This window comes from Styela clava, chromosome 3 (assembly GCF_964204865.1).
Source record: "Styela clava chromosome 3, kaStyClav1.hap1.2, whole genome shotgun sequence".
In the NCBI taxonomy this organism is placed as follows: domain Eukaryota; kingdom Metazoa; phylum Chordata; class Ascidiacea; order Stolidobranchia; family Styelidae; genus Styela; species Styela clava.
Window position 1 is genome coordinate 24982292 of NC_135252.1, and position 144179 is coordinate 25126470.

General features: G+C 37.9%; 7 protein-coding genes across 15 annotated transcripts in view; 3 read left to right on the forward strand and 4 right to left on the reverse strand.

Annotated features, from left to right (window-relative positions):
- Positions 1–2478: 2478 nt before the first annotated feature.
- On the reverse strand, positions 2479–15281 carry LOC120342382 (uncharacterized). The gene is made up of 12 exons (XM_039411190.2): positions 15191–15281; positions 13901–13989; positions 10745–10898; positions 9681–9760; positions 8813–9061; positions 8252–8357; positions 7206–7469; positions 6227–6412; positions 5483–5681; positions 4908–5016; positions 4391–4573; positions 2479–3925 (listed from the first exon to the last, which is right to left on the reverse strand). The coding sequence occupies exons 1-12, from the start codon at positions 15234–15236 to the stop codon at positions 3752–3754; spliced, it is 1839 nt and encodes a 612-aa protein (XP_039267124.2). The 5' UTR covers positions 15237–15281; the 3' UTR covers positions 2479–3751.
- A 5509-nt stretch (positions 15282–20790) lies between these two features.
- On the reverse strand, positions 20791–39306 carry LOC120342575 (kelch-like protein 26). 3 transcript variants are annotated; one of them, XM_078110831.1, is made up of 12 exons: positions 39125–39305; positions 38244–38470; positions 37075–37189; positions 35575–36355; positions 34683–35148; positions 33990–34202; positions 32928–33159; positions 32168–32394; positions 31177–31331; positions 30624–30796; positions 28975–29149; positions 20791–21634 (listed from the first exon to the last, which is right to left on the reverse strand). In XM_078110831.1, the coding sequence occupies exons 1-12, from the start codon at positions 39249–39251 to the stop codon at positions 21514–21516; spliced, it is 3012 nt and encodes a 1003-aa protein (XP_077966957.1). In that variant the 5' UTR covers positions 39252–39305; the 3' UTR covers positions 20791–21513. The 3 variants fall into 3 exon arrangements, with proteins under 3 accessions (XP_077966957.1, XP_039267392.2, XP_039267393.2); XM_039411458.2 differs by lacking the exon at positions 20791–21634 and adding an exon at positions 27709–28625; XM_039411459.2 differs by lacking the exons at positions 20791–21634; positions 28975–29149; positions 30624–30796; positions 31177–31331 and adding an exon at positions 31338–31435 and having other exon boundaries at positions 39125–39306.
- Positions 21984–25131, reverse strand: LOC144420787 (kelch-like protein 36). Its single transcript, XM_078110435.1, has 5 exons — positions 24909–25131; positions 24086–24133; positions 23775–23929; positions 23238–23410; positions 21984–22162 (listed from the first exon to the last, which is right to left on the reverse strand). The coding sequence occupies exons 1-5, from the start codon at positions 25098–25100 to the stop codon at positions 21984–21986; spliced, it is 747 nt and encodes a 248-aa protein (XP_077966561.1). The 5' UTR covers positions 25101–25131.
- Positions 39307–54200: 14894 nt separating the features above from the next.
- LOC120342655 (angiotensin-converting enzyme-like) lies at positions 54201–88434 on the forward strand. Of its 2 annotated transcripts, XM_078110913.1 has the most exons (29): positions 54201–54297; positions 55548–55698; positions 60958–61051; positions 61163–61236; positions 61821–61908; positions 67627–67770; positions 68128–68148; positions 69591–69673; positions 70137–70245; positions 70914–71011; positions 71255–71427; positions 72052–72190; positions 72594–72823; positions 73435–73536; positions 74467–74589; positions 74989–75170; positions 75970–76106; positions 78178–78339; positions 78629–78722; positions 79159–79305; positions 80259–80382; positions 80971–81136; positions 82885–83057; positions 83535–83673; positions 84207–84395; positions 84849–84988; positions 85606–85728; positions 86713–86900; positions 87389–88434. In XM_078110913.1, the coding sequence occupies exons 1-29, from the start codon at positions 54251–54253 to the stop codon at positions 87517–87519; spliced, it is 3771 nt and encodes a 1256-aa protein (XP_077967039.1). In that variant the 5' UTR covers positions 54201–54250; the 3' UTR covers positions 87520–88434. The 2 variants fall into 2 exon arrangements, with proteins under 2 accessions (XP_077967039.1, XP_077967040.1); XM_078110914.1 differs by lacking the exon at positions 68128–68148.
- Positions 88435–93645: 5211 nt separating this feature from the next.
- On the forward strand, positions 93646–95941 carry LOC120330329 (uncharacterized). 3 transcript variants are annotated; one of them, XM_078111319.1, is made up of 7 exons: positions 93646–94368; positions 94450–94646; positions 94745–94795; positions 95102–95131; positions 95162–95227; positions 95372–95539; positions 95804–95941. In XM_078111319.1, exons 1-7 carry the CDS (start codon positions 94097–94099, stop codon positions 95815–95817), a joined length of 798 nt encoding a protein of 265 aa, XP_077967445.1. In that variant the 5' UTR covers positions 93646–94096; the 3' UTR covers positions 95818–95941. The 3 variants fall into 3 exon arrangements, with proteins under 3 accessions (XP_077967445.1, XP_039253160.1, XP_039253161.1); XM_039397226.2 differs by having other exon boundaries at positions 93660–94368; positions 95102–95227; XM_039397227.2 differs by having other exon boundaries at positions 93664–94269; positions 95102–95227.
- A 530-nt stretch (positions 95942–96471) lies between these two features.
- LOC120330328 (uncharacterized) lies at positions 96472–98196 on the reverse strand. Of its 4 annotated transcripts, XR_013474956.1 has the most exons (5): positions 98088–98196; positions 97592–97846; positions 96957–97465; positions 96667–96769; positions 96502–96603 (listed from the first exon to the last, which is right to left on the reverse strand). XR_013474956.1 is itself a non-coding variant. In XM_078111320.1 (3 exons), the coding sequence occupies exons 1-3, from the start codon at positions 98100–98102 to the stop codon at positions 97253–97255; spliced, it is 483 nt and encodes a 160-aa protein (XP_077967446.1). In that variant the 5' UTR covers positions 98103–98196; the 3' UTR covers positions 96472–97252. The 4 variants fall into 4 exon arrangements, 1 of the variants encoding a protein (XP_077967446.1); XR_013474955.1 differs by having other exon boundaries at positions 96472–96769; XR_013474954.1 differs by having other exon boundaries at positions 96667–97465.
- Positions 98197–133576: 35380 nt separating this feature from the next.
- The window catches only part of LOC120342246 (potassium voltage-gated channel subfamily A member 1-like), an 11083-nt gene continuing 480 nt past the window's right edge, over positions 133577–144179 (forward strand). The window contains exons 1-11 of the mRNA XM_039410999.2: positions 133577–133781; positions 134920–135001; positions 135397–135501; positions 136292–136456; positions 137706–137773; positions 138203–138355; positions 140396–140522; positions 141264–141844; positions 142806–142950; positions 143183–143380; positions 143710–144179. The exon at positions 143710–144179 is cut by the window's right edge and continues 480 nt beyond it. Coding sequence (XP_039266933.2) covers positions 133713–133781; positions 134920–135001; positions 135397–135501; positions 136292–136456; positions 137706–137773; positions 138203–138355; positions 140396–140522; positions 141264–141844; positions 142806–142950; positions 143183–143380; positions 143710–143972 — 1956 coding nt within the window. The 5' untranslated portion in view covers positions 133577–133712 and the 3' untranslated portion in view covers positions 143973–144179. The remainder of the gene's footprint in view (positions 133782–134919; positions 135002–135396; positions 135502–136291; positions 136457–137705; positions 137774–138202; positions 138356–140395; positions 140523–141263; positions 141845–142805; positions 142951–143182; positions 143381–143709) is intronic.

A 144179-nucleotide genomic window follows, 5' to 3' on the forward strand; every position in this document is an offset into this window, starting at 1 on the left:
ATAGAAAAATAGAAATATCTTTTTGAGCTACCAATAATGGTGGTCAATATAAAACTTTGGAGAGCTGCGGAGACGAGCCTATTTCTAACGCTTATTACGATGCGCCACACCGCCGATCCTGATAAGGAAATTTATTGTATTGGTCGCTATAATCGTATTAGGCCTTACATCATTCATGATTTATTAGGTTTATTTTGTTCTATTTATTAATTACCAATCTTACTACAATCAAACACTCCAAAGAAACGGAAAGCATACAATAAAAATAACAAATACCAGACAGTATAATGTAAGAAAACAATATACAAAATAAAAACACTAAAAATTAAAGACGGTCCCTGAAACCAAAGACAACCCTCAACAGAAGCCCAATGACCCCCAAAACAGGCCGAAAACAACTCACGACAGGCATTCCAGAAGACCACAAACAATTCCACTTGCGCACAACACATGAACAACACCGATGACAGCCAACTCCACGACAAAACCAAAAACACAACACCAAAAATCCAACCAAACACAACCACAACTGCACCGCGGCAAACCACAGCACAGGTCAACAAGACACCCAAAGGGACAGATCGACAGTGTCACAGCGCCCTCAGTGTCTTCAATGTCATAAAAAGAAGATATAGCAATATCACATGACATTATTTAAAATATAAAACAAGGGTCGTTACAATATCTTTCATTTTTTATAACTTTGGTGTCTTATTGGTATATAGTTTTAAATATAAAAGCTTTACAAATTTCCTCCACATCGGCATATCCTGGTAATGGTATGCCCAAACCCGGCTGATTCTGAAACAGCTACCCTAGCTCAAGTACGATTGTAATACCATAAATAAAAATTTATGATTGAAGCAATGCTAAAAAGCTACTGATACGATAATAGCGACCAATATAATGACTTTCCTCAACAAATGATACCACTATAGGAGCTTTAAGCATATCATACCAGTGCCAAGACTCAAAAATATTGGCCGAATGACATGGCCACGTCATGGTAGCCAACGATAAAAATCGATGAATGGTCTGATAAATTGCGTTTTTTGTCCACTTCCGTTTCACCGAGAGAAGCTTGGACATGCCTATTAGCTACGTGCAAGATCCACGGAGATGTTGTGGTCGCTCCGTGTTTTGTTTTTCTATTTTAAACGTTGACTTCATAAACTAATAAACTGAAAACAGTAATAAGAAGTTGAAACCCGTTATTAGAAAACCGGGTATGAGATCGACATGTGGGATTATTTCTGTACGACACTGGAAGACGATGGCACGTTCTACATCGTGTACTCTGATTGCAAGGAGAAAATTAGGTACTCCCAAAGTATGTGAACCAAGATGGCGGACACCGGAACGTGATATGTGTACAATATTAGGGTTGGGTCATAATTTTATTCCGATTTGGGGTGGTTCGCGTTATCGTTGGTAAGTTATGGCTTCCTCCACCATCAAGTCCATGCACCTGTAAACAAATAACTGACTATTCTCAAACCCGAGATCTGGTAACCGGGCGAGAGGTTGTGGTTTGTCAAATGATTGAGCCGTCTTATTATTTTCCTCTCCTCGGAATGAATAGGTAAATACTATTCTATCATAATCACCACGATATTTTTAGAACGGGTTCCCATAAACCAGTGGTTCCCAAACAAACCACAAGCAAGGAACTCCAAGTCTTTTATTATACAATAAACGAAAATCTTGCACTTGGGTCTTGTCCGAAATAGTTGCTTATATTAGGCACTGTCTTTGATACAGCAAGACAATTGTAGCTGTCGCCATCAAGACGGTTTTTAGATTTCGTTTTGATGATAACAAGATCAGGAAAGCCAGATTCGAACAGATAGGTTGTGGCAAATTGAACTAGCAGTGAAGAAGTTTTTTTGCTAAGTAGTAGGTGGGAATCCGATGCCACTTCCTAGCGGGTTTTTCTCCGACAGAAATCCGAACTTGGCCAATGTCTTTTTTTGTCAAATCTAACTCGCTCGGCAGCCGAGAAACCGATCAACGTCTTCCACCTGGCGATAATTTTTGTCATTATGGTTTTGGAGTTTAGATGGACGTAATGATTCATTTCTCATTACCAGAGAGCAATGCAGGCATTGAGCCCATTCTCTGCCATCTCGATTTACTTTGGTAAAGACAAACTCAACTGTCGTTCTTTCGTATTTCGGGCATTATAAATTTGCAATTAGGTTTTTGCATCTAATATACGATGGCGAAGTTTATCTTGCAGTCTAGTGAAATTGCTTAATAACTTATATATTCAAACACAGTTGCTTTATGATAAATTATTAGCCTTGTGTCGGGCCCCCCATGAACTGCTTCATGGCCGCCTTGAGGGGCCCCGGTTGAGAACTACTGCCCTAAACTGTGGTAACTCCCTGAATCCCACCGCTGGTCTAACCACTTCATTGGGTACCGGTACCAATAAATTTCTTAGCTGGCAAACCAGATAATAATCAAGACGAAAAATTCATCTAACGCTTTTATTTACTATAAGGCAAAAAGTTTATACATTCACTCACATTTACTATAATAATGAATAGCCAAACAGCAAGAAATTAGTTAAAATACTGCGAAACATGCTCAACTGGGAAAACGATTTGAGTTTAATTATATAGATTCTGAAGTTCAATTCCAGGGGCTTAGTAATAGTTTAAACGCTTTCCATATCATCGTGGGTAGAGTACGGACATCGAAATTAGCTATAAAATTTATTAAAATATACTCTATTTGTCTTTGCTTCAAATAATGAAAATCTTTCAACTAATTAGAAAACATTTTGTTTCCGGCATTTTGATGACCACGACAGTACAGTTGGTTGGTAAATTAACGCATGGTTCATACTTCATATCATAACTATGTCATAACAATTTTTCTCTCTATCTGAACTAGTGAAATGAGTTGCCAATCAGTTGCCTCGGATAAAAAAAGAATTCGTAATGCTATTAAATAGAAAAATTATTCATGACTCGCATATTGCAAAACCGCGACATTTGAGTATATCTCCGGGACGGCGGATAAACTTGCTAAAACCGAGACTGTCCCGGCTAAACCGAGACGTATGGTAGGCCTAAAAATTGCCCATATGGAAATTTGAAAGATTTACATCAACCATGAAATACAGAAATTTGGATAATCCTTTTTGTTTGTTCAGTTCTTTAAGGTGTGACAATTATTTCTTTTGTCTCCGTGATATTCAGTCACGAAAATTGTAATACACTCAAGCAGGACACTGCATTCCTATATTTAAATGGTGCGAAAAATTGGCAAATTAAACAATAAATATAAGACTTTACAATCAATCATATAATGCTCAGTAATCCAACATCAGAAAAGCACAAAAAAATTTGTACATTGACGACATTTTGATGACGTCACCAAACTAACGTCACAAATATTTAGTGACACTTGATAAAACGATAACTAATATACAACCTCTATAACATTTTTGGCAAAATTAGTTTTGTGACAGCAAGTAGCTGTGGAAATGACGTCATCGTGAGATTGAAACTTAGTTTTGCGACGTCATACTAACTTTGGAAATGACATCACTTGTTCCGTGACGTCATCATTTCCGTGACGTCATTCAGTGAACTGTTAAATGACAACACTTCTCACATGACATCAGCATACATTATACAAAAATTATAATTTTAAACAGCTTAAGTCTTCAGGCACTTTTCTTATATCGTAGTCAACATTCGTGTGAGATGACGTCATCAATTGTTGACGTCATACATATTTAGTAATCGTATTCATCTTCCTCTTCCTGTGCCTCATCTTCATCTGATCCGGAACACATTCTCATCTTACAGAAGAAAGGTAGAGCGAGAAGACATAAAGCCCAGAATGCGACACCGATGTAGAACAAGATCTCCACAGCAAGCATAGCTGCATCGTCGTTGGGTGAAACGCCCTGGAAAAGTAAGATTTTTGTTTATATGCTATGTTTCACGTATATCTTATACGTTTGAACTGCAATAGAAGACTTGATTCGGCAATGATACGCAAAAAGCTATCATTCAAACAAAAAAACGAAATTTTTCTGTTTGACATTATTTACACAATTTATTCCACTCGGACAAGTTTCTTTTGAATTTTTTTCTTTCTGTTTGTTTATGTTTTATTTGTTTATACGTAAAATGATCATTTGCGCCAGCAAAACTATCTTTACTGCTCAAATGGCTTGACTTATTCCACCTATGTTTATTTGTAAGAGTGCTCTCTCTAGCTGTGTCCACATATATCGCTTCATGACGTCATGTATTGTGTATTACGTCATTTTCCCTCAATATCTTTCAGATGCTTCTCTCAAAGACACATAATATATCATGACGTCATGACGACAATTATTTTTTTTCCAAACAAGAACACTACTTACTGGTAAAGCGAGATAGCGAGTGACTCCGAGCATCGGGGTGAAAATAAGCAGAGGGAACATGATCAACCAACCGAATAATTTCAAGCACGTGATCCACCAGAGGTCGTTGGCAAGGTCAAGGATGAATTTCAAGGTCACGATACCGATTGCGTAACAATCGATCAGTTTAAAAATGAAACTTATCTAAAAATAGAAGAATGGTTGATGTAACTATGACGTCAGTAAATGCGTCATATCATAGGAAATAACGTCAATTGATGGCGGCAGTAAAGCCATTGTCCATAGATTTATTCAAATTTCTAAACCTATCAGATAAACCACTGGTTTTTATTTATATGGTCTAGGTCAAATTTTTCCTAAATGCAAGTGTAAAGTATCACTTCATCAGTGACGTAATAATATTTTTTTATGTTGTGTGACATTTTAAGTTAAAACATGTAGCTGTTACATGTTGACTGTAAAAACAATGCTATTAAACAAGGCCTCAATACCTCCTTGGCTATGAAAAAAAACTCACCAGCGCCACCATAGACCACTGTATTGTGTCTGGCTCAGCGGGCCAATGGGTGTGGTAATTCCAGGGGTCGATATCCGAACAGTAAGTGGTGAAACGGCATGTTGCACACCTGAATCAAAAGTTTAGATATTCGTTATTCTTATTTATGATGAAAAAAGTATTTGTCCCATGGGAGTTTTCAGTAGTTGTTTGCCCCCGGATATAGTTCTAAATTATTTTCTGCAGGTAAAAATGAGAAATCTTGTATTACGTGATTGATGATGCATGATGCAACTTTTTTAGTTCTGCAGACCGGATAAATACTGGATATAGTTTTACAAAACACAAATATTCGGCAGTGAAACACCTTTACAACTAATAGTTATTTGGCTACTAAAACCTTATTTGGATGAACGCTTCCACTCTGCATTTAATCATGACATAAGGATTAAAATCAGCCGGTCAAGGATATTCCTCGTATAACGCCTGGAAAATTTTATCCTATCGTTACGAAAAAAGTTCAAAAATATATACTGCCAGGCACGAAATCCTCGCGGATCGGGGCTGGGTGGTTGTAGAGCTAGAAATGCACTCACCTCAAACCACCTTCTGATGACTCTTGCGCAAAAACAGCGACTGTGACCGCCATTGAAATGGAGTACAGGAACAAGTTCACTAAAATGAATGAACTCCATTCTTCAGTCAGAAAAACGTCACAACGGAGTCCTAAACCAATCAGAAGCGAGATGAAACCGATGATTGTAAACATAAAGAAGAGTGTCTGCTCTTTTTGATCTGAAAAAAAAAATAGATTATTCTATAAAGAATATTGTCGTGAGTTTTTGTTTTTGCTACTGCACACCGAACAAAACTGACGCCTGGTCTGATACTATTTTTGGATGAACCAGAAATAGAATTTTCCCATAACAAAAACTCTCTGTTTTCCCAGGTTTCATGACCTGATAAGATTATTCCATACAGTGTTTTCACTTCCTTGTGCATGAATTGTTTGATTACAATGGCATTTGAATGTATCAATGAACCCTAGTGGGTTGACAGGCTTTTTGACCTGTTAAACTTAGTTTACAGTTACACAGAACTGTGAAGGAGCTGTCGTAAATACATTGTAGACGCAGAAAAATATATTCAAATTTCTAATATTTTCATGAAATGTGACGACTTCACTTTGCTTCGATTTCACCAAAGTAAATAGAGATGGCTTGGAATGTGTGCAATGCGTACATCGCCACGAGTGCCAAAATCCTTCGGAATAAGCCACGAGCCAACAAAAAGTCACTAGTTTAGGAACTTCTACACCAAGCTGCTTTCTAAACACTTACATGCGGAGTAAGACTCATCTTCAAACCAGTCCGACCCATATTCATGCGCATACGACATGTGCAGATCATAGAAATAGTAAAGTCCTTTGCAGAATTCGCCATCTTGTCTCTTCCAAATATCTGGGTCGATTGGTGTTGCGTTGGCTTTCTCGGTTGTTGTTGTTTTCAAAGTAGTGAAACGGAAGCCTGGTGAAATAAAACGATGGTTTATTGAATTGAAGGTCGGTTTCCTAAACTGTTGTTGTTTGGCGCGTGCAAGAATTTTTGGATCATTTGTACCAATCTCACGCCACTAACGCAAAAATGGGAGAGTTAGGAAAAACACTCCGCCAAGTTTTTAAATAAACAAATTAGTAATTATTCATTTAGGGCTAGAGTTTTAGTTAAAAAGTCGAATTCCTATAAACCATTTCATATATTTACAGTCTTAGAACTATTGAAATATGTGTAGCTCTGCTAAAGCTCAACGAGATGTTTTAAACGCTATCAAGTACACAGACACAGCGCTAGCAGTTTAAACTTGATGTGAAATTAAATTAGTATTTTATTTTTGTCCTCGCAGAAGGGTTTATTGCGAATTTCACCAGTTTGTTTTAATCTGTATTCTTGAGCTTTTCTTACTCTTGCAGACATAATCATGTATACAAATACAAAGTAAAATGATTAAACTTAAAGCGGAATAGAAAATTAGCATTTTTGCTCGTGACGGAAAAGTTACTTTGCGAATTTTCACCGGTCTATTTGGCGCTCCAGAAGTGTGTTTACCAATATGGAGGCAACTAATTTTGTTTGCCTACTTTATATCAAGTTGTGTAAAGAGACTGAAACCCATGGACAGGAGTATATTCACTTGGCTAACACAGGCAATACCCGAACTCTTAATAGTACTAAAATATAGAAAATTGAAATATAATTATGACCAGACCCTAACCTGGTACACATACTACGGAAATACCGTCTATTTTAATTTAATCTGTACCTGGACGGGGAATAAACTTTGCTGGTTTCCTCCGAATCGTTGTGTTCTGGGGCTCCTGTGTAGCAAGAATCGTATCGTTGGTTGAAAGAATCGTTGAATTAGCAACCAGTACTGGCTTCAACGTTGTTGTAGTGGTAGATTTTGCGGTCGTAGTTGTTGTGGATGACGTCATTGATGACGTAACATCTAGAGGAGTCTTTTCTGATGTAGTTGAAGGTGGTGCAACAACTTTTTTGGTTGTTGTTGTGGTTGATTCCGTGCTCACTTAAAATAGATATTAGTTACAATTCGAAATGTTACGCTTCGGCAAATACAGATTAAGAAATAGTATTACGTCGCTGTTGACGTCACACTTTACACTTGTATTTAGGAAAAACGTTATTCTACGGCGAGACTTTAATTTTGTACAATATTGTAATAAGTGCAATAGATATAGTACTTTGCGTAGAATTAGCGAGCCCTTCGTATCCCCTGAAAATCGTTGCGCAGCTCCCTATGGGGTGGCAACCCCCACTTTGGGAAGTTCTGATCTATAGATTGCACTGTAATACCAAGTGTTTTATGAAGAAAAACCATCAAATGTTTGCAAATGAATGCAAACTAATTTCAAATCGAGCGAATCTTTATTACTGAACAGTACAAGATTAGCAAAGCTTATCGGGCTATTATCTTAAATCAACACTTCGATTATTGAAATACGGATAATTATGGCAAAGATCTTTTCCGTATGTGTGCAAGAAAATTCAACGAACTGTCTGGGTGAGGAATTCTATGTTTTCAATAATTTATTTGTCTGAATGACCCATTACAATTAAAAAGTCACATACAATTATATATCTTCCAAGTATTCGAGATTCGATTCGAAAAAAATATTCGATTCGATTCTGGGTGCAAAAACAGTGGGAAAACATTGCAAAAGCGTGCAAAAAGAGTGAAAACCGTGAAAAACTCTAAAAACCTACAATAGCGCAAAAAACTGTGAAAACCCGTGAAAAACTTGAAAATGCGTATCTGACTCGTGTATTGTGATGCAACAAATATCTTACCAGATGTGGCTGGAGTCACTGAAGGATCTACCGCGGCATCAACAATGTTTGGTTCGTCTCCGACTGCCCTGGTATATCTGGTTTTCGGCTTTGAATTGATTTGTATCTGTGAAGGATTATAACAAAATGAGATGCCATGTTTGTTTCTCTATTATTCAGTGCTAATTATTTAATATAAGTACGATATAGAATAGATAAATTAAAGTGTGGGTAATAGGTATACAGACATTTTGAACATTTCTATTTCGGACTTGAATTGATTGGTATATGCAAAGGCATTACCTTGAGTTTCTATATTTGTCTATGAACTCGAGTTCTATAGTTTGTTCAACTTTTCAATTTCGTGACTAGTAGAAATCATTGAAGCGTGATTGGACAGAATAATTTCATCCCAACAAATATATGTCAATGCTGTCAATTATTTTTTGCATCGTTAATTCTTTCACTGGTAAAAATCATTGGAGCGTGGCTGGACAGAATAATCTTATCCCATCGGGTATATGTCAGTCCTGTAATTTATCGCTTCGTTGGTTAGATTAGATTAATTTTAATTCGACTTACCGACATAAATATTGTCCGCTGAATATGATACTTCTGGCCGACAAGGAGTTCAGGCATCGGTAGCTGAGACATATTGTTTATAGGAGAGATGATCGCGCCTTTATAGCTTTCTCTATCTATGACGTTCACGCTGAGTATGACATCACAAGCGTAAATGCTGAAAGGCAGTATGACGCAAACAAGAATACCAAAAGCGAATCGCAGAGGGGCGTCCATCAAATCGCTGAACTGTGATTTCAGCTTTTGTTTCTAAAAAGGAAAATTGTGAAAATGAGTTTTCATATTTATTATGGCTAAGGAAAGCTGATGAAATGTACTAATCACATGACAAAACAAACTAATCACCCAGAAAATCGTATATAAATTTGCATATCCAATATAAAAATCAGCAAGATTTGCGATGGGAAACTTGGCCTCATATGCCTGGTTGGAAAAATAAAGAAATGGTGAGCATTACTAAGCAATGTGTAATACAATAGAGCGATGCTCAAATATATGGACACGTAGACTAAAACGAACGGGTATACAATCTTTCATAGTAGACTACAGGTACCGCAGTCTTCACAACTTCCGCTGGCCAACAGATAGAGAGCGCGTGACCGACACAAAGAACGCAATTTTCAATTTTGACGAGGGTATCGTACACAAAAATAAATTTCATAGAACCCACAGAAATTATTGAATTTAATAAAAGTAATAGCCTTTAGCGAAAAATGAAATCGAATCTTCCAACAACAAGAAGAAAAATACCATAACAACGATGAAATCATTAGGTTGGACATTTGGTTGCGAAGAAAAGCTATTTTTTGCGACAATAAGTTGTCTTAGGTTGACTTAGTCGCAAATGATGGTTTTTTATGATACTGACCTTCCCTTGTTTGGGTTTCTTTGCCGCCTCTTTGTCGTCGTCAAGTGGCGGAGAATACGGTGGTGGATCAACGTCTTCAACTAAATAAAATAAATAATATTAAATAATTTAAAAATGATGGACAATTTTGATTAGTTCCAAAATAGGTTACAGCAGGTTTTTTTAACTGGGGCACATTTACCCCAATCGACTTTTCAAGACGTACAATTGGATATACGAACTTTCGGTACTCCTGAAGTATGCGCACCAATATGTCGCATAACCTGAACCTTAACCTGGTACACAAGCGGAGTTCAGCTTGTCTTGGTGCGCATACTTCAGGAGGTCTGAATATTCTTCCTATAATTTCCAATCTGTCGTGAAATATTTAGTCACAAGAAATAATTGAGTCATAACTAATAGTTATATTTCAGCTTCCAATTCAAATGCATATTTCCCTACTCTTTGCTGTAATAGACTGGGGTCAAGAAGCCCCTATCTTATTACCCCCACTCCTCTCCCATAGCTACTTGGAAAATTGACCATCGAAAATAGGATATATATCTGGCATATGTCGGCACCCGTGCGCTGAAATATAATCATAGAGAACTAAGTAGTTTGATGCATTTCCTGCCCACCAGAATGTTCGGTCATCATCCGGCTCATTGGTATTAAGTGGACCCGTGGATCGTTTTGTTATGTTTCTTCTTCTTGTTGTGAAAAAATCGCTTTTCTCTTCAACTACTGGGCCAATTGCTTTGAAATTTAAGTGGTTGAAGATTGTATTTTTTGCTATAAGGCTATTACTTTTATTTATTTCAAACATTTTTGTGAATTCTATGGGATTCAATTTTTGTGTGCGATGACGCCATCAAATTTCAGAATCGCGCTCCTTGTGGCGTTTTTTTTTCGCTGCCGGCACTAGCTTGGTTCGAATAAATATCTGTAGCCGCTTGCATAGAGCTTCGTTTGGAGCATAATATAAATAATATAAAAAATGTCGGGCCGACCTCAATACCCCACACCAAAAAGAAAAAAAATTTACTCCCACTCCCCTTAATATATTTCATGCTGGCTCAACTTACCTTCTTTCTTTTTTGCTTCTCTCGCCAATTTTCTCTCTTTTTTTCGCTTCTTGCGTTCCTCCCTTTCTTCAGGTGTTTCCTGTTTTTCTTTCTTTCCTTCTTTATTATTTTCATCTGATTTCTTCTTCTTTTTACGAGGCTTTTTCTCGGAATTCTGAATAAGATAAATACATATGATATTATTTTACAATTTAAACTCGGCGAAAAAACTGGGATTTAATTTTATTCATCACATTTATTATCTTCAATGGCAAAGCCAGCGATTTCTACTTCTTCCTCCCCTCAAAAATTTCAAACACCCCCTTCCTAATTTTGAAGTGTGACACCGCAGTTTAATTCCTAACTTAAAAATAATGGTATTTGAATATCCAAAAAGTGCCGAATATACCATTGCAGATGGTCAGTCAAATATACGTAATACGTTTTTATAAGTTACGAATATTTTTATCGCTAATGGATAAATACCTACCACCCCCTAGATTTGGAAACACCCTCTTACTATAAAATAAAATTCTTGAGAGCATACTGGTGATGACACAACCGACTGATGTTAACGTAAACCACCAGTCCAGCAATCTTCTCGCGCATAATTATTTCATTGAGGAAGCATTCGATGTAATCAGAATTGCGATTGCAAACGTGTTTGCGTGTGTAATGCGTTAAAGATTGGAGTTGTTTATTTATCTCGTGGGAAGGGAATCCGTCGAGTTGAATCACGGTGTGAAGCCATTCTACGAATATCTGAATTCTATTAGCAGCTCAAGAATACGATGCCAGATTGTAGTTTGATTATGTCTGTATTCTATCAACTAGACAGAAAAAGGAACTAGAAGCAGTTCATGTCAATTAGATAAGAAAAGCAGCTATGAGGTAGAGAATTCTGTATAACTTGGAAATAACGTTTGGCATGACATGAATTGTACTGTTTCACAGGTTACCAAACCAAATATGGTCTGAATTGGTATATGTACAATAACTTATGCGACTTAGAAGTTTGAAAAGTGCAAAATTTATCCCGGTAGAGAAAGCCGATAAGCTTAATTCAAGGCTGATTATTAACTCATATGGTTAACTGTCGGTTGCCGGTCTAAATCAGGTGGAAGAAAGATTTTATTTATTAATCAAACCGAAAAGCAATAAAAATACAAATTATTCACGACAGTCAAAAAAGTATAGCTTCAAAAACCGTTTCGTCTTGAAGCCTCGCTGTGCGCCTATGTACGGCAAAACCCCGATCAAAGCAATTTATTATGTGTCTTATATCCAGAGTCGCCCCAGCACTGCCTCTCAATTTGGTATTTGCAGTTGTATTACTAAAATTCTATAGTTTTTTATTACTATAGTTGCTGAAGCCATTATTTATACGCATATACTAAACTACTTGAACTAACCAAAAGTGGGAGTGCTACTTGCGTAACACTACATTAGCATCCAGTTAAGATTGAATAAATAAAGTAGTTTTTATGCATAGTGGTAGCGGAATGGAAAATTCCAACATAGGCGACGGTAGAGATATAATTAAACTAACGAAAACGACTGAGAACCACTGTCCCAGAGATTCAAACTTGCACCACGGTGCTGAGGGAAGTGTATTCTCAACGCTTACCACGATTTGTTTAATTGTGATGCGATGTTTCATTCAACACATCTGGTATAATATCACGCTGTTGCGATATGCTAAGTGCCGTGGAGCAAAAAGATTGAGGTCCGCTGCTTTAGAACATACTAAACCTGTACTAGAGTGCTAAGACGAGTGTATTCTTGACGCTTAGCTTACTGCGAGGCGTTTACCGTCGAGCCACTGAGAACATTTTGATGTATTATTCAATTAGGTACATATTGTATGCTGTTGAGGTCTGCGGGTGATTCTGAAGCAAAAAAGATTGGGAACCACTGCTTTACCACATACTTATATCACAGAATTTGAACCTGCGCCAAGGTGCTAAAGCAAGTGTATTCTCAACGCTTAGATTACCACGTTTACCATCAAGTCTTAAAAAATATTTTGATGTCTAGTTTAATCAAGTACATCTGGTGTAATATTACTTTGTTGAGGACTGTACAGAAGACGAATCGCCCGAAGCTATACAACATTCGTCTTGTAATTCGATAGAGTTAGTTAATTATCTTTACCGATAAGAATCTGATGAACCGGTTGTAACAGAATTTCGGAGAGAATTCTCGGAGAATTACTTGCGTGTTGTGATACATCATAGCAGTACGCAACAATGATATTTGAGAACGTTGATATTATTGCCCGTTCGTTGGTGGTTTTTGATTAGAAAATATATTTTTGGATTGTTTCGTTCTGAGACGTTTTTTTGTAAGACACTTTACCTTCGTCTCACTCCAAAGAAAGATCTGCACAAAAATTCATTTTGAATCACTCAAGACTACCCAAATCATTACACCCTGTGTGAGGTAGTGGGGATGTGATTTGAACCAGAGAATATTACCCTATAATCTCAACAGTTAATTCCAGCGCTTAACCCATCAGCCCATCGCGACTACTAAGCTAGTTGTTATCTCCACAATGATCGAGTTGTTCATAGATAAATAGATAGATAGTTTATTTTGAAAACTCCACAATATGACAATACAAACAAATAAAAAATGGAGGATTCTGGAGAGCGAGCAAAACCTTATTCTGGAGAGCGAGCAAAACTTTCATTTCAAATATGCTAGTTTTCTCACGTTAATAACAATACTAATAACAAATGGTTTAAATGAAATTGTTTCATCATAGTTTGGTTGAAATTGCAGACGAAATGGCCCGATTCGTGATTTTTGGCGATGCTGAAAAAGTGCCAGAATTTTGCGTATTATCATGTCGTAACAGCTTTTTCTACCATTCAACGACTTTATTTGATCAAAATTACTGCGCATAAGCCAAGCTGTGGAGTTTGACACGTTTTGCTCTTAGTCAGAGCGGGATTCGTATTTTCAATTTTCTAAGTTGGGGTTTTACAACCCGGAGTAGGAGAAAAAAATTTTTTTTAGCCTGGAGTCGTCGCAAAAATGAATTGTAAATTTCTCCAACTCCGCATCCCTGACAGATAGAGGGAAAACTTTTTCCAAGGATGAGTACAAGCAAACTTTTATCAACTCAGACAATCGATTTCAAGCCAAAACAAAATCGTAAACTTAAACACTCACCTCTTCCGGTGTGACTTCAATTTCCGTATCTACGTCATCGTCGCTGAAGCCGCTTGCTCCATTCTCGGTTGGGGCAGGTTTCTCTGCTTCTGTAAGTAATGTATATGAGTTATCTTGAGAGATTGATGATGGGATGGTTTTTGTATAGCAGTAATAAACAGTGTTGCGAGAGCATGAGCCATTTAAATGAAATGACTCGAACTTTTTACCAGCTAGTCGCCAGCGAGACCCCGTCAATGACTTAACTAGAGTCTTGAATGTCTCTTCACCAATTTCAATTTTTTCGCAGTGGTTTTTAGGCCCCCGGGGCTCATATAAAAACCCACGACCCAGACAACCCTAACCCCCCCCCCCTCGAAAAATTTTGGTTACACCCCTGTGTCCCTTCTCCTTCTGAATACAAGACTTTATATGATTGATTATTTTTCATGGGAGAATCTTTTGGCAACCTTCATTTAGCCCCGTTTTATCAGATCACTTGGCTTTGGTTTATAAATGTTAAGTTAAAGTCTAGTTAAATGGCTTGTTAAAGGCCTTATAAGTAAGTCAATGAGAGAGGGAGAGAAAGAGATTTAATTTCAGAAAGTTCATTTTTACGATTAACTCATTTACATAGTCCCAGTCTAACAATTTTCTGAAAGGTTATATATATATCTAATCGCGAAGAATTCGACTGAGTCTATTCAACTCTGAGCACCATGCTTTAACAAAGTTTGTTCCCCAAATCAAAACTCGCGTATACAAAATGGGCAAGTATATAATTTTAGAAACTATCGAATTGCGAGTAAATAAGGATTCAATGGTGGGAAAATTTCAGACGTCCTCGAACCGATGATATGGCAAAACTTCATAAATATACAATTTCGATAGGCATATCGTTTCGTTAAACGCAAGCGCGAGTATGGAAAATTTCAGACGTAGTCGAACCGTTCATTAATTTAAAAATCACAAATTCACGAAATTCAGACGTACTCGAAACACCTTCCTAATTGGTGGACCAGACATATCGTTTCGTTGACCGTAAGCGCTGTTATGAAAAATTTCAGACGTAGACGAAAATATGTTAATGCAAAAAACAAACTATTTTCAAGGTTTCAATTTTGAATTCTGAGAAATCCCATTTCCACACTCAACAAGCCAAGGCGAAACGTGAGACTAATGAAATTATGTCGATATACCCATGTTCAATTTCAAATGTCGTAGAAACAAAACGCTCAACGATTATATTGAAGCTATTTTTATTCAATAATTGAGATCATATTCATCAGTAATAATAAATCTTGCATTCACCTCCGCTAACCTCCGATGTCTTAATCTCCAATGGATTTGGCGCCATCTTGCGTATTGGTTGTCTTGGCCTATTTACTTAGGCTAGCTGAGAAATATATATTACGAATACACTATAAATGCAATTCTTGTCGCATACTAATACAAATACATTTTTGTAGTTCACATCTGGGCAGAGTTAAACTTCTTCAATAACTAGTGAACCGCTACAACGATTTGGAATAGTCACGTTCCCTTTTTTTTACAGCATCTTTGCTTTTTGTTCAGCAGCCCAAATGCATATAAGAAGGATGAGGAGTTAATACCACCCTTGTAGCATTCTGTTGTCAAAATCAGTGATTCCCAACTCATGGGACGCGACCCAAAACTGGGTTGCCAGAAAATTATCACCTAAAATACGTCGTGTATGTTAGATGAAATTCTGAACTGAAATTTACTTTGGTGGAGCCGAGATTAGAAACCATTGAATGTAAACTAGCATCATCTACGACGTTAGGAATGCTTGATTCAGGAACGTACCCTTTTTGAAATGTAAAGCAAAGCATTTTTCTGTATCATATATAGCAATTTTTTGTTGCTCAAAAGGTTTTTTAGACTCTGAAGAACTTTGAAAGCCCACGTTTTCCGGCGGTCTAACTTGGCTATTAGAAATTTCAGAACCCCCTCCTCCACCTTAAAAGTCTTGGCTAAGTAACTCCAGAGTCTAGACATATATCATAGTCATACTATAATCATACTCTGATCAAAACTTATCACCAATGAAACTTGGCTCGATGATTGACTCGACTCAATGATCCGTGGCTTGATTAGACTCGTAAGTCAAGGTTTAGGAAATCCTCATCTTTGACCAATGTTATAATCGACCACTAAAAGACCAGTAGCTCCTTACTTAAACTAGTTATAAAAATGGAGGTGCTGAATGCGTTAGTAGGTAGAGATTGATGATATACCTGATTGATGTTTAAATTTTGAAATATTACCGGATTAAGTATTCTGACTTTAATCTTTTGATTTATATTCTGTTTGACTTTTTTTCTATCCAACCTCTATCAAAGTAAGAATTTTATCACATATGTCGCTGCTCGATAACTAAAATTGGTTTTTCCGCGTCACCATTCACCTTGAAATGCCATTTTCATTTTATTATTCCTAGATTTCGTTCGCCTCAAAAGTATTTTCAGTTTGGTGAAAAATAAACTACTGACTGACTGTATTCCAAGTATTCGAGTTTTTGTAAATTGATATTTTTTAAATTAAATTTTGGGCGCGACATACGTAGAATATGTGGAATACCACATCTTATATGCCTTTGTTCTGGCTGGTGAATACGTATGCGTATAATGCAAAGATGCTGTAACAAGGAATAAAGTTACCATTCTACGTGATTCAAGAGTCCTGCTGCACACTAACACAAATGTATTTACGCAGTACTGACTACTTAACCTTCTAAGGTTTTACACAGCTTAAAATAACTATTTTATGCGGTTCAAGATTTTAAAATCACGTTTTAGAATTCACCGCAAAAACGTCAGATTTTACATAACAAACTGTGATTTCGAAATCTTTTACTTGGGCTTACGCAAAACTAAATATAGCCTACTCAAGTCAAGCAAGTTCATTTATTTTTTCATCCGGTAATGGAGAAGAGGAACTGAGGGGAACCAAAGTGGTTATCGAACAGCCACATACAAGGTTATTTTAATATCTTATTAAAATGATATGGAATTTTAGTTACGAAATTTCTAATATTTTCGTTCTGTAAAATTTTGCTCACTTATCTTTTTATATGCGTTTGCACTGTACTACGTTATCCCAAGAATTCTGCTGTAAACAAACGCAAATTTATTTCCATATCCGGCCTGTAAGTAACACGCATAAGTAATTCGATGATACTGTTTCCAAAGTGACTATTCTATGTAATTCAAGAAAATACACCTTCCTCAAATACCATTAATTTCAAATGTGTTCAAACTAGAGTTTCTATATTTTAACTATTTCGTATAAAACTATGACAAGACTATCATGCACAAGCTGTCTGTATATTAGAACTGAAAAACAATCAAAACTGCAAACATATTGTGACAAAATAGGCGTATCTCTCACTAAAGCATTAGAACTATTATGAGGCAATAACTAGTTTTTACTTTCGCGTTACAAAGGAAACAACTTAATAAGAACAGGTATATACGTGTGCAATTAACACTTTGACCGCATCCGGCGAATTAATTACTATATTCGGTATTGCTTCCATATAACGGGTTAATCTAACACGAGACGACAAAACTATCCAGTTTAGCGCCCCAGGCGCTTCATCAAAGTCACTTGAGCGTGACATTAACTCTTGTTACACAATAATATGCGGATTTTACGACTCGGATATTGTTATATTATACTTTATAATCAAAAGCAGATCCACGTCCAGGGATGCATATAGAACATCAAATCGAGTGCAATTTGAATATACGTCATAATAAACAATGCGACGTCATAATATCATTTAAATGGACCATATTACCCAGCCGTAATGTCTTATTAACACAGATAGTAGTAATATATCTTTTAAGTTTATACATATTTACCATGTTGACTTGAAACTCCACAAAGTCTCACATTCATCGGTATTTGCTTATGCGTTCTATACAGTGGTGGGATCCGAATTTTTTGTCAGCCCGTTCCTTCACAAAAGTCATATTTTTAGCCGATTCTGTTACAAACAGAACATTGACAGTAACCAATAATGCTAACCGGTTCGCTAATCTGATAAAATTCCGTGAGACGTTTCTATAGAACTGGTGCGAACCGGCTGAATCCCACTACTGGTTCTATAGCATTTCAGTAACTTTTTGCATTTTAGTAGTTATCATAAATATTTTTTTTTTTTTGGATTCCTAGTAAGCGGCCTTTTCAACCTCACAGATTTAGACCCCAATACAAAAATAGAATTCATTCATTTTTGCAATCTATTCAGAGGGATACATCTATTATCGGTTCAGAAATATGGCGAATCTCCCTATCACACAAGACGCTGTAAATCCATAACAAAATTTGGTGCTCCAGAAGTATGCGCACCAAGATGTCGCACAACCTGAATCCTAATCCTACACACATACTATGTACAGGCTGTGCGACATCTTGGTGCGCATACTTATGGAGGTCCCAAAATTTTGTGCTATCCTGTTACCTCGCGATTAATTTCTGGTCTGTTTTTATCTTAGTTAAGAATAAGTTAATGAACCAGAGAAAGGAAATAACCTAGTTTAATGAAGATAAAAACGATAAAAAAAGATAAAAAATAAAAACTGGCCATGGGACAACATCAGGTATTCCACCCAAAATTTTAGTGCATGGGCCGATGAATATATTCGGAACAAATACATCATCAATAATATTAGGTTTTTTTACATGCACAAAATTCTTAAAAAACTTTACTAAATTTTTAAAATTGTGTCTTTAATCAAAAACCTGAAGACCCTCTTACGTGTTGTGTGTGTTTTCAAGCGGATAATAAAAAATCGCAAATGACTTTTGAGAGTAATTCAATGAATAAATCAAATATTCTAAAGTTTACAGCGACTCTAATAACTCTCGAATTTCAATTTAATTCAACAATATTTTTAAACGCTAATCCTGTTCTGACACATGAGCGATACACCCTCTGGCGCGTGCTCGCATGACGTGATTAATTATGAGTTGAGAAACCGGTCTTGCCGTTCAAGTGCTTCTTCGTGCGAGTGTTTTTGTTTGGCGGTAAATTGCTTACCGTTTCAAGAAAGTGTACAGAGTCGGTTTAAAGATCTATCCGAATCCGGTTTTGAGTTTAAAAACCGGTATTGTCGTGTTCGTTCAAGTGCTTCCTTCGTGCGAGTATTGTGGTTTAACGGTACATTTCTTACTGTTTCAAGGAAGTGTACAGAGTCAGTTTTAGGGTATATCCGGATCCGGTTACGAATTGATATACCGGTATTGCCGTGTTCGTTCAAGCTTTCTTCGTGCGGTGTTCTTGTTTGACAGTAAATGGATTACCGTTTTGAGTAAGTGTACAGAGTCGGTTTGAGCTCTATCCGAATCCGGTTCCTAGTTGGGAAACCGGTATAGCCGCGTCCGTTGAAATGCTTCTTCTTGCGCGGCGAGTGTTGTTGTTTGGCGGTGAATTTCTCACCGTTTCAGTAAGTGTACAGAGTCGGATTTAGGCTCTATTCGAACCCGGTTCCGAGTTGAGAAACCGGTGTTGTTTGTCCGTTCAAGTGCTTCTCCTTGCGCTGTGAGTGTTGTATGGCGGCAAATAGTTTTAAAGTTTTTAGTAAGTGCACAGAGTCGGTTCAAAAAATTATCCGAATCCGGTTCCGAGTTGAGGTACCGGTATTGCTGTGTTCGTTAAAGTGCTTCTTCGTGCGCTGTGAATGTTGTATGACGGCAAATACTCTAAGTAAGTGGACAGAGTCGGTTTCGAGAGGTATCCGAATCCGGTTCCGAGTTGAGATACCGGTATTGCTGCTCTCTGTTCGATTAATCTTCTCCGTGCGCTGCGAGTATTGTTGTTTGGCGATAAATCGCTTACCGTTTCAAGTAAGTGTACGGAGTTCGTTTTAAGGCCTATCCGAATCCGGTTCCTAGTTGAGAATACGGTTTCGCCGTGTCCGTTCAACTGCTCCTTCGCGCACTGCGAGTATTGTTGTTTGGTGGCAAACTGCTTAACGTTTCCTGTAAATGTACAGAGTCGGTTTTAAAGTCTATCCGAATCCGGCTTTGAGTTAAGAAACCGGTATTTTCGTGTTTGTTCAAATGCTTTTTTGTGCGAGTGTTTCTGTTTGACGGTAAATTGGCTTACCGTTTCAAGTAAGTGTACAGAAAAAATGTTGGTTACAAGATCTTAGCCATTAGCGAGATACCAACAACCAATCCCGACACTTAATCCCATATTTGACCTCAAATCCCGTGTACATTCAAACTCCAACCCTTACCATATTCAAAATTAATCCGTTGTAAATGGGCTATCGCTGAGTTGACTCAAATGCTTTGTGCATTACATTTTTTTTTGTCTGCCATAGTGGTCGGCAAAATGTAGGCGCAGCCCAATCGTGGTGAGCCGAGAATTAAATAATTAGCCTCCAATAAATTCCATTATGGCGGTGATACACAAAAAATTGTACTCCTGAAGTATGCGCACCAAGGTGTCGCATAATCTGAACCCTAACCTGGTACACAACCCGAGTTCAGGTTGTGCTTCATCTTGGTGCGCATACTTCAGGAGGTCCCAAAAAAGTTCTATAAATTACGTATAAATTTTTGCCAAATGGTTTTTGTTCATATATCGAACGATCATACATTGCGTTCATTTCAACTTAACAAATTAAATGTCCCTTAACAAGTTCATCACGTGGTTAAATTTAAAATTACTAGGCCTTGAAGCCTTTTCCATTTTACCACTGACCCGCTAATAGTTTATCGTTTTGAGTAAGTTTGAAGAGTCAGTTTCAAGGTCTATCCGAATTCAACTCCGAACAAAATAATTTGATTCCAACCACAAAGTATCTTTACGAAGCCCATAAATAGGAAATATCCTGATTGCGAAATACAACTATTCTTTCCTCAAATAAAACAAATTACATTTTAGACATTTTATTAGTTAAGAAAAATTCAATTTACAGCAAAAAAAGATAAATTGTTAATGAATTCCATAACGTTCATGATGGTAAATCAAAAATAGCAAAAACCAAATATAACTATACAGAGAGATTGAAAAACACAATGCGGGCGCTACCCGAAAATACTTTTTTGACATAAATTAATATGTTAAATTCACAATTATTTATTCACAAAAAATCTGGACTTTTCGTCGTCGCAAGGTGGTTTGCGTAACTTTTTACCCTTCGTTTAGGCTTTTTCCACTTTTAAAGTTCATGAGTGTGTTGAAACAAAACCGAAGAAAAGCGTGGTTCTCCATATGATTCAGCCGTTTTATCGACGAATCCCCCTTTTAAAATGTGAATAAAAGCATTTTTTCTGCAATATACATAGCAATATTTCGTAGCTCTAAACGCTCTTGTCACGACGTAACTCGGCAATTGGAAATTTCAGAAATTTGAAACGACCCTCTCTTTGAAAATTCACGGGTACGCCTCTTGTGTAATTAATTGATTAGGGATATTGCTAAACTGGTAATATTTGGTTCATTTCAAAACAAAAAGTATTAGTTCAGTATATATTAGTGATGGCTTATACAAAGCCTCACTTTTTGTGAAACATCGACGTATAAAAAGAGATAAAGAGCGCAGATAGATTCTATTTAAATTCTAAAATAATCACAATCTTCTGAGGTTGTGCTTTTAATAAAATTTCCCGACATAACTTCGCGGCAATTGCACGACCGTTGCTGATAATGATCCTCGCGGAAACGGTAAAAACATCATCATAGGAGTCCAAGTTTCTGTTGCAGGGTCGAAGCATCTGAAAAATGTTTTAATATATGTTATGTCATTGATCACATCCTTTGTCATGTCCCCGATATTGTGACTTACAATTGTAACACAAGGGCGTGGTCAGCCTAAGACAGGGGGGGGGGGGGGGCAATGTATAATTGCTTCGGGCACACATATATAGTTGGGACCTTGTTCTGAGGAAACGCGTATGGAACATATTTTTGAAATGTGACGTAAGTTTTTGTGTGACATATTAAATACGTCACACTGTTGTGCAAGTTCCACGTCATTGTGATTAGTTAATTTAAGTGCTCTGATTAGAAACAAAAGATGTGTTTCGTTTTTGCAATTTTCCATAACCATATTACTGCATCAACTTACTTTACGTCATCATGTCCGTCATCATCTCCTCTCCATCCACCAATCAAATATATTTTATCGTTTAGTACTGTGACCCCAGGCAGATATACAGGCTCGGAATACATGAAAGGTAGGAGCTGCCAGCATTCCGAAGATGAATTGTATTCTTCTACTGATAAGACTTTGATGTCTCCACCTGAGAATATTTGTTGGCAAGAATAAATTGAAAGCAAACAAACAAATTAAAAAAGTATTTGGTCCTGGGTATTGTAAACGTCTCCTTGCTTGGTCGGGTACGGGCAGAAAGAGCGTATCCAGGGAGGTGCGGGTCGGAATTGGGTTAAAATGTGAAAAAAAAATTCTGTAGCATACGTGGCAATTTTTCGGTGCTCCCGAAATATGCGAACCAAGATGGCTGACACCGGAGTGTAGAATGTTTACCAGGTTGGACCATACCAATATTCCAATTTTCGGTGCTCCCGAAGTATGCGAACCAAGATGGCGGACATCGGAACGTAACATGGGAACAGGTTAGGGGTAGGCGATAATTTTTTTCCAATTTTGCCTATTTTAGTCTTATTATCAGTTCGAAGACTAGCCAAGAGCCTCCCGTAGTATTTATACTTAAAATTATGGCCTAACCCTAACCTAGTACACATATTACATTCCGGTGTCCGCCATCTTGGTTCGCATACTTCGGGAGCCCCATTTTTCGTAGCTTGAAACGCTTTTCAGACTCTTGAAAGCTCTAGCTCCGTTAGCTGATACTGTCTAACTTGACAATTAGAAATTTCTTTTTTATTTTATCTAGTCACGGTATATCTTTTCTTATGAATGTGTTTGTCTAGATGTTTACTGATATTGTGACATCTATATTTGTTATTGCGCCCTAATGATATTGCAAGAGCATTGCTCGCGTCAAGAACGCAGTGGACCTATGGATTGTTCTGTTATTATGTTGTTGATGATCATCATGTTCTTAGTACTTCTCTTATTTTCTTCTTCCTGTTGTGAAAAATCGCCTTTTTCATCAACTACTGAACCAATTGCATATACCTATTACTTATATTTATTTCAGAAATTTCTGTGAGCATTGTGGAAGTCGTTTTGGTGTGCGAATACGTCACAACTAACGTCACCATTATTCAGAAATTGCGCACCTTGTGGCACTTACGTTTGCGTTAGTCGTGAAGTTTACAGTAGCCTACGTTTTGGACTTTGTGCCCATATATTTAAGCATCGCTCTCTTCTTCGGAGGTGGCATTACTCACCTAAAACATAAACTTTGTCCAACGCTGTAGCCATAGCATGGGAGTCTCTTCCCTGGTTCATCGGCTTCATAGGACGCCAACTGTCGCTAGATGGCGTATACTTCAAAGTGTCGGTCGATTTATCGTTCCCTCCAGTAATGATGATTTCACCATGGTAAACGCACCCGCCGTGTCTGTTTGCAAAAGTAAAAATAAACATTTCAGCAAAATTTGAAGGGTCTCTTGCAGAATAAAATAGGACTAAAGCGTGACGTAAACGTTTACGTGTGACGTAAATCCAGCAGACATTTTACATAAAAATTATGTGAGATTTTATTTGTAATTTTCCAATTTCCCCGGAAATTAAAGATTCTTAACAATTAGTGTCAACAGACAGCAGTCTAAAGCTTTCTTGTAGCAGTATAACACCAAATGTATAAATATAAATATTACGCCTGTACTACATTGTATTAAATTTAACCATGACGTCGTTGTCAAATAAATGTATAAAACTATGGCGTCAGTTGTGACGTCATGAAAGTAATGTCGCCATCAAACCTGTAATAAGTCCTTGGTAGTTGAGCTACGTATTCCCACTTCATTTTGGATCTGTTGTATCTTTCGACTTTGTTGGAGTAGCCAGTAGGAGTCAGACCACCAACGGCATATATGTATCCATCGAGATATTGAAGGGTGAAGCAACCTCGTTTGACCTGGTAGGAATTTTAAGGAAGTAGATAGTTAAAGGTTCCGGGTTCAAATAGCGTATTTACATGTATCCATCGAGATATTGAAGGGTAAAGCAACCTCGTGTGACCTGGTATGAATTACAAGGAAGTAGATAGTCAAAGGTTCCCGGTTCAAATAGCGTATATGTATTTGTCGAGGTATTGAAGGGTGAAGCAACCTCGTTTGACCTGGGTTGAATATTAAGGAAGTATGAGGTTAAAGGTTCCGGGTTCAAATAGCGCATTTACATGTATCCATCGAGATATTGAAGGGTGAAGCAACTGCGTTTGACCTGGATTGAAATGAGTTTAGTATGAAGAGATGACCCAGTGATTATACGTTAGATCTAATAATAAGGAAATAGAATGTTATAGATTCCGGGTTCAAACATGGCGTTCGCTTTTACCCTATATTGCAATAAATAAGTGATCGTGGGGCTAGTTTGAAAATAAAGTACTCCGAAATAAATAAAATGGCTCCGAATGACCACATTTTTGGCACAATAACGCACTGATTTGAAAACCAATTTGCAACAATTCAGTGTCAAAATTCAGTTATCTGATATATTTACCAGTTTCATATATACAGAATAAAAGGGAAGGTAACGGAGTTCTTATTTCTTAGTGTATGAAGTGTTTTTAACAAAATTCCGAATGTGTTTTACAGCGTAAATGTAAATCATATATGTCAAAGAACATATAGTGTGTTTATAAACAACTTTGAAAATTGTTAAAGGGAATTTATCGATACTATATATTGTTTTAGGCTTCACAGATGTATTAAATGAAATAAAAATACTTACTGAACAATTACTGAATAGAAAACAACAAACAAATATATATAGAACCGACTTCATAACAAAATTAAAATTGTAACAGGACTTTATGGACACCATGTACTTTTTGTAGAGATGGACAGATTTACAAATAAACGGAATTAATTTCGAATATCATACAAACAAACCTTCATATTGGGTAGCTTATTCCAAATCATAGTTGCCAGATCCAGAGCATAAACTTCATTTGTGATGCAAGAATATTTATCAAATCCTCCAGCGATTATAACGTAATGGTCTGCCATGAGGGCACAATGAAGAGATCTTGTTTCTGGTAAATACGTCAGTTCGTTCATTTGTCCATTTTTGACGTCACACATTGTGACGTAATCGCTAAATGCGACTGCTGTATATCCTGTATTTAAAATAAATAATATTGTGTTGTGCTTCACTTTTATTGCCTTTCGAGAAGAGAAGAAAGCCGATTATATGGTGAAGACACTTTTGCCAGTAATGAACAGAATAACCAACCCAAAATTTTGTGCTATCCTGTTACCTCGCGATTAATTTCTGGTCTGTTTTTATCTTAGTTAAGAATAAGTTAATGAACCAGAGAAAGGAAATAACCTAGTTTAATGAAGATAAAAACGATAAAAAAAGATAAAAAATAAAAACTGGCCATTGGACAACATCAGGTATTCCACCCAAAATTTTAGTGCATGGGCCGATGAATATATTCGGAACAAGTACATCATCAATAATAATAGGTTTTTTTACATGCACAAAATTCTTAAAAAACTTTACTAAATTTTTAAAATTGTGTCTTTAATCAAAAACCTGAAGACCTCTTACGTGTTGTGTGTGTTTTCAAGCGGATAATAAAAAATCGCAAATGACTTTTGAGAGTAATTCAATGAATAAATCAAATATTCTAAAGTTTACAGCGACTCTAATAACTCTCGAATTTCAATTTAATTCAACAATATTTTTAAACGCTAATCCTGTTCTAACACATGAGCGATACACCCTCTGGCGCGTGCTCGCATGACGTGATTAATTATGAGTTGAGAAACCGGTCTTGCCGTTCAAGTGCTTCTTCGTGCGAGTGTTTTTGTTTGGCGGTAAATTGCTTACCGTTTCAAGAAAGTGTACAGAGTCGGTTTAAAGATCTATCCGAATCCGGTTTTGAGTTAAAAAACCGGTATTGTCGTGTTCGTTCAAGTGCTTCCTTCGTGCGAGTATTGTTGTTTAACGGTACATTTCTTACTGTTTCAAAGAAGTGTACAGAGTCAGTTTTAGGGTATATCCGAATCCGGTTACGAGTTGATATACCGGTATTGCCGTGTTCGTTCAAGCTTTCTTCGTGCGGTGTTGTTGTTTGACGGTAAATGGCTTACCGTTTTGAGTAAGTGTACAGAGTCGGTTTGAGCTCTATCCGAATCCGGTTCTTAGTTGAGAAACCGGTATAGCCGCCTCCGTTGAAATGCTTCTTCTTGCGCGGCGAGTGTTGTTGTTTGGCGGTGAATTTCTCACCGTTTTAGTAAGTGTACAGAGTCGGATTTAGGCTCTATTCGAATCCGGCTCCAATTTGAGAAACCGGTATTGCCGTGATCATTAAAGTGCTTCTTCCTGAGCTGCGAGTTTGGTATAACGGAAAATAGTTTTAAAGCTTTGAGTAAGTGCACAGAGTCGGTTTAACGGTATATTCGAACACGGTTCCGAGTTGAGAAACCGGTGTTGTCTGTCCGTTCAAGTGCTTCTCCGTGCGCTGTGAGTGTTGTATGGCGGCAAATAGTTTTAAAGTTTTTAGTAAGTGCACAGAGTCGGTTCAAAAGTTTATTCAAATCCGGTTCCGAGTTGAGATACCGGTATTGCTGCTCTCTGTTCGATTAATCTTCTCCGTGCGCTGCGAGTATTGTTGTTTGGCGATAAATCGCTTTTCGTTTCAAGTAAGTGTACAGAGTCCGTTTAAAGGCCTATCCGAATCCGGTTCCTAGTTGAGAATACGGTTTCGCCGTGTCCGTTCAACTGCTCCTTCGCGCACTGCGAGTATTGTTGTTTGGTGGCAAACTGCTTAACGTTTCCTGTAAATGTACAGAGTCGGTTTTAAAGTCTATCCGAATCCGGCTTTGAGTTAAGAAACCGGTATTTTCGTGTTGGTTCAAATGCTTTTTTGTGCGAGTGTTTCTGTTTGACGGTAAATTGGCTTACCGTTTCAAGTAAGTGTACAGAAAAAATGTTGGTTACAAGATTTTAGCCATTAGCGAGATACCAACAACCAATCCCGACTCTTAATCCCATATTTGACCTCAAATCCCGTGTACATCCAAACTTCAACCCTTACCATATTGAAAATGAATCCGTTGTAAATGCGCTATCACTGAGATGATTGAAATGCTTCGTGCATTACAATTTTGTTTGTCTGCCACAATGGTCGTTAAAATGTAGGCCGCAGCCTAATCGTGGCCAGCCGAGCATTCGATAATGGGCCTTCAATAAATTTCCATCCTGGCGGTGATACACAAAAATGGGTACTCCTGAAGTATGCGCACCAAGATGTCGCATAACCTGAACCCTAACCTGGTACACAACCCGAGTTCAGGTTGTGCTTCATCTTGGTGCGCATACTTCAGGAGGTCCCAAAAAAGTTCTATAAATTACGTATAAATTTTTGCCAAATGGTTTTTGTTCATATATCGAACGATCATACATTGCGTTCATTTCAACTTAACAAATTAAATGTCCCTTAACAAGTTCATCACGTGGTTAAATTTAAAATTACTAGGCCTTGAAGCATTTTCCATTTTACCACTGACCCGCTAATAGTTTATCGTTTTGAATAAGTTTAAAGAGTCAGTTTCAAGGTCTATCCGAATTCAACTCCGAACAAAATAATTTGACTCCAACCACAAAGTATCTTTACGAAGCCCATAAATAAGAAATATCCTGATTGCAAAATACAACTATTCTTTCCTCAAATAAAACAAATTACATTTTAGACATTTTATTAATTAAGAAAAATTCAATTTACAGCAAAAAAAGATAAATTGTTAATGCATTCCATAACGTTCATGATGGTAAATCAAAAATAGCAAAAACCAAATATAACTATACAGAGAGATTGAAAAACACAATGCGGGCGCTACCCGAAAATACTTTTTTGACATAAATTAATATGTTAAATTCACAATTAATTATTCACAAAAAATCTGGACTTTTCGTCGTCGCAAGGTCGTTTGCGTAACTGATTACCCCTCGATTAGGCTTCTTCCACTTTTAAAGTTCATGAGTATGTTGAAACAAAATGGTTAACAATTCCAAACAAAAATTGAACTGGTAACCTAAGAAAAGCCGTAGTTTTCTATATGATTCAGCCGTTTTATCGACGAATCCCCTTTTCGAAATGTAAATAAAAGCATTTTTCTGCAATATACATAGCAATATTTCGTAGTTTAAACGCTCTTGAAACCCTCAAAACTCCTAAAAACTCAAACCCGCTTGCAGTCATGGCGTAACTCGGCAATTGGAAATTTCAGAAATTTGAAACGACCCTCTCTTTGAAAATTCATGGGTACGCCTCTTGTGTAATTAATTGATTAGAGATTATGCTAAACTGGTAAGATTTGGATCATTTCAAAACAATAAGTATTAGTTCAGTATATATTAGTGATGGCTTATACAAAGCCTCACTTTTTGTGAAACATCGACGTATAAAAAGAGATAAATAGCGCAGATAGATTCTATTTAAATTCTAAAATAGTCACAATCTTCTGAGGTTGTGCTTTTAATAAAATTTCCCGACATAACTTCGCGGCAATTGCACGACCGTTGCTGATAATGATCCTCGCGGAAACGGTAAAAACATCATCATGGGAGTCCAAGTTTCTGTTGCAGGGTCGAAGCATCTGAAAAATGTTTTAATATATGTTATGTCATTGATTACATCCTTTGTCATGTCCCCGATATTGTGACTTACAATTGTAACACAAGGGCGTGGTCAGCCTAAGACAGGGGGAGGGGACAATGTATAATTGCTTCGAGCACACATATATAGTTGGGACCTTGTTCTGAGGAAACGCGTATGGAACATATTTTTGAAATGTGACGTAAGTTTTTGTGTGACATATTAAATACGTCACACTGTTGTGCAAGTTCCACGTCATTGTGATTGGTCAATTTATGTGCTCTGATTAGAAACAAAAGATGTGTTTCGTTTTCGCAATTTTCCATAATCATATTACGGCATCAACTTACTTGACGTCATCATGTCCGTCATCATCTCCTCTCCATCCACCAATCAAATATATTTTATCGTTTAGTACTGTGACCCCAGGCAGATATACAGGTTCAGAATACATGAAAGGTAGGAGCTGCCAGCATTCCGAAGATGAATTGTATTCTTCTACTGATAAGATTTTGATGTCTCCACCTAAGAATATTTGTTGGCAAGAATAAATTGAAAGCAAACAAACAAATTAAAAAAGTATTTGGTACTGGGTATTGTAAACGTCTCCTTGCTTGGTCGGGTACGGGCAGAAAGAGCGTATCCAGGGAGGTGCGGGTCGGAATTGGGTTAAAATGTGAAAAAAAATTCTGTAGCATACGTGGAAACTTTTCGGTGCTCCCGAAATATGCGAACCAAGATGGCTGACACCGGAGTGTAGTATGTTTACCAGGTTGGACCATACCAATATTCCAATTTTCGGAGCTCCCGAAGTATGCGAACCAAGATGGCGGATATCGGAACGTAAAATGGGAACAGGTTAGGGTTAGGTGATAATTTTTTTCCAATTTTCCTTATTTTAGTCCTATTATCAGTTCGAAGACTAGCCAAGAGCCTCCCGTAGTATATAAACCTAAAATTATGGCCTAACCCTAACCTAGTACACATATTACATTTCGATGTCCGCCATCTTGGTTCGCATACTTCGGGAGCCCCGTTTTTCGTAGCTTGAAACGCTTTTCAGACCCTCAGTACTCTTGAAAACTCTAGCTCCGTTAGCTGATACTGTCTAACTTGGCAATTAGAAATTTCATTACTTATCGATTTTAATAGGTATTTGTCTGTCGATGTCTATACCTATCGATAGGTATTTGTCTGTCTGTATGTCTGTTTGTCTGTTAGATGCACGCGATATCTCACGAAAGCGAGATTGAATCTGCTCCAGATTTTGCATGTGCATTCATCTTATCTCGGACCAGAAGCCCATTGATTTTGGGCGAATTATGTCGTATAATTAGCGAGTTATCAATCAATTATTGATATAGTGATCTAGATTTTTGTAAAGCGAGAGAATTTTGAGACCCGCCGAGTGTGTGTGTGCGATGCGCAGTGCGCAAGTTACAAGAGCGGATGAATCGAAACTGCAGTTTCTGTTTTGGGGGATCCCCTAACTATCGATCGATAAGTCTTCAGTTTCCAACCTATTTTCTCGTTTTTATTTAACTAGTCACGGTATCTCTTTTCTTATGAATGTGTTTGGCTAGATTTTTACTGTGACATCTATATTTGTTATTGCGCCCTAATATTATCGCAAGAGCATTGCTCGCGTCAAGAACGCAGTGGACCCATGGATTGATCTGTTATTATGTTGTTGATGATCATCATGTTCTTAGTACTTGTCTTATTTTCTTCTTCTTGTTGTGAAAAATCGCCTTTTTCATCAACTACTGAACCAATTGCATATACCTATTTCTTAGTTTATTTCAGAAATTTCTGTGAGCATTGTGGAAGTCGTTTTGGTGTGCGAATACGTCACAACTAACGTCACCATTATTCAGAAATTGCGCAACTTGTGGCACTTACGTTTGCATTAGTCGTGAAGTTTACAGTAGCCTACGTTTTGGACTTTGTGCCCATATATTTAAGCATCGCTCTCTTTTTCGGGGGTGGAATTACTCACCTAAAACATAAACTTTGTCCAACGCTGTAGCCATAGCATGGGAGTCTCTTCCCTGGTTCATCGGCTTCATAGGACGCCAACTGTCGCTAGATGGCGTATACTTCAAAGTGTCGGTCGATTTATCGTTCCCTCCAGTAATGATGATTTCACCGTGGTAGACGCACCCGCCGTGTCTGTTTGCAAAAGTAAAAATAAACCTTTCAGCAAAATTTGAAGGGTCTCTTGCAGAATAAAATAGGACTAAGAATAGAAGCGTGACGTAAACGTTTACGTGTGACGTAAATTAACGTAATCCAGCAGACATTTTACATAAAAATTATGTGAGATTTTATTTGTAATTTTCCAATTTCCCCGGAAATTATCGATTCCTAATAATTAGTGTCAACAGACAGCAGTCTAAAGCTTTATTATAGCAGTATAACACCAAATGTATAAATATAAATATTACGCCTGTACTACATTGTATTAAATTTAAGCATGACGTCGTTGTCAAATAAATGTATAAAACTATGGCGTCAGTTGTGACGTCATGAAAGTAATGTCGCCATCAAACCTGTAATAAGTCCTTGGTAGTTGAGCTACGTATTCCCACTTCATTTTGGATCTGTTGTATCTTTCGACTTTGTTGGAGTAGCCAGTAGGAGTCAGACCACCAACGGCATATATGTATCCATCGAGATATTGAAGGGTGAAGCAACCTCGTTTGACCTGGTAGGAATTTTAAGGAAGTAGATAGTTAAAGGTTCCGGGTTCAAATAGCGTATTTACATGTATCCATCGAGATATTGAAGGGTAAAGCAACCTCGTTTGACCTGGTATGAATTACAAGGAAGTAGATAGTTAAAGGTTCCCGGTTCAAATAGCGTATATGTATTTGTCGAGGTATTGAAGGGTGAAGCAACTGCGTTTGGCCTGGATTGAAATGAGTTTATTATGAGGTTGACCCAGTGATTTACGTTAGATCTAATAATAAGGAAATAGAATGTTATAGATTCCGGGTTCAAACATGGCGTTCGCTTTTACCCTATATTGCAATAAACAAGTGATCGTGGGGCTAGTTTGAAAATAAAGTACTCCGAAGTAAATAAAGTGGCTCCGAATGACCACATTTTTGGCACAATAACGCACTGATTTGAAAACCAATTTGCAACAATTCAGTGTCAAAATTCCGTTATCTGGTCTATTTACCAGTTTGATATATACAGAATAAAAGAGAAGGTAACGGAGTTCTTATTTCTTAGTGTATGAAGTGTTTTTAACAAAATTCCGAATGTGTTTTACAGCGTAAATAATATATGTCAAAGAACATATAGGGTGTTTATAAACAACTTTAAAAATTGTTAAAGAGAATTTATCGATACTATATATTGTTTTAGCCTTCACAGATGTATTAAATGAAATAAAAATACTTACTGAACAATTACTGAATAGAAAACAACAAACAGATATATTGAGAACCGACTCTATGGACACCCTGTACTTTTTGTAGAGATGGACAGATTTACAAATAAACGGAAGTAATTTCGAATATCATACAAACAAACCTTCATATTGGGTAGCTTATTCCAAATCATAGTTGCCAGATCCAGAGCATAAACTTCATTTGTGATGCAAGAATATTTATCAAATCCTCCAGCGATTATAACGTAATGGTCTACCATGAGGGCACAATGAAGAGATCTTGTTTCTGGTAAATACGTCAGTTCGTTCATTTGTCCATTTTTGACGTCACACATAGTGACGTAATCGCTAAATGCGACTGCTGTATATCCTGTATTTAAAATAAATAATATTGTGTTGTGCTTCACTTTTAATGCCTTTCGAGAAGAGAAGAAAGCCGATTATACGGTGAAGACACTTTTGCCAGTAATGAACAGAATAACCGAATTGAACGTGCTTACTGTCTAGTTATCAGCGGGCTCTTCACGATGTCTATATTCATAAAATTTGAACAAAATAAAATTGTCAAATATGATTCTATACTGGTCAGAATATAACTGACCATCGATTTGTTGAAAAGTCAACAAACAAGCCCGACGGAATGAAGCGTTCCCTCCATTAAAACAAAATGAGCATTTCGGTTCTATACCGTGGCCCTGAGGAAATCTGATAGAGTAATTAAAATTTAAATTAGTAGCCTTCTAGAGATGTATTTCATCATCAAGTACTAGAAGATAAAAATCAATTGTTCTATTAATTGCTGAGAAAGTGAACTTTCAACAACAACAAAACCAACACACAACAGCAGTCTATTGATAAGGGGATATATGTCGATTTCTTGTCCAAAATGTGAAACCAACGAACCTCGATCTTCGCTTGTCTCGTCAACCACGGGAGCACTTCCTCCGATCATCAGCACAAATTCTCGCTCTCCTCTCATTGCAACGTGCTCATCAAATTTGCAAGCTGATTTTCCGGTTACGATTCCGGATATCCGGTTGCATAATGCGTCGTTCTCCATTATCAATAAATCAGTACTGATATCATTGATTAGATGTTGGTCGCTGATAAGAGGAATGCGTACATTGGCCATAACCTGTGAATACAAGAGACTTATGCTCAAATACATGGACACGAAACCAAAACGTACAGCAAATTTTATGACTAAAGCAAACGGAACCGCCACAGGGTGCCATTTTTATGACGTCATCGCACACAAAAATCCCTTGAAGCCCACATAAACTCTCGAAAGTAATAAAAGTAAGAGGTATCCTGGTAAATATACAATCTTTATCCACTGAAAATTTCGAATCAATTTGCAATTGGCCCAGTGAATAAAGAGAAAAGGGAATTTTCACAACAAGAAGAAAACGAATACTACTAACATCCAACAACACCAACATAATAACAAAATGATCCATATTTACACCTTGTGTTCAACAAATGCACAAATATATAAACATTAAGGTCGCGCTTGATCCCGATATGTTGCGATTTTGGAGCACCGAGTTTTCTGTAAAGATCCGCGACTAACGTGACGAATGCTGTTTCTTGTGATTAAATAAAGAACTTTTCTCTTCCAATTAAAAACTTGAAAATTTTGCGTGAATATCGAGAAGCGCAAAACAAAATTAGGATGAAATAAAGTAATAGCTATTTCCTAACGACAACAACCATGAACAAAAACCAGTTTAGCAAAACATTCCAAACTAAGCCTTTTCGAGAGACATATCTGTTTCACCACGAATCCTTTTAATTCGAATTTAATTGTTTTTCATTCGAGCTAGAGACTTTTGAACACATTGCAAAACAAGTATTCACATATTATATTGTACGATGATGATAGCACACGTCTTGCGTAGCTGCCTGAATATAAAACTCGCTTTATATATAGTAGCACAATCAATTTTATTGTAGAATATTCACCTCGTTCACTTCCGCTTTCCGGTTCACGAGGTCATGGTTCACCCATTTCCTAATTGCTTCAAATATTTGATATTCACTTTCTGAAGCGGGAAAATCTACCGTGAGTCGCTGTGATGAAACAATACTTGAAATCCATTCACCCGTCACAGTAAGAAACTCTTTCGTTTTCGCTACAGCAAGGAAGTTTGCCTCTATGAATCGAACAGCAACGTTCTGTAATAAAACATAAAATATATTAAAACATATAATTTTTGAGATGTTATGTTGTTCATTTTCGACTTTACGAAGAAATGTTTCAAGCGTTATACGAATAGGGGGGAAAATAGTCGAAAGTCTTACGGACTTTTAACAATGGCAAGCGAAGATGAACGCAACGTGGTCGGTACTTCAAAATTTTCTGACGATAATTACAGAGTAAGCTGTAACTTTCTAGAAACAACCTGCATTTTTGGTCTTGGCACAATGAAATATGATGCAAAACTTTATATATAAGAGTTTTTATTTGAGTGATGTCATACCTAAGGACATAAATGATATTCTAAGAAAAATTGAAACGTCACATCGGACTGTCTTATATTTCTTGGGATTTAGAAATAATAAAAAATGGGGTTCACATACATTCAAAGATTTCACATACATATGTCGTAGCAGACATAGAAAAGTTAAAAAAAATACTTTTCAAGTTTGACTCACTTTCAAATGGGAGCAATCATACTTTTCTGCAGTGGATTGAATCTCAATGCAGTTTTGAACCGATATCGTTCTCTCAAGATACTCGGCACACCCCTCGATGACGTCACTGCATTTGAAACTGCTCGCTGCATCCATAAGATGACGTACGTTATGTGACGTCACTGAAACTTTGGCGGTATAAAAGTAATGTAACATTCCTTGAAGTATGGAATCTTTATAATCTGGGGCTTGAACTTCATGTGTGACGTCACCATCTGTTGTGACGTCTGTTTTGATGACATCATTGCAGTTTACAAGCTTTTCAGCAAAGAATTTTGACGAGGCAACCAAGAGTACAGTATGAGCAGGAAATTTGAGTGATGTGTTCGGTGAGTTCACGATGACGTCAGTATGACGTGTGTGACTGCGCAATTTCTCAAAGTGCTCCAGCATCTTGACCGCCATAGTGGGTTCGGAGTATTGGTACCTGGAAAAGAGAATTTTTGCATTTAAATTCATGTTGGTAAATCTAAATATATTTTTTTAACAGCGTCTGCTTGTACGAGTTCGTTGAGAACAAAGCTTGCTTACATGCGTTTATAATGAGATTACGTGGGAAGGCTTCATGAAAATATATTTTAATTCAATAAACCTTAAAACTTTGACGATAACTATCCTTATTGAAATAGTACAGGCCAGATGACAATAAGGGAATTCAGATAGAGGTCAGATTATCAGTTGACCCAATAAATATAATTTGTTTACATTTTGTTTGTCCGTGTATTTCAAACGATCCTAAAAGCACAATATGAGAAGTTTGGAAGGAATTATCGTTGATTATCAATGACATGGAAACGTTATATATAATAACCCGTTGCTCTATTCATTTTAACAATCAAGATTAACAAACTACCTGAACTGCGAGGCTGCTGCATCTTTTTCTTCCGGCGTCTCCATACTTTCTGTTTCGGTCCTAAGAACATTTTCAAACTCGTCACATGCCATTGTGACGTCATCCAATCCGCATTGCCTAGCAACTACTTGTAACTTTGTGACGTTCTTTCGTGTAATATTAATATGTGAAGTGTAGAAAAAGTTGATGATGACTTCCAATGGATCTTCAAATGACGTAGGACTGATGATGTCATCACCTTCAATGGTGACGTCACATGTGTCTGATCGTTTGAAATTTGCAGACTTCGCATCAATTCCGTTTATTACAGTCGTTTCGCTTGTCGAGACAACTTGCGTATTCCCAGTTTTGTCTGCATTTTCGGAATCAGCTTGTTCACTTGTAGGCGTAGTGAGTTCTTCCACTAGAGAGGACGAAAGAGTATTTTCGGGCGTTTCAGTTTCGCCGTTTTCAGTGACTGCACCGTCCCCGGTATTCTTTTTTGATTCTTCTGTTTCTGTTCCATTAACGTCAGTTTCCGTTTTATTAGATTCACTTTGAGTTTCTGTGACGTCATCAGAATTTTCCGTTACGTCATCTTTCTTATTCTCTACTTCATCCGATTTGTTCTCTTTCACTTCTTTAGAATCTCCATTTACTAAGGTCATATTATCCGTTTGCATTTGCTCTGGCGAGGCGGGTCGTTCCCGGGTGATGACGTCATCGCCGTTTAAACCCTTTACTAAATCGTTTTCACTGGTTACGGATTGAAGATGGTTGAGTTCAACCTCATCATCTGACACTGAAAAGACATTTATGAAGTTAGTCAGATGAGAAATAGGCTTTATGAGAAAAGGCGAGGTTGACTGAGAGAAAATGATTAAAAAAGAGATTTTCGGCAAATGTTGTCGAGTGACATTTCCGTTGTATCTGAATGATTCAGGTACAATGGACAGTGAATGAATTAGTCTAACCGACGAGACTATTTAAATTAGGAATAGCGAAACTTAGTTATCGAAGAAAGAGACACACTAACAGAAGAAAAGGAAAAGACTCATTTTTATTATTCAGGTATAGATGATAAATACTGTACTTATATACGAAGGAACAGACACACTTGAAAGTGGAGAAAAAGACTTATAAATAATTTTATAAGACCTATAAAAGAAAAATTCAGACTCGTTCAGAAATGAGAGAAGAAAATTAATTTATTGAAAAGAGAGAGAGAGAGACTTAATTATGAAAAACAAAGTGAGTCATTTATAGACGAGATAAAAAAAAAGAAGACGCGGATTCTTGTATAGGAGAGAGAAACTCATTCATGATAAAGTTACTCATAGGAATTTGACAGAAATAGCGTGACTCACATTAATAGAAGAGAAAGAAAAACTCACTTATAGATGAGGGGGCAAATTTCCATATAGAAGGTGGATACATGAATGAAGAGAACGACCCACATATACTAGACATAGAATCTCACGTATGGGAAAGAGAGGTGGGGAGCGAAAGAGAGATACTTACTTATAGGCGATGTTGTTTCTTCTTTTCCGTTTTCATTGAAACCTTTGTTATGCACGCCGTACGTGACGTCGTTTTCCACTTGGCGTTCTGTTTCCTCTGAAGGCTGCATCGTCATCTGGATTGAAAATAAGGATATGTTATCAAAATCGCCAAGTAGTGAGTTGTTAAAAAAGAAAGTGGTGAATAGGATTAAAATATTTATCTCGGGGGAGAGGTAAGCCATATGACGAACCACGGTCTCTCTTCCGGATACCATATGGCGAACCACGGCCTCTCGTCCGGTTACCATTCCATGTCGGGTACGGGATTATTTAGATATTTGTTTTCGAGAGCATGGACTTGATGGCGGAGGAAGTCGTAATTGACCAGCGGTTACGTGAACCACCCCACGGCGGCAAAGAGTGCAGCAATCCTCTCGCACATAACCATCGCCGCATAGGATTCGAACATTCGAACATTCGAACCCACGCAGAGTAATCAAAGATGCGGTGGCGAGCGTATTCCTAACGCTTAGCGCGATGAGCCACACCGCTCATTTATGCAGTTTTGCGTTTTGTACTCATCTGTGCAAGCATATTATTGCGAATATTTCGTATTTCGAATTCGATTAATTGCGGGAAAGAATACAATGATTTTGGCAACAATGGGTCTTCAACATGAAGTCCACAACCATCAATCTTTATGCCTTGTGGTCAGATTAAAGCGGACAGAATGAAATTTGTGAAAGTATGACACAAGACTCTTGCACAGGTAAATATAGCCACGTGATTACTGCTATATTACTTTTTCATCTTTTTTGAGGTTTTTTTTTCGCTTTCCTGATTCTGGAATTGGTTTTATTTATTTTGTTTTTATTAAATATTTTATCGTCTATTATGCTGATTATGAAGTCTAAATAAACTTATACTTATAACATGGCTGCGTTTCAATTTATATAGGTGATGCTAATGCATAAGTTTTGTATTATGAAGCCATGCCTTTGTGTTATGCACCATTCATTTGTGACTATGACGTCAAACTTTTGTATTATGTAATCAGACTTGTATAATATGACTCTACGTCCTCGCCCAAATTTCTACGTTTAAATTCTTGGCCATGTTATTGACGCCCAAAAATGACTCTATGATATCATAGACAAAAATATGTTTTATCAATATATGCCGACCTACCTGTAATAGTTTTTCGTTGAACGATACGACAATTTTGTGAGCTTTCATCTTTGTGCCGTCACACTTAGTCACTGTGACATCACACAATGTTTCGTTTTGTCTCATTAGCTCCAATTCTGCCAGTACTTTCGTAGCATGTTCTTCAATGTTTTCAATGTAGTGTTGGCCATGGAACATGGACGGTGTAAGATTCCCCATAGTTTCTTTGAATTTCTTCAGAGCTGGGACTGTAAATTGTATTGGATATAGATATTTATTTTTGTCTTACGAGAAATATTGTATAATAAGGAAAATAAAGAAGATTTCGACAGTCGCGAACAGCACCATATGGAATCAAACTACGACCGCACAAATAGATACCGCACAATTTTTATGTCAGCAACAATAACTTGAAGCAGGATTCTCAAACTCAATTTACCTAGGGACAACCGGAGTCAGAGTTTGTTTGAGTCTGGATCGTATCAGGTTTTGCCCAGTAAAAGCTTAGTTTAAAAATTTCATATCTTCTTAAATTTCTTTTTTTAAACACAAAACATGTTGAAAACATCAATAAAAAAATGAATAAATGAAAAAAGAATGCCTGAAGATATCAAGGAATAATACTCAGTGATTGTGACGCCAAAAATCCGAGAACTTATAAAAGTTATATTAAATTTATTAATCATTAATCATTCAAACTGAGCTAAGTGACACACTAATATTAAACTCTCATACTAAGGCGGGGGCAACAAACGATCGTGTTGGGGGCCGTAATTGGCCCCCGGGCCGCGAGTTTGGGACCCCCGACTTAAAGCAAAACATCCAGATGAGAAAGTGATCTCTAGATTCGACATATATTTGTGCATTCTGTTTTTTCAAGTGATATTCCATTAAAAAAATACCCTTATGTTTTGGAGGTTTAACTGGTCTTGGTGGTTTTGTTTTCTTTCCTTCTTGGTTTCCCGCTGTTCCTCCGTCTTCCTGCTTTTTTTTGGAAGTCAGTTTCAGTCCTCTAAGACCTTTAAACATATCTCTTTCAACCCAACATTAGGTAATAAAGTTTAAAACTGGGAAAGAACGTCGAAATATAAGTAAGAATCATTGTAAGTTTTTATCAGGAAATTTAAAACGAACAGACCGAAAATCAAAAATGAATTTCCATTGGCTTTCTTTTGCCGTTTAAACTCCATCACCAAAATATTACTTTGCTGTGATTATTGTTTTGACATCATAACGAGCTGTGTTTCCTTTTTAAACTCTTCTTCCTCTCCAAAAAGGATTTCAGGGAGTTCTAATCAGTTTACAGTCAGTGTATCCTCATCTAGACTAAGGAATTTTATAACAAACTTTTTTTCTCGAAAAACCTCAGTCACGGCGTAGCCAGAAATCTTCAAAAAATGGCGGTTCTGAAATTACTAATTGCCAAGTTGGACCGTAACAATCAAATGGTTCGGTCGGAAAACATGGGGTTTCATGAGACTCTAGGGCAGGGGTGGGCAACATACGGCCCGCGGGCCGGAACCCGGCCCGCGACGAGATTTCGACAGGCCCGCTGACTGTACATTATGATATTACAGTATTACACTTTTAGTACATTATGATGAATTTATTATGTGTTTTTGGTCTCTATTTTTAGTAAAGTTTATACTTTACTTTGAACGCGATTCATAACTTTCTTTCTTGCATTGGCGATTAAACATGTGATTAAGATATTGAATACTATTCATGTTATAATTTGGCCCACCGAGGACTTCATTTTCCCACATTCGACCCGCTGACTAGAGAAGTTGCCCACCCCTGCTCACGGGTCTAAAAGCGTTTCAAGCCACGAAAAATTGCTATATATGAAACACAAAATTTTTTTACATTTCAAAATGTGGGGGAGGGGGACTCTCAACCATCCCCTTGGCTACGGCGCTGCTCTCGGTTATTACTTATCGATCTTAAGATCGGTAAGTATATTGATAGGTATTTGTCTGTATGTATGTGTGTATGTCTGTCTGTCTGTTAGATGCACGCGATATCTCACGAAGGCGTGGTTGAATCTGCTCCAAATTTTGCATGAGCATTCATCATATCTCGGACCAGAAGCCTATTGATTTTGGATGAATTATGTCGTATAATTAGCGAGTTATTAATTAATTAGTGATGAAGAGATCTGGATTTTCACAAATCGAGAGATTTTCGAGACGCGCTGAATGTGTGTGTGCGTATCAGATGCGCAAGTTTTCACGCTAGTGAGTCAGAGCGAAGGATACACACCGCTAGATCGTATCTCGTGATTAATCTTTGAGCCTTGTCCATATCTCTCTTGTAACTTTGACGTCGTCGCGATGCGCAAGTTTCCTTCGAGGAATTTTCCACACTATTGAGTCAGAGCGAAGGATACACGCCGCGAGATCGTATCTCGTTACTTATAATTACTCCTTAAAGTTTAAGCAATGTCCATATCCCTAAATCAGGTTCGGGGTTGCAGAATTCCTCACCAAAATATCGCTAGGCTGTGTTTGAATAGCCGTCGCAACCTGGGTTAGCGCCGTTGTATTTGACACAAACTATAGGATTGGTAAATACAGAAATAGGCTATTGGCTGGAAACTAATCGAAACAATCCAGTTCGGATTTGCAGAATTCTTCAGAAAAGTATTTCCTCGAGTAGTATTTCGACGACATGGGGAGTTGGCTATTGTTTCCTACATTTCTGATATTGGCTGAAAACTAATCAAAACAATCCAGTTCGGGTTTGCAGAATTTTTCGAATCGAAACCGCAGTTTCTGTTTTGGGGGATCCCCTAACTTTCGATCGATAAGTCTTCGGTCTCTGACCGATATTCTCGTTTGGAATTCATTGCATTACTAGCTTCTTTCTTCAAGTCCAGATTTCTAATGATTTGGTTTCTGCGAGACTAAATACTTATCCTTCTTCTATGTTTTTGTGTCGGCGGATTCGTATGCACATATTGCAAGGATGCTGTAGCAAGAGTAAAGATAACTATCCTAAGTGATTCAAGAGTCTTGCTGCACACTAACACAAATATATTTCTGTATCGTTTCGTCGGACCAAAGTCAGACTTCTTCAGACTAATATGTATGTCTGACTACTATGTATGTCTGAAGAAGTCTGACCTTGGTCAAGCGAAACGTTACAGAAATATATTTGTGTTAGTGTGCAGCAAGACTATAGAATCACTTACCATATTTCCAAACATGCATTTCGGTGTTCGGCTATACTTCCACCACTGACTGCTGTGTTTTTTCTGTGTGTAATTATCTATAAAGAGTCACTAGCATTTGGCAGTTTCCTTGATTTTTAATCAAACCTAAACTTTTTCAAGCTTTATTCGACATCTATGAATCAGTTTCAGTACTCTTGGCTCATTAGAATATGTCTTTAATTTTGTTCATAGTTTTTTTATTTCTGAAAACGTGAAGTTGCTTTTAGCAAAATCTCACAAAAACGTTGACCCTTACTTTATCATGAACACTACTTCACAGGTTTAATTTACTTCAACTATTCCACTCAGTGGCGTATCTACGTAAAACAACGCTCATGGCAAAGTTTGAAAAATACTTCCTCTTGATCGTTGACGACTGTTGTTGAATTGAGACACTTGTTCGAAATTATTCAAATAAAAATACAAATTCAAATCATTTTCAATTCGAAATTATTTTATCGAAACATTTTACGATTAAAACTCTTTATCCTTTTTGCGCCCAATCCAAACGGAACCCATGGCCATGGCTGCCTTACCATACAAACGCCACTGATTTCACTAACGTTTCACATCTGTACTAAACTGAACACACCGAATTCTATTACTTTATAACACAATCCTTCTAGTATTCGAGTAAGCCCATACCTCTGACACCTAAAACAATTAACTAGTTAATACCTACTGATACTGATACTCAAACGAGAGTCCATGGCTCTCCATATGAATGAGTCACCTTACCAACTTTCATCTCTTCCTAAATAAATATGGGAATCCTATTCTGGGCATACGAGTGTGAGAGTGCTATCTCTAAGAGAGGGCATGTTGAAAACATATTCATGCATCTGAAACAATACATTGACCAACTAATCCCATATCGAGCATGAACTGGTAACCGAACAAGAAGCCTTGGTATACCATACGATTAAGCCGTTTTACTTGAAAATAAATATCAAAAGCATATCTCTGGAAACCCTATTTTAGAAATATGAAGTGGGAAATTGTATAGTAGATAACAAAGAAAGGCTGCTTCGCAGATACATGATACTGCTGTTCGCATCGGAAAAAAATCGCTTTCTATTAAAATCGCAAAGCCTCACCCTAGAAATCACATGATATATACATCATCAACATCTCAAATCAACATAAGTAACCGCCTGTGCTGACGGCAACGAAAGGACACGCATTCAACTCGTGACTGAATCCTGTTGTATAAGTTCAGACGTAAACGAAACGCCTGGGGCGATCTTTGCTAAAAAGCGCGACTAAATACGACATTCTAATTCGTCTTCCCAAGTAATAAATTGAAATAATTCTGTATTAAACACGCCCATATTAACGGAAGTTTCAATTTTTATTGTCAATTGGGTTTCTGTGAGACTAATTACTTATCTTTATTATATTCTTCAATGTCGGGGTATGCGTATGCATATAATGCAAGAATGCTGTAGCTAGAGTAAAAATGACTATTGTAGTTGATGCACAACACTAATATATTGCTGTAACGTTTCGCCTGACCAAGGCTAGACTTTCTCAGACATGCATAAAAGAGATTCTTGTATTACTAGAACTTTAATGCTGCCAATAAACTTTATCGACTAATAATTACTAATAGCTAGAATCCTCGAATATCTGATGATTTCAGAATCGAATTCGAATAATTTATGATTCGATTTGAAGAGCACTGCTCTAGTCACGAGCCATTCGAATCAGCTGCTGAAAACGCGACTTGAGGCGGCTTCTAAGTCGTCTTCCAGAGCGATGAATTGAATACTAATCACGTATATTTGGTAATAACTAAGATAGTTTGAAGATAACAGAGTAATAAAAGGAGCAATCAAATATGTCATTTAATTACTAATGCTGTATTAAACACGCCCTTATTAACAGAAGTTTCAACTTTTATTATCAATTTGGCTTCTGTGAGATTAATTATTCAACTTTCTTCTATTCTTAACTGCCGGCGGATCCGTATGTTTATAATGCAAGGTTTGCTGTACCTAGAGTAACAATGGCTATCCGATTTAAATCACAACACAAATATATTTTTGTATATACCAGAGTATAATACCAGTTAGCGGTTACGGACAAAAACGAGTCTTGAGGGTCTTAAAAGCGTTTCAAGTTACGAAATAAGGGGGTTTACGACCCCTTAACTACCCCTCCTGGCTCCGCCTGCCCATTGTCCCGAGTTAAGTCGAGACCACACGAAACTCGCGGCTCAAAAGCGCTATCTACGTCGACGTTGTAATTCGTCATCCCGACCAATGAAATGAAGACTAATCACGTATGTTTAATGATAACTGAGATAGTTTGAAGATAACGGAATAATAAAAAGAGTAATCAAAAAAGTCATTTAACTACTAATTCTGTATTAAACAAGCCCATATTAACGGAAGTTTCAATTTTTATTGTGGGATTTGGTTTCTGTGAGACCTATTATTTATCTTTGTTCTATTCTTTAATGTCGGGGTAGGCGTATGCATATAATGCAAGGATGCTGTAGCTAGAGTAAAAATGACTTTTGTATTTGATTTACAACACTAATATATTTCTGTAACTATTTGTCTGGCCGAGGCCAGATTCACTCAGACATACCTAAATGAGATTCCTGAATTGCTGAAACTTTTATGCTGGTCATAAACATCATTGACTTAGAATTACTAATAACTAAGATTTACAAGGGGGGTTTCGACCATCTACCTACCTGATCAGAGTCCCGAGTTAAGTTGAGACCACGGGTTATTCGAATTCGCTGAGTGACCTACGGCGACGTTCTAATTCGCCTTCCCAAGTGATGGTTTGAAGACTAATCAAGTATGCTTGATGATATCAAGATTGTAAAAGATTCACGAGTTGAAGATAACAGAATAATAAATCGAGTAATAAAATAAATCATTCGACTACTAAATCTGTATTAAAAACGCCCTTATTAACGGAAGTTTAACCTTTTATTGCACACCGGGTCTCTGTGAGGCTAATTATTTATCTTTTTTTTTAGACCCTACCCCTAACAGCTAACGGGTCCGGTCGAAAGTAAAAACACAACGGTTTTAAAACATGATAATATATTATATTTCAAAAGGTGAGTAGGTGCCTTGCAACTTCTGTCATTTATATATACATTGTATAAACGTTCGTGTGATAAATGAAATACCTCAGACTTAACCCAAAATAGTGTTCTAAAAGTGGGTTACCTTAGAATCATTAGACAAGGACGTATATTTATATCCGCAACAAATGGTTTACTGTATAACAGGGGTCGGCAACCTACGGCCCTCGGGCCGGATCCGGCCCGCGGAGTAATATAAACCGGCCCGCGACGCTTCACTGCTGGATTATAGTAACAAAACAGCTGTTTTAACGATTATATATATATTTTTTTACGTTACCCAATTCATTGTGGGACGCGTTAAGACTAAATTATATAATAATCGATCGAGTATAAAATTCACAATTACTCGTTTATTGAGCCGAAAAGTTGATGCTAAATGCAAATGGTTCGAATGAGGAAATAAATCTATAGTATATTCGAAAGATGTATCACTGCTTCATTTTTATCATAAAAAGTATCCTCCGTTCGATTTTCAACTTTTAAAAAATATGTGAGTCCCGCCAATGACTTGCAACCATTATTTTGGCCCGCGAGCGACAAAAGGTTGCCGACACCTGCTGTATGTAACCACAGCATGAGAAAAAGTGGGTTACATTAGAATCATTAGATGAGGACGTATATTTATATCGGCAACAAATGGTTTACTGTATGTAATCACAACATGAGAACCCATCTAGGGTCTAAAAGGGGTTATGCAACATTTATAGTCGGCGAACCATGTAACCAACTTCAGACATCTAGCTTGTCCACACAAAAATTTAGTTCTCCCATGCACACGACGAATTAAAAAATTCTCGCCATGAGAAAACCATCGCTCAGCCCAGTGTTTCTCAAACTATGTGCCGTGAGATATTTTTTGAAGTTTAGAAAACAAGATGTTCGTATTACACATAGGCATTCATACAGCTGGCAAGCTTGTGAGACTTGAGTATCCATATTCAATTACACTGATAATATTATAGCGTTTGTCGTGTCGTTGTATTAGGGGGATTGTTTCGGCATAAATGTATTGTGATGTCATGACGTCCACCTTCCACCGTGTTGAGGTTCACGTTCAGTTAGGTGACATGAAAGCAGGTTTGAACAAGTTCTGGCTATCTGCTTACAAATTATATTTAATCATCGGTGCAAAAGCCTTCAAAATATTCTAGCCAATTGCATCTCCATGGCTCTGTTAACACGTATTTTATGTTCAAAAAAGGAAGCGACGAAACCTCGTTTCTATTGTTTCTCAAAACAGGCATCAAGATCTGGTTTTAAAAAAAATTGACTTATACTTCACAAACCTGAAAATCCCTATTTGCTAATTTACACATTTCTAGCCGTTAGATGGCGCTGGCGAGTTTAAATACATGTCATGCAAAATAACCATTAAATTGAAGTTAAAGTATCTGTTTTTTTTTAATTTCACGCATCAAAAAAATGAGAACCATTGTTCTACAGGACTCCCTCAAATGTACCGAGTCATTTCATGACTTTCAATTGCTGATTTGCAACTTTCTGCTCGCTAGGTGTGACGAACCCAACACAGAAATAAACAAGCGTGTACACTAAGATATTATTAGATCCAACGTCAACTCAGAGTCTTAAAGCAGCATAAACGACTTTCACAAAAAACTGCTATTGAAGGACGAACAGCATACGTCAGCAGGGTCAAATGTCGCGGATGTTTTGAGCGTTGCTAGATTTTTATGTCACAAATCACACCAGAAGGTATCAATCAGATCCATGCTTTGTGGAGTAATCGTTGAATTTTAGTTAAAGTAACTGTTATTTTTTACCCGATTCACCGCTGTATTTATGCAATAGTATTCCTGGAATCCTCAGTAACGTCTCTGTTTCCTGTCATTTATAACACTTCTAAAAAAACTGGCGTAACTACTGATATTTGAGTGTAACTCAAACAAATGGTATTTTATATATAGGTTGAATCTCAGTTTAGTGTAAATGTACTGTAAGTTACAGCAGAAGTGTAGCCAGGAATTTTTGAATAGAGGTTCTGATATTTCTAATTGCCACGTTAATAGAGCAAGAGAGTTCGTGGGTTCCAAGAATCTTGATGGTCTGAAGAGCGTTCCAAGCTACGGAAAAATTGCTATGTATGGTATAGAAAAATGCTCCTTTTTACATTTCAAAAGGGGGTGTTCCTACCCCCAAAACCCCTTCTTGCTGCGTTCTTTAGTTAAAGAGCTTGGTTTCGAATCTCGATCTATCCGACTGTCACACAATGTTCGGGGCTCCCGAAGTTTGCGAACCAAGATGGCGGACATCGGAATGTAATATGTGTAATAGGTTAGGGTTAGGCCATAATTTTAGGTATAAATACTACGGGAGGCTCTTAGCTAGTCTTCGAACTGATAATAGGACTAAAATAAGGAAAATTGGAAAAAAATTATGGCCTAACCCTAACCTGTTACCCATGTTACGTTCCGATGTCCGCCATCTTGGTTCGCATACTTCGGGAGCACCCAATGATCACTACCCAAGACGAAGTGTAATAATCTGCATAGGCAATACCAAGCAAAAAATATTATGGTAGAATGTCTAACGATAGAAAAAAAATATATATTTGCCAAATAGAACCAAAATGCTTAAATCAGTACCGTGTTTGAAATTTTGAAGAATGCGAGTCATTTCTACAAAGTCCTCGCCAGAAAAACATCTCCCGCAACGCTCAAAATAAGGAAATCAGGAAGTATCTAGCTAGCGGTATACAAAAATACCAAAAATTTTTGTTAAAAGCTTATTCAAAGTGAGCATGATGATTTTTTTCAAAAATGACTTATTTATGCAGCCGAGGACTAAAATTGCATATTTTTCAGGCAAATACACTGTCTTAAAATACTTATCAGATACCTTGCTCATAACGAACAAGACAAACTCTTCAAAAGTGACTTTTAGGGAAATTTAAGTCACAAAAACTTCCTAAGTTCAGTCGCTTTGCCGCAAAATTTCAATAACAAATATTTTAATCTTAAAATACTTGTTGGAAATTGTAGTAATAAAACCGTTTTGTTAACATTATTTGGAGACTTGCAGCTTTTAGGTGAACTCGCTTATTAACACAAAACCGCTCTCGCTCATATCCATGGCCGTTGATAAATAAGTGATATTTTGGTTGCGCAGTACTACCTCAAACTTGGACGAGTGAAATAAAAATTGTCCTATATAGCGATGGATGGAAGTAGAAATGAATTTTGCTGCACTGGAAAAAGACTAAGTCTTATATATTAAGTTTGAATCAAGTTAGTAAGAGGAAATACTGTTACTCGAAGTAGAATTATGTTGCATGGAAAAAAACATCAGTTGAAGTTACGTTAGTCAGGGTGGCAACATACTTTTCTGAGTGGGTCAGTTGTAGATAATAGACTTGATTACTCGGCCGGAGCCAATAGCAATAAAAAACAGTTTATTTACAAATAACTAGCGCAACAGTTAATGTATAACAAACAGCCAGTGTACCAAGTGGCACAATTATATTCAGGTGCAAATAATACGTGATCTATATTTTAGGGGATGATTCGTTATTTTCATCGAAATATCCAAAGTAAATTTATATCTATAAACACTATAGTCATAATTTCCACAGGCACAAGTGGGCAGGATGAAACACTTCCGTGGATCGGATCCGGCCCGCGGGGCGTTATTTGCACCCTCCGCCCCCCAAAGCATTTTATAAACTGAAGACAGACCTTTCCTCTACGCTTTTGCACTGGTGGATATGTATGTTCATTATGCAAGGATGCTGTAGCAAGAATGAAGATCGTATTGAAATCAGGGATCTTCTGTACAAAGCTCACTGCAAAAAACACTCCCTGCCACAGCTCTAAAATAAGAAAATTAGTTAAGTCATCTAGTTAGGGTTAGTAATACAGATTGCACTGGAAATTCAAATTTTCAAATCAATCCTAAGCTGAACCCTAACCGGATAATCAATAATTTGTAATTTAAAACGTGGCGGAGTGTTTTATCTGATCCAACATTTTTGCATTAGTGGCGGGGGCTTTGTACAAAAAATCCGAAATTAGTAATTATGTCAAAACAATAGGTAATTATCCCCACAGAGACTAAAATTATGACAAGATTTACGGTACTCCCGAAGTGTGTGAACCAAGATGGCGGACCGTAACGTAGTATGTGTACCAGGTCAGGGTTAGGCCATAATTTTATTTCAATATTCCTCACTTTAATTTTATTACGAGTTCGGGGACTAGCCAAGTAACTCCCGTAGTATTTATTCCGGAAATTATGGCCTAACCCTAACCTAGTACACATACTACGTTCCGATGTCCGACATCTTGGTTCACATACTTGGTTTTAAAAGATGTCATCAATTGGGGTTACGTGAGACTATTTCTATGTAACTATGACAATTCTATGTAATTCAATAGTGATTCTCGCTGCGCAGTAACACAAATGTGATTCACTCTGACTTCGGTAAGACAGAACGTTACAGTAATACATTTGTGTTAGTGTGCAGCAGGACTCTTCAATCACTTAGGATAGCGATCTTTACTCTTGCTACAGCATTCTTGTGTTAAATGCATGTTACAGGAAGACATTTTTGTTAATGTGTAGCAACACTTCTCAGTGATATAACTACGTCAACTATAGCAGTTGGGGGTTACGCGAGGCCAATTGCCGATTCTCCCTCTATGCTAGTTGACCCATAGAATAGGGTATATTGCAAGGATGCTGTCACAAGAATATAGATGTTTATTCTATGTCATACTTGAGTATTGTAGTGCACTGACGCAAATGCATATATGCATGGTCAAAATAGGTTTGTCTATGGAAGCATAACTTTGGTCAGAAGAAGCGTTGACGAAATTGCCTTTCGAAATTCTGCGGCAAAACTCTTGTAATAGCATTCCTTATTCTTGCTATAGCACCCTTGTAATATGCGTATACACAGCTCAGTTAGCGAATTTTATTGCGTCAAATGACTCTCAAATGTATAGAATAGTTAGTCATCTGCACAATATGATTGTGTTACACGCATTCCAGGCCAGTTACAAAACACAACAAAAACTGACGGAAGCTCATTAAGTTGTTGACAAACTGGTTTATGCCATGTCGACAAAAATGACTGTAGATAAATGATAACTAACGTGGTTTAGTGTGTGCAATTTCACTACAACATAATAGTCTGAAGTGTTTTTTCTTTTCATCACATTTGGGTGACATATTTTCTAAAGTAGGGCACGAAATGCTATTTTGCAAAGCGCTTTGTATTATAATAATATTAATAAAAAGCTTATGTTTTAGTGGGCAGCAAGACACGTAACGGATAGAATGAATATCCGTCTTATTTCCATAAGCATCATTATAGTATACATATATTGCAGGTCAGATAAGCAAACACATTTGTGTTAGTGTGTTACAAGACTCTCGAATCACCGTTGATAGTTATTGGACACGTTTATTGGACACGTTTAGTGGCCATAACGATCGTTTCAAAATTTTGTTGTTATTGTTATATGTCTCCGTCTCCATTTTTAAAAAATCACTTTTCTCTTCGAATACTGGACCAATTGCTTTGATATTTTCAGTGGTTAAAGATAAAATTTTTCTCCAGAAATCTATTACTTTTTTTTCTCGCTATGACGTCATCAAAATTATTGCCACTGGGTGGCGCTACGTGTCCATATATTTGAGCATAGCTCTCTTGTCTTCAATCTTGCCACAGCACTCTAACATCATACGTGTGTTACACAAATACATTCGTGTTAGTGTGTTACAAGACTATGAAATCACTTAGGAGAGTCATCTTGTATTGTTGTTGTATCCTTGCATTATACGCATTTATGTGGTCACTTACAAAAATACATTTGTGTTAGTGGGCAGCAAGACACGTAACGCATAGAATATCCGTCCTTTTTACTTTATCATCATAATAGTATAAGTATGTTGCAGGTCAGATAAAGAAACACATTTGTGTTAGTGTTCGTCAAGCAAGCCTCTTGAATCACTTGGAAGGGTTATTACTTATCGATTTTAATCGGTAAGTATGTTGATAGGTATTTGTCTGTCTGTATGTCTGTTTGTCTGTTAGATGCACGCGATATCTCACGAAAGCGAGATTGAATCTGCTCCAGATTGCATGTGCATTCATCTTATCTCGGACCAGAAGCCTATTGATTTTTGGCGAATTATGTCGTATAATTAGCGAGTTATTAATTAATTAGTGATGGGACACAAGGTGTCACTGTGGAGTAAGAGCGCTGTTTTGGGGGATCCCCTAACCTTTGATCGATAAGTCTTCGGTTTCTGCCCGATATTCTCGTATTGGCTGTCCATAAAATCTGTCAACTTTTTTGAAATTGCAGAAGGAATGTAGCAATGCCATATGTTTTGTTCTGTGTTGTTCTGGCCCTCACAGGTGTATTTAATGAGGTAAAAATACCTAAACAAATACTGATTAAAAACAACAAATCTGGTTAAGATGTATTGAGAACTGACTTCATAACAAAATTGAAATTGGGATTAGATTTTATGGACACCCTGTTTTTGCTACAGCATAATTATGCGTACAGGTCAGTTAGAGAAATATGATGAAGAAACCTTTGATCATTTTTGTAAAATAAATCGCGGCAATTGAAGCGTAAGACATGTAAGTCGGTATAACCCGATTAGGGAATTTATGAATGGCGGTTCGGCGTCTTAGCGACGAGTAGTTTTTTGAAACAGCTAATTTGAAGCACTGTGATCGTTGGTTTTGCATTGGCTAATATTGCAATGAAACTTCATTACTAATGGTTGAGGCGTTGTGTGTAATTGTCTTGTTACGTATAGGTTAAATGGGTTGCGTACATTGCTCTCGCTGCTTTTGAAAGCCGATATGATATCAAGGAGAAAGAAAGAGAGAGATTAATTTTTTTTCAATCTAGAAACGATCATTGCAGCAATTACAAACATATACAACAACATACGCAAAGTTATTCGGTATAGACTGGTGGGAGCGATACGGTCATCAGAGTCAGCTGACGCCAGGTAGGTGTTTCAGGCAAGATCATTCCTTTTTGGTGAACTGACTAGTTTAAAGCATAGCACTCATTAGTTGATGTTTTTCAGGTGAAAACGCCACGAATCTTACCTTTTTACCTTACTCAAATCCGACGTTTCCCAATCGAGGGGGAGGGAGGGGGGGTTCTTATGAATAAATTTTGCTCATTTTGAAGAAATTAAAGCAATGCCACTTTCTATTTCGTGTTGTTTCACAAACATAATTTATTGCAGTATTATTGCAATGCATAACTTCAGACAAGTTATATATTCAAACTGTGCAAAAATCATAGTAGGAATTGTGTGCAGTATTAGCTATCTATTCATCAACGATTGTGCAAATTACCAAAACAGAGATTTCATGAGGGCAAAATGTTTGTATCCAAGTTGTCTCGCTTGTTCAGAATTTTTTCTGCTTGTCCTACTGTTGTTAGAAGTGAATGGAGAGTTTGATATTAAGCAAATAGTAAAATACATCGGAAAGATTTGAGAATCGCCGCTCTAAGCGTTATGCTTAAATTTCTATTTACCAAGTAGGCATGCTCTCACAATTCTACAAATGCTACTGTAAATTTTAGCACTTTGACTGGTCGCCTGTTGGTCGCCTGCAGATTGAACTGGAAATTCGAATCATTCCCGAAACCTAACTAGTTAATTCCTAATTTGTTATTTGAAAACGTGGCGGGTGTTTTCCCCAAATCTCATATTTTTGCCAAAGTGGCGGCGGCTTTGTACAAAAGATCCAACAACTTTTACCATAAATCACTTTACCATCCTTGCATTATTATTTATCGGAACGGCCGTACTTCTTTCAAGTTAGTTAAATATAAATATTTTCGAGAGAAAGTATTACCCATCGGGGTAGCGGGTCAAAGTCCTCAGGAGTGAAATACGATGTGTAAATATGATATGCTCTGTCTCATGACCAGCCGTACGTAAAATGACGCCATTGCAACAAAACAGGATACGTAAGTCGGATAATCTAAAATTAAAAAAAAGTAAATTACTTGACTTTATGGGTTGATTGGATTAGGTTACCTCACTTGTAGGGATACTGAATGAAGAAATAAAATAGCTATATATTGATTGTTTATTTGAGTTGTGTATACCAAACTACAATTCGAAAGCAGGAATTTTCGAAGGGGGGGAGGGGGGCCTGAAATTTTTGATTGACATGTTACACCGTGACAGCTACTCGCAGTGGTTCCCAAACTTTTCACTACGGTTACCCCAAAATCGATTTACCAAAAGCTCAATTCCCCCTTTCATAAAAATATTTTTTAGCGCATAATTCATCAAATTTAATAACAACAATAACATAGGAATCCAAAAGCATGGGAACAACAATCCTGATTTAATCTCAGTGAGAAGGATGACATTGTTTCTGCGTTATCAAGCAATTGAACCTAGAAAAAGTGGACGACAGACACTATTTTCGAATCGGTGTCAATCATCAGCTTGTTTCAATATTTTGTTTCGATGATCATAAATTTTAGGACATTGAACGAATGGATTACCCCTGAAAATTGTCAAATTACCCCTTTAGGGGTAATTACCACTAGTTTGGACATTACTAAGCTAGAGGGACTGAAAAGCGTTCCAAGCTACGTTAAATTACTATGTTTGATACAGAAAAATGCCTTTTTTGCATTTTGAAAGGGAAGTACCGACCCGCACCTCTATTTGAGTTGTTAAAATGTGCGACTACTTTTGAAACATGGAATCTTTCTGGTTAGGCTTTGGTTTATCACTTGATTACAACCTGAGTGAAGTGGTTGGTACGGGATTCGAACACGACACCTCTGCCTTTTCGCGTTATATATAGTCAAGTTCAACGTCCTAAACACTAGACTACCTCGCTCAAACCATTTTAGAAGTTATAATAACCCTTAAAATCTATTAAATTGACTGCTCACTTTTAAAAGTGCAAGCTCTCTTTGTTATCGTACTCAGTAGATAAGGGATCGCATATAACAATGCAAATATTTGTGAGCTATTTAATGCTTACCGTGCGTATTCATGTGGTAGTTGTTGTTTGCTTTACTGAGTGCGGGATGGATTGTAATTTTGAGCAAAAGTCCTCTGCGATGTAATAAATTTGTCATGCCGTCTTAATATAACAACGATCAAAGGAGTGGAATTTCGGGCGAGAGATATTTATGCTAGTTCGCTCAAAAATATGGTAAAAGTGCTGATAGAAGTGTTGCAAGTTTGCTCAAAGTAAGGTCTCGAGTCCTCAACTGAAATAGAGTGCTGTTACTAAAGTTGAAAGTTTGCTCAAAGCAAGATCGCGAAACTCAACTAAAAGTGGAAAGAGCACTGATAGAAGAGTTGCAAGTTTGCTCAAAGCAAGGTCCCGAGCACTCAACCAAAAGGAGAAATAAAACAGGCAGACAAATCAAATTACAGACTAAATTTTTTGGGGCTCTTAACTGGAAGTGGAAACAGCACTGATAGAAAAGCATTCACCGACGTGCTGAATTCTTTAGGCTATCTTAAAATAAAAATAGCGGAAAAATAGACCTTTTTAAACGACGAGATTTTTCGTAATCTCGTCTCAGTGTGAGTGCGAGTGACTTTGCTTTGAGTGGATCACCTAATAAATAAAGTATAACATATATATAACAATTATTTTCATTTTAAAACAGATTTGAAATTAGTTTTATCATAGTTCTGATTATCCTGGGAATCTTCAAAATGAAGTGGAAAATCATTTCCACACTGACGGTGGTCTTGTTTCTGAGGTAAGCAATTTTTATGACGAACAAAGCCATGGACCAGAGCGATTGAGTCGCGAGTCGGAAATTTGCAAGTTTCTTGACGGAGAGGGAGGGATTACGAAAGAATAAAAGTTGAGAACATCGCCCAAACAAGAATATCGGTCGGAAACCGAATACTTATCGATCGAAACTGCGGTTTCGATTCATGACTCTATAGTGACACCGCGTGTCCTATCACTAATTAATTAATAACTCGCTAATTATACGACATAATTCATCCGAACTCAATAGGCTTCTGGTCCGAGATATGATGAATGCACATGCTAAATTTGGAGCAGATTCAACCACGCCTTCGTGAAATATCGCGTGCATCTAACAGACATACAGACAGACAGACAAATACCTATCAACATACTTACCGATCTAAAGATCGATAAGTAATCACTGATACGTCGCTTCAAAGCAGGCTACTTTTCCGTTTTGTACATAATTTTCTATAACACACGCACGCACAAACGCACGCACACGCACGTACACATTCACCCACAAAATAATTATAATTAGATCCTGCAATTGGATTCCATCTTAGTTCGCATTTGTACAAGTGTTGAGACTATAATATGCTAAAAATATTTCCATAAACCTCCAGTGTGCTTCTATGCAAGAATTCGTAAATTTTGAGGTTTGACATCCTTCGAACCTAATACCTAGCCCAGGGTTTCCCAAGCTGGGGTCCCCGTACCCATGTGGGTTCGTGATGGCTGCAAAGGGGTCCGCAACGAAATTGAAAGAGTCTTATCGAACCAATATGATGACAAAATACAGGTTGAGATTTGTCGTAAAGTCGGACCTACAAGTTTGCTTGTCACAAATTTCTCAGAGAATCGATAAGTTGTGCAGTCAGATGCAAGCTCATCCATCACATTATTGTCGTTTGTCTCAATGTATTGTAAATGAAGCATTATCCATTCTCGTTGGTTAGTCGCAGACATTGATGCGTTATAGGATGGGGGTCCGCCAAAACTAAGATTCACAAATAGGGATCCGCGACTCAAAAAGTCCGTGAAACCCTGACCTGCCCAAACCCCTCGCAAACCAAATCCCCCATACATTGAATGTATCTCTAGTTGTTTATTATACAGTGTCGCGTCAAAATTTATTTAATTTTATACATTGTTACGATTCATGCAAAAATTGTACCACAGTGTAGAATACGCATCCAACTAGTTTTCCATACAGTGTGACTTGAAACATGATAATATTCCATTTTACAGCACCAAGGCAAATTGTGATGCCGCGTTAGATGCCAGAGCCGACCAATTTCTGGAAGAATACTCAAACGCAGCCGAGGATCAGTACTTTGTATCAGTAACGGCTTCTTGGAATTATTTCACTAATTTGACGGAGTACAATAGCCAAATAGTGGTAAGTTTTGAAAGCTTTGCTAGTTCTTCGTGTTGGGTAGGGGTCTTCGAGCACCGAGTTTATAGAGTCCGTAGTCGAGTTGAAACTTGGCACTAGTTTTCTTCGTGGGCTGCATTTAGCCCGCTAGCCGCAGTTTGCACATCATAATTTAGATGACTCGATTATCTGCGAAATTTGATGAATAGCTTGATTTCAACTCGATTGGATTCAACCGAATACCTCCAGCATTGTTACCTCTGAATAGGTATCTGTAGAAGTTACCGCTAATACGCAAAAAGCAGATATTTTTGGAACTGCCAGAAACTTGTCTTTTGGATTGTTTTACAATTTATCACACACAGCGCGAAGTGGCATGCGTACAATTAGAATTCGCAACGTTTTGAGCAACATGCAATGAAAACGCGCCCTGACGTCACTTTAATGACGTCACACCCTCATAAGGAGGAATAACAGACCTTGCTCATTAATCTTTGCCTAGTATTCCGTGAAAATATACCAAGCGCTTGGAAAGAGAAAAGAGAGAGAGATATTTTGCAATGCATTGCCAAGCTATTTGTCAAACTCAATTGTGTTATCTGCGACAAGCATACATTAATCTAACTTTTTACCACTAGAGAAGACCATCGGGTTTTAATAGATTTGTTGGTTCCTGGTATCAGGTACAAATTCTGAGTTCGCGCTTCGAGTCACTAGTTATCCGAGGTTCAAGTCATATTCGGGTCCGATATCGAATCTCTAAAGTTAATCTAATTGGATCTTAGTTGAGTCATTTCGTTCAGATAACTCGAGTCACTTTGAGTCTTTGATAATTTTGATTGCAAGTCCAAGTCGCGTCGGCAACATTGTTTAGGGATTGTATTTACTTACCTGTTAGCAACTTTTGAGCAACAAACAAAGAGTCCGCAATAAAAACGCGCCGAGTTATTTGTCAATTGAGTTATCTGCGACAAACATGGGCAAGTCAGGACAAAGGCTTAATTTTATTACATAGGCGTTGTCGGACAGTTTTGAAGCTTTGATTTCAAGCTGCTGGTGTGTTTTCATTTAATTTGCTTTTTTGATTCGCTCATGATAAACACTGAAATGCTACTAAAACTGTATAAAATTATGGCTGTGCGTTATACAAACTTAATCAAAAGTAAAGGAGACTCATCTCTGAGCAAAGTTAGTCCTAAACTAAGGGCCCGTGGACTCCCAAGAGGCCACAGAGCAGTTAAAGGGCCACAATTCTAGGCGCAAAACGGATTTTAGTTTTCCCTCCACAAGAATACTCACAGTCAGTCCTTCTTAGTTTCATTGCTTGATAAGGTAATTTCACGGGATGTTTTCACTTTGTTGAGCATGAATTGTTTGAACATAATGGGAATCGGGATCTACCAATCAAAATAGCACTATAAATACCACTGGAAGGATAAACAGGCGGGCCATGATTTCTAAAAGTCTCCAAAATGAAACCAGCCATAAAAGGTTATAAAACTCTCGCATACAGAGTTATCAGCTGCAAGGTAACAACGCTTATAACACCGTGGCAAACGTTGAGCCACTGGACAACGTCAATTGCCTTATGACCAGTGGTGGGATTCAAAATTTTTGTCAGCCGGTTCCTGTACAAAAGATATATTTTTCAGCCGGTTCTATTACAAAAAATCATTGACAGTAACCAGTAATGTTAACCGGTTGGCTGATCTCATTAAATTCCACGAGACGGTTCTATAGAACCGGTGCGAACCGGCTGAATCCCACCACTGCTTATGACCACTCCGTGAGAATATAGTTTTCCTAAGCCCATCTTGAAAAGTAAACATTTCTTTTGTCCAGTCATTCTTATTTGTACGAAGTTAAGTATTTAGATAAACCGCTACACGTGAAAATGGGTTACGCAATACAATACTTGAATATGTTTGTACAACGCGAAATATTGACTGACAAATAACTCTGGGATAGGATAGGATCTTACATATTCATCCCGGGGGAGAGAAAATCCGACGAGACAGCTCAATCATATGGCGAACCACGGCCTCTAGTCCGGTTACCAGTCCAAGTAGGGTATGGGATTAGTTGACCAGTTATTTGTTTTCAGATGCATGGACTTAATAATTGAGATGATTGCGAAAACACATTCTGGATTGCTAAAAATATTGTTGTCGCGACTTTTCAATGCAGAGTTCCTGAAACTGGTCCTCACACTTCCCTTGCACTTCCCACAAACCGGTCTTCCACGGGCCACGAGCAATGGTTCATTGGCACTTTTCGCAATTTATGCGATTACGGACCCGGAAGTGATGGTCGACCCGGAAGTGATGGTGGACTGTCTATTTCTCGAAGTTGTTTCCTTTATAGCAGGTGGTTTTTAAACGGTGGGCGCACCCCACAAGAGGCGTAAAAAAAGACCAAAACTGTAATAAATTCATAAACAACCTTTAATAGTGAAATAACGTGCAATTACTGGAATGCCAGGGTTACTGAAACCATATCTATTGATGGCTATGCGTGGCTACTCGCCAGTAAACTAAGATTGGCCCCAGAATTTAAACAGTTCGGGACAATACAATCAGGAAAATACCTCTGAGAAAGTGAATTCACGATTGGAATCTTGGAAAAAACTTTTGGCATATTGTGTTTTCATTTGAAAATAGTGGGGATCCGCGGTTACTACAGGGAAGCACAGGGGTCCGCAGGCATATGAACTTTGAGAGGCACTGATCTATGCATTCTATGTTATTCAATTTTGTTTTCGGTTTGAAAATTGTGGCGGTCCGCGGTTACTTCGAAGCAGCATAGGGGGTCCGCAGACACATAAAGTTTAAGAACCACTGCTCTAAGCAATCTATGTTCTTCTATTGTATTTTCAGTTTTTAGATTGCGGCGGGGGGGGGGGGGGGTCCGCAGTTACTTCAGATAAACATACGGGTGCTCCCGTAGTATGTGAACCAGAATGGTTATCGGTTTGTCGAATTTTAATTTATTTTATATTATTGCTAACACATTTTTACATGTCAATCGTATAGACGTCCGGTAATGGTTTACCGGTTGACCGAATTTTAACTATTTATTTCGTTTGCTTCAGATTTCATTAGCAATTTTTAATCTTGGCAATCTCATACAGACTCGGTCATGGTTTACCGATTTACCGAATTTTCATCTATTTTATATTGCCAACTTAGTATTTTATTTGGCATTCCTTTCGATTAATGATTTGTATAAAAAGTTCGCGTGTCGACATGCAGTGATAAAACCTAGCAAACATTTGTCACGTATAGGGTGAACGCCCTTGTTCGACTGGATGATATTTGCAATAGTTGGCAATGTGTCACTTTATGTTTGCTCTGCTTTCTTGCGATATCGCTGATTGATAACGCAGATGGCATTTATTTGCGCATCTTGTTATCGAGATACAAACAACGATATACAGGGGGTCCAAAAAATACTGTAGAACTCGTAAATAGGTATACAGTTCCGCTCCGAACAAAGCACTACAAAAGCAACTATGCTATGTTCTTGTTGTCGGGGATACGAATAGCCTTTTCATAGATATATTTATAGTTATCGATGTAATTGCCAAATTTATTAATTTTCCAACTATTTTCTTTACACTATACACTATATTCGTGGAATGCATACCTAACGACCTACAAATGCAAACAGTCTTAAATTCTGGAATTTGTTTTAATAATCGATTTCGATTTCTAAAATTGTGTCGCGAAATTCATTGATTGCGCAATGAATGAACATTGGAGTAATAACCTTGCTACGCTGTATAATTCTTATTTAATTTTGTGTTCCTTTATTCAGCATTTCATTTCTATGTTCAAAATTACGTCACAATCTTGTGCGATTGAATGATATTTGCAATAGTTGACAATGTGTCACTTTGTGTTTCTTTGCTTTCTTGCGATATCGCTGATTAATAACGCAGATGGCATTTGTTTGTGCACTGTGTTATCGAAATACCAATAACGTTTTCGAAAAATATACAGGGTGTCCAAATAATTTCGCCTGATTTTATAATAATAAAATTTGTAAGTTTAAATGTTATTCTATGATTAATGAGAACCAAAAGCACAGTAAAAACTATTAAACAATGACAAAGAATTTATTGCAGTCGTGACTCGTGATCGAATTATTCAATTGCAAAGTAGAATAAACAGTATTCGGTATTCGCATTAAATTTTCATCACGCTAACATTAAATAAAATTGGATTTTTCTTAAATACGCTTTACGATTTTCGCGGTATTCTTAGATATATGATTATTCGATTACATTTAACGACCCACAAAAACAAATAGTCTTAAATTCTGAAATTCGTTTCAATAATCAATTTTTTTTTTTTTTAATTTTATCGTGCAATTTACTGAGTGCGCAATAAATAGAACAATCATTCCGGACCTCCTGACGTATGCGCACCAAGATGGCGCACAGCCTGAACTCAGGTTGTGTACCAGGTTATGTTTCAGGTTGTGCGACATCTTGGTGCGCATACTTCAGGAGTACCATCATTCCAGTACTGATCTCTCTACGCTGTACTATTCGCTTCCAATTCTGAGTTTCCCTCATTCAGTATTTCATTTCAATTTTCAAAATTGTGTTACGTAGTTTTTCTCGCGCCCAATTTTAATTATTCTGCTTACTATTTTCGCAAAATTCTGTGGTTTGCTTCGAGCCGTTCGTGTCTAACCCTAACCTGGTACACATACTACGTATTTCGCAATAGACAAAACAAACATCACAACAATGAATAACGTCGTTTTACGAGAATCTGAATTATATTGCCAATATACAAAGCTTGCAAAAATAAGTAGTAAAATAAACTTGTTTTAAAAGTGTGAGTGTTGACAAGCGCCACACCAAATGTCTTGGCGGGCCGGGTTGTGGCCCGCCTGTTGCACACCCCTGGTATAACTCTGCATTACGCATCGCATTTTGTCTCAGCGGTGTGGCGCATCTTGTTAAGAATTAGGAAAACGCTCGCCACAGCATCTCTGATAAACTTGTGTGGATGCGAGAGTATTGCCGGACTCGCCGCTGCAGGCTAGTCGATTACGGCTTCCACCATCATCAAATCCATGCTTTTGAAACCAATAACTGACTAATTAATTCGATACCTAACATAGGCCGGTAACCGGGCGAAAGACCGTGAGTTCAACATATGATTAAGCCGTCTTATTGGCTTTCCATTACCCCGGAATAAATATGTAAACCCTATTCTAATTTGGTGTCATTAACGTGAAATATTAATAACTTTGTTTATTTTTTTACAGCAAGAACAATCCCTCAGCGATGCCAACTTTACTTTGACCTGGGGTCGCAAAGCGAAAGATGAGTTTTCAGAGACCGATATGAACGCTTTGAACGGTGAGGACAATGTTTTTTTATGAGTTTAAAATTTGGGCTGGCTACGCTCCTGCTAATAGGTCTCACTAATACGTGCTGTCCATATGTTCGAGCTCTTTCGTTTCTTTACAGACTTCAGGCGTCGACAGCTTCAAGGAATACAAACACTGGGAACAGCGAATCTTAACGAAGCAGATCAAATAGAAGTGAGTGTTGTTTTATGTTAATGTCACAGCTTATTCCTTACCAATGTTCCCCCGACCTTTGACCCCTGGAAATCTCTTCCCATGCTTTTTTTCGCTTTTGCAAGTTGGCACCTATAAACTAGTTTAGATGTTTCAAACCATCATTTTGATTCAAAACATTCAGCAAAGTTCATCCTAGTCACTCACAGGTATTCTTGACTAATTTGTGATTGGTGCAATTTAACTAAAATTCCTAAGAAGACAAAATATTTCGTGAGTTATTTGATTCCTACTTTCCGAAACACAGCTAAAAACTTGCAAATAGCATTTAAAATAGCCAAAACGAAGAAATGTGCTGCTAAAACGTCTAATGTTACGTCGGTTGTTCTCCCTCCCCCCAAGTCCTCCCTACTTTTGAAAAATGAAAAAAATCAAAAAAATTTGTATCGCACATAACAATTTTTGGCAGCTTGAAACGCTATTTATACCCTCAAGACTCTAAATTTCACAATAATCTCCTCCCCCCCACCCACCCTTCCTTCGAAAATTCCTCGTTTAAAATTAATTAATTTATAATCATTAATTATGATATCCAAACCTTCCAGTACAACAGCATTACCTCGAGCATGGACCAAACTTACAGTACTTCATGCGCTACACTCGACGACGGAGAATGTCATCCACTCGACCCTGGTAAGTGATTGTTTGATAACAGTGATAATTGAATGCTATTGTGATATGAACAATAGATAAGCAAATGCATGTCGTTTTTCGTCAGTGTATCAGTTCAGGTCAAGCGTTGAGAAATGTATTAGTATCCTATCCCAGGGCTGTGCATCTGTTCGGACCATCTGCTGTGCACAATTCGGACCGCCAAGCCATTTAATGTGGCCCTTGTCAACACTCAGGCATAAAAACCTAATTGGACGGGTTTTTTTTTCAAAATAGCGCTCACGTGGGTAAGAACATTATGTTTATTTCTCTAGTCGCCGCGTTAAATCTTTCACCGTTTTGCCAGGTGTTTTTAATACTGTAATGCGTTGTGTACGAAATAACTATTTTTTGTGTGGCCCATCTAGATGTCTGAAGTTGAAGATGTTACGAGTTGTCCAAAAATGTCGCCCGATTTTATAGTAATAACAATTGAAGTTTTTTTGTCTTGTCTGTTTATTAATAGTTCTTATTGTGCTTATGGTTCTCATTTATCATACAATTGTTATTTCTATAAAGTCGGGCAACATTTCTTGACACTCTGTATATAACATAGAATATTGTGGGGTGGGGTAATAACCATAGATGGGTTAGTTTATTGCCCCACCTGTTAACTTATCCGAGGATGAGAAAAATCACTATTGGTGGGGTATTCAACTTGTTTCATGTGAATGTGTATTTTGGCGAAACCCAGTTTTGGCGAAACCTCGACAGTGCTGTCGGACATGTTATTTTGTTGTTATGAAAAAACCGCCCTCTTTATTCACTGCCACTATTGGAGTAATTGCTTTGAATTTTCCAGTGGTTAGAGATTGTATATTTTGCAAGAAGGCTATGACTTTTATTTGTTCCTAAATTTCCTGTGATATCTGATTGTTCATCTAAACCCAGCTGTATATCTTTTATTTGTGGGAACACGTTTTATGACATCACGACAGCCTATTCCCCCGTTTTTATGACATCGTGACGACTGGTACCTGTAGTCTGATGTGACGGATTGCATGCCTTCGTACAACAGCGTTTTGGATTTCGTGTCCATATATTTGAGTATCGCTCTCTTGTTCACAACGTTATTCACTATCTAACGGTGACGCCGTTATCGAGGTAGCGCAAACAAGATTATTCAGGAAACTATCACAGTGCAAAAACATATCCAATTACTGAGTAACGCGTGCGGGGAATATTTCCTAAAGCCTGCTTCTTTGTTGATTTTCACTTTCCACGATGTCGTGAATAATCGAAACTCGTCTATTCATTCCAGGGGTGTTTCCAAATTAGGGGGGGGTTGTTGTTAGCGAAAATACTAGCTGTAACTCACACCTCGAAACACCCCCTATTGATGGGTGGTGTCACTGTTGACAACATCGTTGTACAATTTGCGTTGACATTTCATTTTTGAAAAAGATTATCGTGGGACAATAAAGGGAGTATTATTAAGTCCATGCATCTGAAACGAATAAATGGCTAATCCCACGCCCGACATGAATTGGTAACCGGACGAGAGGCCGTGGTTCGCCATATGATAAAACTGTCTTATCGGCTTTACTCTTCATCGAAATTAATATGAAAATCCCATCCTACGCATAACCTTCCTTTCAACCATTTTATTCGCTGTAATCCATGCCTTAAATGACGTCATAGAGGTTTCGCAAAAGTTATTGAAGCGGAACAAAAGTACAAATATGTTGTTTCAGACCGAGTTGCCATTGTTTACCCTCCGTATTGGTTTGCGGAATGGAATTTGTATGTTTTTGTTGTTTTGTAAAATAATTCCTGTGTGTTTACATATATTCAATCCGATAACTATTGGCCAAATCTTCTCGAATCTTACATATTTAAGAATGTAAATGCCACAAATACCTTGACGGCTATTTTCGGTAAATTTTTGTCTACTTTCTCGAGAGCCGTTTGAACCCAAATTAATTACAAATGTTGCTCTTTTGGAAAATTTTAATTTTCGCGGCTTTTTATTGATTTGAGTTTCACCAAAGTTATTGGAGTGTAAACCAAATATATTGTTTCAAAGTGGGATTTTATTATCAAGAAACTTTGATTATGGGTCGCGAAACGTTTTTTTTTCTGATAATTTTGCCAATTTCAGCTCAAATATTTTTGATTCTTCAAAATTTTGCCATCACATAACGATTCCGTATAACTGTGACATATGTTTGCGCATTACTCCTATACATTGTCAACAATTATTTGAGCGGCGAAGTGATCCCATGATAAATTGATGATTTCATGCACGAAAAATGAATTTTAACTGGACCATCAGGGCGGAATCATCCATTTATGAGGTTCTAAACACTTAAGACTTTAGTGCCCTCATAATGAAATTGGCATCATTTTTGGAAACAAGAGAGCTACGCCCAAATTAATGGACACGTCTGTTTGCAGTACAGTACGGTTTACCGTACCGTCAGACGACAGTCTACAAATATATTCACACCAAGCGAAGCAGTACAGTTAGACACAAAATGGCGTCCGATGTCCGTAGAACGTTCAGTGACGTCATAGCAAACAAAAACTAAACTCACAGAGCTAACAAAAATATTTGAAATAAATTAAAGTAATAGCCTTCTGGGGAAAATTTCAAAGCAATTGGTCCAGTATTCGAAGAGAAAAGCGGTTTTTTAATATTTCCACTAGGTGTGTTATTCTGTGTCAAACAACAAGAACAACATAACAACAAAACGATTGTTATGTCCACTAAACGTGTCCAATAGTTATCATACCAACAAACATTTATAGTGGTTCAAAATGATACTTGAGAACGAATAATAAGCAAAAGTTTACTTCAACCTGACCAACCTGGAAGTCTGTGTCGTTTGGCGAACTCGAATTATAGTAATTAACAATGAGGCATCATTAAAATTGGCCATGGAAATTTCTCTGGTGCCTTCAGTACGTGCTTATTTTGCCAATGGCTAATCCAACTCTGCCAATAATAAAAAGAACTGTCGCCGTAAATGCGTCTCGGTTCAACGGCAAAAGCTACATTACAAAGAGCGTAATCGTGCTCAAATCCGCACGCCTGTGGTAAACCGATCCCCCGATAACAAAACTGTTTACAAGAATTAGATTTTTTTGAACCAGAATTACGTCAGCCTACATGACTTACTGCACGTTTACTGCGGTGTTGTGGAACTCCCGAAACCCCGATTCACGAGTCAATTCGAGTCACGAGTCCAATACGCAGCCGAGTCAATCACTGAGTTAAATCTCACTGGCGTTTAGTCGATGACGAGTTATTCCGTCTATCTGACCGGTGTCACTTTGACTTGTTTATAAGTGGTGGTTCTGGTCCTCTGTTACGTTCCTTAGTACGCTCAGCGCCAGTAAGGGCGAGATCCTGCTACGATCATCCACCACGAATACAACACGCAAGTCCCTTGTGACAAATAACGTATACAACAACTTAAAAATGAAATGATTACACGTAGTACAGCGCGCTTTAAAATCGCGAAGAAAAAACCGCTACACGCATGAGCGAGTTGTTTAAAGTGTTTACATGTAATACACTAATAAACTGGCGTAGTTTCGTTTATGAACAACAAAATTTTGAAATAAATTCACGCAAAATGGGGATATCGCCGGGCGCCGTTAGAACAACAATCCCTCAGAAGGAACCCTACAGTCATACTCGTTAAGTATTTCACGATTGAACGCATTTGAACCCGATACATATTGTTGTTGTGATCGTGCCTACTCTATTAATATCATTCGTACTACGACGCCGATAATCAGTAAAGCGTTACCGGCCGGAATAATCCCTACCTAAGTAAACAGTTCTAATTCTGCAAATACTCTCAATGTCACGCTTCATTGCTAATGATGGGCTCCATCAAATCCCGCAGTACGATTGATGAATAATCTCTCTTGCGTGAGCCAGATGTATTGTTTGCCTAAAATTGTCGCAGTTTTTCCGGATTTATAGCTTTGGCTGACATGTAATAAATTATTATAGTGATTCACAAACTGTGGGTCGCGACCGTCAGTGGGGTCTCGTTGAAGATTTTCCCGCCAACGATCTGAATGAAAAAATTAGTAATTATCCAGGTAGGGTTAATAATGCAGATTGGGCTGAATATTCAAATTTTCAAGTCATTACTAACCTAAACTCTAATCCTAACTGGATAATCACTTATTTGGTATTTAAAAACGTGGCTGGGTCCCAAAACAATGTTAAGGCCCGATTCTGCCGGACTATATGGGCAGAGGGTATATTCACTTAGATAACACAAGACAGTCCCCGAACTCGTAATAGAACTGAAATAAGGAAAAACGGAATAAAATTATCGACTAACACTAACCTGGTACACATACTACGGATTTCGCAATAGACAAAACAAACATCACAACAATGAATAACGTCGTTTTACGAGAATCTTAATTATATTGCCAATATACAAAGCTTGTAAAATAAGTAGTAAAATAAACTTGTTTCAAACGTATTGACTGGCAGAAGCAGCTTATCAACATTGGTAAAACAAGAAATCGTACCGCAAACTTCATGACTTGCGCAAACGTAGCCGCCACAAAGTGCGCACTTTTCCTGACGTCGTCGCACGAAAAAACGAATTCCATAGAGTAGTAATTATCCTGTTAGGGCTGGGAATGTAGATTGCGCTAAATATTCAAATTTCTAAATCATTCCTAACCTGAACTCTAACCCTAACTGTATAATCACTAATATGGTATTTAAAAACGTGGCTGGGTGTTCTTCTCAAAGCTTACATTTTTGCATCGGTGGCGGAGTTTTGTACAAAAGATCCAACCTTTTTTATTTGCTTGTTAAATCGCTATTAACATATTTTTTTAAGGTATAATATTCAAAATTTGATTTCTCATAGTTTGGAGCTGAAGTCGATTGTAAATTCCACCTTGCTTCACATTTTTCTATACGATACAAATAAGACAAATCACAATGTAAAAAATGTCGTGACTCAATAGCGCCACCCAGTGTGTTCTTCGTTGTGTCAATAAATTGCCAAACATTTCTGCTGCAGTTTCTGACAATAATGCACCTTATACTTAAACTTAAAAAATATTTCGGGCAATAAACAAATTATAGATGTAGTTATACGTGAGAATGAATAAATTAAATGTCAAGTAAGAGTGAAATGTTTGTATTTTTGCGCTAAATCACGCAATGATCAGTTGAGCACATTGGCGGGAAAGAGCAGTCAGCCATTACTGACTCACCATCACCACAATCAGTCACACAAGACTATATTCTCAGCTTTTACCTCGATCACTTCGGAAAAAAAAAATCAAATCACTTTGAGAAAAAGGGTACTCCCGTAGTATGTGTACCAGGTTAGGGTTGGGCCTTTATTTTATTCCGATTTTCTTCATTTTAGTTCTATTACGAGTTCGGGGACGATCCGTGTTAACCAAGTGAAATATACCCCCTGCCCATAGGTTTCAGTTCCTTTACACAACTTGATTTAAAATAGGCAAACAAAATTAGTTACTTCAATATCGGTACACATACTTCTGAACCGCCGAAAAAAGTGTGACAACGCGAACTCTACAGCTTGGATCTTCTGCCCCCTATAACGTGCTTCTCGAGGCGGCTGTCCCTGTGGCCCTCCCTGATCGTGGGTAAAGTGCTTTGCCAAATCTCTGGTCGGACACGGCTTTCTCCACCATTCCCATACCCAGGGCACAGTTTAATCACACTATATTTGTTTTCAGACCTCACCGAGATCATGCGTTCCTCACGTGATTACTATGAGCTGAAAGCAGCATGGAAAGGATGGTACGAAGCGTCCGGACGACCTATCAAAGACGACTATGAACGATTTGTCGAGTTGTCCAACCAGGCCTATGCGTCAGATGGTAAGTAGAAATTAGATAAGAATATGTAATACAAAGGATACTAGGGCATTGTGTACTGAACAGCAAGTCCTTCCTCCTTGTTTACTTCCTACTTCGGAACCGTATATGTCAGTTGCCACAAGGATGCTTGAATGAGACAGTGTAATAAACTTAAATAAGAAAGTGCATACGTCTTTTACGCAAAATAGCGAGTTTTTTTCGTCTGAAGAAGTTTGAAACTTTGTTGATAATACTTACTCATGATATAACATACAAACGACCAGCAAACAATTACAGAATTACATTTATGTTACTGTGCAGCAAAGCTTTTAGGTCGAAGCGTATTCGAGTATTTTTAAAAATGAATATTCTATTTAGTCGACCCTAAATCCGGACAAAGTATGTTAAGTATTGAACGAAGTTTGTTTTGTTTATTTTGTGTTGCTCGCATGCGCCACCTTAAGTTTTGCACGTTCGTTGCATTTTCATGTTCATCTAAAATTACGTGCTTCCTAAAAATAAGACCTAGCCTGATTTTAAAAATGTTTTTAATATAAGCCCTCCATTTAAAATAAGTCGATACCAGGAATTTTTTTGGCCTAGTCGATAGCAAAAAACTCTCCTACACGATTTGAATGATTAAATCCTGTTTGAAAAACTTGTATTTATCTACTTTGTGATATTTTTTTAAAACATGAAAATGAAAGACATTCCCCCCAAAATACGCCCTAGTGTTTTTTTTTCAAAAGAAAATTGAAATAAGACCCTGTCTTTTTTTCGGCATTATAATTGGACCGGCGTATTTCATATGGTCGTTCTTTCGCGGTGAATATATAACGATGAGTTAGTGAAAGGCTAATCTTTACAAGCCTGCATGGATCCATTCATCTGCATCCATCAAGCTTAAAATTCTAATCTAACAGTTTTTATTAAAAAGGCGCACACATGGATAATAATACACAATGTTCTTTTTTGTGCTCTTTTTTTTCGCCGTTTTGCCTATATTACTGCGAGGCTGAACGATAGACGCATTCTCGTCTCTTACCTTTCTGGCCAATTTTTTGTATGACTAAATGGCTGGAAATGGTTATCGGCCCCCTTATTGCACGCGATGCTTGAGCTATATTTTATGTTTTTTGCATGTGTTATATTGTGTTTGATTCGTTATTTCCGAATTATCGTTTTTGTTGCTGTTACCAGTTTCGTCTCTGTCAGGTTGTACCGCGTAGCAAGTCTTACGCGGTACAAATGTATTCCCAAATTTTGCTCGTTATTGAAACTCAAGGCACACCTGATATGACAGGTCTTATATCAGTCATTCAACTTTTGTACCAATATATTTGAGCAATATATATTCAAGTGCATTTATTGGAACCAAATATTATTGATTACTAGTTTGAATAGGATAGGTCAGGATTTGCAATTTATCCCGGGTGGGAGGAAAGCCTTTAAGATTCAAGCTTTTTAAGATTTTAATGTTGATTAGTTCACCTAAACACGCTGTGCTGAGAGCATTAGACTCTTTAATCCCTTTCAAACGCAGCAATATTTTATTTGGGGCCCCCGAAGTATGCGAACCAAGATGGCGGACATCGGAATGTAATATGTGTACTAGGTTAGGGTTAGGCCATAATTTTAGGTATAAATACTACGGGAGGCTCTTGGCCAGTCTTCGACCTGATAATAGGACTAAAATAAGGAAAATTGGAAAAAAAATTATCGCCTAACCCTAACCTGTTACCCATGTTACGTTCCGATGTCCGCCATCTTGGTTCGCATACTTCGGGAGTACCTTTTATTTTTATTTTTAATATTTTAACAGTTATGTTTTCTATGCTTAGGATATGCAGATACGGGAGCTTACTGGAGATCTTGGTATGAAACCGACAACTTTGAAGAAGTACTAGACGCACTCTGGGATGAGGTAAGTGTTTAAAATTCTGATGCGCTTGCATAAATGAATTTTTGATCACATAGAATAGAATAGAATAGGATTTACATATTTATCCCGGGGGAGAGTGAAGCTTTACGAATGCTCAATCATATGACGAATTACGGCCTCGGGTCCGGTTACCAGTCCAGGTCGGGTATTGGATTAGTTAGCAAGTTTTTGTTTCAGATGCATGGAATTGATGGTGGAGGAAGCCGTAACCAGCCAGCGGTTACATGAACCACCCTACGGCGGCGAGGAGTCGAGCAACCTTCTCGCATATATTTAACCCTCAAAGGAACCAAACCTGCGAACCCAAGCAGTGTAGCTAAAGATGTGATGGCGAGCGTATTCTCAACTCTTAGCACGATGCACAACAACGCGGTATATTTCAACGAAAATCGTTGTTATTTTACTCTATAGCGCCATCTTGAGTATGTAAAATTTCATATTTCAGCTTCGACCAATGTACAACGAACTGCACGCATACGTTAGAAGAAAGCTGTATAACTTTTACGGGCCTGATTTTATCAACTTGAATGGACCGATTCCTGCACACTTGCTCGGTAAGTTGGATAGTTCCAAATCTGAAACGTACTCCATATGTCATCTCGAGTATTAGAAAATACGAATTTTATCCATTCCAAACAGCCAACCAACTATAACTCATTTTATTGGTACCTTGGGTGCTTTCCAACTTGATTTCCAAACAAACTTCAAAATTACATTTGACTATATAGCGCCATCTTTAGTTAGTAAAATTTGAATATTATCAATGTGAACGGACCAACCCAACTATTTTTTTTTACTAAATTAGGTTCTCAGCGGTGTGATGCATCGTGCTAAGCGTTAGGGAAACGTTCGCCGCCGCACTTCTGATAAACCAGCGTGTGTCCACAGGTTCGAATTCCATTTGGGAATAGTTATGTGCGAGAGGATTTCTGAACTCCTCTCCGCCCCAGGTTGATCCACGTAAACGCCGGTCCGTTACGGCTCCCTCTACCATCAAGTCAAAGCTCTTGAAAAAACAAATACCTAACTAACTAACCCCATACTCGACATGGACTGGTGTGCCATATGATATCGTCTTATCGGCTTTCCTTTCCCCTGCGATGAGTATGTTAATCCTATCTCATTCCTTGTTCACGTGTTTTATGAAATATACCCTAGCTAGTAAATATAGCTAGTAATATGATGACCGTCAATTTAAACTCAATTTTTGTTTTACATCCAGGTAACATGTGGGCACAAACATGGGGAAACATCTACGATCTAACTGAACCTTACTCGGGAAAATCAAGTGTTGACGCAACTCCTAATATGCTTGCGCAGGTAAGTACAAGGTCATAGGCGTAGTCAGAAAACCTGTGGGGCCTAACCCTAACCCGGTACACATACTACATTCCGGTGTCCGCCATCTTGGGTTACATAATACGGGGGTACCATTACAATTACTGCAGCAGTTATATTTATGATAGTGAATACCATATGATGTTGAAACCGTAGGTACTTGCACATCAGTGTACGTTTGCACAGAACCGCATTCCAAGTAAAAGCGTAAAAATGCTTCTTTAGGACTACACGGCAAAGAAAATGTTTGAAGTATCTGAAGAGTTTTTCACGTCGATAGGACTGGAACCCATGACAGAAAAGTTTTGGAATTATTCCATGATTGTAAAGCCTGCGGATGGCCGGCCAGTAGTTTGTCACGCATCAGCTTGGAATTTCTATAATGAGGATGATTACAGGTACAGGATATTCTACTTTCTCTAATGCAGGGTCTTCCAAACTTTTTGGTTTGCGGACCCTTGTTGGTGTATCTTAGGTTTGATGGACTCGCATCCTTGAAACACAAACGTTATGAATTTGGTGGATGAGGTTTCTTTCTACTGCACCATTTATCAATTTTCGAAGCAATTTTCGACAAACAAACTCGCAGATCCGACTCTACCGCAAGTCTCGACTTGTATTTTGTCATCATATTGGCGAAAGCTGAAAATGCGGAGCCAAGTTTGGGAAGCTCTAATCGGGTGTATACCGTCTCTGTTAAAGCTACTCTACTGTTTAATCATTATGCAGATACTGTTACATTTTTGAGGCAAATAAACATACACACACGCGCATACGCACACACCCACATGCACATACATATACGCATACGCGCACATAATTTTTGTCCCTAGTCGCCACTTTAAAATTAGCAACTTTTAGCTCCACCGCGTGTTATGAAAATAAGCGTAACCGTGGTGGTCCGCGATCTTGCAATGGTGAGATCAAAGACCGGGAAAACCTTGAAAAAATATTAAAAATAGTATTATGTCAGTAGTGATCATTTTTTAAATTCTAAATTCTTCATCTTCTCGTTACTTCAGAATTAAGCAATGTACCGTCGTCAACATGGAGGACCTGATTACCGTCCACCACGAGATGGGCCACATCCAGTACTACCAACAGTACAAGGATCAACCGGTTCCGTACAGAAGTGGAGCAAACCCAGGATTCCATGAAGCTGTAAGATCTTATTTGTTCAATCTTTAATGCAGTGGTTTCTAACCGGGGGCCTGTGGAACTACGTGGGGCTAAAGAGCAGTTTGAGGGGGACCACAATGGTAGGCGCAAAGCTTATAATGCATTTCACTTTACTCCCCGCTCTTGTTAGTTTCATTGGTTGATAAGGTTATTTCACAGAGTGTTTGCATTTTGTTGAGCATGGAATAATTTAGTCAGAATTATTTGAAATGTGTCAATAGCGCGCTTATATGCCTTGGATGACTTCGACAGCAAAGTATGTCTGTAAAGCAATTTCTTTAAGATATTATTAGATATCAGAATCTACTTCCACAGAGCTTCTCTAAAATCAAAATTCGTGAATAAAGCATCGCATAAAAATCCATTTTTTTTTTTTTTTTTCTAGGTGGGAGACACGTTGTCTCTATCAGTAAGCACACCAGCTCATTTGCAAGAGATTCAGCTCCTCGATTCTGTGGACGACGATCTTGATGCCGATATCAATTATCTTCTAAACCAAGCGTTGGAAAAAATTGCGTTCCTTCCTTTCGGATATCTTATTGATAAGTGGAGATGGGGTGTCATGGACGGTTCAACTCCAAAAAGTCAATACCAAAGCAAATGGGATGAATTAAGGTGGGTTTTATGCTGTACTGGCCAGCTGAAACATTGCTTTGTGCACTTTTTTCTCCGTCGTAGAAAAATTTTCCACGGAGGAGAGAGAATTTCACTTTGTATCTGTGTGTGATATCGTGCTATTTTAAACTTATTGGCATAATATTTTTGGACACAATATAAACTGTAGAAAAGTGCAATTTAGGATTGGACAACAAATGGAAGCGGAGTTTGGTGTAGTAGGGAGAGGATGGGATGAAGGGTTTCATCGGTACTGTTTGGCTAACACCTTCTCCCTGTTTTAATCGATATTACAAATAGTCCCTATGAGTATCTTTACTGTGAAACGTAGTGGTTCCCACCCTTTTTCGATACATTTCGTCATTTGTTTTTTACGTTATATCTCCTTATTCCCCCCTGACTTTGTTTCCGAAATTTGTCCAATATCCAATGGTTCCTTAGCAAGTGATACGTACAACTTGCACTCAATACAGTTTGAATAGTTCAAGATTGGACATGTATATGTTATATATATTTTCCTTTTCATTCGACTCCTGGGCACGAAGAATGCTCTACACTCCACAGCCATTTTAAACCACTGTAAAAGTTGCTGACTTATTCTCATTTTTCAGACTTGAATATCAAGGTATCGTTCCTCCTGTGGAAAGATCAGACGCCATTGACTTTGATCCAGGTGCGAAGTATCACATTCCAGGGAACACTCCGTATATTAGGTTTGTTACTGTGTTTTGTGAACGCTATGGCTTAGTGACTAGAGCAGAAGCGCGCAGCTTACGGCCCATCGAGCCACAGTACGGCCCATCAAACTCATTTAGGTGACTTGTTAAGACTTTATATCGCATTATTTTTAATGCTTTTTCTAATAGGACGTGGTGCCACGTCACACCCAGATGAAATTTCGTTTGACTAGGATTCATTAACGTGATATTACTCTATTGGGGCTATGATGGGATTAAGAACAGGATGGTTTGGCCCACAGTGTCATCATCTTTTGTAGTTTTGGCCCACTGCGATAAATAGTTGCACGAGCAGGGTTAGAGCGTTAAACGTCAGCTGATTAGGTATACAATATTGGATTGGATTCAAACCCCATGCACACCAGGGTGTAATAAATTCAGGAAGGGAGCAATGTCGGAAATGAGTAACTCTTAAAAAATATTGGCTTCTATCTTGTTCGGAGGGAAAGACATGAAGCTTCCTATTCAAAATTATATGTTTTATTCGAAATTTGTTTGAGTAATGGCATTAAAAAATCTCTTAAGTAATAATAGCCTCTTACATGGCATTAGGTGCTTGCCTAGAGCCTTGCGCTTGAAGGTGTAACAACACCCCACTAAAAATACGGCGCTCCGTGTATGTTTGTGTAACAATATGGAAGTATCTAATTTTGTTCGCTTACTCTACATAAAGTTTTGTTAAGGGACCGAAACGTATGGACAGGGGGTATATTCACTTGACTAACACAGACAGTCGCCGAACTCGTAATAGAACTAAAATATGGAAAATCGGAATAAAATTAGTCCTAACCTTGTAGACATACTACGGGAGTACCAAATATACACCTCAAATGAAGTGACGGACATGGAATTCGAACCCAAGCTCGAATTTGGGCACAATTACTCACATTTTAAAATCCGTTTCAGATACTTTGTGAGTTTTGTCATCCAGTTTCAATTCTATCAAGCGATGTGCAACGAGGCGAACCATCAAGGACCTTTGTACAAATGTGATTTCTACAAGTCAAAGGAAGCCGGCCAGAAACTCGGGTAAGAAATGTAGGTATATCGAACACAACCAGTTATGAGATTTAAAATTCTAAAAACAAATTATCTTTTGTATAAGATAGTTGACTGACAGCAGGTGGACTTGCGAGAGGGGGTTATGGGAGGGAGGTATAGATCATAATCTTATTGAATAGCCGTTACCCTATCATCTTTGTATGAATTGATTCGGACTTTCATGAATTTTATTTTGTCAAAACAAACAGTATCCTTCCTCGTTGCTTAGGCACAGAAATTTATAGGGTATAGGATGGGTGTCCATCTAACAAAAGATTCACAAACAGATGTCTGCGGCCCCAAATGATTGAAAATCTGGTCTAGATCCCATTCCGAAGCCAAAATATGTTTTAAAAAACATCATAAGATAATTTCATTTATCTCTAGCGACATGCTTAAGCTTGGATCAAGTTTGGAATGGCCTGAAGCGATGTTCCAGCTGACAGGGACTCGGGAAATGTCGACACTGCCCTTGCAGGAATATTTTGCGCCGTTGACCGCCTGGTTGAAAGAACAGAACGAAATGAATGGAGACGTTTTGGGATGGGCTGAAACGGATTGGAGACCAAGTAAGTAGCAAGTACCTCACCGTTACCAGTAGCGACCTTTGTATCCACACTTGGTGCTAAGCTGAGGCCGTACCGTTACCGATAGCCCCCACCTTTCTTGTCCAGTGTCAGTGATCTGCTGTGACATTTTCGTAACGATAGCGACTTTCGTGTCCTTACTCGGTTCTCCGCTAATGCCTTACAGGTAGGGCTGGGCATTTTCGAATAACTGATAATTTCAGAATTGAATCGAATATTTTTTTTGTAATATTTTTTGGGAGTCAATGAGAGATACGTAATTGTATGCGCCTTTTTAATTGCAATTGGTCTTGTCAACAAATGAATTACTGAAAACATAGAATACATCCCTAAGACAGATTGCTAAGCGTTCACACACAATAGAAAAACGTTTTATCAATAAATCACTACAGAAAATAGTCATATGTCAGAATAGCGTTGAAAAAATATGGCTTCAATAAAAAAAATTGTGATATTCACCCTGACCATTGGCGGAAAAAAAAAGATGGCGGCGTTTTGAAACACAGCTCTTAACTGATTCGAATAAATAACCATTCGATTCGAAATGCCCAACTCTACTTACAGGTATCAATAGGTTGCCTTCCTATCCACACTCGGTTCTCAGCCTCACCGTTACCGATAACTAACTTCGTGTCCACAGTTGGTGCCCAGCTGAGTCGTTACTGTTACCGATAGCGACCTTCCTATCCACCGTCAGTGCTCATTCAAGTCCTTACCGGTATCGATAGCTCGGCTTTTGAATCCATACATTTAAACATTGTACTCTTATTTCTACTTATAGAGGGATTCAAGGACGCTTCGGGAGCTGCTGCATTTGTGGACACCCAGAACACTCAGGCGGAAAGTGTGTTCTATGATGCCGTTGTTGCCGAGTGGAATTACAACACCAACATCAATGAGGATACGCAAGCAGAAAGCGTAAGTGGAAGGGTATGGATTTGAATTTGGGCCATTCCGGCTGATTCACTGTGTCATGTACGGGGTGATAACTTGCAAAATTGGGATGGGATCTATTACTCTTTTCGTAAAATATGAAACCCTTTTCATATTACCAGCAACTAAAATCACTACTAGGGTTAGTTCGGATACCTATAATTTATACTATCCGGATAACGGATATATCCGGGTATTTCGTATTTTAACTATCCGGTTAACCGGATAGTTACTGCTAATTTCAGAGAACCGATTTTACAAGATTTTTGCGGCGAATTGACTAAAAATCACCACACAGTTCTATTGTAAATACGTACATATGTATTATTTTTCTCGAATAAAAATGATCGTGCATTTTGATGTTGCATGTGTCAATAAATAAAAATTTAAGCTCTGTAATCGTACAGAATTGCAGCTGAATAATATAGTGAAACATTGTTTTAAATACTGTGTCCTAATTGTCTTTCCCTCCACTGCTAAGTTATTTTCTCATATTCAAATCCTATGTAATAATCTATATTATTCCTTTTTTTATTGTTAAATTTTTTGGAAGTTTTTTTCTGTCTAGACCTAGAGCATACTTTCTTTATATTTTTACTCGTACTAAATTTTGGTGTCGCAGACTCACGATGACCATTTATTTAAGCTTTTAGGTTCAATTAGTTTAACATACACCTGACATAGATAGAATAGATTTATTTCGGCTGGAATATCTATTGATTCGATTGATACAAGGAAATTTGAAAAAACATATATACCAAAGTTAAAAGCAAGCACGGTTGTGTACCCAAAATTTTAAAATGCTACACAGATTACATGGAATCGGAAGTATTGTGAAATAAGTCCTCGAAATTTAAACTGGTTTACTTCATGATGATATGCGTTACTTCAATACACGCAACAACTAAAAGCCACACCCGACAAAAAAGCAACAAACTCACACCCACCCAACCAATACTTTTCAACTGAATTCGTAGTTAGTCTTGCTTAAACTGCACTTCCGGTTCGAATCTAACTTTATAAAGGAATGAGCTCTTCTAATAAGCGCAATATTCACATTTGTTCTGCGTGTTTTGTGATGTAATAGTGAAGTTCACTCCAGCATTCTACGCAGTGGCGTAGCATCCACCCCCGCAACCCCCGCGGTCGCGGGAGGGCCCACAGCGAAAAGGGGCCCAAACGAATAGAATTTAGAAATGTAAGCCGCAGAAACGAGAGTCTTGCTACGCCACTGATTCTACGGATGGCTAAAATATATATAGGCAGATTAGAGTGGAAAAAGTTGTTATTATATGCTCTGGGAGATGTCAGTCGCCACTCAACAAAAAAATATAAAAATCGCTAGCCGCGCATATGTATTATTTATACTGCTCTATTATCCGGTTAACCGTCACAATAATATCCGGATATCAGATAGCAAAATAACTCTTGGTTAACCGGTTATCCGGTTAATCGCTATCCGGATAATCCAACCCTAATCACTAGCAATGGCAATATTACAAAATTCCTCTCCAAGGCCAAGAAATTCCTTTCTAGACGAGGATTTATTTTCCGGTTAAAAGCGTGACTTTAATCAAAAACCCCAATTTCAACAGCAATTGACGAACATCGCATGAGATTACAATTTAAACAGACACTTCCCTCGTTTATCTCTCTAGGCGCCCCACTGACAACCTTCTTCAATCAATCAATTGTGTTAGCTCCGTTATTGCTTACATTATGTAAATCACCCCTGTAGATGCCCTCAGCCATTCCTCGTCAGACTCCACGTGAGCCCCTTCATATTACGACACTAGCTTCCATTTTCAATCAAAGCCCTAATAAAGAATTTTTTCATAATAATGGATCTTCAGCTGGTGTTATGCGCAAGTCGCAATCCCGCTTTTGTACAGTTTACGTAATTATAATGTGTGCATAAATAAATATCATGGTAAAAATAAACAACTATCTATTAGTAACACTACATCAAATACAAATGAAAATTCAACTCAAAAACGAGAAAATTTTTCCTTGTTGGAAACGTACCCTTAAACAAAAACTCTTTTAATATTAACAGCAATTGAAATCCCAAGCAATGGCGACGTTCTACGCTGAGCAAGGAGTCGCAGCCAAACAATACGACGACAAAGAGGTCACTGACGACCCCACGACTGCTCGGCTGATCAAGAAAATGAGTGACTTAGGAACCGGGGCTTTGCCTGGAGATAAACTGAAAGAGGTAACTTAATAGGAACGTACATTTTCCAACATCAATTTGCTCTATTCTTGAAACAATTAACTAAAAACTGACTTTTCCTGACTTGCTATCAATAATCCTTTCACCGAATGAACCAACCGAGATAGCTTGAAATGCGCGCTTGTATAGATTGGATAACTTCGTTAGCGAAGTAAGACTGTAGAGAATTTTACCAAGATTTTTTTGGGTATCAGTGGGTGCTTTATTTATCCCTCTTTAGGGCAAGTTTCTATTGTGGATCACCAGATGACATTAAAATATTCCCTTTCAGCTCTCCGATGTCAACGCAGCGATGCAGACTCATTACAGCACATCAACTGTTTGTGGGCTCGGCGGATCAGACACATGTGTCCCATTAGACCCGGGTGAGTAGCAGTAATGAATGGAGGGCTTAAACCGGGAGTCGCGGATTGCAACAGCCGTGACCTGGACGACACCAACTACACGCTAGAATATATATATTAACAGTCGAATAATGTGGTCTTTTAAGCCCCAAGTTTGTATCATCAAATCCGGAAAATCACACAAGTATACAGTTGATAAGGAAAAGCAGAGTGTTGCAGAAACGCTAATTGATCTCACACTTTTCTTTAATTTTTTCGGTTAACTTCCGACTTGTTAATATCTCGAGTACTCATCATAAATACCAGGTTTCGAAATTTCGACAAAAACCTAAAAAGGTCAAAAAACGACCAACCCTTGCTCTGGCATCAATAATTATAAAAAACACCAAACAACTTCACAGTTTTTCTTTTTCTTAATTTCAATCGATTCTAAACATACATTGTTCAAAATTTTAAGATCTGACTGCAATTATGGCGACTTCTCGTAACTACAACGATCTCCGGGATGCCTGGTTAGGTTGGCGCGATGCCATATCTGCTGGAGAAACCAGACAGAACTTTGAACGATACGTAGAGCTGAGCAACGAAGCTGCGGTGTTAAACAGTGAGTGATATTGTAGTCCAGGGGTCTTAAAACGGGGGGTAGACAATTTTTTGAGGGGGCGTGAAGCTTAAAAAAATATATTTTTCAGATTTGATCTTGCCCACGTATTTTCAACGTGTTTTTTTTAATAAAACATACTTTCGCCTTTTTATCAGTTATTTGTAGCTTATTTCTAGCTAGTTATTTTTAAGGAGGGCGCGAGACCTGACAAATTCGGAAAAAGGGGCGTGGCCTAAAATGTTTGAAAATCGCTGTGATCTAGTTGTTTTTAAACTTTATTCCTTTGCCACCGAAAGTCAAAAGAAAAGGCCCTCAAGACTTTTATTAACAATTTCGGGATCTTCCAAAGTATGCGCACCAAAATGGCGCACAACCTGAACTCAGGTTGTGTACAAGGTTAGGGTCCAGGTTGTGCGACATCTTGGTGCGCATACTTCAGGAGTACCCAATTTCGAGTATCATAAAAAAGTAAAAGTATCAATGACAAAACTAATCATTGCGTCAATTTATTCAAACCTTGGTTCAATCTCACTGTGGGCCCAATAAATACTCCAGGGCCATTTTTTGTTGTATTCTCATTGGGACCCACCTGTGTCTCGACGAACAACTTGAAGAACTTTGCGACTACAGAATATTCCTGTATCACGCATAGCAAATTTTTCGTTGCTTGAAATGCATTTCGGACTCTTGAAAACACACAGCCTCCGGCTGGACACGCTAGCTATTACAGTCTAACTTACCAATTAGAAATTTTAGAACTCCCATAAGCCCTAACATGCAAATCAAAAGTCCTGCTGCGCACTAATACAAATATATATTTCTCTAACAATTTGTCTGACCAAAATCAGACTTCCTCAGATGAGCAATTTACAAAAATGACCCCTTAAACCCTCTTGAAGATTCTTGACTGCGCCCCTTCCAACCACTCCGATATTCTTTTTTTCTTTTCACAGACTACGACGACATGGGTGCGTACTGGAGATCAGCGTACGAAACACCAAACTTTGATGAACAGTTGGAAGAGGTCTGGCAGGAAGTTCTGCCTTTGTATGAAAGTTTACATGCGTATGTTAGAAGGTAAGGTGACTTCACGTGTTATAGGGCAGGGCTACTCTACTATTTTCAAAGGTCCGTACACAAAACCTAAAAATTACAGCGGTCCAGTCATTCCAAATAAAAGAAGAAATCCAAAATAAATTTAAAACTTATTTGAACTATGCAAACGAAACTTCAAATGCATCGTTTGACAAAATAAAACAAAGTGACAAGAAAAATCGCGAAATGCGTTAGTTTTAGTATTCATCCCCTATGGAGTACCAAGTTATGATTGATTCTCATCATTTTTTGGAAACCGATCTCGTCTCTACAAATTTTGAAGAGAGGTTAAAAGGATACTTGAAAACAAAAAATAAGCAAAAATCAGATCAAGTCAAATTATTTTTTTAAACATTAAGGCAATGTTAAAATTGATTTGGCCACTAAAATCTCAGTGATGCCCCATTTCCTTATTACCCTATATGCCAGCACTCGGCAATCTTCTTAGAGTAGAATTCATTTTGATCAAAAAAATGCCAAATGGTTTTAACGATGCTAAAGGTCGCCAACCCGTGCGCTATATTGCTTCAATTTTTAATCCAGATCTGCGCATAACTCCATTATTTACAGGCGACTCTACCAAAAGTACGGCGACACTGTCATCAACCTCCGAGGCCCAATTCCAGCTCATATTCTCGGCAACATGTGGGCACAAGACTGGGCGAATATTTATGAAATTGTCGAACCATTCCCGGGAAAAGTAAGACCTGATGCAACAGCAGCAATGATTGAGCAGGTAGATGCATTTTTGTGTAACTATCATTTGGAAAATAAAATTAGCAGGATCTCTTTTCACGGAATAGCTAATATATTTTTGAGCTTTCGTTAGAGCATAGTCTAACTCCTTCAGACAAAACAAGGTATGGGTTAATCATACACTACACAAAAATACTGGCTATTTTGTGGGAACTACATTATGCAATCATTTATAAAACGATCTCGTTCAAGCATCATTGTGGCAACTGACACACACGAAGTAGGACGTGAACAGTAATAAAGGACTTGCAGTTTAGTACGCAATGCCCAAGTACACCTCATATTACTTGGAAAGGCTGAAATCATTCAGGTCCCACGTTGCCTACACAATTTATTAATCCATGAGTGAGGTAGTGGGCATGGAATTTAAACTGGAGATGTTTAGGCCAGCGGTTCTCAAACTTTATGTTTGTATGGCTCTAAATTATCAGGGGAAAACCATACGGCGCACTTACACGAGAAAATGGTTCCATTACATTTGAACCCATGACAATTGCACCTGCATACTATTGCACCTATGGAATATTTTTGTTTTGTTTTACGGATATTTGAACCCATACTAACCCTAACCCATGGGTTTTAGCACCCGCATATAGATTGAACCCGCGGATATACACATGGGTTCAAAAGTACCGTCGCCGAAAAAAAAAAAATTGTCTTTAAATAAAAAGCAATTTAATGATCGTTGACGTGTAGTTTATGCCCTTTGAAGTTCGAAATTATGTATAATAAAAGCACTGTCAACTTTGCCTGATTTTCTTTTGAAATGATAAAAAATCACGCGGGTTCAGTAGATAGATAATCTGCAGCTCGTGACATCGCAGCAAGTAGGATGGGATTTGTATCGCTATCCCAAATTTATTTGAACGTCTCATGATATTGAAGCTTGCATACACTAGTAATTATAACGTTCATGTTTTCATGCGCGGCGGTGTGGCTCAACGGGCTAAGCGTTAGGAATACGCTCGCCACCGCACCTCTAATTACTCTGCGTGGGTTCGCAGGTTCGAATCCCATACAGGGATGGTTATGTGCGAGAGGATTGCTGGACTCCTCGCCGTCGTTGGGTGGTTCACGTAACCGCTGGTCGGTTACGGCTTCCTCCACCACCATCCGCCATATGGATAAGCCGTCTTATCGGCTTTCCTCTCCCCGGGATAAATATGTAAATCCTATTCTATCCTATATCATGCTGCGTTCTTGTATTGTCACAGAGCTTTGGGACACGGAGTAGACTTCTGGATCGTTTTGCTAATATGTTGTTGTTGTCGTTCTTGTTGGTATTTTTCTTCCTGTTTTTGTGAAAACAAGGCTTTTCTAATTCACTAATGGACCAATTGGCTAAAAAATTTCAGTGATTAAAGATTGTGTTTTTCGCTAGAGGGCTATTTAATTTATTCCTAGATTTTTAATGAATCCTATGATATCTGTTATTTCGTCCAATATTCCCCTATATTTTTTTTTGACGCAAAGCTACGCGGAACTCTGAGATAAATTGTTCCGGTAGGTACGGTATGAAAAGTACTTGTTTTGGACTTTGTGTCCATATAATTGAGCATTGCTCTCTTTTTATTTTGTGATGATTTATTTGAATAATTAGCACATAAAATTAGGTGAATGGTCGCCTTGGTTACAATGATCTAACTAAAGTATCCCTGCAATTGGGGAACCCCTTATATGACATTCAGTCTTAGTGTTCATATATTTTAAGTTTCTTGTTCACCACAGGGCTGGAACGCAGACAAGATGTTCCAGGTTGCCGACGATTTTTTCCGAGACATGGGATTGATACCTGTGCCGCAGGAATTCTGGGATGAAAGCATGCTAACGAAACCAACTGATGGACGAGATGTCGTCTGCCACGCCTCTGCATGGGATTTCTACAACAGGAAGGATTTCAGGTAGTGTTGGCTCATTATGCTAAGCGTTAGGAATACCCTTGCCATTACAACTCAATTACCATACATAGGTTCGAAGGTCCGAACCCCGTAAGTCGTGGGATTGGCCCATGATTCGACTTGACCCGTGAATCGGGGTTCAAAGATTTCTTCCAACCAGTGTTAATAACTGGTTGTGTACACATGTGTATCGCTGATTATGCTGAGTGGATTCGAATCCTGTGAAAGATATTTATCTGCGAGAGGATTGCTGATCTCGTACATCTTTAAGTCCATGTGTCTGATTTTGTTAGAGTGAATAACACAGCTCAATTATTAAATATACCTCAGAATTTGGCCCGCGGGTCGCAGTTTGGCGACCACTGTTCGAGAAATTTTCATTGTGGTTCCGTTACACCTAAAAAGTTGAAAACCACCGACATATAGGAACACTGTTATATGACATTCGTCAATATATTTTATCATTTATTTCTTATTCAGAATCAAGATGTGCACGACCGTTAACCAAGGAGACTTCGTAACTATTCACCACGAGTTAGGTCACATCCAATACTTCTTGCAATACAAGGATCAACATGTCATGTTTAGGGATGGTGCGAACCCAGGATTCCACGAGGCTGTGAGTTTAGTATAGTTAGTGCACAAAGTTATTCTGACTATATGCAGTATTGACTTCCACGGTTACTGGTGGCAGAATATCAACTAGTCAAGTTGATCATCATTAAGAAACACTGACATCAAGTTGTATAAATAGACACTTAGCTAACACAGACAGTCCCCGAACTCGTAATAGGACTAAAATAGGCAAAATTGAAATAAAATTATGGCCTCACCCTAACCTGGTGCACATACGTCGGGAACACTGATTTAGATCACACTATAATCCGGAACCGAGTCATTCACTCAAGTCGAATTGATTCCGAGCCGGCATTTATCAAAGATTCGAAATGACTCAAGTCATCTAAATTTAATGATTCAAACTCAGCCAATCAGAATGAAGTATTACCATCTTCCACCTTTATCTATGATCTCGGGACCATTAAGGGCTTCCTCCGATCCTACTGGGTGTAAGGCACCGAGTTTAGATCTTTGAATTTATCCATTATACTATTTTAACTTTGAATATATATTAAATATTATCTCTTTGTTCAGGTTGGAGACACACTGGCACTCTCTGTCAGCACTATGGATCATTTGTACAAGCTAGGATTGATAGGGGAGCCTTCTGACGACAAAGAAACCAACATAAACTACTTGATGAGCCAGGCTCTAGACAAGATCGCTTTCTTACCATTCGGATATTTGATTGACAAATGGAGATGGGATGTATTCAGTCAAGATGTGAGTTTATAAAATTTTGGTTAGGCCGAAGAAATTTTGTGTTTTTTCGGAGTCAAGAATCCTACTTGGGTGTTGGAAATCGCTTTCTCAACATTTGGGTATTTGTTTGGAAAGTGCAGATGGGATGTATTTACTAAAGATGTGAGTTTGTTGTTAAATTTTGGTTAGATCGGTGACATAGGTATTTCTTGAGGGTGAAGAAAGATTACGCGAACCACCTTACGGCGGCGAGGAGTCCAGCAATCCTCTCGCACAAATTTATCCATATTTATTTACCTTTTCATGTATAGTGGAGGGATAGCCATTGACACTACTTTAAACAACATATACGTTAGTCCAAAGTGATCGCTTATAACTCTTATATCAGTATTCTTTAGACTTATTTAATAATGTAAGCACTGCAATTTGAATGAAAACGCTTTCATGAAACATAATTTAAAAAAATCATTTTAGTCCGCAGCGAAGAATCTAAACCAAGACTGGTGGCAATACAGGACCAAGTACCAGGGCGTGGCTCCACCCGTGGAAAGAGCTGAAGATGATTTCGATCCAGCTGCTAAATTCCATGTTTCGAATAATGTTCCTTACATCAGGTATGTCTCTTTTAATTTATTGAACATTTTGCGCAGTAGGGCATTGGAGTTGGGGATAATTTACACCTGACTTCGACTCAAAATTCCGAGCCGTTAAAGAGGAAAGCGATTTCTTACAAAACAAGGACAAAAATTCTAACAACAACTTGACGCAACTCAGACACTTTTCCGTAGAATGCGGAAGTGCTGTAATGTCAGGAATAGGGTCATCCTGAGTTTGCCCAAAATTGATTGCGGGGAACTCCCAAAATATGTGAACCAAGATGACGGACACTGGAACGTAGTATGTGTACCAGGTTAGGGTTAGGCCATAATTTCAAGTACAAATACTACGAGAGTCACTTGGGTAGTCCCCGAACTCGTAATAGAACCAAATTTGGAAACTTGGAATAAAATTAAAGCTTAACTCTAACCTGGTACACATACTACGTTCCTGTGTCCGCCATCTTGGTTCACATACTTCGGGAGTACCGATTGCAGTACGAATGTTCAAAACCACAATAAAATAAATGTAATGATCATATGCCTATATGGTCCCAATTGCCATTGTTTGTTGTGCAATTTTATCATATCCCGATACCCGGATTCATAATTTTTGACTCCTTTCACCTTTTCAGGTACTTTGTGAGCTTCATCGTGCAGTTCCAGTTCTACAAATCCATGTGTGACGAGGCGGGTTATGTTGGGCCATTGTACAAATGTGATTTCAACGGCAGCGTTGAGGCAGGAACGAAACTCGGGTGAGTGGTGTAAGGAGTGTAGAATATTATTTACGGAGCTAAATCCGGTCACATTTATTTCGTCGTTCTTTGCAAACTAAAAACTCGAAGTTATTTTCCCGCTTTCGTACAGCTAGGATGAGTGGTGTGTGGAGTGTAGAGTTAAGTTTCCGGAGCTAAATCCGGCAAGATATAAAATATCGTACTTATTAAATACTCGAATTAAATACTCAAAGTTCTTTTCTCGCGGACGCAAAGCTAGGATGAGTGGTGTACGGAGTGTAAAATCAAGATACCGGAGTTAAAAAGCAAATAGATATATCTGCGAATTAAAAAATTGAAAACCTAAATGAGACTGTAAAATATATATAAAAGCAAACCTAATCTGACACTTCTAATTACCAAGTTAGACCGTAACAGCTAGCGGGTCCGACCGCAGGCAGGAAAACGTGTATTTTCAAGAGTCTTGAGCGGACATGGGCAAAGTGCGGCCCGCGGGCCAAATTCGGCCAGCTAGGTAAATCAATCTGGCCCGTCTAATGCTGCCACAATCAAACTAAAAAACTAAAACCATATTTTGATGTTTTAGCTAGAAAATAGCTCAAGGAATTTGTTGAGATTGCCATTAAATTTAGTTTCGGTGCGAGGCTTATTGTTTTTCATATTTGCTTTTGTAACACTGTAAATATTGTTCATAAAATGTAACTTTTACGTCACACTTACATAGGTGGGCAAACTGTTTGGCCCCTGGTTCAAAAGCCTTGCACACCCCTGGTCTCGAGGCTTTAAAAATCATTTCAAGCTACGATTTTTTTTTTATGTATGATACAGAGAAAAAAAAAATTTACATTTCAAAATGGGTCCGACCCCCAAACGCCCCCCAAGGGTACCCCGATTGGGTACGCCCCTGTCGCGAAACCCCGGCTAATTACCACTGGTCTAAAATCTTTTTCAGAGCAAAAATGCATGACACCCAGAAACTTTAATTATCTTTTTCTTTTGCAGCAATATGTTAAATCTCGGCTCCAGTGTTACATGGGAAGACGCCTTACGTCAAGTCACCGGTAGTTCCCAGATGTCCTCGGCTCCTTTGATGGAATATTTCGCGGAATTGAAAGAGTTCTTAGACACAGAGAATCAGAAATTTAATGAAGTCATGGGATGGCCTGAGTTTGGATTTATTCCCCCAGAAAGTGAGTTTGTCTGTTTTTTGTTTTTTTTTAATACTTTTGAGGTGTGTAAGGCGACATTGTCGCAAGCTGAAATTTTTTGACTGATACCCCCCTGAATAAAGTGACCTCATCCCAATTTTAAGTTTTTTGAAGTTCCAGAAATATGGTGTTTTCCTCGTTTTTCATTTTTTTAAAGGCGAGGATAATTTTTTTAAACTTATTTTTTTAAACTATTTTCAAATCTGGGAGTTTTTACATGCTGATTTGTTGAGGGAGGGACTGGAGTGTGAGGGAAGTAACTTTGTCATGGGCTGACCAGACTTTGAATTTGCCCCCTAATAAGTGAATGTAGGGCCAATATTTCATTTTGATCGTTTGTTCATATGGCATTTGTAGCAATTCTTTTAACATATTTTGCCTTGCGATTTTGCTAAAGTTACTGCCTCCATATTATCCCTTCGACTTTCATTTTTAATATATTTCAACATTGCTCTTTTTTTCCATTTTAGATACTGTTGTTCTTGAGAACGGTCGCGTCATAGTGGATGACGGTAACGGAGCTACAACTACGTCATCAAATGTATTTGTGACGTCATTAGCCTGTATCATAATGGCACTTTTGAAATATATTACTGAATAATGACTTCAATTTTTTCGTGAATTCAACAAGGATAATTTTTATGCATTCCATTCAATCTAAACCTCTTTTTTGCTAATCCAGAAAAATACATCGAATTTTCAGTTATTTTTACCGCTATCTACTATTATACTGGTAGTTATCAGCACATATATATACCGTGTTTCCCCGAAAATAGGACCTAGCCTGAATTTTAAAAATGATCTTAATATAAGCCCCCCTCTTAGAATAAGACCTAGTCATAAACGCAAAATATTTTTCGACCTTGTCGATAGCAGGAAAACTCTTCTACACGTTTTAAATGATTTATAACCTATTTTTGCCGTTATTTTGAATGAAAACGTGTTATTTATAAGTAAATGGATATTTTTTTTTTGTATATTCGAAAATCTTTCTCTACTCTACTGTAATTTTGTTTTTGATGAAAGAAAATATAAGACATCCCCCGAAAATAAGCCCTAGTGTCACTTTTCGGAAGAAAATTAAAATAAGAACCGGTCTTATTTTCAGGGAAACATGGTATCAATTAATTTGCGTCAATTTTATCACTTTTTACTAGAAGTAAAATCTTCATCGATCTTCTATAGTTTGTATTTTAACCCTGCAAACTGAGATAGAGTTACTGATGCGTGGCATTCATTTTTAAGCCTGCAAACTTAGACAGATTTACTTGTGCGTGACATTCATTTCAATCCTGCAAATTGAGATATAGAGTTACTGACGCGTGGAATTCATTTAACCCTGCAAACTGAGACAAAATTACTGATGCGTGACATTTATTTTAACTCTGCAATTCAGATAGAATTACTGATGCATGAAATTTATTTTGCCAAATTTTTTTTTAAGCATGATGTTTTGTAACAATCGATTTTTTTTGTGTTCCATTATATTCCTCTTTCTTCAATTATGCAGTAACAATTATAAAACAAATAGTTGAAAAATTGTCTTTTACTTTCTTTTATTTCGGCTATGAGGCCATGACCCAAGGCTACGGAGATACTTGACTTTTTACGATGTGGTTCTTCTTTCACTCTTCAAACATAGCTGTGAGCGATCGTTCGCTGATATGTTATAAGTTAAGGTTTTTATAGAGATTCAATTCTTCGATTCAGCTTTGCCTACCCTATGTAAAACTTCATGAGAGAGGTAACGCGATGCCAACAAAATCAAGCGCTTGAGTCAGATCGAAGTCGAGACTTCTTTATTACTGTTACAGCATTTTTGCGGTATACGCATGTTGCATGTGTTTCACATATACATATGTTGCCTAAGCACACTGATGTCTTTGGAACAGAAGCATAGAACGAGGATGAGTAGCCAGTCTCTCGTAGTAAAGCAGCCATGCGCGTTAAAAGTAGAAGTAAGATCGGGCCCAAAAATTCCAGCCCGGCCTGACCCAGTCCCGTGGGTATTAAACCCGACCCAACTAATTAACTGGATTTGCAGGCCAGAGCCGAAGCAAACCTGAAATTTCATATTTTATTTAGGAGTTTTTGAATTGCCATTGCAAGAGTTTAGTGCAGTATGTGTCGTGTTGATGAGGCAACTCCGTTTTTTTGCAGACCACGGTCTCTCGTGGCCGAAAGGTCTCATTAAAAAAAAAGTCAACGATGAAGAAGCCCGACCCCATCCGACCCGAACATAATGATTGACATTTCAGGCCCGCCTCGCCACGACTTTCGAGTCGGGTCGGTCTCGGGCTTCAGATCATAGCTCTAGTTAAAAGTCTTGTTGCACATTATCACGAATGAATTGCTGTTACGTTCCGTCTGACCGAGGAAACACTATATAATATGTATTATTACAATACACTACAGTATAGTAATAATAATTTACTTTATAATTACTATACACTACAGTATTCCTGTAGGGTGCGTGTAGTATAAAAAAGTATATGACGCATTTACCAATTTAAGTCTTTTGCGCCAGACAATTCAAATAAACTTTTCAAATGTATATAGTACTCTCATAGTGGTATGTCATAAGTCCTGCAGTATACGCAAATAAATGTATAAGATGTAACGCGCATAACGGACTCATTAGCGAAAAGGCATAATAAAAGAATAGACAGTTAGTCTTTGTCCCAAGAGGTTTAGTGACGTCAGAAAGAGTTGGAAATGTCACATAATTCAAAACATTATAGTAAGAATAAAAAAAAAGTTATTTTCTAGGGCAGTGATCGTCAGTCGATGTTTTATGGAATTCTGGGATTTTTTTAATGGTTACATAATCTTTTCTCTATGTGTTTTACTTCTAAAACTTTGAGTCACGAGACGTTCGAATCCGGAATGGAGATGAAATGAGTCCCACTGGTGGTTACTCGAGGAATAGCCATTACATTTACGATTTGATATTGTTTAATATGGTAAAAATATATTCAAATATTCTATTTGATTTGAAATTCTGAACTTAGTCAATTACTACATTTCGGGCAGTTCTCGTCTGTAATTCGTTCGATTAAAACTTATTTCGCAACTAAACCTTCTGGCTCGAAAATTGATTATACGAAATATGGTTTCAACCAAAGTATAAAATTCAAACATACTCGTTGGCGTATTTCCTACCAATCATTATACTCAATCACTTGACTCTTCAAACGACAAAATCAAAAACTAACCCTTTCGTGGCACCCGGCCAACTTTTTATCTAATTTCTCCAAAATTGAGACTCTCACTAGTGGCTAATTGATTACGAGTACGAGTCGATTCAGTTTATTTATTACGAAATTTCGTTTTGGTAAATATGATAAAAATATATCTAAATATTTGATTCGAAAAAGAATATTCGTACTAATGCTAACTTACAATTACTTTATTTTGCTCTCATCATGACCAATTTTAATTTACCACAACTTTAACCAGCATGACAAAAATTAACCCTTTCTTCGCATCCAACACACTTTCAATCTACTTCGGTGCGAAATCAAGACGAAAAAAGTACACGAAATATACGGTGTATTCATGAATTCTTGTTACAAGCACAATTCTTGGCGCTTCAGAAGTATATGTACCAATATGGAGGTAACTAGTTTTGTTCGCCTTTTTACATCAAGTTGTGTAAAAGGACGGAAGCCTATGGGGCAGGAGGTATATTCACTTTGCTAACACAGTAACAGGAACCCGAACTCGTAATAGAACTGAACTAAGGGAAATCTTCAACAAACATGACAAAATTAACACTTCTATATACCGTTTATTCATAACGTTCTTTTACAATTACAATTTTGTTATGATGTCAGTTCTTAAAATATCTTAACCTGATTTGTTTTATTGTAATTAGTGTTTATTTAAAGTGTTTGCTACTTCATTTAATACTCCTGTAGGAATATATTTGGCCTTTAATTTTTGTATAAAGACTTTGTGAACAACCGTATATGTTTATTTGGTACTCCCGTAGTATGTGTACCAGGTTAGGGTTAGGGCATAATTTTATTCCGATTTTCCTTATTTCAGTTCTATTACGAGTTCGGCACTGTCGGTGTTTGCCAAGTGTGTATATCCCCCTGTCCATAGGTTTCAGTCTCTTTACACAACTTGATGGAAAGAAGGCGAACAAAATTAGTTACCTCCATATTGGCACACACACATCTGGAACGCCAAATTCTGAAATGTAAACTTACTCAGCTTAGCTCGAATCTTCTCGCTGCTTTTTCTATTAACCCTCTGCTCTCAGAACAACGAAAATTAACCCTTTTCTCGCATACAGCCAACTTTTAATCTAATTCCTCCAAAATCCAGACGGAAATAATCTTGTTACGACTTCAAGCCACAAAGCCAATTAGTCGCAAAGGTGGATTCCCTTGGGGGGGTTCGCGGCACCAGAAAAATCTGAAATTAGCATTTAAAAGCGACAGTTGAATACAATGCAGGATTTTGAAAAGGTCGTGGGAGTTATATGCAGGGTTCAAATCAACATTTTTTTCGTGTTTTTTTAGTACAGGGTTTAACTGAACATTTATTTAGCGCGTACTTTCAACTCCAGATTTCTTAAATGCACTTTCGCAATTTTATTCGGCGGAAGTATTCGTACCAAGATGACGCACAACCCTAAAAACCCTAACCTGGTACACATACTATGTTCAGGTTGTGCGCCATCTTGGTACGAATACTTCGGGAGCACCTTTTATTCATTCTTTAACGTAGGGTTGGGCAACATTTTCTTGTAGGTGAGCCATTTAACCGTCTTCAGATATCTAGATGAACCACGAATTACAGTAATAAAGGCACCGGACAAACGCGAAAATATCGACGCATGGACAAGAGCAAAAATCATCATGTATTTTTATCCATGTCAGCACATTTGTCATGATAAACTGTAGAATAAGTATTTTATGCTTGGTGGGGAAAATCTGAGTGATGACAGGAGCCACACTAAATGTCTTAGCGGCCGGGCTGTGGCCCGCGGGCCGCCTGTTGCCTATTGCTTCAATGACATGATTATTACCATGATTTACTTTCAATTAGTCTGGTATTCTCCCCCTATTTTCTTATCAGTTTACATTAATCGCTTAGTGGGGCGGTTTTTGAGCAACGCTCAGTTCTAACTTTGTGTCCTAGCATTAGGTTTACATTTTTTATCCCGTGGAAGAGGAAAGCCGATAAGACGACTCATTGATATGGCGAACCACGGCCTCTTGTACGGTTACAAGTCGGGTACTGGATTAGTCAGCCAGGTATTATTTCAGATGCATGGACTTTTGCTGATATCCAGTCGATTTAAGCCTAGTTGTTAAATAAGAGTAGAGAGAGAGAGAGGTAAGCCGATAAGACGACTTAGTCATATGGCGAACCGCAGCCTCTCGTCCTGCTACCAGTTCATGTCAAGTGTGGGATCAGTTGGCCAGGTGTAAGTTTGAGGAGCGTGGACTTTTGCTGCTATTTAGCCTAGTTATCAGATAGGAGTGGTCTGCTGATTTACTAGCGTAGCGATTCATATGTGCATTAAGATGCCTAGATTAATGTTGAAAAACAGGACGCAAAACCCTAACCCTATAAACCTAACAAATACTTGTTTTACAGCAAAATGCTCTTGTGGCGATTTTCCGTGCGGGGAAATTTCCGGACGCGGTGGATTTCACATAACTGAAGTTCTTAAAAATCTTTGTGGAGAGAAACAACAAATTGAGAAATTGAATATCGAAGTCGGGACAAGATGTAACCAGCCCCATTTGGGGGGGGGGGGATTTTTGTGTAATATTGTAATACGTCACTGACTCGTGCCATTTGTCAGATAACGAACAATTGCCGAACATGCACTACGTTTACATGGCGACGATTATCGTGCCAAAACCGTATTTTGAGCGAATCGTGTTCATGTAAACACTTTGGTTCGATGGCCAATCATGACTCAGCGTGTTTGCATCGTGATATCCCAACACGATTGCACAGGGTAGATTAGAGCTGACACGATGCTTTCCTCGCACGCGCGAACAGGTTTTGCAAGTGTAGTTTAGGTCTATAGTGTTGCTCGCTTGCTCTGCGTGAAATGTGTGATACCGGTACCGGTACTGCCACAGCGCTTCCGTTGGCAGAAAGTTTTGGCTTTTTTAAAAGTAATTTTCGATTCTGGATGAAATTCTCCACCATCAGAATTGTTAGTCTTGGATCCGTCGAAGTCAAAGGGAACAACAGTTTGTTACCGGTACTGTGTCGTGCGCGAATTGCCGAATTCTAGTACTGGTACCAGGGTAAGTGTGGAAGTTGACCGTATAATGTAAATATGAATAACATGATTATGTTATTCATATTTATCTTTATAATACTATCGCAATCAAGCATTACAGATACTGGTACGGTATGCAATAGAAAGTAAACAACTGAACAAAGAGAAAGGACTTTCAGTTTAGTACACAATACACCTTATAATGTAATTAGGCAAATTACTGTATACAGTCTGACAGTAGGTTGTTGAGAGTAACCGCAAGTACCATGAGTATAGTGCAGTACCACGTCAGGAAGAGATTTTTATTTGTCTTTATAAATCATTTCATTGCATATTTACAGTCGAATATATTGCCTGCTATGCCAGTACAGCAGTATGCCTGTACAGCTGTATGCTGATTATGAATTTAATTTGCTTATAAATGTATAATGTTACCTAGTGCTGTAATGCTGGTAGATAATAGGCATATATATGATCTACGGATAGACTTACCATTTATATGAAACAAAGACCTGGACATTGCAAAATTAAACAAACCTTGGTACAATACCGAGGATTTGCAATATTCAAATCATTGGAAAATGTGCGATTTATTCCGCAGTTTTGAATAATCTAACGACAGTTCAGCCATTGTCAAGATGTTAAGTTGGTGTATTGATTGTATACTAAATGCTGAAATGTAATATCGCAATATAGTAATTCTCACTGGACTAGTAACTGTCAACTGTAGTAAAGTAAGTTGTAAATCAATTGGGGATAAATTGTCTGCCTCGGTAAAAAAATAAATTTATTTCAAAGAGTTATATAATTTATTGCCCATATAAATCAAACTCTCAGCACAGTAGCGTATTCAGTTCACTGATTTATATTTAGTTAAAAGTTACCATAGAGAATTAGTATTATTTTGTTTACGAGAAAAATGGAGCCTGCATCTACTCTTAAAACTAAGTGGGAAGGCAGCGAGATTAAAACAATGCTTGGCATTGTCCAAGAAATGAATTTGGTTGGTCTGCTTGACCAAAAGAAGTCCAGGTCAGAAGTTCTGTACAAAGAGGTTGAGAAACAGTTGACAGCAAAAGGATATGAAAAAAGGTTTGAGAACACCATTGTTATGTTATTAAGTGGCAGCCTATTGATTCCAAATTTCAGAAAAATGTGTTGGCTTTTTAGCAAAATATCATCATTTACAAAGTTTGTTCAATTCTAGTGACTAGCAGTTTGTTTTCAGCTTTTAATTTGGCTAATTGAAGAAAGGTGTTCTTCCATTTGTAGTTTCCAACAAATACGTAATAAAGTCAAGGCGTTGCGTTCCAATTTCAACAAGATAGTACGTCTGAATTCTGTCAGTGGGGCGGCTCACAAAACATGCGAGTATTACGATGAGCTCTATGAAATTTTCGGCCATCGTCCAGCAGTTGATTATACCCATATGGGAGTCAATTTTGGAATCACCAACACGGTGTCACTAGGTAACTACTTTTCTTTATTATTTTTGATTTATGCAGTTGAATTCTACATTTTTTCCTAATTTATGTGCATACTATCATGCTGATGATTTTTATTTCAGAAATCGAGGAATCACAGAATGAAATGCTTTTTAGCACACCAGAAGATCAAGGTATGTCTTCTGGAGTAGTTCAGTCTAAAATGCTATGAAATAAACTCGTATATTTCTACATGTTAGCCAAAAGTGGACCTGTCTCAATATTTGACTGCTAAGGATAGTCGCATTAATCAACTGGTCTCTCATTCGCTATCAAGTCCATGTGCCTGCAACATTCCCATACCCGACATGAACTGACATCCAGCCATATGATTACGCCGTCTTATTGGCTTTTCTCTGTCTGTGGATAAACATAGAAATTAGATTAATATCTACCATGCTCTTTCATGCACATAATGTTAATTGAATTGTTTTGCTTAGGTGCTGAAGAAGGGGCAACTTCATGCTCAGGTGGTGAAGAAGGGGCAACGTCATGCTCAGGTGCTGAAGAAGGGGCAACTTCCAGTACCGACATTTCATCTAATTATGGCGAGAATTCAGATTCTGGTATGTATGAACATATATATACTTAAATATGTATAAAAGGTCCCAAATGACTAAGTCTTACTCAATCATGTATCTGTAAAACTTTGATAAAGAACTGGGCCTTATCTAGCTGGGAAAACTTAACTCTCTTATGCCACTATGCAGGAAAAAGACATTCTGTTGACTTGGAAAGCCTTTTCGAAAAGCAACGAATATGGGAAGAAAATATGATGCGTGAACAAATGGAAGCTCATGCCAAATTATTACGAGAGGCTGTGCAAGAGATGGGATCGGTATTTTCTGCATGCGTTTCACAGCTTTCGAAAACTCAAGGTAAATGCACATAAGTTTTGTACATGCATGAATTTCAAGTTCGTCTTGTCGATACCGCACCCCTTGACTATATGAGAGTTAGCTGGTTTTGAATCATGGGGCCTGAACTCGAGTGTTAACTATTATTGTACTGAACATATACGATCGCCATTGTATATATGGTTATGGAAATCCTATTCTTTTATGTTTCTATTGCACACACTCCTGCTTCAAAGAGCGCACATAATCCGAAGACTTTTTTATCTGTTTAAAATTTCTTTTAAGACACCAACAAATGAATCTCAAGTTTACTGGGCCACAACAACCATACTCAAGTGTCGAAAATGCGTTTATTCTCAAAATGACAAATTGAAATTGGTGCATGCTACAATAAATATAAAAACCAAAACAATGTTCCACTTATGTGCAGAGTCATCTAAAGTAAAAGGCAAGTTCGTTAAGATTAGTGAACAAATCCTGCTGAATTAATTGCAACTGACAGGTGAAAAAATGTTCAAAAAAGTAATATTGTTAGTCTCATTGAGAATCAAATAGGGAAGTAACTACAATGAACTTTTTCTCAAAGGAAAATTTTCCTCCAAAAAGATTCTCAATGCCTCCCTATTTTGTACTGCTTCACTGCAATTGCTGGCCGCTGATCTACGTTCCGGCTGTGGTTGGGCAACATAAGTTTCATTTGACCATCTTCCTAGAAATACATCTTTCCTTTTCTCACATATATTGTGCAGCACACAGCATGTTGCGACAACCTTTGGCATAAACTTGTAGCTAATGTCGCATCTTTTAGATAGACATCTCCATCTGAATATAATATTAATTAATAGATTTCCTTTCAATAGTGCTTGTCCTTTCATTGAATTAGTTGTAATAGGTCTTTACCTGCTTTTGAGTCGTCCAAATGCATGTTCCACCACATTGCGCGCAGATGAAAGATACACATTAAAAGACTCTTCAGATGGATTTAAACTTCCAGAGTAACCTTTCATGAGCCATGTTTGCAAAGGGTATGCTGGATCGCCTAGTATCATCAGCGGGACGTCACAATTTTGAATTCGCTTTATGGTCTGTAAAAAAATATTATAACTACTGTTGTGACCCTTTTGAAATGAATACAACGTGCTTGTTACCGAAGGAAGACTTCCTGCCACAGCAAGCTTGTACAGCGAAGAATTTTTCAGTACTGTTGCATCATGCACACTTCCTGGCATTGAACAAGATATATCTCTGAATCTGATTGAAAATAACTTTAAATAATTAAATATGCATTTGCATCAGTTTAGTTTATACTCTAACGATGAACTTCTAGAAACTGACATTACAACTAATCATCAGGATTTTTAGCTGCTTGGGTGTTTTTCATATTAAGCCTGCTTTCTGTAAAGAATACCTCACTTAACTCTATATCTCTCTTACTTACATGCATCTATCATCTACAACAGCCTGTAATATTATAGATGGCCATCCTTTGCGATTGGTAAAATCTCTATAACCTGTCTTTGGCGGTAAAATAGGAATGTGAGTTCCATCAATCGCCCCATATACATGCGGAAAACTGTGGACTTTGAAAATTCGTTCACTGATTTCAATAGCTTCAATATCTGATGGAAAGGCGATATGTTGTTTTGCAATATAATCGGTGAAAACCCTGGCATGAAAATTTTAAAAATGAGTAGTTACATAACCAATGACTTGCTAAATATTGAAAGCCAAGAACTACCTGCAAAATTGATAAACACGGGCATGCACTGTGCATTTTGCAATCCCGAATATATTTGCAACCACCCTGTATTCACAGCAACTAGCGAGTTTGTATAAAGCCACAGCAACCCTTTTTTCCACTGGCAAAGGCGGTCTAACCCAGTTCTGTTTTGGTGACATATAGGGTCTGACTTGTTCCACAATGTATTGAAATGTACTCCAGGATACCTTAAAAACAAAATTTTCTTATTTTAAAAAATTCACATCAGTTCATTTATAACTTGGATTTGATAAAATTAAGTACATATAAAATTTCCTTAAAAAGTCTTAAAAGAGGTAAATCTGTAAATTTACCCGGAAATTTTCTATCCAATCTTCATTGCCAAAATGCTGATTTACGATTCTATCCCACCATTCTGAAGTTCGTGTCTTTTTCCAAAATCTTCGCTTTCGACGTCTTTTCTTCGTAGGTGTACAAATACAATAAACTTTTTTCAAAAAATTGAGCCGGCTACGCCTCAGCATAACCTGACATAGCTTAAATCTTTCATTCATCAGAAACAGCATTATTAATTGCATCATTCGAATCGTAATCAAAGTGGGCAGAACCTGAAAATAACAATATGATGATGGTCAATATCTCCTGCTGCTGTGAGCAAACATATCACCTCCATGGCAAGATCTTATGGATGATGATTCGTCCACCACGAAAATGCCTTATACTGTTATAGAATACACGGTATATGCAGTAGCGAAATCATAAAAACATCAAGTATCCTTTTGGTATTTTGAATAAATATCATAAACTCATCCAATAAACATCAAAAAATAAATATTTTAAATCCTTCACCTGAGACAAATCCATGTTCTTCTTTTTTGTTCCATTCAGTAGCAAATAACCATTTACAGTACTTTCTTGTATAATTATTAACTATGAAGTGCAGAAACGTTACCGTAACAATCGCTTTTCAATGAATGTCTGCATAGAATTTTAAATACAAATTCAACGCCCTATGCTGTAAGCAGTTACCGGTGTTTCAAGGAACGTGGTGCAGAAGTAGATACCTGAAGTGGTATGCCAGATTAAGAACATTAACAACTTACCAAAATAAAATATAACGTTTTTATGTTTTTCTTAAAAAATAGCATTTAAAGTTATGAAGATGACTACTTAAAACCTTCAATATCTTGGTTAAATGTGTACATATATAAAAATTATAAAGTTGTATCCGGTTTGTTCCGAGGAATTCAAAAGAAGGAGTAAAACGTAAAACTGGTAACGAAATCTCATGTCAAATACGATAGTCTGAACGCGCGGGATATTTTTAACCGGATCGAAATTCAATGGTGTCCATGTAAACTCGAGACAAATTATGGCGTTCGATTGTCCGAAATACGATTTGGGAACGTTTTTTGCCGAAACGATTATCGTGTACATGTAAACGTAGTGATGGTTAGATTGAAGCAGCCACAGGTATCCAACAATATCTTGGAGAATCTCTCCACAGACTTAGATAGCTTTTCATCTTCCATTCAATTTCATCTATCTCGGTTGGTTCAAGCCAGGAAAAGTCAGTTTTCAGTGAATCTTTCAAGAATAGAGCAAATTGGTATTGGAAAAGGTCCCATTACATTTGAACCCACGACAATTGCACCTGTATGCTATTGCACCTATGGAATTTTTTTTGTTTCACGGATAGTTAAACCCATACTAACCCTAACACATGGGTTTTAGCACCCGCATGTTGATTGAACCCGCGGATATACGCATGGGTTCAAATGTACATGGGTTCAAATGTACGGTCACCGTTGGAAAATGCGTATGAATTTATGTCTTACTGCAAATGTCGCAAAATTGCATTAAAAATGTGGAAACAAAGCATTATTCTGAACATGAAATGAATTTTAACCTACGCTATAGGTTTAAACCAATTTGTTAATAATTCCATCTCGTTGTATCGATCATTCGTTCTACGTCTGTCAATAATTTGATTTATTCGCTTTTATTTCTCTCCCGTGGGCCGTTACTATACTGTTGAAAATATGCATTGAAATCCATAGGCATTTCGCTGTAATGAAATAGCAAGGATATAATTTACAAACTTATCCCGAGGGATACTAAAGAATATAAGACTTCTCCGGTTGGCATTCCATGTCGGGTATGGGATTAGTTAGTTATTTGTTTTCGGAAGCATGGACTTGGTGGTGGAGGAAGCCGTAACCGCTGGTCGGCTAGCGAACCACGCTACGGCGGCGAGGAATCCAGCAATCCTTTTGCTCATATTTATTCCCGCATGGGACCTGCGTACCTGCACAGAGTAATCAGGCCGACCGTACATTTGAACCCACGTACATTTGAACCCATCATGTGTATATCCGCGGGTTCAATCTATATGCGGGTGCTAAAACCCATGGGTTAGGGTTAGTATGGGTTCAAATACCCGTAAAACAAAAAATAAATTCAATAAGTGCAATATTATGCAGGTGCGATTGCCGTGTATTCCCAACGCTTAGCAAAACATAAGTAGATAGCAACTACTATGGTCCCGCTATGATCATGAATGAAAAATGCTTGTCTTAAGAAATCTGATTTTTTTTTCAGACGAAACGTTGCAGAAATACATTTGTGCCAGTGCGGCAGGGCTCTTGATTTGCATAGAACAGTCATCTTTATTTCTGCTACAGCATTCTCGTGTTGGCCAGGGTGGGCAATGTTTTTAAATCAGGGGCCAAAAATTTTGCCCACATAAACTAACGGGCCATGTAAGTGTGACGTGAAAAGTTACTATTTATAACCAATATTTACAAAGCAACTGATTATTTGGTTCTGATTATTCCTTCCTGGCAACTGATTATTCCTTCTTCTATGCTTTTGTGCTGGCGGATCCGTATGCATATATTGCAAGGATGCTGTAGCAAGAGTAGAGATAACAATCCCAAGTGATTCAAGAGTCCAGCTGCACACTAACACAAATATATTTCTGTAACCGCTTCACTTGTTATAGTTGAACTATGTATGTCTGAAGAAGTCTGACCTTGGTCAGACGAAACGTTACAGAAATATATTTGTGTTGGTGTGCAGCAAGACTCTTGAATCACTTAGGATTTACAAAGCAAGGTTGAAAACAATATGCTCCGTGATAAAACTAAATTTAATTTCAATTCCAACAATTGCCTTGAGCTATTTTAGCCAAAACATTAGTTTGGTCGTGGCAGCATCAGGCGGGTAAGATTGAATTACCGAGCGGACCGAAATTTGCCCAATGTTAGCATACGGATCCGCAAAGGAATAGAGCAATGGAAGGTAAGTTAAGCGTAACCACAACTAATTGCTGAGCGTTTATTCGCTTTTATTTCTCTCTTGCGGCGTTGCTATGCTGTTGAAAATATACGGTAAGTTAAAGAGCATTCCGCTGTCACGGAAGGCCATGTTAAATAAAGAGAAATTGTTTTTAATTAGGTAAGCGAGAACCAACAAAGCATTACTCAGATTAAAGCATGCCAAATATGAGTCGGCAGATAAATTACTGTTGCCAGTAAACAGATAAGTTAAGAATACCAAAATATGCAATGTATATTACCGCAATGACTATCCTATTTAATTCAAGGTCGCTCCAGAATTGTGTGTACGAATATGGCGGTAACTGATTTTGTTCGCCTACTTTACATCAAGTTGTGTGAAGGGACTGAAACCTATGGGCAGGGGGTATATTCACTTGGCTAATATAGTCAGTCCCCAGACTCGTAATAGAACTAAAATAAGAAAAATCGGAATGAAATTATGGTCTAACCCTAACCTAGTACTCACACTGCCGGAGTACCAATTCAAAAATCTTGCTGCACACAGACAAAATACATCAGTGGTGGACAGTTACATTTTTGGGGGCTCCCGAAGTATGCGAACCAAGATGGCGAACATCGGAATGTAATATGTGTACTAGGTTAGGGTTAGGCCATAATTTTAGGTATAAATACTACGGGAGGCTCTTGGCCAGTCTTCGAAATAATAATAGGACTAAAATAAGGAAAATTGGAAAAACATTATCGCCTAACCCTAACCTGTTACCCATGTTACGTTCCGATGTCCGCCATCTTGGTTCGCATACCTCGGGAGCACCCATTTTTGATTAGGTCAGTAGTTACAGATAATAGAATTGGTTACTGGGTCGGAGGTTCAAAACTCAATATGGAAAACTATGCTAGCCCAACAGGTAGGCTAACGTTTATATAATAATAAGAAGAACGATGCAATATTTGGGCCATTATGACGGTATTTTCACTTGTATTCCCAACGGTAATTTATATCCATGAAAAGCATAGTCGTGATTTCAGCAGACACAAGGGGGCCGGAAAAAACAATTCGGTGGGCCGGATCCGACCCGCGGGCCGTAATCTGCCCATCCCTGGAATACAGAAATCCATTTGCCCAATTTTAGCGCGTGAACGGAATAAAATCAAAATTTTTCTGAAGTTTGGCGGCCGATTTCTTTACTCGGATCGATAATGGCTACGTTGTCGCCAATGCTGATTAGCAAACCTTATCGCTAAGTAACGTCTGGAAGGGATCTGTGGTTTGGCGAATGCTTTGTGCTGTGCATTGGTGTTGGTTTAATAAAGCAGAGAGAAAGAGAGACAGACTAATAAAGAGAGAGCGAGAGAGAGAGAAAAAAAAAAGAGAGAGAGAGAGTGAGAAACAGGTAATGATAAAGATGGAAAGATAAAGGAAGAGAGAAAGATAAAGTGAGAGAGGGATAACCTTAAGGCGGGTTGGTCGAGATTTACTTTGCAGTGAGCAATATTATTCGGTTAGTTTGGCAGAGAGTGAAGAACGGCACCTTCAGAATATGTAAGGTGGTGAGACAAGCTGCGAGCTTCTTCGGAACGTTCCGCGGAACAGAAATCGAAATTGCGACTATTGGTCGCCATTCGTAAATCGAAATAAATTTATAGATACCACCAAGTCAGGAGTCGGCAACCTTTGGTCACTCGCAGGCCAAAATTAAAGGTTGCAAGTCATTGGCGGGCCGCACATATTTTTAGAAAGTTAAAAACGAACGGAAGGTCGATGAATCACATTTTTTCACACACGCCAGAAATGAAATTTTGAGCAGCGCGCGAAGATTAACCATTTAAATATTTTCTGCGCCATTAAACCATTTGCACTTAGCATCAACTTTTCTGCGTTTTGTTGCCATTTGTATATTCATAATTAAAATATTGGCTCATTAAACGAGTAATTGTGAATTTTATTTTGTCAGATTATAATAAAATTTAGTCTATACGCGTGTCTCACAATAAATTCTGTTACGTAAAGAATATAATCGTCAAAACAGCTGTTCTGTTAATATAATTCAATGAAGCGTCGCGGGCCGGATTATACTATAAATATACTATAAATATATAAAACAATGAATATATATAAAAGCAAACCTAATACTGACACACACAAAATGATCTTTGAAGTGCAGCAAGTTTGATTTGATCTCATTTAAACAATATACATATATTAATAATACTCTCGGATTGTAATTCCCAAAAACTGTACCGCGGAACCCTGTTAAAAACCACTGGTCGAATGCCTTGTTTGAAGACTTACAACGATCTATCAATCTGTGTAGGACAGTTCTAGAAAAATTCACCGCAGGAAATCTCGCCGCATATGAAAAATCGCCGTAGGAAAAATCGCCTTACTTTTAATAGATTCATTATTTCGGAGCATACCATAACCCCATAAACCCAAATGTGTTTATCACAAATATTTGTTTTACAGCAATATGCTCTTGCGATTTGGAACTCCTGAAAACATCACTGGTCTAACGCATTGTTCCCCACGCATTGAGACCCACAACGATCTATCAATCTCCAGTTTTTTGGATTTGAAATCAATGAGGGAGTCCAATATTAGCCCAACTCAATTGATAGGCATGAATTATTAATGCCCGCTCGCATAGATGGTAAGGTTTAATGAAGCTCCGGCTTCCGTAAATAGAATTTGATATATAAGGCAAGAGTAGATCTGTATTAGGGTGCACCATCCTGTTTAGGATATTAAAAGCACAATTGGTGTTAGCAAAACGATGTAATTTCCGACGTTTCGGATTTCTATTCAGTGAAAACTTCATCAGGGCATGATATGGAAAGGGACACTATCGTATATATATAGAACCAGAGACGATGTAATAAGGTATATACAGATTGTGCATAAAGTCCCTTTGCAATTTCAATTTTGTTATGAAGTCAGTTCTCAATATATCTTTACCAGGTTTGTTGCTATAATCAGTAATCGTTTATTAATCGTTAAGTATTTTTACTTCGTTGAATACATCTGTGAGGGTTGAAACAATATATGGTATCGATAAATTTCCTTTTCGATTTTAAATTTTTCTCAGACTTTATGGACACCCTATATATCCAATGCACTCGTTGTGCTTTTTGTCCTTGATATGAATATACCAGGCGGCAATCACGCGCAATACCACCCTTTTACAGCTCATTTTCTGATTTCTGTTCTTCGTTTCTATTTATATGTTCCGCTCGACATTGTGGCGCATCGTGCTAAGCGTTAGGAATAACTGTCTAACTCAGTGGTTCTTAAACTTTTTGAGCCGCGCCCCCCTTTGAAAAATTTTACATACTTCGCGCCCCCCCTCTTTTTGCTTTGAAAAAATGCTTTTGTGATGGACAAGTTGTTATATATTAGGATGGCGCTATAACTGAGTGTTGGTCTCATAGCGTCATTGCTCAGATTGTTTAGGCATAAAACGCTTCGGAGTACATCTTCGCCATTCACTGTCGTATGTATAAAGCCAAATAGTGGTTGGTCATCATACTTTCTCGTTTTTTCCGCTCAGTTTTCAATACTTGGCAAAGTCAATCTAATTATTAAGTAAAACTAAACAAGCAATAAACCTATGCTTTAATGTTTTTTCTGCTTAAACGTTTACATAAGACACGTAAAATTTCAATCAATTGTTGTCGCTAAGGCGTTTGCGATTGCATTTTGTTCAAATCTCCATTGTTTACGTCAGCGTGGCGTGTTATTTAAGCCCTAAAAATCTTGATTTCGGTGTTTATTCTTCCTAAATCCGAAATTTCCCTCGACATATTCTTGAGCCGCGAAGACGATTATAATTACTTTTTTTGTTCTCGAATGGAACCATAACACCTCTGAGGAAAACGAGTTAGTTTTTATTATAATCATCAGCGACGAGATGCTAACGATAGAATAAAAAAGTGAACCCGTAACTTAAAATTTACTAAAAATAAAACGGAAAACGCCATGAGTTTTGTTTTGGGGTGGACCGCGACAGATTAAAAACACTTTCTTGGACATTGAAAATCTCATAAATTCCTTGTGCGTGCGGCACACCAGTAGTTTTCTAAAACCACAGACTTGATATAAATTTTTACTCCTTGGGATCGCAGACTCTGGAATATCTGTAACTGTGATATCTTGGAATTAATCGAGTGTCGGCATTGCGATAGAGCGGAGTAAGAGTTGCAGGGACAGCTCATATTGGTGAAATTGGCAAGAATAAAAATCAAAACAAATAAAGCAACCATTTTAAATAAGTATATCAATCATGGATTGAATATTTTATTCAACAGAAAAACCATTACATATCCGTTGAAAAGGTCGGCTCTTTTAACGACTGGCGTAATCTCGAGGACTGACTCAAAAGCCGTACAGCGTGGGTTTCGTTTCGATGAGTATGTATTTTTCATCTACTAATATATATACTTTACATGTATTTTAATTGTACTAAATTAAATATACTCTCTGGAATATTATACCAGATCTTTCTAATGACGACAACGAGTGCAATAAATATAAAAACTAAATATAATCGGGCAGTTGATCACACTTTATTATGTCCGCGGATTGGCGTGGTATTTTAGATAGGTAATGAGTTTATTTTGTCGTAAGTCGCCGCAACCGCGAGTTACCTTGAACACAAATGACTTAAAATAGAGAGACATCTTGAATTATTGTAGTTATTACGAGACAGAAAAATTTATTATAACACGAAAAAGCCGGTATTTTTAACGAACGCGGAGACCGTTTCAGGAGCCGTTACATGTAAATTTCCGATTCCATCTTGTGATCTCTCGCGCCCCCCCTGAGAGCATCTCGCGCCCCCCTTGGGGGGCGCGCCCCCCAGTTTAAGAACCACTGGTCTAACTAATCACATACCCGACATGGACTGATAACCGGACTAAAAGCCGTTGTTCACCATATGATAAGGCTGTTTTATCGGCTTCCCTCTCCCCCGGGATAAATATGTGAATCTTATCTTACATTAGGCAATGAGTATATGAGTACTCAACCGTCAACTCTAATATTATGTATTTTTCGACTATATGCGTCTCAGGTTATATTACCGGTAGGTCCGCTCGCAGAAATGTTGAGATTTAAAGAGGCCTTTGTAGCAAAAATATGTCCTGCTAAGCATTGAATTTGCGGGTGTTATCTTGTAGAATGGCTTCATGGTGAATGGTAAAATTGTTTGGTCGTTCTCATGGTCGGTTAAGATAAATTAGAAGACAAGATTAACTGTTACTAACGTAACAGAAATGGTGGTAGCTTTTGTCCAACCTGTTATTTCGTCACCGCTAAATATCAAGTCGATTTGTTATTGATTGATTTCGAGGCATACTTTTACTGCTCCTTAATTAGTTAAAAGGTTTTGTGCATTCGTGGTTACTGTATTGTTATTGCTATATTTCCTGAACTTTTTCTTTGTTTTGTTTAATATAAGTTATATGAGATAGAACTTAGATTGTTCAAGTTAGGTAATATCCTATTATAGCACCACCGCTTTGTGCAAATTTTTGTAAGAACAGAAATAAGATAGCTTGCTAAAAAGTAATTTCGAATTAGTACATTGTCTGTTTATTTAGAAAATAAATCTCACTAATCTCGCTTATCTATTTTATTAAATACTCCTCAGTAATAGCAGTAATATTGGTGAAATTATATTCGGGAGGACTGCTATGCATATTTATGTCCGTTGCTCTGTTTAGTTTGCGAGAATTGAGGATCTTTGCAAAGCACACTTCTGGCTAATCTTTGTTTTGTATTAGCTGCAGCCGTAGTATTTTGGAGTAGTAATGATATGTTCTAGCGTAAGTCGACGCAAAGGCCTCTGGCCTATGGAATTGTCGATAAATTAATATGACAAGACATTTTGAATGCTCGTATCGGCCAAGCATTGGATATTTTACGAGATAGGAAAATTGTTATTCGCTGAAAAAAGATATTTAAACGAGTGTTAGGAACTGTTGCACAGGAATTTTTGATCATACTACTGCCCGCGGGCCAAATCCGACTCGTTGGGTAATTCGATTTGGCCCGCCTGATGCTGCCACAACCAAACTAAAGCCAAATTTGGATGTTTGAGCTAAAAATATAGCTCAAAAAATTTGTTGAGATTGTGATTAAATTTAGTTTTGGCACGAGGCTTATTGTTTTCCACTTTTGCTTTTGTGATCTTAAATATTGTTCATACAATGTAACTTTTTATGTCACACTTACATGGCCCGCAAGTCGAGTTGAGCAAAATTTTTGGCCCCTGATTCGGAAACCTTGCCCCCTCCTGTTGTAGACCAAATGAAATATCCGAGCATATTTCGAAAAACCTCCCACTTTGGAAAACGCTTCTTTAAACCTCAAAATATTTCGCCATGCCATAGGTTAGTGGTAAATGGGTCTCCACGAGAAGGACTTTCTGGGTGGATGGTGACCGTACATTTGCACCCATGTGTATATGCGCGGGTTCAATCTATATGCGGGTGCTAAAACCCATGAGTTAGGGTTAGTATGGGTTCAAATATCCGTAAAACAAAAAAAGGTGCAATAGTATGCAGGTGCAAATGTCGTGGGTTCAAATGTAATCGAACCTGGGTGTATATTTCATAGCATGCACGCAATGAATATCCAAGTTGCCTTGTGTGCTTATTTCATCAGCTTCGCGTAAGAATGTAGCGCTTAGCAGAGATAACCTTTAACCCTCTCCAATTTTAATCTTTAACTTTACTTCCGCGTTAGTTCCGGTCGATACGATTTCGTGTAGATCAATCAAGCGTGTCGCAGTTGTTTATCCTTTATAATTGCTTATGACTCTAAAGTACTTGTTACGCCATAAGCCATTAGTCCATGTCAATTGTTCGCTCATAAATATTTGATGAAAGGTGCGATGAGATAGGAAAATAACGAGTAAAATTTATTGAAATTTAATAAAATTGTATATATCAGTATCAGAGTTAGAACCTTAAGCTTTGCTTAAAGTATTTCCTGGTCAAGATAGGTTGAATTTTATATAAAATCCCACCGAATCTCTCTGAATAGGATCCCAGACAAGTGGAAATCCGCAATTAGGGTTCATTAAAATTTAAATAACGGGACTCTACTGTCTAATTATGATGTAATGATCTATTTATGAGTTGTTCCCGAACTTGCACTATGAATAAGACTTAGGCGAGTAGCACGATATACACAGGATGTGAGACTTTGTTTTCCTGAAGTTTTTAGTCTTCGCTTTAGTGTGCAGTTGTAGTATTTTATAGTATGGTGTGGCTTTTCTTTTACAATAAGGCGAAACAAGGGCGAGTTACGATGAACACACTTAACATAAATATAGTGAGAAATTTAAGTTCTCACATCGGATATATATTGAATATTTTATGCAACAGAAAATTCGTTATTCGCTGGAAAGTCAGCTATTTTAACGAGCGACACGAACCACTTATGACGCGACCAATGAATGATACGGTTCGCAGTAAGTTATCGTCAAAAACCCTGAGTAGAGGTAGCTAGTTACTTTCCGGGAATCAAAAAGGTCATATTGAGGGGTCAATTACAATGGCATGTACCATGGGCGTAGAAAGAGGTGTGGCGAGGGTCAAAACCCCCTTTTGAAATGCAATAGCATTTTTTCGTCGCTTGAAACGCGTTTTAGTCCCCCGTACCCGCTAGCTGATACTGTGAAAATTTGTAATTAAAAAATTAAAGGACCTCCCTCCATTTTTAAAAATCCCTCGCTACGCTTCTGCAGTGACTGCAAAGATACAGTGCCAGAAATCAAAAATTATTTCATCAAATCAAAGATATAGCATAACGCTTTCACAAATTTTATTCTATAGTATTTTACTTTAGTATCAAAACGCATACATACTCGTATGGATATTAGTATTATTCAAATCAATGGATGACGTGCAATTTTCTTTATGCCATTTTGATAAATTTACGATAGTACAGCTACGAATTTTGCATCATTCGTGATAGCGGTTAAAAGTGCGAGCATTTAATACTAACTTACTATGAACCGGATCATTGGCCGCATCCTAAGTGCATAGTTACCATGGGTTATGCGTAGCCGGGGGGAGAGGGTTGAGTTTAAGAGTTTTCTGTACCATACATAACATTTTTTGTAGATTGAAACGCCGTTTAAACACTCAAGACTTCGAAACCCGAGTGTTCTGGCTGATAAGGTAACTTAGTTACATATTTCAGAAGCAACCCGCTTTGAAAATTTCTGACTACGCCCTGTTAGTAATATTCAACTCGTATGAATATTTGTTATCAATTCATTGGTGAACTTACCTGGCATTTATTTTCGGCATTTTTATATTTTAACGGTAGTACAGCTACGAATTTTGCATCACTTGTGATAGCTAGCGGTCAAAAGAGCGGGTTTTTAAAACTAACCTACCTAGAACCGTATCATTTGTCGCATCCTAAGTGCTCTAATAGCGTGCATACAAATGAACTAATCGATGTTGTAAATGCTCCGTAGGGAGTTGTAGAACATTATGTTTGCAAAGTGGCAATAATGTGAAAGTGAATACCTAGGAGAAGTAGGGTGGATAGAGACTTGGATGGAAAGAAGTTTCTAAGCCCTGAGACATGGATCGTTTCATTCAAGGGAGTGGGGGGAGGGGGTTCAGCCTCTTTTTTCATGAAATGTAGAAAAAAAGTTTTTTTTTTGTATCATACATAGCAGTTTACCGTAGCCTGAAACGCTGGAAGACTCTCGAAACAGCTAGCTGTCAAGATCTTACTTGGAAATTAGAAATAGCCCTTCCTCCATTCCTTGGAAAATCCTAGCTACGTCTTTGTTAGAAACATAATGTTTACAAAGGGGCAATGGAGTGGAAGTAGATAGTTAGGAATGGACAGGATCTGAGATGATGGGTAGAGGTTCCTAAGCGCCGATTCCCGGGTAGTTGGAATCAGGGCCGTAGCCAGAAGGAGGGGGTTGAAGGATTCTTCAGACACTTGAACAACCCAAAGGAGCAATAAAACGCATAAGTTAGTGACGAGCAAACAACTGCTCTTGGGACAATACGGTCGCAGCAACATTTTCTGTTAATTTCAGTTTTATTTGTGTCACTATAGTCAAATTTTGAATATTTTTTTGCTACTGAGTTGTCATCTTCATTTCAATAATAATGGGAAAGTATGTATTATTGTGGGCATAGTTTTTGGTTTTTATTGTAGTTTTTCACATAAAAAAAGTTGCCGCAGTATTTTTATGTAAATAAAATGGACCACGGAAGAAAAAAGTTTGAGAACCATTGTATAACAATAGGTTTCCACAAAGTTTGGAAAGTAGACTTTCGGGGCACAGACTCACTTGAGCAACGGACAAGTCAATATAGCGCATCGATTTCTACGAATCGCATCGATTTCATTTGGCTGGCAGAGAAAAACAGTCGAAGTCAAAGTTTCTCAAACTTTCCAAACGCAGTATGCAGTTAATTTGTGTAATACAAATAACGATGCAGCCCTTTCGATAAATTCCTAGACCGATGGTTTCTAAACTTTTCAAACTTACGGTTTACTTTTTGTAATACAAAGTACTACAAAAATTTGATATTATTAGCATGAATTAGGACGTTTCGTTGAATTACGTTTCACAATATATTTAAGATACAATATGATGTCAAAATTATCTTACGACAAGTTCGGGAACCACAAGTAGACGATTAGAAGATAGGCCTCCCAAACTTTTCATACTCAAAGCAGATTACCTATCCGGCGATCCGGTTAATCCGGATAAAAAACGACTCCGTCTTCATTTCTGACTCAGCATTTGAAAACATAACCCAACTTTCTGAAGCCGGTGATCCCCAACTCCGATGCTCTGTTTTCTACCACATTTCGAATAATTCAATTTTTAGGAAATTAAACCGAATTCAAAATCTTTTTGGCGCGGCCCGTAGGTTAATTAGATATTGCGCACCGGAGTCGATGCTAACGTATTTGGCGACATTTCAAAGCAAAGCAATCTTATTACTAGAGCAAATTAGACCGACTCTTGTTCGTAAAAGTCGAGATCGTTGCTAGCTTATTTGATGACGATTTGAAGCAATGAGTTTTAGGTGCAAAACTTCTTGAATTTCGGTTGGCACAAATCCAGCGAATCCGGATGAAGCGAGATTGACTCCAACTATATCGATTCTAAAAAATTTAAAAATGGCTCCGACTCCCGTGGATAAAATTGACTCCAACTACATTTTAACTCCGGAAATTTTTAAAACCTCTTATCCAATTTACTTTAGTCAAGTCCAAATTTGTAAAATTTAATTTGTCACCGCAGTAAATTTAATTGATCTTTTGCCTCCATTTTATTTTCCCCGCATTTCTTTTTATTGTGGCAACACGGAAACTAAATCAAAAGCTACGCAACGGAATAGGTCGATGCTAACTTATTTGACGACGTTTTAAGGGGGTGTGCAATCTTTAATACAGGAGGGCCAGCTACTAATAACTGTGTAAAACTACAGGCGTTTGGGCAGTTGCAGGCAAAAAAGTTTGCTTATTGATCATATGACATGAGTTGTTGGCACAAGGTAGCTGTCAAGGCTCTGTCACTTCACGGCTCGGCGGTGTGGCGCATCGTGCTAAGCGTTCGGAATACGCTCGCCACCGCATCTCTGATTACTTTTCGTGGGTTTGCGGGTACGAATCCCATGCGGGGATGATAATGTGCGAGAGGATTGCCGGACTCCTCGCCGCCGTAGGGTGGTTTATGTAACCGCTGGTCGGTTACGGCTTCCTCCACCATCAAGTCCATGCTTCCGAAAACAAATAACTGGCTAACTAATCTCATACCCGACCTGGACTGGTAACCGGACGAGAGGCCGTGGTTCGCCATATGATTAAGCCGTGTTATCGGCTTTCCTCTCTTCGCCGTGATAAATATGTAAATCCTATCCTATCCATAGACATAGATAATAAATTGGATTCAGGTATAGGCTTTGCAATGCGAAGAAATTGTAATAACTCAGATTAACCTGAATCAAAAACTTGTTTTGTGGGCCACACATCATTCAAAATTGGCCCTTCTCCGCTTTTCTTGGGGCCACATTTAGCCCGCGGGCAGCAGGTCGCACACCTCGATTTTAAAAAAATGCAATGAGTTTTAATAGCGAACGAATTGAAATTTCGTATTAAAGTTGGAACAAACCGGCTAGTCCGGTTGAAACAGTGGACTCCAACTACAATTTCAGTTCCGGATAGGTTTCGATGTACGGCTTTGGCTACATTGTATTAGACATCAATACTTCAAAACAATAAATTGCATGAAATGTTTCGACGCTATTAAAAGCTTTCCGTTGAAAAAGCAATGAAATTAAATTAAATACGCAATGAAGTCGGTGCCAACGCAATTAACAACGTTTAAAAGCAATGTAATAAGGTTTATAACAAGGTGCATTGCTCACAGATTGCACTACAGAGCATTGCTTATTCAAAGTAATAAGGTTTAATCTTAGGTGGATTCGAGTTCAACGGAATTCTGAATTCGGTTTTGCATAAACATCATCTACGGCCCTGATTCTGATAAAAAAAAATCTCAAACTTGAAACTCGATTCCGAAAAATTTGAAAATGCGACTCCACTATATAAACCGCCTCGGGCTTTGACCGTTTGAACCTTTATTATCGAAGTCGTTTCATTCTCCTAATACTTTTAGGTGAGTGAACACGTGCCACTTCTTTTGACAACACTTTTCAATCTAAAATATGTACGTTTCAAACCTCATTTAGGGTTCTGTTCACTTTCCTGATGCTGTCTGTAATCAGTTTTCTTCATTTTGTTTTTATCAATTATCATAACGTCTATTATACTGTATATGAAGTCGAAATAAACTCATACTTATTAAACCCAAATATCGACTGGGCGCTCCAGAAGTATACCACCAATATGGAGGTACTAATTTTGTTTGCATATTTTAAATCAAGTTGTAAAAGGGACTGAATCCTATGGGCAGGGGTATATTTACTTGGCTAACACAGACAGTCCCCGAACTCGTAATAGAACTAGAATAAGGAAAATCGGAATAAAATTATGGCCTAACCCTAACCTGGTACACATGCTATGGAAGTACCAAATTGGGAGCTCCCGAAGTATGTGTACCAGGATGACGCACAACCTGAACATATAATGTGTACCAGGTTAGGGTTCAGGTTGTGTGTCATCTTGGTACAATACCTCGGGAGCGCCAAAAATTGACTTCAAACATAGTATCAGCCCCGGAGAATCCAGCTTCGCTGCTTTGGTATTCAAAATGCATTTTGTAAAATTGTATTTCATTTCAATGTAAATTAAAGTGCGCTTAGAACTATTTCGACGCTAGTGTTTGTTTTCGAAAGCTTTTTATTTGGTATTTCAATGGTCGCATGAAACTTTGCTTAGTGTGAAGTCTATTTTCTCCTGAGTTCAAGTAATCCATCATGTCAATTCCATTTAGTTTTAAAATTTGTTGCCACAACAATAAAGTTGAACTAATAATTAGATATTGCGCAACTAAGTCGATGCTAACTTACTTGGCGACATTTCCAAGGAATGAGACGAGTTTTAAATTCAATTGTTAAAATTCATTTCCCGTTTTCCACCGAATTATCATTTTGAATGAGTCATAATGTTTACTTTCACTCTATTGTGTAACGTCACTTTACGTTTTTATTGCTACTAATTTAATATATGCTCATGTTTACTCTCGACTACGCACAACTCTTGGTATTCCCGTATCCTCTCATGAATTTTCCTTAAAATGAGTCTCTTTCACTTCTGAGGGAGTGCCCGTAACTTTGCTCAGAGATGAATCTCTTAATTCTGAGTGAGTACCTGTAACTTTGCTCAGAAATGAGTCGCCTTTATTTCTGAGGGAGTGCCCGTAACTTTGCTCAGAAATGAGTCTTCTTTACTTCTGAGTGAGTGCCCGTAACTTTGCTCAGAAATGAGTCTCCTTTACTTCTGAGGGAGTGCCCGTAACTTTGCTCAGAAATGAGTCGTCTTTACTTCTGAGTGAGTGCCCGTAACTTTGCTCAGAAATGAGTCTTCTTTACTTCTGAGTGAGTGTCCGTAACTTTGCTCAGAAGTGAGTCGCCTTTACTTCTGAGTGAGTGTCCGTAACTTTAAATAAAGATGAGTCTTCTTCACTTCTGAGTGGGTGCCAGCCACTTTACCCAGAGATGAATCTCCTTTACTTCTCAGTGACTGCGCTTGGTTGTCCACAAGTTTGTTGAAAAAGCATTTCCAAAAACAATTAAATTAAACCAATAATTAGATATTACGCAACTAAGTCGATGCTAACTTATTTGGTGGCATTTTCAAGCAATGAGATGAGTTTTAAATCCAATTGTTAAAATTAATTTCCGTTTTCTTCGGAATTTGGTATTAAAAGAGTCATGATGTTTGCTTCTACTGTATTGTGTGACGCCGTTTTTACGTTTTATCACGTCGAATTCAATTTACTACAAAGTGTATTGGCATTTCACTTAGTATTTAACGGTCGACTGTAACTTTGCATTTAGACGAGTCTCCTTTACTTCTGAGTGACTGCACGAAGCTATTACCGTGGTCTCTCGTGAAACTCCCTGTAGATGAGTGTTTTTTACATTTGAGTCGTGTACGTAAGTTACCATGATTATGTTTAGTTTCAATAGCTCTAAATATTTTAGTAGCTGCCCATGTCTTTGCTCCCAAAATGAGTCTCCTTTACTTCTGAGTAAGTACCCGATATGTCTTGAAATGTTAGGTGAGGCATGTCACTTTGCCGGAAGATGACGATTTACTTCTGGGATGGCACACGTCACCTTTGACATTTCATTATTCGACCGTAACTTTGCGATGAGATAGTTACCTTAACTTATGGATAAGTTTTGGTCAACAAAAATAGCACAGCTGGGCACTGTCAGGAAATTGGAAACTAAAATTTGGCACAGAAATTCCGTTTATAAGACTTCTGAGTGACTGCGCTTGGTTGTACACAAGTTTGTTGAAAAAGCATTTGCAAAAACAATGAAATTAAACCAATAATTAGATATTACGAAACTAAGTCGATGCTAACTTAAGAAATTTTATATTAGATTGATGCATACAAAAAATTAAGGAAAAGGGCTAATAGGTTTGGTTACATGAACAGAAATATTTAGCCTTATAGTAATATATTATGTAAGAGTAAACGGAATACGCCACCCTCGTTTGATAGTTAATAGTGATAACGTCATAGATTTGTGGGTTCGAATTATTTGCGAGAGAATCGGTGGACTCGCCCAACCGCTGGTAAGCTTCCTCCACTACCAAGTCCATGCATCTGGAAACAAATAACTGTTTAACTAATTCATACGTGATATGGACTGGTAACCGGACGAGAGGGCGTGGCCTGTCATATAATTAAGCTGTCTTAACGGGTTTCCTCTCATCTTGGATAAACAAGAATATCCTATACCAGGGGTGCGCAACCTTTATTACAGACGGGCCAAATACAAGTATCTGGGTGAAGCCGCGGGCCGCACGATAGCCTTTCTATTAGTTGTAGCGCAAAATATTGTTTCTTTTTACTATGTATCTTACGCTTTGTTAGGGTTAGGGGTCCCTGCAAAAATGGTGAGTGAAAATGTATAAATTTCTAAAGAAAACTGCTATCCAAATTTATTGCCACACCGACTTTAAACGAATTCAGTGAGAAACACGTTTTTATAACATTGTGTATTTTGCAAGCTAGTTCTGCTGATATGACAGTGGCACTCAGTGCGACACAATGGAATTGGAATTATTCGCACGTACCAGATTAACTAAACTAAAAAACGTTTCGCGGGCTCATCATTCAAAATTGGTCTCCGCGGGCCACACAATTTTTCCTTGCGGGCCGCATTTGGCCCGCGGGCCACAGTTTGCACACTCCTGTCCTATACAATAATAAATCCATCGGCTTCCTCTCTCTTGAGATAAATCCCATCACAACATGTTATATTTCGCCTAAATTATTCGCGAAGCTTATTTTTATCGAGTCCATGACGTCATCGATTTTTTTTCAAACTGTTGGAAAACAAACAAATCACTTCTCTTCCTAATTGGATTATACCGTCTGGAAAGTCAGCCGAGGACGCTTCATGGTGTTTATTTAATTGGAAAAAATTATTGACGGTGTGTCAAAGTGGGGCATAAAATCATCGCATTGGTAAACAAAAAAGCAAGGCGCAAATGTATATAGACATTTCTTGTTGTTGTTCTAATGAATTTCGATTGTTAGAGATGGCAAAGTTTCGCCAACTAAGGCTAATTTTTTCGTTAAATGTTCAAGTTTGCTTCTCCCACAGTGAGGATGTGTTCTATTACAGCAGATTATTTATATACGGCACTTCTTTACTCGGTCGTAAACCTGAACTTGTTTTCATGTTGTTGTTGTTGTTATAAACTGCGTTGGTTATACCTAGGCTTACCATACGTCCCGCTTTAGGCGGGACAGTCCCGCTTTTCAGCGTTTTGTCCCGCCGTCCCGATAAGTCAGCCAAAAGTCCTGCTTTTCCAGCATAATACACAAACATGTTCTCGTTACTGTTGTTTCTGTGTAGCGCAGCGCTACTCTACTTACTGAAGGCGATTGCGACGTATCGTATGTAAAACCAAAACTAATTAGTCTAAATTCGAATTATTTGTACCGGTATCGTTAACGTCGATTCCTTCCTATTTTTCGAACTGAACCCGATATTTGGACAGAAATTATGCGCATGAAATTTCGATAACAATATGGTCAATAAAGACAGCAGAGATGGCTTCAAATGTATGAATGTAGGCCTATGTAGTAAAATTGGGAAATGTGAAGTTACAAAATCACAGCTAAGGGGGCGTTGTCTTTTGAGGCGTCCCAATTTGAAGTCACAAAAATATGGTAACCCTAGTTATACCTGGTGCTGTTTTGCTCGTTTAAGGTTAGTTTAGTTACGTATTCAAGCGCCTCTACCTATTTTACGCAGAATCTGACGATCTTATTTATATACGGCACTTCTTTTACTATCGAAGGATTCGTACGTGTAGCCGCTGATGCTAGTCAATTGACCGTAAGAGATTGCTCTTTCACTATTTTTGTCTTTTTTGTTATTGCAAATCGCGTCTGCTATTACTGATATAGTATTGTGCAGTAAAAACATATTTTAAAGGTAAATATCCTAATGTGACTCTATAATATCGATTAGTTTATTTTTAGTACAGGGACTCGCTATTCCATTCAGCGTTTATTTTTTTATTGATATTATGCATGCGTTGCTTAGAACTAGTTGTTAGTTCTATCTAGTGAAGTTTGCAATTAAGGTCAGGTTTTTATCAAATATTCTAGCAGAATGTGATTGCCCAGAACGCTGTTATCAATGTGACAAGTTGCGCAGAGGTGAGTCTCCTTTACTCGTGGGCGAGTTCTCGTAATGCTCCACCATAATTTTATAATATATTTTCTTTCTGTTTATTACTTATCGATTTTAATCGGTAAGTATGTTGATAGGTATTTGTCTGTCTGTTTGTTTGTCTGTCTGTCTGTTAGATGCACGCGATATCTCACGAAAGCGAGATTGAATCTGCTCCAGATTTTGCATGTGCATTCATCATATCTCGGACCAGAAGCCTATTGATTTTGGATGAATTATGTCTTATAATTATCGAGTTATTAATTAATTAGTGATGGGACACGCGGTGTCCATATAGAGTCATGAATCGAAACCGCAGTTTCGATCGATAAGTCTTCGGTCCCCGCCCGATATTCTAGTTTTTTTGTTTATATTATAAATGGCGCTCCGTTACTATTTGCACCAAGATGACGCACAACCTGAATAATCCTAATCTGGTACACATACTATGTTCAGGTTGTGCGCCATCCCGGTACGAAGACTTCGGGAGCACCTTATAAATAGCGTTTGTTTTTGTTAAATATTGGGAGAGAAAAGCCAATGAGACGGGTTACCCATACGATCATCCATGTTCTTGTACCCTAGGTTCGGTCTCGTTGGTGTTGCATATACCAAGATACAGTGCACCACCCCATTACACCCCCCCCCCCCCCCTTTGAAAATTTCTGGCTACACCCCTGCAAAGATAGTTGGACCCGATGCTCTGACCACGGCAAGACAATCAAGCTACAAAAATATAGCGATCTGATTCGAATGCGAGATCTTATGCAAGTTTATATAAATAATAGATGAGAATCTACGAGTGGTCATAATAATATAAAAAAAATGTAAAATGAAATGCATTTTTTGGTAAATCAATACTTAATAGGCATCGTGGTCAAAATAATAAGAAAAATTGTAAAATAAAATGCCTTTCTTGATAAATCGTTATTCAAGCATGGTACGGGAGGCATCGTGGTCAACATAATATAAACAATAATGTAAGATAAAATGCATTTCTTGGTAAATCAATATTTAAGCATGGAAGGCTGACGCCTACACTTTAAGAAATTTTTACCCATCGCCTGGCATTATAAACTACTGGGAAGTAGTTATGAAATTTTAATGTCATTTTAAGGTAAATATTACTAGAATTTATGGTCAAATCGCTCTTGATCATCGTTGAATTACACAGGATATCCCTAGTAATCCTTACAAGTTTTTACGGTGATTATCACCGGAAATCTGTAGTAACATTTATATATTTTTCAACCGTCATCCCCAAAGCATAATAGTCCATAAGAGATTTGATACTAGTAAGCGTTTTTACATCGGGAATGCCAATATACAGTGGGTTAGAAAAGTAACGCACAATTAGCAGAAGTTACGATGAAATGCTATTACAACATTTGACGACAGACACCTTTTAACAGTATAGCAATACGGTGAAATGCCATTCAAACATTTCACGACTGACGCTTTTTAACAGTTACTTTTTTAACGTTGCCATGACGAAAAATTTTACCTCAATTTTGCGTAAGCCAAACGACTCAACCACGATCGCGCAGCAAAATTAAATTATTTTTTTATAGCCCGTATTTTTCCGTGTAGAATACAAAAGCATTATTCCTTTCGCTTTGAAATCGATCCAACCGTATTAAATGTGACGTCATGAAAACAAACTTTGAAAACACAACGGGATTGGCCGTGACGAATCAAATCATGCGTGACGACATTATCCTGTCAATTTTAAAATTATATTCTCAATTTGTGCTGTTGTGATCGAAGTATGCAAAAGAGGACTCTATTGTAGAGACGTATTTTGTTGAGAGTAGAAATTTATTGCGATATCAGGCAGGCAGTATCAGAAAAATGAAACGGGCATTTTTGTCCCGCGGGACTTACTTTACCATGTCTGCTGCAGACCCTTATACGGACATTACAGCTTAACGAAATGAGTTGTATATAAATACGATTTCGCAAATTTTCAAGTGTCATACCGATGAGTATAGCTGGGAGCATAACTTGCGTTTCAATCGATGAAATGAACTCTGAAACATCATAGAGACACTGCTAAAATACAAAACGGGTACTCTTGACCCGCGGGCCTTAATTTAACATGCCCGCTCTAGACGCTTGTTCGGAACGAATGTGCACAATTAACACAGTTATCTCCCACGGGTGCTGTTTTGCATTCATCGTAATTATGCTTTGAATAGGCAGCACTAAAAACAAAATGGGCCCGTTTTCGGCCCGCGGGCCCGCGTGTCTTAGTTTACTATGTCCGATCTATACAGTCCGGTCGTCCGGTCAGTACAATTTAACGAAATAAGTTGCATAAAAAACGAATTCGCAAATTGTTATTGCGAACGGGATAGCTTACTGGTCGAATAACTTGCATTTTGAACACTGAAATGAGATGAACACTAAAACAGGGCTACTCAACTGGCGGACCGCGGTCCGAATCCGGACCTTTTGAGTATTTGATTCGGACCGAACCTAATTCTTTATTTTAAATCATTAGCCCCGCTTTTAAAGTTTCACTTTATAAAATGACTCTTGTAGTTTTGAATATATATATAAAAAGAACTATAACACCATAACGAGCAATTTTGATTAGCTAATAATTATCAGCCGGTCGAGGAAATGTGCGTTTAAATATAGTTTCTGGAAAGACCGGACCCAAATAATTTTGAAATTTTGTATGCGAATCTTCGGTAAAAATAGTTGAGTAGCCCTGCACTAAAACATCATAAACATAGAGGCAGTACTAAAACAAAATGAGCCCATTTTGGCTCGCGGGCCTTTTCGATCGACTTGTCTGGAACGAATATGTACAATAAACGCAGTCCCTAAGGTCCTGTTGTAAACTCAGCCTAAATATACTTTCCCAATGTCAACAGTGCATAAGGGAATTGGAAGATGTAATCGATTTCCATCGAACATATGGCGCGATATAAAGACGGTAATTAGTATCTTTATGGTTTTGTTGTATATCGAGCTATTAATGTGTGTGACTAAGTACTCGCGCTGGTTTGAAGTTTTTAAATCTTGATATCGAGTCGAGTCACAATCATCGAGTCTCGAAGTTAGTTAATGTGAGTTTTGAGGAAGCACACCCGCCATGTTTTAAATAACAAATTATCTAGTTCGGGTTCGGGTTAGAAATGATTTAAAAATTTGAATTCCCGCGTAATCTGCATTCCTAACCCTAACTTAACTGGATAATTACTAATTTTTTGAGCGTTGGCGAAGCTGTTTTTTTTTACGGGGGCTTTGAACAAAATATCCGAATACTATTCCGAGTTAGATGACTCGCATGTCACAAGATCAATAACCAAAAACCAAAATTTTTGGGCCTGCGACTATTAGATAGTCTGTGTTAAATAAAGGTACGGCACGCGGTTTCACCCAGGTATTTGAATTTGATCCTTCTGTATTAAAGGTTGCACATCTCTGGTGTAAAGTATCGGGCTAGAGGAAACAGTGGCTATTGGTGTGTCTTGTGCGGTGCTTCGTTAGAAAGTAAGAATTATAATAAAATTGTTTCATAGTGTGAGGATACAAAAAGGTCAGTTTTTGAGTCATTTTCTTACTCGAGGTGACTGGAGTTATCCGAACGAATGAATCGGACTCGGATTCGAATAGACAATAGAAGGAGTTCGCATGACACTCGAAAATCATTTTGATTAGAATCAGACATTAAGTTATGCCGCGATAGCCGATAACATAATAGTATCTTAAACCGAATATCTAAAATATAGAATATGAGAAGATGACCTTTTTCCGGGAATTGTTCCGGTATCCGTGAACCGTGTATCTTTCCCAGAACAGATGGCGAGAACAACGATGTACATGAATTGGAAATCGCGGAGTTATAAAGTGAACTATTTTCCAGTTTCAGTCCAGTTGATGATCCTGTGCGTTTCACGAAGGTACTGATAGATAGGGTACTCCCGTAATGTGTGTACCAGGTTAGGGTTATGCAGTATGTTGCCCAGCTTTTTCTCTTTTTGGGGGGGGGGGAGGGGGGGAGCGATCACTGAGGTTCAGGTCATAATTTTATTCCGTTTATCCTATTTTAGTTTTATTACGAGTTCGAGGACTGTCTATATTAGCAATTGAATATACCCCCTGTTCATAGGTTTCAGTTCCTTCACACAACTTGATGTAAAGTAGGCGAACATAATTATTTACCTGCATATTGGTACACTTACTTCTGAAGCGCCGATAGAAGAGTTGCAACTTGAACGCTGAAAGGATAGTGAGGGCTATATACAGTGTGGCCCAAGAGTAGGTTTATTATAATGTGATAAGCTATTATGACTGTTAGAGACCTACTAACGGTTAAGTCATCATGTATATGTTTGCATGCAATTTTTTTTCGATCTTTTCTGAAATTCCCCCCCCCCCCCAATATTACGAAAAAGTGATATTTGAAAAAACACCCCCGCCACTTTTCTGCACTGCAGATTGGGCTCCCCACGTTCATGATGCCGGGGGGTATATTTTAGGCGGAAGCTTTCCACAAAAAAGAAATACTAACAAAAGAGTGACAAATAATCACTGACACATAAGAGCCCAACACTAACATGTCGCTAAAGAGGGAGTGAGAGCTATATACAGTGTGGCCCAGAAGTAGGTTTATTATAATAAATAGTTACAAATCATTACCGACGCAAAAGAGCCGTCTCATGCAGTTTCATTCTTTGCGAATAAGCTGTCAGAAAATACCGATTAACAGAGTCTGGAAACGATCGTAGGTGGCGCCAATGCATGGCGGTTGAAGCTCTATATATTTAGTTTAGAGTGTGTTGGCAACCCAGATAACATATCTCGGTTTAGAATTCCATTAGGGGCTGCTTAGATTTAGCTTCGTTCCAGGAGAAAGACGTGCACATACCGAGTCATTCAATGTCTTTCTTTCAATCCTAGAGATTGCCGAACCGTGGCTAGCGGTGAAGCGCTGTATTCAAAATGCGTTGGCATCCCAGATAACATATCTCGGTTTAGAATTCCATTAGGGGCTGCTTAGATTTAGCTTCGTTCCGAGAGAAGGACGTGGCTAAGCGCTGTGTACAAAAGTAGCCAAGGAATTGGCTAGGTAGAAAAAATTACACATATTGGGTCATTTATTTAACGGCGATGCGTAAAATAGAAATGTCAGTGTGTAGATTAACCTCATAATTAGTGGTGGAATTCCGAGGTTCGTGCGAACCTGTTCTTGGAATGTTGTTATATAACCGAACCCGTTCTTGTTTTTCGTGTCAGACGTTAGGCGACCGCAGCAAATGGGCAAGATGAACCACAACTGACGACCAACGTTTTATTTGTCGTTTCGAAAGGTATGTATTAAATTTATATAAACCGCGCCGTGTTAATGTGCTTATTAATCGATATACACGCACTTAAATGGCGGATCCTATTGTTAATGAGTGCAATACAAAAGTGAACCCAATATTACTCTATGTTTTAGATATTAGACGACCTCGGCAAATGTGCAACGCGCACCTCAGCTAAAGATTAGCGTTCTATTTAGCGTTTTGGCAATAGCTATATATTAAATTTATGTGAAGTGTGTTAATGAATCTTCTCATAAACATACATATATTATCGGAAATTAGGAAATCTTGTTGGTGAACTCGATACTGAGGAGGAATCGTTTTTACTTTTTGTTCTATATGTTATCCAAGGGTGGGCATGGTTTTTAGATCAGGGAACAAAAAATTTGCGCATTTAGATTGGCGGTCCATGTAAGTGTACGTAAAAATTTATATTTTATAAACAATATTTACTGTGTTACAAAAGCAAAGTTTGGAAACAGTATAAGCCTCGTGCCAAAACTAAATTTAATCGCAACCTCTTTTCTTAGGTAAAACATCAAAATTTGATTTCAGTATGGTTTGGCCCGCGTGCCGTAGTTTGCACATGTCAGTGTTAGACGAGTACCATGCACCGCAGCTAACACCCAGCGTTATATTTGGCGTTCTTTAAGTTATGAATTAGATATTTATGTAAAGCGTGTCGTGTCAATGCAGCTCACATAGACTTTCAGCTCGCATTAGTATATATGCCGGTTAATTATTCTTATCCCTTATATTAGGTTCTTGTATGGTTATAGAGCTTAAACTGTGGCGCGGGTTTCTAAAATTAGGGAACCTGTTGCTAATGTGATCGATACGAAGAGAACCTGTTTCTAGAATTTACAATTTCCATCAATGATTGTAATCGATATAACGGTAAATGAAGTCAGTTAACGACTCCGAGTGCGTCGCAAGACTACTTAGTAAGTTTATTGATCCCGGGATGCTGTGTGCATGCATTTGACTAATTTCTACGTATTACGGTTAGTTTGTGTTGAGTTTCGGTGTGTGTAGGCAAGGGTATAATAGGATGATACAATATTGTGTACTGAACCGAATGCCCTTCGACCTTGTTTACTTCCTATTTCCGGATTCTACTATTTTTCATTTTGCCACTCTATACGCTTATACCTATACGCAGACAAAACGTAGGCATTTTATAGGAAAATAACTAGGTGTGTTCGTACTGAGTATATAACTGTATGAAGAGGGTGTGTGTACAGGGTGTATGGAGATAATTTTTCTGGGGTCAAAGGTCGGAGAAACTTCCTTTTACCGCTAGTTAGCAAAATATGCGTACAAGTACAGGGGTTCTTGAATAGGGAGGAGAGAGGGATTTAGTTTATTTTTGGCAGGTTTTATTTTATTTTGGGATAATAAATTGTACTGATGCGTGCATTTAGTCAGGGGCGTCTTAAGGTAGGGGAAAGGTCCTTAGGTTGTTGATGGGCGCCAGATGCTTCCAGTCACTTCTTTCCGGTTTTCTTATTGGACACGTTTAGTGGCCATAACGATCGTTTCAAAATTTTGTTGTTATTGTTATTTGTCTCCGTCTCCATTTTTAAAAAATCGCTTTTCTCTTCGAATACCGGACCAATTGCTCCGATATTTTCAGTGGTTAAAGATAAAATTTTTCTCCAGAAGGCTATTAATTTTTTTTTTGCTATGACGTCATCAAAATTATTGCCACTGGGTGGCGCTACGTGTTCATATATTTGAGCATAGCTCTCTTGTTGGCCTTTCATAATGCCTTTTTTGTTTCCCATTCCCGCACTTTTTGGTAGTTTCCCTGATGACTCCAACAGCAACAGTCTGTCGCATGTCGCGGACGGCGAAACGACCAAGCGGAGCATAATTCTTGAACGCTTCAACACACATTGGTTTGCTTAAAACAAGTCTGACCATACCTTGCTCCCCCATTCTCTTTTGAGATGAAAAAAAAATCTGTAACTTGAATCTGTTTAGCCCTTCAGGTCTAATCTGGCAACCAGAAATCCCAGCACCCCTTCCAAAATTCCCAACTCCCCCCCTCCCCCCTTCGCCCCACAATTCTACATTGAAATGCAAAGTCGGTACCTCCTGAAGTATGCGCACCAAGATGGCGCACAACCTGAACTCAGGTTGTTTACCAGGTTAGGATTCAGGTTGTGCGACATCCTGGTGCGCATACTTCAGGCGTACCCAAAGTCGTTCCGCCCCATAAGTTATTACGAGTATATACGAAGTAAAAATAATAAGAACAAGCCGGTAGGCGCCCAGTTGGATCTCCGTCATTGCAAGGCCCGCATCATTTCAGTTTACTAACGGATTATAGGAGACACTACTAAAAACGCCATTTCATTTCAAACGCTGCGCGTTCCTCTGAGTTCATTTCAAACTCTGCGCGTTTCGTAGTCTTACTCGCATGACTGGTATATTGTGGCTGAAATTTAAAAAATAATCTTCACTAAAATTCCTAAGGCTCCTCCAGTTTATGGAGTATCGAGACCAAAGATACAATGTTGGAAAGAGTATTTTGCTATGCGAAAGGTAGCGTTCTTGGAATTTTAATTTTCGACTTGGTTGGCGAGAAAACGGCGATAAGTTGTGAAAAAAATTGAAATTTCATAATGATCGGCGCGTTTTTCGTTGTTTACATAGAAACGAAACCTCCATCTGGACTTTCCATAAAACGCACAATACTAGGGTGGCAGGATAACCCACGTAAAAAATTTCATTCAGATTGGTCCAGTCGTTAATACGCTACATCTAATCAGACAGACAGACAGACAGACAGACAGACAGACAGACAGACAGACAGACAGACAGACAGACAGACAGACAGACAGACAGACAGACAGACAGACAGACAGACAGACAGACAGACAGACAGACAGACAGACAGACAGACAGACAGAACGACTGATAATAAGGGTCTCCAGAGCGGAGATCCAAAAATTGAGGTAAACTTCACTTTTGAAATTCTAAGCAAGCGAACAAGAATGTGAGGAACCCTTCGTGCTGTAACAAGATATTGTAAATTAATGCCGGCAAATTGGGTTGCTCTTATACAGAAGTCCCGCGGGCCGGATTTGGCCCACTGAAGTAATCCATCGGGCCCACTTGGGTCTGCTAAAATTACGACTATAGTTTTTATGGATATAAAGTTTCGTTGAAAATAACAATGAACGTCGTAATAACCCTAATTATTACATTGTTCTTCTTATTATTAATATATAAACGTTATCTTTAATGGTTGCACTATCTTTTGTAAATAGACGGTTTATTATTCATTGTTTTTCATAATAAGTTTAAACCTCCGGTACAGTAACCAAGTCTATTATCTGTGAATGGCCCACTCAAAACAGCGACTCCTATAAAGTATTTCGTTACGGTGAGATCAGACTCATTATTCAATGTATTTGAACCAGTGGTGACCTTCTTCTATTTACAAAAGCGCGAGGGATTAAATTACTTTTTATTTATTCTGACGTTGATCAGTGTCACGCTATATATGAGTTTCTCTCTCTCGTATTTTTACAGCCAATATAGTAGTTTTGTGTAATGATTCGTTGCTGAGGTTAGACTTGAGTTGTTCCATATCATGGATGTGCAGCATTATTATTTTTTTTTTTCAGAATTAGTTGTGTGGCGGTGGGGGGGAGGGGGGACACAATCTAGCTATTGTCGGATTATCAAAGATTTACAGTTTCTGTTTAGGATTTGTTTTAAATATTTATTAGAGCGTATTTCCTTGGTTTATTATTTCCCATTATTGCTTATTAATTATTTATTGAAGGAGTCGTAGGATTTAAAATAGACTTTTGGGGTTTTAGTGGCCGCACGAAACTTTGCTCAGAGATGAGTGATTCTTACTTTTGAGTGAGTGTTTAACTTGGCTCATTGATGAATCACCTGTACTTCTGAGTGAGTGGCTATAACTTTGCTCAGAGATGAGTTTTCTTTACTTCTGAGTTCTGAGTGAGTCCGCTTCTCTACCGGTATATCCGTTGTCACTCGTAACCCAGAGATTATTCCCTTTTACTTGCAAGTGCAAATTTTCTCATCAAAAATATAAATTGCGCAATTTCGTTCATTCCGTGACCAATCGTAAGCTTATTTTCCACTTTTATTTTCGCCCATGTTCATTCGCTCATTTGTCATATAAATTGCTTCATCTGTCCAACATACGCTCGCTTCATTTGCAAACAACGACGCAGAAAATTGACTCCCTCTTGGGAAATTAGAACCGAGACAACGAGAAAATTTTAATATACATTTAGACGAGTTTTAAATTGTTCCGCTATAATCTTTTTATGGTACTCCCGCAGTGTACGTACCAGGTTAAGGTTAGGCCATAATTTTATTTTTATTTTTCTTATTTTAGTTCTATTACGAGTTCGGGGACTGTCTGTGTTAGCCAAATGAAAATATCTCCTACCCATAGGTTTCTGGATTTTATACAACTTGATGTAAAATAGGCGAACAAAATTAGTTACCTCCATATTGGTACACATACGTCTGGAACGCTGTTTATATGATGACAAGATAATACATGGTTAGCTGAGACAGACAGAACCTTTAAATTTCTCAATTACTTATGTGTATGATTGTACCCAAAAGTTCCAGTTATCTAAAACGGTTTGCACAGAAGTTATGTTCACTCTAGAATATGTTCTAAATGATCTGGATTTTTTTGGGTGGGTGGATTCAACCTGCAGAACGTATATTTAAGAGCAAAGAAGCGAGCACTTAGGAGGCAGAGATATTATGTTTAGCAGATGATTGTGTAGAGATTTTTTTGGAGCGAATAATTGAATTTTGTAATCTTAAAATGTAAATTTGAGAGCAAGGCTGCATCGTGAATATTTACTCCGGATTGTGAGAAATAAGACCCCGACTTCTGCTCCAAGAATAGGATTTTGATACCAAAAACGGACCTTCAGAAGTATGCGCACCAAGAGGCGCACAACCTGAACACAGTATGTGTGTACACGTTAGGATTCAGGTTGTGCGACATCTTGGTGCGCATACTTCTGGAGCACCCAAAAGACTTTGCGTGACCAAGCCTTTTCTTTACTGTTCTGTTAAGAATGCCTCGAAAGCTTAATGACTTTTAGTTTATGTAAACAAAATTCGACTATTTTTTTTTATCACCATTCAAATTAAGCCTCCAAGAATCGCGAAATTTGCGCAAATTCCCTTTTTTTCACAATTCTGACACCTATTATTGTTTTCTCGCAAATTGTCGTTCCCGCAGAGGGTCTTCTCACCTCGGTATCGCAGTTAAAAGCGCGCTTGTAAGTTACGGCCATATTCGTAACTTCTTGTAAAGAGCCTTGTTCCGAGTGGAAGGCATATTGAAAATGTCTATAAAGAACCCTATACGAATGAGTAGACTACCAGAAATATTGCGAAAATAGTGAAAAATCGTGAAAAAATACCAAAAAGCTTTTCCCGCAAAGGCTTTTTCCTCCAAATATTTGGTCTATCAATCGATACAATATAAAGCGTGCATATGATTTACGACTATTATGTTTTTCGCGCCAATGGCTTTCCATAAATCTGGTTTCCCGACAATGGTATTCGTTCTCTAGTACGACAAAAACAAGTATTTTGACCGGCAAACGATACGATTGGAATTCGCGTGTTATATATGTCTAATGTAGTTTCCGCGAAAATGGGTTTTCTTGCAAATAGTCCAAGATGGTTTTCGCGCAAATGGGTTACCAACAAATTTTTTCTCGCAAATTATCTTTTCTCTGTATAAGATAAAACAACAATTTGAATGAATACACGCATGTACATTTTCATGTAAAATATTTCTCGCTAATGGTTCTTCTATTCCCAGTGTAAATTAATAGGAATAGTTCGCCTAACAAGCGATGTAATCGTTGATTGTGTAGAAATTTTTTCGAGGCGAATAATTGAATTTTGTAAATTTGAGAGCAAGGCTGCTTCGTGAATATTTACTCCGGATTTTGAAAAATATGACTCCGACTTCGGCTCCGAGAATAGGATTTTGATACCAAAAACTTCGAAATCGTCCGTCAAATTCGATGGTTCTCAAACTTTTTAAGCCGGAACCACTTTTTAGAATTTGTCAATTCTTGCACCGCACCTATAACATAACTAACCTAACAATAAACTACATATTACAGGTAGTGAGGCGAAAGTATGTTATATTCAAAAACACGTTTAAAATGCGTGAATGGAGCGTAAATATCTAAAATAAAAAAAAGTAAATATCCACAATAAGCGGGCAAGATCAAATCTAACAAATATGTTCATTTTTAATTTGGTTCAGGCTAATTGTTTTCGGCAAGTAATTTTCGCGCAAATGATAACGGGGTGCATGTGAAATGGAGCCTGTCATTGTTTTCGCGTTAATGGGTTTCCTCGAATGTTTTCCCGCAAATGGCCCGATATTTTGACTGACATCCGATACAATTGAAAGTGCGCATGTAATTCACGGCAATTATGTTGTTTATTGCACGCCTCATAATCCATACAGGATTGTTTCATTTCCCTTGAGAGACTGTTAAAAAAGACGATTAAAAACGCTTGGATTTATATGTAATTAGGGAACCAGTGGATCAAATTTATGGGCCGTGTTAGACTATTGCAGTGGTCCCCAACCATTTTTAATGAATTTTCCACTTCGCCTATCTTGGATCCTTTTATTCCTCTCGAACTACGTATAAAAACCATGTTCCCATTATTTGCCCAATCTCAGGTCTGGTGGATTCTTAGCTGGTGTTACGCGCAACTCTTTTGCATAGTTTGAATAGCTTATAACATATTTTCAATTCAAAGTGTGACGTTGGGGAGGAAAAACATGTTTCATCAATACTGGAAAAGCGAGTCATACGTCGAAACTGCATTGTAAAATTATGGCTTCAATAAACAAAATTGTAGAATTCACATCAACTTTTGGCGGACAGAGAAAAAAGATGACGGCGAAATTTTTATTAAAATAGTTTACTGTTCGATTTAAATAACTAAACAATATTTGTGAAACTGAACCAAATGAAAAGTGAATTTTTGACGGTATTTCTAATGATCTCGAGTTTAAATCTATGGCCAACGTCTCACCCAGGATGTTATGAATTGTTTAGATCTGTGGATCCCAGCCTTTTAAGCATCGTGGCTCCATACAGAGACATTTATCACTCTTGTCCCCCTGTTTATCATCCCAGTGGTATTCATAGTGTTATTTTGATTGGTAGATTCCAAATCCCATTATGTTCAAATAATTAATTCTTAACAAAGTGATAACACCTTGTGAAATAACCGTATGAAGTAATGAAACTAAGAAGAAATGAGTTTTGGGCCCAGCATAGTGGCCCGCTACAACTGCGGGAGGACATGGGCCCTCGCTTCGGAACCGCTGGTTTATAAAACGATTTATTCCTGAATATCCGTAATTGCTTATAAGGAGTCCTGTTCTGAGCGGAAAGCATGTTGAAAACGTTTTTAACGAACACTATACGAATGAGTGGACCATCAAAAACCTTGCGAAACTAGCGAAAACAGGTAAAAAAGCACCAAAAATCTTGCGAAAACCGTGGAAAAATACCAAAAACCTATCAAAAGCGTGCAAAAATCACGAAAAATCATCAAAAACTTTGCAAAAAAAGTGAAAAAACGCTGAAAACCTTGCAAAATCGTGCAAAACACGTTTCTGGTATGTCATAGGTATGCGTGGATAGAAATGTCTTGCCTAGTGCCTTGTTATGGGAAAGAATTTACACTCAGAAAATGTTGAGTAAATTTCAATCAAAAAGAGCAATAAACGACGAGGCAATAAAACCCACTTTGTTTTCTAATAAAGGATAATTGTCAACGTCACAATATTGAATTTCGATACGAAATTGAAAATTACTTTGTTTGTCACAACACAGTATGAAGGCACTTAATGAAAAAAATCGTCAGTTTCGTCAGTGAATTCATATAATGTGAGGATGCTGTAGCAGTACTGGAAAGAACTATCTGTTTGATTTGGAAGTCTCGCAGCGCACGGACAAATATATTTCTGTAATCTTCCTCTGGCGGATCTGTATGCAATATAGTGCAAGGATGCTATGGCAAAACTGTAGATGACATTTATATTTAATTCAAATTAATTGTGAATTTTTACTTATCGATCTCGATCGGTAAGTATTTTGATAGGTATTTGTCTGTTTGTCTGTTAGACAATTCCGTATGTTACGCGATATCTCACGAAAGCGAGGTTGAATTTGCTCCAAATTTTGCATGTGCATTCATCATATCTCGGACCAGAAGCCTATTGATTTGGGACGAATTAAGTCGTATAATTATTTATTAATTAATAAGAGACGGGACACGCGGTGGCGCTATTGAGTCAGAGCGAAGGAAGCACGGTTTATGTTTTGAGGAATCCCCTAATTTTTGTCGCTGCGAATGAAAGATCAATAAGACGGAGGTCTCCGATCGCTATTTAGTATTTTCGTTAACAAGTGTCAGACAGGTGACGAACAGGTTTCTACGTTTTCAACACCTTTCAAGTTGACAAGAAATGTCAATCATTCTAGTATTCATCGCATGAGCAGTGGGTTTCACTCACCTACCTCGTGCTATCTTGTAAACAGGTTTTATCTGGATTAGAAAATAATAATATAAGAGAAGCTCTTTACTAGGGCAGAGCAAGTAAATAACAATGTAGACAGGTAGCAGATGATAGGCTATCGGATACAATTAGTGTGGTGACATATTAACCACAGTTTTCGGATCTTTCGTACGAAGCCACCGTCACTAATGCAAGAAGTGAGATTTAACAAAAACACCCTCGACACGTTTTTAACAAATAAGAAAAATTTAGTTGGGGTTAAAAATGATTGAAAAATTTGAATTTCCATCGCAATGTGTATTCCTAACCCTAACTGCATAAGTACGAAGTTTTTTTTATTTGAGCGTTGGCGAAGTGTTCTTTGGCGTGGGGCTTTGTACAAAATCGCAGTTTTCTTATAAGCTGTCGGAATCAAGATTGTTTTAAATTCTTGCGACAAACCATGCCTGAGTATGTGCAAAAGTATAGTGAACTTTTCGCTATGCTGTAGCAAATAAATAACGCGACAAATACAGATAATAGTACAAGCCGGAAGTAGCCCAGTATCGATCAGATGCAATTAATTCACCGAATATAGCTATGCAATGGATAAGACTGGTCGATGTTATTTGCAAGAAATTTTGTTCAGAGCCTTTTTAAACGTGAAAATCTTCTTGTGGAGACTTTTATCTGTGAGACGCGCAACCTTGTAAACAGGTTCTCAGGTTTTGAACAACTTGCTAGTTAAGGTTGAATGACATTACTTTGGGTGATGCAAAATTGTGACTAGCTAACTAACTAATGTCTAGATAAGATAACAATAAATTAGAGCTGTTTGCTTAATCAAAGCAAGACAAATAGAGATAAGAGTAGAGAATTAGCAGACGGTGAAATTATCAAATAATTAACACTGTTAACATTGATAGTGGCCGAAGTGTTTTTTGGCTTCCGTACAAAAGATCCTAGTTTTCTTATGAGCTGTCGATATCAAGGTTTTATTCAACTTTGGGTACGGACAAAGCCTTAATATGTTACAGAAATCGAATAAAGTAAAGTGGAGCTTCTCGCTATGCTATATGGCGAATAAATACGCGACAAATACAGATAACAGTATAGAAGTAACAGACATTGAGATAATCAAATAATAACACTGTTAACAATTTCGTAATCATTACCAAAATCAGATGCAATTATTTCGCCGTATACAGCTATGCATTGCCAAGTACTGATTGGTGTTACATGTGATATATCTTTACTATACTCTTGTTTCGAGCGAAGCGTGAAAATCGCGTTAATGACATTTCTTATCTGATCTCTGGTTCCCTTGTAGACAGGTTCTAAGGTTTTCAACACCTTTTATTAGTTATGATGAATGTCAATCATTCCAGTAATCCGATTACTTGAATACTTTACTTGAATTACTCGATAAATATGTATTATAATATTACTAAATAAGTAGATATATTAGTAAATCTACACGCTTATGCAAATTAAAATTATCCTTTTAGCAACCTAATTTTTCCCTGGGCAATTATTTCTTTCCGTTCAGAAAACGCTGGTTTTTGGCGCTTCCACACCGAAAACCAATATTAATAATTTTTTCTCATGTCTCCTATAAGTTTATTCTACTTTTTATATTTATAGCGTTTTAAAAAATTTAAACTACGGCTTCTAAGTTTAGTGGTACGACGACACAAATCAAAAAATTTATCAGATGACGTCACACCCAAAATTCTCAATGGTGACGTCAGAGAATGGCAAAATTAGAATGTTATTGCATAGCATCAAGACGTCATTGCGCAAAATTTTCGCTAACGACGTCACTACCCAAATTCTGACTGATGACGTCAGATAATGACAAAATTAGAATGTTATTGTTTAGTCTTAGTACGCCATTGCCTGAATATTTTTCGCTAATGACGTCATATCCCCAAATTCTCACTGAAGACGTCAAATAATGTCAAAATTAGAATGTATTGCTTATTCTTAGTACGCCATTGCCGGAATATTTTTTACGCTAATGACGTCATTGCCCCAAATTCTCACTGATGACGTCATACAATGGCTAGATACGAACTGTCATTAATACTCAGACGCCACTAAAAGGAAAAGTATGTTCTTAGTCTTATTTATCGACCTCATTGTGGCCGCAGTGCAGGAATTGATCGCTCGTTGCCAGATACTAAAGGACTTTATAGTTTTAGTTTAGGCATTGATTGTTCGTGCGTATAGGATACAGTAGTTTACATTTTCCTAGGTGGGAGGAAATCCGATACCGGAGAGAGCGGAAACGTAATCATTGTATTGGTAATCGTGTATCTACAGTGTTGTTTGTGAGAGCTCGCATGTATCGAGTGAGAAGAAAATATTATCAGAAGGTGTAATCACATGGCAAACACCGCCCCCACACACCTCCTTTTGAAATCTAAAAAGGAGCATCCTACATAGAAATTTTTTTGTAGCTTGAAACGCTTCTTAGACTGTCAGGAATATTAAAAACCCAAGTTTCCCAACAAGTGAAAATTTCAGACAAGGGGTCTCAAAATAACATATGTTGAAACATCTAAAAATCACAAGCATTGCTTCAGTAGACATTGCGTATGTCTTTCGTGGGCATATATGAAATAGATTTTTTCCAGATGGAAGAGTGTAATCATATAATGAACACGAATAGGAAATTAGCTGTTAGGTAGTGAATTTCGCATAACTGAAGGTCACGAAAAAAACGTTGTTTTTTTTACAAATATTACAGGTCTTTAAAAAATATAAAGCTAAAACTATATGACAACTTCCTGAAAATATCTGGATACTATTTCATCAAAACCATTTTGAAAAGAAATTACATAATTAGTAATGACGCCATTTGTTGGTGACGTCACGAAACCACAGCAACAGAATGAACATGCTAAGCGTGGCAGCAAGTAACTCGATCAACAACAAACAGGAGCCGAACTCACAATATGCGGTAAGGCATATATTTTATTATTATATATTATTACTAGTTTAATACAAAGCACTTTGCTAAATAGCATTCCGTGCTGAACTTCAGAAAATACGTCACTCAAATGTGATAAAAAAATAACTTTAAACTATTGTATCGTAGTAAAATTGCACGGCATAATGCATCTTATGAATATTTTGCTACAGATGAGACGAAATGAATTTTAAAAAGTAGTTTTTTTCACCAGTTTGCTTACATGACCTGGTGTTTTAAACGCTGGGTTTGATTATGTTTTATCGCCGATTACTTGCGATTACCTGAGTACGAGTCTCAGTCATTGCTAAAGTTGAGTTGATGAGCCTATCTTTTAGCGTAATCTAAGTTAAGTTTTTTACTTTACAAACAAATCTACCCACAAATACTAGGCTTCAATTAACTTAAACGTTAGCAGCACCTTAAAGCAGTACAAAATGAAACGATAAAGCACCAACAAAACATGACTCAGATGAAAGCAAGTCGAGTATGACTCGACAGGTAAACTATTTCAAAGCCAAAAATACCAAAATATGCAAATTATATAAATTACCACAACTTTTTCTGCTATGGATATTTCACCGAGCATCGATTTCCTTGTTTATTTCCGTGACATTTACAAATCAGCAATGCGTTAACAATGACGTAACAATCGGAATTTATGCCTCCACTCAGAAACTTCTTTCGCTCAGACAGATATTCAAGCGTGGTTGTAAGCATTGCCTCTTTTTGGTAGTTCTGCGTGTTATTTTTCAGTTTTTAGTGGTGGTTTCAAAAAATAGTTGTAAATCAATTACCTTAATTGGCATTGTGTCTTTTGAGGACCATTCGTTTTGTTATAATGATCCATGATTGATACCGCAAACACTGCGATAGATTAATCTAAAATTAGCTATCAATACATATAAGCGGCACGTGGTTTGTTGTTTTGAATGAAAACAATATTTTCGAACATGTGAGCCAGTTTGTAAGCGCCAACACTCGAAAACACTCTCAAAATTAGCGTCGAAAATTTCGCAATGATGAAGTATAGGGAGAATCTTGCAGGGGTCAAGGGTCGGGGAAACGTCTATAAAGATCGGAAGAGAGACAAGTTCAATGAAACCGTTACATATCAATTATATTTCAGAATGCGAACGTTCATCGACGACTAAGTAGAGTTGGTAGTGACGTTGGAAATTCGAGAGAGTCAAAAAGACTTCAGAGAAACGGTTTGTATTGTTGTCTACCGGTAGTCCAGTGGTCTCCTTGTCAATCTTTCTGCCAGCCCGCCGAATATATTTCATTATTATATCTTAATAGCAAAATGCAAGCATTGATGGCCTGGGCATTCATTTTGTGAGTTTTAACTCCTGTTTATGCGTAAGCCAAACTTGGCCAAAGGACCTACTCCCATTTTAATCCCGAACGACAGGGTTTTCATTAATTCTATGACGTGAGAACGGCGGCCATATCACTTAAAAAATATAATTTGCTCAGTGACAAAGTCATCAAGTTACTGTGGTTTTTGTACAACTCACTCATGTGAGAAAAGCTTTTTTCCTTATTATATCTTCATATATTTCAGCATTGCTCTCTTATTTATGTTCATGACTATTTGTTTCAGAGTCAATAATCTTAACGAAGCGCTCGAGCAGACAAGAGTCGTTTTCTGAACTTTCCTCTCCAAGATGGCGGATCGCAGAGTCCAACGACTGTGGTGCCACTGGAGGTCAGTGTGAAATTATATCATTCAGATAAGTAGATACAGCCGATAGTCTGGAATTCAACATATCCCATTTTCCAGCGAGGACTCGGCGCCTCGCTTTGAGCAAACTTGCAACTCTTCTATCAGTACTTTTTCGACTTTTAGTTGAGGTATCGGGAACTTGCTTTGAGAAAACTTGCAACTCTTCTATCAGTACTTTTTCGACTTTTAGTTGAGGTATCGGGAACTTGCTTTGAGAAAACTTGCAACTCTTCTATCAGTACTTTTTCGACTTTTAGTTGAGGTATCGGGAACTTGCTTTGAGAAAACTTGCAACTCTTCTATCAGTTCTCTTTCCACTTCTAGTTGAGGTATCGGGAACTTGCTTTGAGAAAACTTGCAACTCTTCTATCAGTACTTTTTCGACTTTTAGTTGAGGGCTCGGGACCTTGCTTTGAGCAAACTTGCCAACTCTTCTATTAGTACTCCTCCCACTTTTATTTCAATAGCTCAGGACGACGTTGCTTCGTGGTAAACTTGACGCAAAACATGATTGCTAGTGTGTTTGTGATCATATGCCAATATTTCAAACTTTCAATTGAAGGCTTGGTACGCTGTAAGCTCGCTACAAAAGTAAACGTTTATTCCGAATCAATTAAAATTAATTGATAAAAACAGAATAAATAAAACTGATTATGAGATCGGGAGAGCACACAAAACCGCAAGCAAGGTTCAAATTTTACAGGTTTTAGATGGAAAGGTGCTATTAAAAAATCGCTTAAAAAATTATTGAAACATTATTTTGCATCTCCAGGCGGTTCCACTCGTACGGATCTCAACAACTTGGACAATAATGTGTTCATCGAAGAGCCAAAACCAACCACAGACGCGACATCAAAGGAACAAACCCAACGAATCATCCACACCCCCGCCACACCCACTAGTACGAGGAAGACAAACGGGAGAACAGCGACACCTGGTAAGAAAATATTATCCGTACCTTTTTGCGACGCTTTTTGCTCAGAACTAGGTCCTACACAAGCAGTCACTGATATCTAAAGTTATGTAGAGAGCCACTATATTTATTTGGAACAACCAAAATTTTTCTGTACCGGCATGGAGGAATAAATTTATTACACGCTGGGTGAGGTGTCAATTTGAACCCGTTATGTTCAATTTGCGATACCAACAGACACGTAGACGAGAGCGAATCAGTTTTTACCGGTAACTTTGACTCCACCGGTACCATCCAGACAAATTCCAGATTTTCAGTAGCAGGAATTTTGCAGAATCAAAACGTACAGCCAAAAAACCGGACTAAAATCCGTGTTCCCATAGATAAAAAAAAATACAGAGAAATTTTAGACGAAATATCAAATTTAAAAGAATTCATACAAAATTTAGAAATAAATAAAAGTAATAGCCTTCTAGAAAAAAAATTCCTTCTTCAACTACTGATAATTTTAAAGCAATTGATCCAGTAATCAAAGAAAAAAGCGACTTTTTAGATTTTCCACTAGGTGTCCAAAAAAGTGTCAAAGAACAAAAACAACAACATAATATTGAAACGATCGCTATGTCCACTACGTGTCCAATAAAAGAGCCTCCACCTCCGCCACTGCTTAACAATAGTAAATATTCAGTCAGTTTTGGGGTGAGGGCTAGGAATGCGAATTGCGCTGTAAATTCAAATTTTCAAATCATTCCTAACCCGATGCTTAACCCTAACTAAATAATTACTAATTTGTTATTTTAAAACGTGGCGTTTTTTCACTCAAATCCAACAAAATAGATCTTCCAGCTCTGGGTCTATCTTAACTCTGAATATATCAATAATTCTACTTCATAAGTCGACTCTTTATGCCTTTTTAATCCACTAATCTGGTCGTGTTTAACTACGAGACCAATGGGCACTTCCGAAGTATGTTAACAAAGATGGCGGACACCAGAACGTAGTATGTGTACCAGGCTAGGGTTAGGTCACAATTTCATGTACAAATACTGCGGGAGTCACTTGGCTAGTCCCCAAACTCGTAATAGAACTAAAATAAAGAAAATTAGAATAAAATTATGGTCTAACCTTAACCTGGTACACATACTACGTTCCGGTGTCCGCCATCTTGGTTCACATACTTCGGATGCAGCGACCAATGATTCAAAACCGACATTTGTGTCAAAGTAAGAATTGGGGTTCGTGTCTGGCTGAAACTAATTATTTATTTTTACAGGTGAAATTCCGAGCAGCAACAGCTCGTGTTCGTGCTGTGTCAGGGTCGCCATCAACGTATCGGGGCAGGTATGTTTCATTGCTTGGTTTATTATCAGGGATATGAAGTAGATATCTGGCGTTTTTGAACTGATATTGAGTCCTATATTAAAAATCCAAGATTCGAAATTTCTACTGATATGATTTGATGTGTGATTATTTTTTTGTAATCTCGTAGTATATGTACCAGGTTGGGGTTAAGCCATAATGTTATTCCGATTTCCACATCCACATTTTAAAATGCAACAAAAAGGCATTTTTGTGTATCATACATAGAACATTTTTGTACCTTGACAAGCTTTTTAGACCCTCGAGACACTTGAAAACCTACGTTTTCCAGCGATTATAAATTTAGCAACCCCATTTGATAATCCCTACGCCACTGCACCCCGAATTGCTCTGCTTTATGCGACCTTTGTTTCATATATACTCGATTAATTCTCTCTTTTCTACTCACAGTTGTACGAGACTCAACTGAAAACCTTGAACCAGTTTCCGAACTCACTGCTCGGCCATCCTGAGAAACGACTTGAATACTTCGATCCGATCCGAAACCAATATTTCTTCGATCGAAACAGAAGAAGCTTCGATTCGATTCTACATTACTATCAGGTAAGCTAGAATAGGATATACATATTTATAACGAGAGAGAGGAAAGCCGATAAGACGGCTCAATCATTCCATATCGGGTATGGGATTAGTTAGTTATTTGTTTTTGGAAGCATAGACTTGGTGGCGGAGGAAGCCGTGACCAACCAGCGGTTACGTGAACAACCATACGGCGGCGAGGAGTCTAGCAATCCTTTTGCACATAACTATACCCACATGGGTTTGAACCCACGCAGAGTAATCAGAGGTGCAGTGGCGAGCATATTCCTAACGCTTAGCACGATGAGCTACAACGCCGCGTTTTTATACACATTTCAAGTCTCTGTACTAGCACATAGGTTCTCAAAGTGCTCCGTACGGAGCCCCAGGGCTCCGCCAGAGAAATACAGGGGCTCCGCGGGCTGTTCGATTACATTTCAAAATACTGACTTGACTAATTTTGTAACTGTTCAAAGAGGCAGTAACAGCTTTGATAAAATTTGATAACAATATAGCCTCAAAATATGGCATAGAGGCGGAATTAAAAAATGACATTATTTATAAGCAGGAGCGCAGTCAGGATTCTTAAGAGGGAGGGGATCCAAAATTGGAATCGGAAATTTTCGCGCAACATTCTTTGCGATTCAAAAAAACGGATAACGAGATTTCTGTTGCGTAAAATATTCAATCCATGACCGATGTGAGCTTTAGAAGTGTCTCGTCGTAATAATTTAATTGTGCTCATCGTTACTCACGTTTGATGTGGAAGAATACTATTCTAAAATAACATAAAATACGTGATAAACCTATGACTATAAATAATGAAATTGAATATTTTTAAGCAAGTTATCGCCGTTTAAAAAGTCACAAGGTCTGGGCAAAATACGAACGATTGAAATTTATTTTATTGCATGCGGCTCCGTCGGTAGTTTCAGAATGAAAAAAAAGGTACATCGCGCGCACAATTGACTGTGTTTCGGTTTCGCAGTTACCACGATGAATAACCAAAATAAACCTAACATAACACCAAATTTTGTGATTTACAATGTCTATAAACGTCTGCTGAAATAAAACTAATATGTTATCTCCCATTTAAAGATTTAGTTTTAATATTTAGAATGCCGCTTTTCAATCAAGAAACTTGAGTTGCGGATTTACCTCTTTAATAATTATTATTTTTAGCATTTCGTCGCCAATGACCATAATATATATGGTAACATGTTTTTCACATTGAATTCATAATTCCCCACGAAAACAAAAAAGCAAATATCGTTGTCATTGTGTAACAATACATGTATATGCCAAAGAGAATTTTTTGATTTAGGGAGTATAAACACCGGCGTATAGATGTTTAAGGTTTAAAAGAGCCCCACGCTAACAAAAATAATCCGAGATTGTAACAAAATGAAATTGCGCACGTTATTAGCGGCCTTTTAAGTCTTCCGAAAATGTTAAAGGGTAAAAGATTCGACCCCTAATTTATTAATATGTTTGTAAGTGTCAAATTTACAGCTTTAGTATATATAATTTATCTTTTACATTTAGATTTATTTATGACTTGTATTAACGTATTTTAAAAAAAATTTAGCATTTGAATTAAGTAAAGTACCTTTGAATTACTCAGGAATATTAATCGGAAAGTAACAATTTTAACAATTATTTTGGGGCTCCGTGAAAACTAGTCAACCTTTTCAAGGGCTCCGCAACACCAAAAGTTTGTGAACCCCTGTACTAGCAGATAATGATATGTAACAGATATGTACGGTCACGATCAGTATTGTTGAGTCATTTAATTTCAGATGCTTTCATTCTGAACAAGCCTTTGTCTAAGGCCTAAGCAGCCTTTGCTAGATAAGGCGCTGGGCGGTGTGACGCATCGTGCTGAGCGTTAGGAAACGCGTTGCACACACTGACACTGTGTAAGTGAATAAGAAGCCCGATTCTTTGCTGGCACGTGAGTCAGCGCTTTCAACTTGTTTCTTAATTTATGTTTAAGGACTAGTATTCAACACAAATTATTACATCACAAAAATTTCTTTATTAAACGTAACTATTACGTCATAGACTGGAGGTCGTCTTCGTCGTCCACTGGATGTGCCGGTAGACATCTTCGCAGACGAAATCAAGTTCTATCAGTTGGGAGCCGACGCGATGGAGAAGTTCAGAGAATTGGAAGGATACGAATTTGACGGTGAGGTCATAGACAAATTAGTAATGTGATAATACGCCTCCCTCAGAGACACCTTTGTCTGATTGGATTTTATCGGCGGTGTGGCGCATTGTGCTAATCGTTAGGAATACGCTCGCCACCGCACCTCTGATTACCTTGCGTGGGTTTGCAGGTTCGAATCCCGCGGAAAATAATTATGAGCGATAGGATTGCTGGACTCCTCGCCGACGTAGGGTGGTTCACGTAACCGATGGTCTATCATCAAGTCCATGCATCGGAAACAAATAACTGGCTAACTAATCTGACTGGACGAGAGGCCGTGGTTCGCCATATGATTGAGCCGTCTTATCGGCTTTCCTTGCCAAAAATATGTAAATCATATCCTATCGCTTCAAATATTTTGAATAACTGGGCACAAGCGCTGTTTACAACACATGTTATATAAATATTATTCATCTAGGTTAAGCCCTTTCCCCTCTATCTTCGTGTCTCCTTAGTCTGTGTCGTTTATTTTTTTGGTCTGGGTTAAAGACAAAAGATAGAAACAAAAATGTATTGTATTGTGAATATTTTGCACTTACTCGATCAAGCAACGACCACGTCATTTTGGCCAGAATATATTCAATTGTAACGTTGCATCAAAAGATATTATCTTTCATTATTTTTTTTCTATATTATTGCGACATCTTATCGCCTTTTCTCTTCTCCTAGATACACTTGAAATTCCTATCCTATTTTAATTGTATGTTTTTCCATATGCAGAAGAAGATATCGCCAGTCAATATAACAGCGATTCGTCAGAACAAGTCGGCAGAGAATCAAAAGGTCTTCCAGAAAACTCTTGGCAACGAAAAATCTGGTTTTTATTCGAAAAACCAGAAAGTTCTCCGGCAGCAAGGGCAGTAGCGGTCGCCTCCATCACCGCGATTATTCTCTCTGTGATCGCATTCTGCCTCGAGACTGTCCCAAGCCTACAAAACTCATGGTTACAAAAATACAATATTAGCGAAGGTGTAAATGACATTACTATTCCTCCCACGGGTTTTATTACGTCATCAAATAGTGACGTCATGGAACGAATTCAAAGGAATATAAAAACTGAATCCGGTAGAATCAATGTATCGGAATACGTGACATCATCAAATTACGTAATCGGAAACATGATTTCAAAAACTAACATACCAGAAAATGTTATTGTAACCGGATCTTCCGGATATCCGGAATTGAATCCGTGTCCCCGGAATGCGACTCGAGTCAATAATTTGTGTCCCAGGGTTCCTCATTTCACAGAGAATCCGTTTTGGGTTATCGAGACGATTTGTGTTATCTGGTTTACAATTGAAGTAAGTTGAATATTTTCTAGTGAGAGAGATAGGATAGGATTTACATATATATATATATATATTTATCCCGGTAGAGAGGAAAGTCGATAATGCGGCTTGATCATATGGCAAACCACAGCCTCTCGTCCGGTTACCAGTTCATGTCGGGTATGGTATTAGTTAGCCAATTATATGTCTTCGGGAGCATGGACTTGATGGTAGAGATGAAGCCGTAAGCGACCAGCGATTACTAAATACCAGATAATTTAAATATCCTATGCTATGTGTAATTTTTCCAATATGGCTATCCCAGGCAGTGTTAACTTGAATATTTCCAATATGGCTATCCCAGACAGTGTTAAATTGAATTTTTCCAATGTGGCCATCGTAGTGTTAACTTGATTTGTTTCCTACATCCGCCGCTCTCTACTGAGATAAATATTCCTTGAATAGCGTGTCACGCCTCAACTCGGAATGAAGCTTATTCCGATATGCAATGGATAACCACAACAAGTATAATTCAGTTAAACGATCCATAAGTCCACTCCATGCTAAACAATGGAGAATACTCACTTCTAAAATATGTTTCAAATTACATTTTCGGCACTGAGACAGACTTGCACCTGTTAACGCAAAATTGAGTACTCTCCAAGTATGTGAACCAAGATGGCGGACACCGGATTTTAGTATGTGTACCAGGTTAGGGTTAAGTCATAATTTTAGGTACAAATACTACGGGAGTCACTTGGCTAGTCCAAAATTGTCCTAACCCAGATCCTGACCTGGTACACATACTACGTTTCGGTGTCCACCATCTTGGTTCACATACTTCGGGAGTACCCAAAGTTGTACTGTTACTCCGCGCAGAGATCAGTCTCCTTTATTTCTGCGCGAGTACGCATAACTTTGAGCAAATGACTTTAAAATATGTGCATGCCATAAGCCCAAAGCATAAAAATTCCTTTATATTTTATTCACGCAGTTATCGCTTCGGTTCTTCAGCTGTCCTCAGAAACAAAGATTCTTCTGCGACATCTTGAATCTGATTGACCTAATTTCTATCATACCTTACTTCATTACAACATCAAACAATATCGGAGTCAAAGAAGAAGAGGAACCCGAATCTGGTGAGTTGTACCGGATATCCACGTCATTTTATCAATTAACCCTACATGCTAAGTAATTATTTTATTTGCTATGCATGCCTTTGCTAATTTCTTTCGTAATATTTTGGGACTGTCTTCAAACGGTACGAACGTACTTTGCGCCAAGTTTGTTGATTGCCAATCTTTTAGGTTTCTGTCGCACCACTCCGCCGCATTAGGCACAAAAGCTCATTTTTATTGTTTTCTTTTTCAGCCAATAAAGGAATGTCACTCGCCATTCTTCGAGTAGTTCGTTTGGTTCGAGTTTTTCGAATATTCAAACTTTCCCGCCATTCTACCGGACTTCGAATCCTCGGCAAAACGCTATCGTCAAGTTTCAGAGAATTAGGCCTTCTGCTATTCTTTGTTCTAATCGGAGTCGTTCTATTCTCAAGCGCAGTTTATTTTGCAGGTATGTGACTTTTTTGTGATAAACTGTTGATGATGTTAGATACTTATACGTTATTATTCGAGTTAAACAAAAGTTTCAATTATTACATTTTGCCAGGAATACTTTTCTCCTTTTTGCGCCCTGTCCAATCGGCGCCCATGGCTGCCACACCCTAGATACGCCACTGGCTATTTGTCATGTGTTTGCTGGAGTCGGAGGCGGACTCTACCAGAAATCAGTTGTAAGGCAGAGTTGGCGATAAATTTCCCCGCTTCTATAGTTCCACAAAAACATTTTGGTTTACGCCTGCCATCTAGCGGTTCTTTTATTTTCCTCATATTTTTCTGCAGAGTTCGAAGGGAAAGGCAAACAAGGCGACAGAGAAGTCAAGTCACATTTTACGAGTATACCGGATGCATTCTGGTGGGCAATCGTTACCATGACAACTGTCGGATATGGGGACATGCACCCGGTTACAGTCGGGGGTAAATTAGTTGGATGTGCGTGCGCCATCACGGGGATTTTATGTCTCGCTCTGCCGGTTCCTGTGATTGTATCAAATTTCATGTACTATTATCAAAGGGCGATAGCCAATCAGAAAAGAGATAGATAGTTTGTGTATTGCGGCATCATAAGTAGATAGATATAACGCGGGAAAATGATATTGGGCCAATCACGGCAGAGCTGCGTTTCTCCCGTAGAAATCGTCCCGGAGTAAAATGAAACATGCGAAATCAAATCTTCTAATCCTGGAATAACCGAAATCTCTCAGATTGAGCAGACCTACTTTATACACTCTGGGTGGGAATGCGGACATGGA

Excerpts from the sequence above, each read along its gene's own strand:
- LOC120342655 (XM_078110913.1), top strand. The coding sequence starts at position 54,251 with ATGAAGTGGAAAATCATTTCCACACTGACGGTGGTCTTGTTTCTGAG. Across the intron at positions 74,590-74,988 it reads GAAGCCGGCCAGAAACTCGG|CGACATGCTTAAGCTTGGAT; the intron begins GTAAGAAATGTA and ends ATTTATCTCTAG. Across the intron at positions 83,674-84,206 it reads ACCCAGGATTCCACGAGGCT|GTTGGAGACACACTGGCACT; the intron begins GTGAGTTTAGTA and ends CTCTTTGTTCAG.
- LOC144420787 (XM_078110435.1), bottom strand. The coding sequence starts at position 25,100 with ATGTGTGACGTCAAAAATGGACAAATGAACGAACTGACGTATTTACCA. Across the intron at positions 23,411-23,774 it reads CTACCAAGGACTTATTACAG|ACACGGCGGGTGCGTTTACC; the intron begins GTTTGATGGCGA and ends TTTTGCAAACAG. Across the intron at positions 22,163-23,237 it reads GGACAAAGTTTATGTTTTAG|GTGGAGACATCAAAGTCTTA; the intron begins GTGAGTAATGCC and ends AAATATTCTCAG.
- LOC120330329 (XM_039397226.2), top strand. The coding sequence starts at position 94,097 with ATGGAGCCTGCATCTACTCTTAAAACTAAGTGGGAAGGCAGCGAGATT. Across the intron at positions 94,647-94,744 it reads CACCAACACGGTGTCACTAG|AAATCGAGGAATCACAGAAT; the intron begins GTAACTACTTTT and ends TTTTTATTTCAG. Across the intron at positions 94,796-95,101 it reads TAGCACACCAGAAGATCAAG|GTGCTGAAGAAGGGGCAACT; the intron begins GTATGTCTTCTG and ends TGTTTTGCTTAG.
- LOC120342382 (XM_039411190.2), bottom strand. The coding sequence starts at position 15,236 with ATGGCGCCAAATCCATTGGAGATTAAGACATCGGAGGTTAGCGGAG. Across the intron at positions 9,761-10,744 it reads AGAAGCAAAAAAGAAAGAAG|TTGAAGACGTTGATCCACCA; the intron begins GTAAGTTGAGCC and ends TATTTTATTTAG. Across the intron at positions 4,574-4,907 it reads AGTGGTCTATGGTGGCGCTG|ATAAGTTTCATTTTTAAACT; the intron begins GTGAGTTTTTTT and ends TTCTATTTTTAG.
- LOC120342575 (XM_078110831.1), bottom strand. The coding sequence starts at position 39,251 with ATGTTTAAAGGTCTTAGAGGACTGAAACTGACTTCCAAAAAAAAGCAG. Across the intron at positions 36,356-37,074 it reads AGAAACAACATCGCCTATAA|TGTCAGATGATGAGGTTGAA; the intron begins GTAAGTATCTCT and ends ATGTCTTTTCAG. Across the intron at positions 31,332-32,167 it reads ATAAGCTACCCAATATGAAG|GTCAAACGAGGTTGCTTCAC; the intron begins GTTTGTTTGTAT and ends AATTCCTACCAG.
- LOC120330328 (XM_078111320.1), bottom strand. Across the intron at positions 97,466-97,591 it reads ATTGGATAGAAAATTTCCGG|GTATCCTGGAGTACATTTCA; the intron begins GTAAATTTACAG and ends TTTGTTTTTAAG.